At 40.8% G+C, this 125,054-nt stretch overlaps 2 protein-coding genes across 3 annotated transcripts; one reads left to right on the forward strand and one right to left on the reverse strand.

Moving 5' to 3' along the window:
• The first annotated feature begins 19,612 nt into the window (after positions 1–19,612).
• actb2 (actin, beta 2) lies at positions 19,613–23,330 on the forward strand. Its single transcript, XM_053492207.1, has 6 exons — positions 19,613–19,749; positions 20,952–21,081; positions 21,217–21,456; positions 21,791–22,229; positions 22,314–22,495; positions 22,601–23,330. Exons 2-6 carry the CDS (start codon positions 20,959–20,961, stop codon positions 22,742–22,744), a joined length of 1,128 nt encoding a protein of 375 aa, XP_053348182.1. The 5' UTR covers positions 19,613–19,749; positions 20,952–20,958; the 3' UTR covers positions 22,745–23,330.
• A 16,806-nt stretch (positions 23,331–40,136) lies between these two features.
• tnrc18 (trinucleotide repeat containing 18) lies at positions 40,137–106,998 on the reverse strand. 2 transcript variants are annotated; one of them, XM_053493479.1, is made up of 30 exons: positions 106,825–106,998; positions 104,803–105,168; positions 85,666–85,824; positions 78,204–78,308; positions 76,127–77,737; positions 74,039–74,141; positions 71,620–71,825; positions 70,724–70,870; positions 69,832–70,019; positions 69,252–69,672; positions 67,494–68,483; positions 66,295–66,446; positions 65,781–65,914; positions 65,459–65,614; positions 65,184–65,364; positions 64,710–65,082; positions 63,379–63,645; positions 60,321–60,560; positions 58,614–58,993; positions 58,186–58,308; positions 57,250–57,385; positions 53,824–53,941; positions 48,851–48,926; positions 48,273–48,381; positions 47,688–47,804; positions 47,256–47,414; positions 45,709–46,973; positions 45,315–45,551; positions 45,101–45,175; positions 40,137–45,012 (listed from the first exon to the last, which is right to left on the reverse strand). In XM_053493479.1, exons 2-30 carry the CDS (start codon positions 105,017–105,019, stop codon positions 44,806–44,808), a joined length of 8,652 nt encoding a protein of 2,883 aa, XP_053349454.1. In that variant the 5' UTR covers positions 105,020–105,168; positions 106,825–106,998; the 3' UTR covers positions 40,137–44,805. The 2 variants fall into 2 exon arrangements, with proteins under 2 accessions (XP_053349454.1, XP_053349455.1); XM_053493480.1 differs by lacking the exon at positions 85,666–85,824.
• Between the last annotated feature and the right edge of the window lie 18,056 nt (positions 106,999–125,054).

Consider the following 125,054-nt stretch of genomic DNA (forward strand, 5'->3'; position numbering starts at 1 on the left):
CCTTTCAGCAGACGAGATTAAAGGTCAAAGCCCTGAACAAGGCATTGCGTCCATCGCTTAGCCCAGGGACATGCTCGGTTATGAGGACTGACCCACGCTTTTGTCTCAGCTTTAACCAAATAATCACATTTTCAAAACACCAGAGATTAAAGCACTGGATCCCAGTCAAGAGAAACAGACAGGCAATTGAAATAGGATCAGATTTATACTCACACATTTTCACATGATATGATTATAGAGTTGTGGAATAAATTATTGAGGGATAAGTTTTAAAATCTGGATGTTTAAGGACATTAAAAAATATTTCTGAGCAGTCATCTCGACAGGAAACTAAATGTGGGTTATAAAGAAGTAGATAATACAACAGTACTGCACATCCTAACGCTAACCCAATGGACTGTCCATTAAACATTATAAATGACGATTAATGATACTATTAACTTAAAAAGGGCGAGGGTTTACACTTTAATAACATAGAGGCAAAAATAAAACAAAATGCAGTGTAATATATATATATATATTTATTTATTTATTTTTAATTTTGCTAAAAAAGATTTAAGTTACACTTTATCATATCATGGAAGGTAAATAAAAAAAATATGAAAGGTTGTATCCTGTAAATCTCACGGCATTTGAGAAAATACTGTTTTTTTTTTTAAAATAAACATATTTAGGGCTCAGGATTGTACATTGTAGAGTTATGTGTCCTTTTTTTCCAGCACAACCTAGGCAATAAAAAAGAATTATTAAAAAAATATATATAGTTCATTTTAACCAAGTATTCAAGCATGACTGCACAAAAACTTTGAAAAGGGGTCACATAGGCAAAGGAAACAAACCAGATTCCTAAGATCAGATGTTTTCCTAGATGTTTTCGGTTGTTTCTAAGACCATAATAATAATAATAATAATAATAATAATAATAATAATTTGCTCATTTCTACATTTTTGTGACATCATTCTCGTATTCCAGTAGTGGTAAAATTTAAATGTTATAAAAGTAGTGATAACTTTCATTCTACCTGACACATCCAAAAAGCCAAATACACAGTTTGATGTCTCATTGTTAACACACCGGCGAGGCTTCCATATTAGAACATCTATTTGTTCATCGTCATTGACCCATCGCTTGGGTTTTAATGGTTTAAAAATAATTTTAACCATTGTACCTAACTTTAAAAAAATAGTACCTTGAACTTCGACACGGTCTGTTGACTACTGAGGGGCGACAGTAGGGTGTTTATACAGCCAGTTCTTAAACACTGTCAGTAACACTCTTTAATGGCTTCACCAGATGCAGAGGAGGTGAAAATTGATTACTTCTCCTTGCACAGTGGTTTTTTTCCAACACAGAATAAATATGGACATTTCTAAAACCTCAGAAATGAGTGATGTATGCAGTCCAACAACCACTGCAAAAAACCCCTTCACAGGGCGTTCTCTGCTTAACAAAGAGCCTGAAATCACTGGGGAGCCCCGGCAGGGGAAACTCTCCCCACCCCTACAGCAGCTGGGGGGAGAGGTCACGGGCTCGTGGTTTTTTTCTTTTAGAGGCCAGCGCCTGTGCTCTACCCTCCTCCCTGTCCTCCTTTTGTCATGCCAGCAGGAAAAAAAAGCCATTCACTCCGGTTGGGCCGAAAGCAGCAAGACCGGCAGATGAGGGGAAGCGCTGTCCTGCGCAATCCATCAGCCGTGCAACAGTCATAGTCGTACTCCATCCCTGACTCAACCCACAAATTCCACAGCTCCTGCACAGAAAGCAGGGCAGGAGTGATGAATACATGCTGGGGCTGCCCTGGGTATAACGCAGGGGCTGAATCAGGTTCCACTGACGGTCAGGGTGGATTTAGGAGGCAGCGTGACACCCTGATTAAAATGTTTGTGAGCCATGTTTGAAGATTAGACTAAAAGCTTGAATTGCTATCTAAAAATGTTGTATATTATAAACAAAGACAGCAGAAGCACAGTGTATGCACAGGATGTAGCTTTATATACACATTAATAGAATAGTTTTTTTCGGCTTTTATGAAAATAACAAATTTCAAAATTCAAATTTAAATGTTATTTGTCTCATACACTGTCATACACAATATGATATGCAGTGAAATGCTTGTACGACTGGAACTCCGACACGGCCTTTATTTCCTAAAAGATTATCAATAGGAAATAAATATGGAATAAAATAATGAATAAAATATAGAAAAATTTACAAAAATATAGAAAAATATATAGCTGTAGGGGATGAAGCAAAAATATTAAATATAAGAAAAACTTAGCTGTACAAATATGGAAAATATAGAAAACTTCAGTGTGGAAATCAAATAGAAATAAAAATAGAAATTAAATAGAAATGTCTGGGGAGTGTGCATATATGCATGAATGTGTAGATGCAATACCCATAAGTGTCCATAATGTCCATAAATGAACAAGAATATGTCCACATACATGCAGGTCCGGGTAAAACACTATGAGATAAGAGTTTAACAGCTTTTATTTCTGTAATTTTCAAGTCTCGATTTTATCCCACCATCATTCTGTCCCTCTGGCCTTACAGAGCATGCTCTGAGCACTGTGATTAGATAGTTTAATCTGCCAGAGCGGGAAGATATAGGTCATTCAGAACCACAGACAAACCAGACGAGCAGGAAGCTCTGTGGGAATAAACCAGACAAGCTACCGAAAGCCTGAAGAGTGCACAATGCCCTCGGTGTGAACAACAACCCGTCTAAATGTACATTACACCCTGCTGGGTGCATTTTACAATACAAGCCCATGTTTCAATTTAAAGAACAGTTTTTTTATTTTTTTTACATAAAATCACTTTAGTGAGAGCTACGGAGTCCTGAAGTAATGTGTGATACAGAAGCGCTTCCTGTTCCATGTTATGAAATGGAGCTTTTAATGATCTCAGATACAAGAGCATATACTCTAAATTGAATTCCTGCATGATTTCAAATGTCCACTATTACTGTATGTATTTCTTTTAGTTAGTGCTATCAGCTCAGTGGTGACCTGGGTTATTATGTCACTTAGGACTCGTCTGCCTCCGAATCCACGATGCTTTAAGAGGAGCTAAAGACACCAGTCATGTCAAGTGAATTATCTGCATGCATATTTATTGCATTCCCATTAACAGAGGGTAAATGCTTCTCCCCAGCCTCCTGCTGAGTGCATGCTATTCTCCTGAGACAGAGATAAAACCACATGGAGACAGAGAAGGAGATAAGGTAGACCTCCTGGGATTAAATACACACAGCTGTTTTATGCTAAAACTCAGATCAAAAGTGACGGGGATGACAGAGTGCGACTTTAAACACCCGATATATCTAAAAAAAATCCCCTTTTTTATAATGGATATTCATCCTACAGGATGAGGCATGCCACTTAGATTCATCCATTTCACACATCAGAAGCAAGAGTGGGTCATTCATCAGTTCTTACCCCATACCACTAAGTGTGAGCTCCACCACCGTGTGCTTCAATCCCATCAGAAAGCCCCACATGAAAGGCGGCTGGGAAATGCCTTCTCCCAGATTAAGAGTGATCCCATATGGTGTATTGGGAGTAATTAAGAACACAGAGAGTGAGACGGCTGGAGGTTAATTACAAAAGAGTGCATTGTCGTAATTATACGGTTGTGTCTGCAAACTCCGAGCTCATTTGGACTGGTGATATCTCCTGAGACAACCTCACCTGGTCTGATTTTGTTAAGACTTACATACAGGACAATGTTACAGCTCAAACGATGTCCTTACTTTATCCTACATTAGCGTCTTATTGTTTTGTGGGATCTCCAGGATGATCTGTTAACTGTTTCCATGCACCTCCAGAGTCGGGGGGTTCGAATCTCACCTCTAGGCTGTGTGTGATTTGTGGGTTTTCTCCAGGAAAATCCAAGGACATGCGGTGTAGGTTGATTTATTTTTCTAAATTGCCTGTAGTGTACGAATAAGTGTGTGAGCGTGTGCGCTTGTGCCCTGTCATCCCCGTCTAGGGTGTCATCCCCTCCATCTTGTGCCACAAAATCATGGGGTTGAGATGCCCCCGGCGACCCTGCACAGGATAAACACTATTGAAAATGAATGGATGGATGCCTTATTACAAGCGTGATCACAGATGGGTTTTTTTTCTCTCGGAATAAAAAGGTTTTAGGTTTCGTCCAGCTCGTGTCAGGGGAAGTTTATCACCCGATTTCTTATTCGGTCAGCAGTTTTTTTCCGGATCGTTGATATTCCCGTCTCAGCTTACATTGAGCCCAAAGCTCCATTGATCTGTATGGGGAGAGCAGCACTGTGATGGATTGAGGAACAGGATCTGAGGATAAAACTTCTAAAACGAGGGTGCGGATCTATTCAGCCCTGAAGGTCATATCCAACCAACAGTGACCACATCTGATCTTATTAAACCTTTTATCCTCTTAAAAAAAAACTTTTAAAGCCTGGTGTAATATTTTATGGGTTAATTAGTACACTCTTAATGTAAGGATATAAATTTGGAATATGTTCCATTTACAGTAAGTAGGTTCACAGATGAAATGTTTTTCTTTATATATGGTATAATGTATATAATATGTAGTATGTATATATTAAAAATATTGCTAATGCGTATATAGAGTATATACTATATATTTATATAATTAGCGACATCACCATGAAGCAGCCGATATGATATTATCATGATTTGTACTATGATTCTGCAAAGTATCAGAAATTTTATATATCACTTGATATATCCTTTGATACATAATGTTACAATTCTAAACAAATAATTTACTCCCACTGCACAGGATGCTGTTCTGCCGACTTTCAGTGTTAAATAGTTTATAGCACGCCACCTGTAGGATTATAGAGGAATGGCATAATTCTATTACCTTAAATGCAAATACAGTATACAATTCCAGGCTAAAATAAAGGTCGCACACTTTAATTGCATTGTTTTGATAAACTTATACAATGTCACAACATTCATTTACATATTAATTCACAATTTCCCTCCAAGGTCTTGTATAGAAGATGTGAGATTCAGATCAGTGCGTAAAGTCTTCTCCAGCACATCCCAAGGGTTCTCAAAGGAGTTAAGATCTGGACTCTGTGGTGGCCGATCCATGTGTGAAGATGATGTCTCTTGCTGAAACCTGAACCACTCTGTCACAATCTGAGCCCGAAGTATCCTGGCATCGTCATTTTCAAATATGCCTGTGAAATCAGAGGAGACAGAAAATCCATGGTTCTTGTTCTGGTCATTCAGTACATTCAGATTGTTTTGGGAAAATAGCATTTCTGAATCGAGACCTGACTAACAGAGGCAACCCCAGGTCATAACACTGCCCCCTACAGGCTCGTACAATGGACACTATGCATGATGGGTGGATTGCTTCATCAATCTCTCTCTCTCTCTCTCTCTCTCTCACCCTGATGCACCCATCACTCAGGAACAGCGTAAATCTGGACTCATCGGACCTCATGACCCTTTCTATTGCTCCACAGTCCATTCTTTATGCTCCTCGACATCCTTCTTTTTTTTTTTTATTAATCTTACTGATAATTGGTTACTTAAGGCTACACAGATGTTTAGTTCCTAACATAGTCATGATTTCTACTGTTGTTTTTTTTTCATGACTTGATTTCTCAAAACGTTTCAGTGATCTTCCATCACGCCCAATGAGGATGTTGTTCCAACCACATTTCTTTCTCGAAGGTGATGATGTCACCGCTATCCTTCCAGGGTTTAATAATGTTTTTTTTTTAGTTCTCAACCCAATTTTAGTAGTTTTAGCAATCTCCTTAGCTGTTTTCTTTGCTTGGTGCAGGACAATAATTAGACCCTTCTAAAACAGAGGAACATCTTTGCCACGCCCACAGGATGTGTCTTCTGACATGGTTGTGTAAGAAATGAGACGCTTCTCACTTCTCGCTTGTTGCAGCTGAACCGTATTAATCAAAAAGATAATTTTAATTAAAAATTTTTTAATTTGGAGTCAGTGTGGTGATACACAATACTGCCACACCAAAGAATTATGATATGTAAACTGAATCGATTTCCCCCCTCCATCTCTAATATAATGTGTGTGTGTGTGTGTGTGTGAGTGTGATGTGATAATTGACAAATAACACTCTTTATAAATGACCTTGAAAACACCTGGTTAAACATTATTTGGTGATATGTACACCACATGTATGTCATCATATATATAAATTGGTAATATATATATGTGTGTGTGTGTGTGTATACAGTATATAGAGTCAGCCAACTGTATACACACTTCAGGAAAAGAAAAATAGTACGATGTATATAATATTAATATTATATTATGCATCAATATATAACGTATAGCAATACATTTATTTCTGATATATAATAACCTTTTGATATTTCACATTTCAGTATCTGCAGCAGTATTAATGATCTGAATCATAATCCTGACACATTTTTAAAGGGTGTGTCAGCAGAAGTCTCCCTGGTCTTAATGACAGTTGAAAAGCAGTTTTGTCTGAGCACTGCTACTCCACCTACTGGACGGATCGAGCTCCTGCAATCCCACCAACTAACATTACTATAGCAACGTGTTTCCAAGGAGATTGCCTTCAGTTATACTTAATATAATTTTCTTTCTCATGTGAAAAAAAAAAAAAATTTTTATGTCTATGCATACGGTTTAGTCCTGATGTGTGTTTGTACCAGTCATACATGTGTGGATGTGTCGGGACGTCAAAATCTCATCAGAAAGTCGAACAAAGTAAATACACATTTATTAACTTTCAGTGCTAATTCACTCACTTATCAATGCATTAAAAATAATAACATTAGATTGCATTAATTAAATTGCAGCATAGCATACTGCATTATATTATATTATATTATATTATATTATATTATATTATATTATATTATATTATATTATAATTTTTACATTATAGCATTATAGCATATTAGATACTAAAGGTTACCCGAGGCTCCGCCCACATGCAGATCCTGAAGTCTTACCCACCAATGGAGGGTGGGGTTGACTTGCTGCTGTTCCTCACACTGCTTTATTGTTTCAGCAGTTATATTATTGCCTCACAGTATGACATAAAAGGTGATGATGACTCTCCATGTCTACTGTTACATGGAGAAGGACTGGCACAGGCGTTCCTCACTGATTGGTACGGTACACATCACAATATAATGAAAAGTTGATGGGGATGTGTGTGTGTGTGTGTGTGTGTGTGTGTAGAGAGAGAGAGAGTGAGAGAGAGTGAGAAATTATTATTATTATTATTATATGTCCATATAAAGCCTTTTTTTGGTCAGTGTTTAAAAAGTATTCATTAAAGTTTAACTTTCTACGCACAAAACAATTAAATAAAAGCTTTGATGCTAAATGCAAAAACAATCTTAAACAAATATCAAGGACATCTATTACTGAACAAATTTTATTGATGTTCTGTACCTACAGTCTGTACTGTTCAGCCTTATTATGTACTAAAAACACAACTCGTGATTAATGAGAAAAACTGAATCAAATCAGATCAGCGGAAAAAAAGCAAATTCGTGAGATATGATTGATATGATATGATATGATATGATATGATATGATATGATATGATATGATATGATATGATATGATAGAGTAATCTTGAATGTTTTAATATATGTTGGCTGTGGTCCAGTTGAGGCCTCTCTCTAATCACCTGTCTGTCTGCAGCCTTGTACTGCCGTCTCTCCCCTTTTCTTTTTCATTCTTTTTTTTTTTTTGGCTCCTTGTGGTCAGTGAGGCAATTTAGATGCTAATGATATGCGCCGGGTCAACAAAGAATCGAGGCTCTTCTGGAGGGCCCCATTTTTCAGCCCTCAGAGGAAAAACACACAGCACCAGCAGTCACTGCGCCGCTACTTATTAAAAAAAAAAAGAAAAAAGGCAGAACTTTGTTGCTCATAACAACAGTAACTGGGGAGATCCTTAGGCGAGATAGTTCGAGGACAAGGTTTTTTTCAAAACTGCACCTGAATTATTTAAGATACCGTCCTGGTGTCATGTGATAATTGAAGATATTCCCTGAGTGACATGAAGTAATTGAATATTATCAATGAAAAACACTGCAGAATCCAATAATAATCCTGATCTGCAGTCTCATCTTTTACCTCCTACCATCTGTTCATTGTGATGCCTTATTAACATCTGGCACAGATGGCCAAACTGACATAAACACACTTACACACACACACACACACACACACTAGTGTGGACATTCAGCTAATGTCCCGAGGCAGAAGTCTCCGTTGTCTCGCTGGCAGGGTGCCATCTTATTTACAGCATCCTCTAAAGTACCATAAATTTTAGCCAAACACAAGCACCAGACATCATTAGACACGGCCTTCAGAAGTCTGATCTACGCTTCTTAACTTTACACCAGACCCAAACTCTCTCTCTTTTTCTACCCTCCATGTCTCATGAAACAGCCTATCAGCATGTGGAACAGCAGTGTGCACGGGACCTGAGAGACGCTCTGGGGACAGATATGTAGCTGAGTGGATATGCCGGCCAAACTGGTGTTGTGTAGTGGTGTGTGTGTGTGTGTGTGTGTGTGTGTGTGTGTGTGTGTGTGTGTGTGTGTGTGTGTGTGTGTGGCTCCACCCGAACCGCCCCTGCTGAGCCAGATCGTTGGTGATATGAGACAGAAGCTTTACCGGTCCCCATCTGTCCAGTCTGCGCTCACACACATTCTCTCAATTATTACTCAAACAACAATCTGCTGCCCCTGGCTCTCCATGCTGACACGCGTCCTCTACCTGGATCCAGTTCCTCTGGATGTTTTTTTATCAGTTTTTATCTGAGGGGGAAAGTGATCTTGTTGAGTAATTTCCTCAGTGCAAGTAATAAGGGCCGTCCTCCAAACAGACAGGTTAGTCAAGAAAGGAAGCGCGAGTTTTTGGTTTATTTATTTATTTCTAACACAAGGCTTTAAACTGAACTCTGCCACCTATCTCTGAAACGGTGAAAATGCTGCAGTCCAGACAAAGGCCTCTCCTTTTTTTATTACACAATATGCAGCATAATGAAAATGCAGGATTAATATAATAACACTGTACGGTGTGACAACCTTTATTGTCTTCAAGCTAAATAAATAACTAAAGTAGTTTGTGATTAGTAGTTCAAATGTGTAAGTATTAAGAAGAGTTAAAGGACCGCTCGGCCTAGTAATCCATATCCATATAAAGAAAGAAAGAAAGAAAGTCTGGTTGCTGTTTGTTGTTTTGCTGAGAAAAGAAAATCAGTAATCAAAAATAGTCATTTTTGTAGAACGTTGCATTGAATTCTTTGCTCTGGATGTTTGTGCGACGTCAGATTTACATTTGCGTATTCGATTCCTTCAGACATGTGCGTTCATGTCGTGGTTTGGTGTTTCCAGAGTAACGCTTACACTTTGAAATGTTTCAGTTTCAGCCTGATTGTGCTTAGATTCGGTGTAATTAACTTACGTAATGCTGTGCTGATGGTTTTATCGCATAAAGCTGAACAAAACAACATGTTTCATAAGACTTCTCATATTTGTCTCATTATAAGATCTGCCTTATGAGAGAGTACGCTTAGGAGTTTTAATACTTATACAGTAAAAGAGGTTTCTGCTTCGAATAAAGAGAGAATCCTTTGGATGGTAATCGCAAGTTGGCGACAAAAGCTGTAGAAAGAAATGAGTCAATAAATAAATAAATAAATAAACGTAATGTAGTCATTACATGTTTCTGACAAATATCACTTTGTCAACTAGATGGTAACCAAATACCTTCTTCCAACCACACACCCCCCCCCCTCCCCCAGGGTGTGAGATCAATCAGGATCAGGCTCCCAAATCCCTGACTTTACTGTATACGTTTTGCCTTCAAGGTATTTGCTGGAAACTACAGAGCCCGAGTTATGCAACAGCACATCACTGTGTTATCAGCTTACTCCTTCTAACCAAAGGGTAGCGCCTTTTGCTCAGATACACATACACTTATCTGTATCTCTCTTATCTAGGCCTGATCTTATTTCCTGTAAAAAGAAACATGCCAATAATACACTAACCCCTAAACTACTCTAACACTTAACCATGAATCAGTCACCTCCATTCACTGAACTAAATCTAAACCAACACACTAATAACTGTCCACAATTACACCCGCATGAGACCCTGGAAAAGCCAAACTCGAGCGCGGGGGTACAACGCCGTGCCCGACCCACTGTGTGCTGATAACCTGAGCACCGTCACGGCTCCATCTGAGATCAGCTGATAGAAGAAACCATGGTTGAGTACAGAGCAGAGAGCGTGCACACAGTGCATTAACAGTGCTGTGGAGACGGAGACGTTCTCACCTGAGTGTTAAAAAGACTGATAAACTGCTTATCTGGTAAGGAGAGGAGAGTAAAACACACACACACACACACACACAGTTTATAAGAATATTACCAACCGGAAACAGTCTAACGGACAATGTAAAAGACAATATAACAAAACATATATACACACACACACACACACTGTTTTGCCCTGTTTGACATTTACGTACCATTAAATTTTATCCCATTTTTTATCCCCACTTATAAAACATGTTATTGTCATTCCAATATTTTGCCAATACTGTAACTGTTGTTTGAAATTATGACACAATTACTGGGAGAGAAACAAGGGTACAAGGGTGAGTGTGTGTGTGTGTGTGAGAGAGAGAAAGATAAGATAAAGAATTTAAAGCGTGGAATAGATGCAAATCCTCAGTATCAACCTTCATCCTTGCCTTATTTAGGCACTCCATGCGCACTTAAGGTGAGGGAGGAGTAAGGTCTTTGATTTACCTGCAGGACAGACACGCACGCACACACACACACCCACACTAAATAAAGGTGAGAAGCTTCTTTCCCTGCGCTCTGACAGACAAGTAATTGACCAAATAAGAGCACAAATGTGAGACATGCTGCTACCTGGCGTGACACCTGGCCCAGGCCTTCCCTCACCCGCCTCTCCTGTTACTCTGGCGCTCCTCCTATCACTCATGCTGAAAGAGTGGATTGCCTTTTTAGGGAATGGCTGCCATAGACCTGCTGTGATCGGCAATGGAGTCCCCTTCCTCTGTATTGTTTCTCCCCCCCGCGGCCCGAAGCTTCATCCCACCCTCTCCTCCTCCTCTTCCTCCTCTTCCTCCTCCTGTACAAGCAGAGCCTCCACACCACCCAGAGCAGAGAAGTATTCATTACTAAACACTAAAATCATCATTTCACATTATGACACTCCTACACAGAATTACAAAATCCCTAGCAGCAGAGTTTTTGCCTACAAAGGAAATGGAGGCTGTGCTTCCCTACGGGTGGAAGAAACACTTACCAGTGAGGAATTAACCAATGCACAATTTACTGCCAAAAGTTTGTTGATCACCTGACCGTCACGCCCATTTGGGCTTACTCAACAATACGTTCCAGATTTAGTCTGTCTTCTCTTATAGTTATAATAAGCTCCACTCTTCGGAGAGGCCTTGCCGCTAGATTTTGGAGCGTGGCTTTGGGGATTTCTGCCCATTCAGCTACATTAATGATGCAGGGATGCAGTCAGCATTCCGGTTAATCCCGAAGGTGTTCCTTGGAGAACAGATTCAGTGTCCCTGAGAAAGAGAAATTGCAGTGCTAGAGCTTGCAAATGCATTCTCTAGAATGTGTGTGTGTGTGTGTGTGTGTGTGTGTGTGTGTGTGTGTGTGTGTGTGTGTGTGTATGTGTGTGTGTGTGTGATTGAAATTTTATGGCAACAGTCACATGTGATATGGAAGAATCACATATTGTATGTGTGGGTTGGTACAATGTTTACATACTTTTGGTCATAAGGTATATTAGATATGTAAGATTCTTCATATGACATTAGCAGCATTGCGGATGTGTGTGTGTGTGTGTGTGTATAATGTGATTTGTAGCAGTTGGAAGAGCATGGCTTATAGCAGGGGTTCCCTTTGACTGTAAAATGCATTTCACTGAGATTATATATATATATATAAAATACTTGTATTAAAGTTATTTAGTTTTGGATTAAACCCATTCAATTCAAGTGATCCATCAAATTGATTTATAACCATAAGAACAATTCTGAATTATATCTGAACGTAATCATGAATGTTTTTTGCCTGCAATAACCTACGACTTCTCGAAGGCGGTCAAAGCTGTAAGAGGAAGTTACGTTGCCAAAGACCTCTCGCAACCCACAAGATAGCATAAGCATACACACTCACTCATATACTAAGGGTTATCTGGAAACACCAATCAGCCTAAAACACATGTCTTTGGACTGTAGGGGAAAACCAGAGGACCCAGAGGAAACCCACCGAGCGCGGAAAAAATACACTCATGCTGCCCGCACACCAACAGGATGTGAGAGCTGACCCCCCAAACCCTGAGGTGTCTGTGTGGGTGGAATCACAATCCCCTTTACTATGCTTCACACACGCCTGGGGATCTACTAAGAAAAAGCGAAAAGATCCGAACGCAAACCAGAGCACAGACTTAAGTCTTATTCAGATTTAATATTACAAATAAGTTAATATACGTAGCTGTTATCTAATTTGCATTTTTATTTGCTTTGATGATTAAAGACCTGATTCCTTTAAGTAGATATGATGTAATATGCATGTGTGGTGATTCTGAAAGAATTTACTTCTGAAAGAATGGACTATATAATCATTAAAAAAATATATTTTTTAAATAATAAAAAAAAAAACATGTAAACTCAGAGTCTTGGGTGATGATGTACAACCTATTTCTGTGTTGCATGATGTAATGCTCGAGCACAAAGGCTTAATGTGTGGGCAAAGATGAGACAGACTAATCGTACGGTCAGGAATTACGGATAAATCTAAGCACAAGCCATGCAGTAACCCTTGTTCCCTTTAAAGGCCTTTAACTGACCCTGCTTCATCTTTGGCATGCATGTTGGCTGAGTAGAGATGGAAAGAATATATGACTGATGGGTGAAAAGAAGGCAAAAAAAGAAGATTTTTTTTTCTCTCCCTGCTGAGGAGGAGTGACAGGAGAAGCAGCTCTCAGACAGAAAGACAGCCAGAATACCAAGCGTCTGGGATTCAATATGCTGCAAACCACAAAAGCTTTTAAACCCAGACTTGATGCCTTCTCTGCATTTAGTTTCCGTAGACATTAGAATAATGAACGAAAGACATAGAGAGGGAGGGAGGGAGAGAGAGGTGGGGGGGGGCATGCTGAATGTTATTCAGATACAAACGGAAAACTATCGCTCACTACATTCTCTCATTGTTTAACCCGGAGTGACATTAAAAACCCAGAAATAGAGTCAGTAGTGGCTGCAGTGAAGCTCCTCTGGATGCCTAATGATGCGTACGATGCAAAGCTTGTGGGGAGGTGGGACTCGTTCGGTTCGAGGAAAGGATGAAACTTTCACTGCTTATTTAAATTAAGTAACCTGGTATTTTCTGCTTTCTGATGCAGCAGTTCATAAGTAGAGTAAATAATAATCATAATAATAATAAATAATTGCAATAATAAGTTAAGGGTGTGATATGCTCAGACGCTTGAAAAAAAATAGCAACTTGTGTGGCCATCACTGTCATATTTCTATAGATTTATTTATATAAGATATTTACAATATCCACAGTGTGCAAGAAAAGAGAAATCAGTCTCTTCATTTGTACCGTAAGAGGACACCGAGACCCACCAGGAAACACCAGTATTAGTTGACCAAATGTAGTCCCTTAACCCTGACACAAAAACATGTTCTGGTTATAAAAACATAAAAAAAAAGGACATTTCCTCTTTAAGGTATTGTTACAGGCATTGGCAAGAATCCCAGATGTTCCCATGAAATACACCTGACGAGCCTGTTTTTAAGAACCTTGTTATGGCATTTTGTGAAGAAACAAGCCAAAATAATAATAAACAGGTTTTGGGAACGGTGCAGTGAGGTCTGGAGAGGAAAGAAGCACGCCCTTTGAGTTCCAGCAAAACACAGCAGACTAAGAGCGTGCTCACTCACTGAGCCTCCACGCTTTGATGACTAAGTTTGGCAAAAACTACCTGCTGCTCCTGTCCATATATGGAACCTGAGACATGAGAAAAAGGACAGAGGCTCCACCCAAAAAGACCTCGAGCGGGCAATTGTTCGTCGTATAAACAGTGCACACATGAGAGAGAGAGAGCATGGGAGTGTGGAAGTTTAAAAGAGAGAGAATTTAGGTGTTTCTGTTAGAATATCATGCAATTGGGTGTGATAGAAAACGAGAGCTAAAAATGATACTCATCATATCCAAAAGCCATAAAAACAAAAAATGGCAAATTTAGAAGCTCAGTTATATATAATGATGTCGCAGGACATACAAACTCAAGTCAGGCAGCAAAATGAACACAAAGCCTCTCAGTCATCATTTCCTCTGCCAAGGCTGACTATATAAGGTTAAGACTTCACTGTCATTTCAGGCCACTTCCTCCTTGCTTGCTGTGATGTAGATCAACGGCACACCATCTAACTACCTCTGTGTGTCTGCGACTTCACAACCGGGTAACATGAGCGACTTTTATTACTATAACCACAAAATAGAGCAACACCCGGGGCTTGTAAAGATTTCAAAGTCACTCCAAAGCAGAAAACAAAACAATTAAGTAAAGGCTGGGGGAAAGGGTTTATACTTAAAAGGAACACTAGTATGTGTGTGTGTGTGTGTGTATGAGGTGACAGCTGCAACAAAACAGAAGTGAAAATAATGAAAAGTGCCTAGCATGGCTTAGCAAGCACATCCGCGAGCATAGCCAGTGCAATCTTATTTCCTTGAGAAAGATCCATGTGACACAAGCCTTGAATTCTTGACATTGTTACCATGTGACACACTTAAAGATTTCCTTTTATGGTGTGTGCTGTTACATCGGCTAGTGGGTGAGGCCTCGGCACGGCCAAAGTGCAAAAACTGTCTAAAAGCTGAATCGCGGAGGAAACAAAACTGACATGGCTAAAAATATGGGGCAAGTGGTGCGCAGGGTGTACACAACCAGACACCAAAAATGAACATATATGATTTTAGTTCACATGCTAATATAACGTACCTTAAATATACAGCACATCTTCCTGTTTTTGCACTACACAGAGCTAACTCAGTGGTAGTTAACAAGGTGTCCTAATCCACAATTAAGGCTCGGCTGCTCATTTAAACAGAGAACAATGTGTATATATATATATATATATATATATATATATATATATATATATATATATATATCAGAGCTAATTACCAAGTTAAACAAAGCACACATGAGTACACACATGAGATGAGGTAGCTGTTTAAGCAGTGTGTTTATATAGTGTAGAGTTGTCTTTTCTCACTGCTGAGGGTTATTGCAGGGCAGAATTAAGAGCAGTCGGCACATGCGGCTCTTCGCATTCCAGCACTGACCAGGGCCTCCTGCAGCTTTACATGCTTGAATGTGATTTCCTGTACAAACTTGCAGGGAAAGGTATCCCTGAGAAATTCACTTCCTGTTCTGAATGCTTCAGTCATTCCCTTATTTGGCAACCCAAGCTGCCATGTGCCTGGAGGCTGTAAGTGCCATGTTATGATATCTGATGTTAATTCTAGATGCGGTTTTGATTAAAACGTCAGGATTTATTCATGCTAGTTTAAAATCTGAATTAGTCTGAACAAGAAAAGAGTGGCTGGGGTAAAGAGAAAGCCTTTAACAAATAAGCACACACCACTGTATAGCGTGTACTAGCGGTTCGACCAGAGGAACAGATGATATGTGCACATAACCAAAATAGAGTTCGCTGCCAAATATCTGTTGTTGGAACCCAGCCTCGTGGTGCAGGACGAGGAGTATTGGGGATGCCACACCTCAGGGCTTTCCCACACAATGACATCATCAATAACACTCGGGGTTTGTAATTAATATACAATAAACATTGTGATGCAGCCAGCTGTTAAAAAAACCTTGCTATCATTGTAGTAATTTTCTTGTCATCTTAAGTATCCTGTAAGGAATAACATTTAAACCGCTATACAAGTGTAATGTCAGAGTGATCCTAGTTACGTACTAAACCCAGACAGATCAAATACACTGAAATTATTGATAATCGTAGTTAAGTAAACAAATAATGGGCATTCTGCCTGAAGCTGCGACTCTTGCTCAGCGTTTGCTGAATGTCGCAGGACTTGATACCTGATACTGATACAGATTTGTTGACAGTATTTCTGAAACGGTATTGCTACCAGGCGTCTAGTAATGCTGTTGCACAGGATGAGCAATTCTTCATCATGTGGTAGGCGAAGTCTCCTTCATTAATCATTTATCTACCTATTCATTTTAATTTCAGGCAAATAGCAGACAAGGACGTGTAAGTCCATTCCCTAATAGGCCCCTTCACCTACTAGCGGACAGATGGCAACCGAAAGCTTATTAGAATCATATTTATGACATAATTTATAAAATTATGAATTTATAAAAAATTCAATACATCGCTACCCCGAATCACAAAAGACAAATTTATACAATTAAGGCCTGACACTTTACAAGGATAAGTAGATTACGCTAGCTGACGCCCATCACTTTTTGAACGTGAACAATACATCATATCTTATTCAGCTCATTTACGACCTACAGTTAAGCGAGTTGGATTTCAGGAATATTACCACAGCCCGAAACGTCCTGGTGTGCAGGCTGTTAACGACTACTGATATGCACTGATCTTACACAACTAGAGCCAATGCTTCCACCCATATGCAGTAGACACAGTGACTATCAGTTAAAAATGAAACGAAAATGGCACCACATGGACCCCCGAAATAAATGACACAGGGCAGGGTGACAGGTCTAAAGTCAGATGCATCAGTACGCAAGAGTCCAAGTGAGAAGGCCGATCTGGTCAAGCATGTTATGTGGCGACATGACTCTCTTTCGACACCTTGTAAATCCATGCAGGCATGAGTAACAACTTTGGTACCCTGACAAGCTATCACTTGGAAGAGGAAGTGAAGCAGTGATATGTTGAAACAAGAGGACAGAGCCTTCTATTGATGCACAGAAGAAAATCAAAAGAGGAAGCTGGGTTTTTCCTTTTTTAAAAAAAAAAAAAAAAGTTGTAGTCATTATCATATCCTGTTCAAGGGCTGCTAAACAGTTTGATTGTATGCATCGGTATCTAGCACCTTTTTTTAAAATGTTGTTTGCACTTAAATAAGACATGCTCTGTAAGAACGTATAGTATTCCCTCACACACACAACGTGCTTAACTTGGACATCCCATAAGTCAAAACAACATTCTGTTTCATCACGTCAGCGAAAAATAGCGACTATTTAATGGGTGTATGTGTGTAAGATGGAAGAGTATATGAATCCATTTGGGAAATAAATTGGAGCCTAATCCAATCTACAGACTAAGAGGCCAGCTGGTGGAGTTAAATGTGACTTCCTTGTTCCTGACTTGATTCACAGGCTCTATGTTGTTGGTCGAGATGCACATTTAAGTGTTTTGAAAAATCAATGTATCACAGCAGTGCTGCCAATCAATGCTCCATTTACCATTACTGGGGAAGCCACTGGCCGCCTGGGATGCTAAGAGGGCGTGTAAGAAGAGCATTCCAGGAGAAAGGGGGTAGGTAGGGTGGAGTGTGCCTCTGTGTTATCCTTACAAATGCTAATGCAGAAGGATAGGCTACTTTCTGTAATTACAACAATAGGAATTAGAAAGACAATATCAGTAGAAAGAACAAAATTTCTAAATGCCTACAAAGAATGGCTGCAAAAGAGCGTATTCAAGAACATCTAGGTTATCATAACAAGCAAGGAGTCCAAAACCAGCTGGATGTTTGATCTTTCCTTAAAAAAAAAAACTAATCAGAATGTCATTATCAAGTGGGGTAAAGCGCAGTAGAGATAAATGCAAAAAGGGTGGTGGTCCTTAAAGGAGCTGCATATCTGCTGAAACAAAACCCTACATGGACTTACTTAGAAAAAAAAAAATCAAAACTCAGATAAAATTACAATCTGCAACAAAATCCCATCTTACTGTTAAAAGCACTACATGGAATAAAAAGAAAAGATTGTTTTTAAGTAAACATTTCTTAAAAAATCAGTGCTTGGAATCTACTTTGTATGAAAAGGGGGTGGACTTGAGAGATCTTTGTGGGGGAGGGCTGCCAAAGTTTTTCCTGCACCATGCATATCTCTTGAGAAGAAATTCTTCAAAGCATAATCTTAAATAGTGAGGTAGTAGACCTCATTCCTCTTATGACCATGCGCAGACACCGTGACTCTCCTGGCACGCCCTAGTTATGATTGGATAGAGATCACAGTAGAGTAACTGTCATTAGTTTCTGTGCTATTTCAACAGAACCAATTTTAATAAAAACTAATTATTGTTTATATTTATAATACTTAATATAACACATAGCATTTATTTCAATATAAGACTGAAAAAGGGGTAAATATATATCTTAAACAAGATCTCATTGAAAATTGACTTTGCAGCTCAGTTGAGTGATGTGTTGGGATTCACACACAAAGCAGAATCAGATAAGGTTGTTTCACAATCAGCTGCTTTTTTTTGGTTTATAACTCCCATTTACAAAATGTCTTGACTCAGGTATATAAGCATTACTCATTGGTTATATATTAAAAGTCACATGTTACACATCAGAGTCCATTCTGGAGCACAGTATACATCTCGACGGACTGAATGAACAGTATTTTGACTATTACAACTCTTTCCCCCCAAAAAAATAAAAATAAAAACCTTATAAGGCAGATATAAAAGAGACGAAACACTATCAAAGATGAGAATGATAATAGATGCCTGAGCTCCACATGTTCACAACATGAGATAACATTAGAGATATTGAGCCTGGCATATCAGCACTTTCAGTCTAAAAGGCTTGGACTGTCTACATAAAATAAAATACATGCCATTATGCATTACACACAATTCTGCACTCTCCATTTTAGCTTATCTGTTGTCTCTCAACAATGAGTCATATAGCAGGATTTATTGTGCAAGGCTGTTAATTCTTGTAATCAAAGACAACTTTAGACTAGATTTGTCATGTATAAACATTTCAAGGTCCCTATTCAAGGTTCCAGGACATGAAAATACACAGCTTCCATGTGTGTGTGTAGCAGCTAGGCTATGTTCATCCATCCCTCCTGTCCAAGCTTTGCATCTTTTATTATCCTGATTTCTGTAATCATTTCACCTTGTTGCATGACAAATGGACAGTATTTTATTATATAATTCTATAAAGAATAAGAGAAAACGACTAATGTTAATCCTTTGGACCTGAGCACATCATGCAGCCATTTAGCCTAATGTTATCCATGACTAGTGCTCAGTGCATCCATATTTCACACATACAGCATGCGAGTGAAAAGATATACGACCCGGTGGTGAACAGGTAAGCATGTTTGTGCTTTTTTAGCGCTTTAAAATAATTTTCATCATGGGTTAAAACCAGGCCTGTTTTTCTCTACAAACCGTTAGCTTCCACTTCTTTTCACTCTCAAGTTGCATGAAGCCAGTGTAGCAATGTGCACGCGACAGCCGGGTGTGTGACGCCGGACCAATCAGGAAGCAGAGATCCGAAAGTTTACCTTTTATGGCTAGAGCCGGGCATGTGGAGCGGTATAAAAACAGGCGCCCAGCACTCCCACTTCACTTTGAGCTCCTCCACACGCAGCTAGTGCGGAATATCATCTGCCCAACCAAATTATTTTTTTCTTAAGCCGACAACCCCCAAACCTTAAGGTAAGAATTTTTTTTTCTGGTATTATATTTCTATTAGTAATAGCAATAACAATAGTCATATTACTAATTATATATGCAAATGTTTCAGTCTTAAAGCTATATTTTAATTATTTTTATTAATTAATGAAAATGTAAAGAATTGAGTTTCCACTTGATCATGCAGCGATATTAAACTAAACGAAGGAATTACTTAATTTTTACCTCAGGTTTTTTTTTTTTTTTTTTTTGCCTTGGTGCATAATCAACCGTTGATGGGCTGCGCACGCGCTCTGATTCAAATCGCTATTAAACATTTAAATCATGATCTGGTGTCTTTATTAATATAGATAGACGAATAAATGTTTCACGTTGTCGTTATTCAGCATGAACCGAGAGCTTCCCGGCTTCTTCACGTTCTCTCCGCAGTGGGTTAGGGTGTGACCTACTTGGTTAATGTTACCGCTTGGCTAACTAGCATGCTAGCTCCTGGCCATTCATTAGGCGGCGTTGCTGGCCGTCCTTCACGCGTTCGAGCGCGAAACGTCACCGCAGGTTTTTACAATCAGGCGGTTGGTCTCTTAATTAGTAATCGTTTTTTTTTCTGATCACTTCTCATGCGTTTTAAAATAACGCCAATGATCGATCTTTTGTTTGAAACCACGCCATACTTTGTCCGGCTCGGATACATTTTTTTTTTTAAATACTGGTACAAGGTGTGGCCCATGATCTAATCCTCTAAAATTTAACGGGTTACTTTGTGTGCTCGAGTATGTTTAACAGTAGCGCTGTAAAAAGCTTATTATTTTTAAAACAATAAAATGTCGAATGATTTGATTATTTTAATCGGAACGTCACGATTCTGTAGCCAGTCGTGACGCAGTATTGCTACCAAGAATGGTACGACTTGTTCCACTTTTTGGGGAGTGGCCATGGCTGTGAACTTCGAAGTCCGTTCCTTTTTATTGAACCTTTCTTCTGGCTGAATGCCACACCACCAATCCCGCACTTGCAAAGCGGCTCAAACCATTGCCTTTTATGGTAATGGCAGGCAAGTGAAGGTACTTCCTTTGTCTGGGGGTCGCATTGTTCCTCTTCAGCTCCCTCTAGTGGCCACAAAAATGAAACGCATGCCTGACAGGAAACCGGATGTACACGCCATAATGGTCACATGTGCACTGCTGTGTCGCTCTAGTTTAATCCGCTTTCCCTTCCCTCTTGTACAGTTCAGCCATGGATGATGAAATCGCCGCACTGGTTGTTGACAACGGATCCGGTATGTGCAAGGCTGGATTCGCTGGAGATGATGCTCCCCGTGCTGTCTTCCCATCCATTGTGGGTCGCCCAAGACACCAGGTATGTTTTGTGTAGTTTCTTTATTTAAAAAATATATATACATAAACTTGTTCTGAATTATGAATTTCTATACCCATTTAATATTGCTAAAGATTTAATTAAATTTTCTTTTTTTTTCTTTTATTTACCTTACAGGGTGTGATGGTTGGTATGGGACAGAAGGACAGCTATGTTGGTGATGAAGCTCAGAGCAAAAGAGGTATCCTGACCCTGAAGTACCCCATTGAGCACGGTATTGTCACCAACTGGGATGATATGGAGAAGATCTGGCATCACACCTTCTACAATGAGCTGCGTGTTGCCCCTGAGGAGCACCCCGTCCTGCTTACCGAGGCTCCCCTGAACCCTAAAGCCAACAGGGAAAAGATGACCCAGGTTCGTTAAGTAATGTACTTTTAAAATGGGTTTTAAATCTTTTGCTTATTGACCTTTTTTAAACCTGTTACTTTTCTTTAAGTTCATTCCTTCATTCATTTTCTCCAGGCTTCATCTCTGAACTGAGTTTCTCATCTGTTGGAACCAGCAGGTTATTTCTTTTCCCTGCCTGGTCTTTCTGCACTCTAACTGCACTTTTTGTTTTGGATTTGTTTCACAATTAACTTCTGCCTCTTTTCCTAACTTTCTTTTCTTTTCCTTTATTGCACGTTCTGAAGTGACAACCTGATAAAATGGAACATGCATTTAAACTTGACTTTTTTTTCCATTTCAGATCATGTTCGAGACCTTCAACACCCCAGCCATGTATGTTGCCATCCAGGCTGTGCTGTCCCTGTATGCCTCTGGTCGTACCACTGGTATTGTGATGGACTCCGGTGATGGTGTGACCCACACTGTGCCCATCTATGAAGGTTATGCCCTGCCCCATGCCATCCTCCGTCTGGACCTGGCTGGCCGTGACCTGACTGACTACCTCATGAAGATCCTGACCGAGAGAGGCTACAGCTTCACCACCACAGCCGAGAGAGAAATTGTCCGTGACATCAAGGAGAAGCTCTGCTATGTTGCTCTTGACTTCGAGCAGGAGATGGGCACCGCTGCCTCTTCCTCCTCTCTGGAGAAGAGCTACGAGCTGCCCGACGGACAGGTCATCACCATTGGCAATGAGAGGTTCAGGTGCCCCGAGGCTCTCTTCCAGCCATCTTTCCTGGGTAAGAAGTTGATAAATGTTATGGTGCATTACTACATTATCTAATGCTTCTGGAGACATTGTCTAATACTGTGTTGATCCTCAGGTATGGAGTCCTGTGGAATCCACGAGACCACCTTCAACTCCATCATGAAGTGTGATGTGGATATCCGTAAGGATCTGTATGCCAACACTGTACTGTCTGGTGGTACCACCATGTACCCTGGCATTGCAGACAGGATGCAGAAGGAGATCACATCCCTGGCCCCCAGCACAATGAAAATCAAGGTGAGTCTGTCTTGCTTTGGTACAGGTGGTGGTTGAGTGAGTTTAAAGGCTTCTTGCATTGCACTTTGCCCATTTGTGACTAATTTTCTCATCTTGTCTTTTCAGATCATTGCCCCACCTGAGCGTAAGTACTCTGTCTGGATCGGAGGTTCCATCCTGGCCTCCCTGTCCACCTTCCAGCAGATGTGGATCAGCAAGCAGGAGTACGATGAGTCTGGGCCCTCCATCGTCCACCGCAAATGCTTCTAAACAGACTGTTACCACTTCACGCCGACTCAATCTGCGCAGAGAAATACCTGAAACGACAACATTGGCATGGCTTTTATTTTTGGCGCTTGACTCAGGATCTAAAAACTGGAACGGTGAAGGTGACGGCAATGTGTTTTTGGCAAATAAGCATCCCCGAAGTTCTACAATGCATCTGAGGACTCAAAGTACTTTTGTTTTTTCCTTTTGTTTCTTTTGTTTTTGTTTTTTTATTAGTCATTCCAAATGTTTGTTAAATGCATTGTTCAGAAACTTATTTGCCTCTATGAAGGCTGCCCAGTAATTGGGAGCATACTTAACATTGTAGTATCGCTTGTATGTAAGTTATGTAACAGAAAACAATGTCTGGGTTTTTGTACTTTCAGCCTTAATCTTGATCCTTTTGTTTTCTTTGTGTTACAAAATGGAAATACAAAGCTTTACCTTTATTCAAAAAAAACGTTTAAAGGTTCATTCCCCTTGGGCAAACATAAAAGCTGTATGGAACATGGCGGTGCCAGACACTTGGTGGGGCCAACCTGTACACTGACTAATTCAATTCCAATAAAAGTGCACATGTGTAAGACGACATCACTTTGTCTTGAGTCTTTTGTACACTTAAACTCAGATCAGCATCTTATCTTTATTGTCCTGTAAGGTCTTCAGCAAATATTCAGCCAGACTTTGAAACATTAAGAACTGCTGCATTAGTGTGACATGATATATAAAATGACATGCAATAAAAATTACTGCAAGTGCAGTTAAAACTAACTAATCTCTCCTAGTCTAAAAGTTAATACAACATTATTTGTACCATATCTTCCTATACTAAAAAGCCAAGTAAATAGTTTGTTTAATCCCAGAACCATGTAATGAGGATAAACTTGCTCCAAATAATTCTAATGTAGCCTTGATTCAAACTTTCTAAAATAAAGTGCTTTCAACAACATGCCATTTGTTACTTATTGAAGAGGTTTTAAAATCACTTATTTAATATGCTCAGTAATAAACTCATTTGAGCACTTATTGATGTATAGCTTTATACCTAATAACTTTCAGTAAACTTGGCTATTAGCTTTTTTTTTTAAACATTCTGCATTAATTCAACAGGAAACTAATTCCTTGTCTTTTTAACCTTTACATAAAAGGTTTACATAACCATTAAATCTATATCAGGTGCTATGTAGTAGTTTTTCAGGCTGAACAGCAGATGGCGCTGTTCATTAAGCAGACATTCCTGCAGTCTCCCCCCTTCACAGAACAGGCCAAGCTGCAGAGTTCCACTGAGTCCTCCTGGGAGAGATTGAATGATGCTTCTCTGTTCTCAAGTGGCACTGAATAAAACAAAAAATGCACTGTGTATCATTTTGGAGCTGCACTAAGACTGCACTGATGTAAACAGAGCTGTTGTTTTAGACAGCTTTCAGTGAGCCGATGCCTTAGTTACCAGCGAGGTGAAGATGCGTGCCCTAGTTGCATGTTATTTACCCCAAGCTGTGATCTGACAGCACTTGAAATATGACAGAGACCGCTCCTGCTGAGCCTGAGTGTGTGTCTAGATGAGAGAGCAATTATGGAGAATCATCATAGTTGTAAGCTTCTAACCAAATGTGATGGATTATGGGTTTTTAAAATGCTTTGTGCTGCATGGTATGACATTTAAATCGAAGCTTAGTATAACAGGTGTATTGCTTTGTCTGTATTCTTCAATCCTTGAATCCAATTTTGAATTACATTCACATTGAAACAAAGTCTCTTCTCTCTCTGGTACATATTTTGTACCCTCAATGTTTTTGCATGATAAAGTGAATACAGTGTATTTTTTAGTGTAAATTGATTTAAATTAAATGAGTGATTGAATCTAAAGGAACCATTTTCCACCATTAATTAGCTTTTATGCTTTCTATATTTCAGGCACCAGGTTAAAAAGGAAAAGCGCCTTTTACATTCATCCATCCATCTTTAGAACCCGCCTGATCCTAAGCTATTCCAGGGAAACTGGGAACACTGGGAACAAGGCACAGTTTATCTTCGGCCACCATGGACACACGCCTTCATACCGACGCACAATTTATCCTTGCCATATGTTTTTCTGAAACCCATTTTTGGCCAGAGAGCACATGAGAAAGTGAACTGTAAGGACTACAGCACTATTAAATCCACGGTACTACAGGGGCCCTTCTGGGTTTCTGGCAAAATGAGTGCTGGTGGTCTCAGAGCAATTTTGCCGGTCTAGGTCATAGCTTAGCAGAGTGTGTGTGAAAGCACTGAGTGGGTCTGACAGACTCCTGACAACACACTGCAACTCCGTCACGATTCCTGGCTCAGCCGGAGACTCTCTGTGGATTTTCTCCTGCGCTGCAGCGCGGAACGCGACCCGCGGTCAATAGGAAGGATCACTACATAGTCCCGTACCTCTCCGGTGTTAATAACCGCACTCAATTAACCCGTTTCTTAGTCAGGAAGAATAATACAAGTGAGAGTGCCTGAGGAATGGAAATAATCGTACACACTGACATTCCCATATTTATTACCCCTTCATTAGCGACACTTTAGGTTCGGAGGCTAGTTAACAGATAAGAAACATTCAAACGATTTAATTTCAAAACCTGAAGTCGTGTTTATCTTTGTAAAAAAAATCTTTTAAGTCGCACATTGCAAAAAATTATTGGTAAAAATCTTAACAAATGAAATATTCTTGATTCAAACCTAATCCTATCTATAGTTTATCAACAAACCAAAAAAAACAGATTAATTGGCTTAGTTCTAATCAAAAGTTGTTAAAATTGTAAGCGAAGCTTTTTTGTTCTATTTGCAGACAGTTTAGCTTCTTTCAAGAAATAAGTTAAAATAGAAATTTGTCACAATCATAAACAGTGTGATGCTCAGTGAAACGCTTACACTGAAATGGAAAGTTAGAGTAGAATAGTAAGATTTCACTACAATTAAAGGAAATTGCACTAGAGAATATAATTAAATTTAAATTGCATTTAAAAATTAGAATAATATATTTTTTAAAATAATAATCCTTAGGAAAACAAGACGGTCCTGCGCACACCCTATAGTGAACATAGTGATGTTCTTTGATTCAAATGTTACATGTGTTTTGTTTTAATGTTATTTTAAGAAAGTGCACTTGCTAAGATAATTTTTTCATGGATTAGCGCACAGTGGTGTAGTGGTTAGCCTCACATCTCTAGGGTGGAGGTTCGAGTCCTGACTATCCTGCGTCTGTGTGTGTGGAGTTTGTCCTCCCTGTGCTTGCTGGGTTTCCTCCGCGTACTCCGGTTTCCTCACACATGCAGATTATGTTAATTGCCGTTCCTAAATTGTCCATTATGTGTGTGTGCCCTGTGATGGATTGGCGTGTGTGTGTGTGTCCTGTCCTTGATGTACCCGCCTCGTGCACTAAACAGTCTCCTGGGATCGCCTCCAGGTCTTTTGTAATAATACGCGGTATAGACGATGAATAAAGAATTGCACCAATTATATTAGAGTTTCCAGTTTCAGTATTAAACATTTCATTTTAAACACTGTTTGGGTGAAAAAACTAAATAATAATACATGTTTCCAGGTTGAAGTCCACACAAGGACCTGCTTGCCTTCATCCATCCATTCGACGCTAGCTGTTTATTTATGGAACATCGTGCCAGCGGTCATTGCTCGAGGGAAGGTTACATTGGTGATGACCCCAAACTCTGTTAACCTACAAACATATACACACACACACACACACACACTGATACACTACATGCAATTTGAAAACACCACCCTGTTTTGAACGTTTTAGTTTCATGGACTGTGGTGTAAAAAATTAATACCTGGAGAAAACCCACAAAACACTGGAAGAAAGTCCACACACACACAGACCACAGACGAGATTCGAACCCTTGACCCTGGAGGTGCGAGGCGAGGGTGAACCCTTAAACCAGAACCGGTTCATTATTCACAGCTTGAAATGGAAAATGCACTAAAAGAACAGACTTTATCTTTTATCTAAGAAGTTTAAACTTATAAATCACTGATTTACACTTTAAGAGTAACAAATGATACAAGTTGATTTAAGTCTCAGCACATTTTGTGGTTGTACTGTAAAAAAAAAGGCATTTGTCAGTCATTACAGGAAACCTATTCATTACCCGTCTTCTATTTCACATGGTACTTAATTCCCGCAGTAGGTACGGTTCTGCAGTAGCGCCATCTTTCGATCGCAGACGCACCTCACACTCGCGATCCAGACTGTACCTGGGTACCGTACTCAACTGCTGCTTTATTTTATGATTTATATGAAGAAAAAAAATAGTAAACAAAGATTTCATAGTAAACAGTTTATGCCGTTGCATCGTTGCCTGTTTTCTCAGAAACACACATTCTTGGAGCGTAGCCAGAGAGACGGCAATCACGTCATATGTTCTGGTGATGATCGCTGAGCTTGTCTCATGGTTTTCTTTCTTTTTCTCGCTCACTGGCCAGCTGTGCTTCAACAAAACACTCTGTGATTAGAGATAAATAAATGACACACGATGAAGTTACAAAACCTTTATGCAGTGATTAGAACATCTGTGCAACATTGTGTCAAAATTATAAAGAAATGTGATGCTTCGTATTCATGTTCGTCTCTAAGTGCCTACAGATATTGAATAAATGAAAGAACTATAAGCTACATTTATGATGGTACATTAGTGCTGCATTGATGAGCCTCTCATCATTATCATCTTTACAGCTGTTTTTATTAAGATTAACACTCTTACAGCACTGTGAATTGTTTTTTTGTTGCTGTTGCACATACCAGTAATGAAGCTGGGGTCAGAGAGCAGGGTCATCCAGGATACAGCGCCCCCTGGAGCAGATAGCGTTAAGGGCCGTACTCAACAAGTGGCAACTTAATCGAGCTGGGGCTCAAACCCACAACCTTCTGATCAGTATCCTTCAGCCCTAAGCGTTTGAGCCACCTGTCGTTATGATTATTAGTTTTAGTATTACTGCCTCCATTCTATCCAGCTCCCGCACTGTGATGGCACTACACACTCCGTACCTCATTTGTGTTTCTGATCTGATCTTATCACTGTCGCTGCTCAAACAAACACTGCTCTCCTACTGTTCTGTTGCATTATTTGTACCTCTAAGTATAGATTCCCTACAGTAATATTTGCCCTAATATCCCATGTTGCTTTCATAACTTGCACATCCAATCATTCATTGAATATTCCCCTCCATTATGTGCAGTATTTCATTACTTTCATGCATAATTCATGTAACAGCTGGAGATGCAAACCTAATTCCTCTGTACTCGTGCAATCGCATTGCAGCTGTTTTATTTCACACTAGCAGCTCTGGTCCCTTTATATTTATACTGTAGAAGAAAAAACATCCCCAACCTCAAAACCCCACCCACTCTAACTTACAATCATGAATAAGAGTGTGTGTAGCCATGGTAATAAACAAAATACAGTTTGTTTGTTTGTTTGTATGGGCAGACAGGAGGGGTTCGTACCGGAAGGAAGTAGATTGTGTCATCATTAAGCTTTATTGCATACTGTGAGGAGCGGCAGTGAGTTGCCCGCACACCAGACGCGTCACAGGCAGTCCACACTCAAATTTAATGTCACTTGGAGTCATTATCAACTTTTATGTCATACTGTGACGGAAGAGTACGAATCGTCATAATAAACTTTAGTGTCATTCCGTGTGGTGTCACAGACGTTTCTCACCGGATGTAACAATAGGGGATTGCGTGATTAACGTTTATATCATACTGTGATGTAAGAGTACGGGAACAGTATGCAGTACGGTCATCATCAACTTTAATGCTATTCTATAATGTCATTCATATCCTACACACTGTCCCGTGTCAACTCCTACACCTCCAGTTAGCAATGTACTGCAGACAGCTAGCAGTTTGACACTCGCCATGCAGCTTTCATTCAAACTGGCCCAGTCCTTAATTATGCTTATATTTACAGTTAACATAATCACCCGCAGCACAGCAAATCTAGCAATGCAGACCAAAACCCTATTTGTGTAAAAGGTTGTTGTAAATTTGGGTATTTTAACATGTGGATTGACTCACTTTTGGAGCCCCAGTGGACATTCGAGGAACTGCATGTTCTCTTGGCCTCATTTTTCCAGAACCAGAGGTCGCCCCTTGCATGAATACCCAACATGTCTAACAAATGTCCATTATGCTCCAGTCCACATGTGTGCACATCTTTTTTTCCCAAAAAAAAATTAAGTAATTAAGGTATAAATACTGTATATATGGTTCATAAAACTCTTATATATATATATATATATATATATATATATATATATATATATATATGCAATAAAGTACATAATAAAGGTCGATAAATGGAAGGCTGAAAGGATGGATGGATGCATGAACCACAAATCCTATTGTGATTGGTTCAAGAGACAGTGTCTTTTTGGAACATTACTGATTTACACCATAACTACGATAGCTCCAAACCCCACCGTCTCATGTGACATATTTGCTGATCAGCACCAAAGCTTTAGAAGATCTTACTCAGTACGTCCAACAGTCCAACCAACACTAAGTAAAAGAACAATTCATATTTCATTTCCACTGGAGACAGTATACAGAGATCCTGATGCTGAATATGTCCTTCGCTGGACTGTAGACATGCTCATGCTTGACATGGACAATCTCTGCATTGTGGGAGAATGACAGACAGAATGTTTTGTCCCAGATGGGATTAATTAATCACAGTATTACTAAACCCATCTGACGTTAGACTACTCATACTGATGGGTCGTCTCCTCTCACTCTGTTTCCACTGCAGTGCCGTGTTGCACTAATCCACACCCGTTGACTTGATGTACACACGAGTACCTGTACTTCTCCAGATGTGTGTTTACACACACACTGAGTCAGTGTTCTGTGATAAAATGATGACTGAGACGGCTGTTTGAATATATATCTGTTCTTCAATGCTAATAGGGACATCGTTTTTGCCGTCTCATTCGATTAGCTCATGGAGACGAGGTAAGAGCCAGCACTGTGCACAGACACGAATCGTATAAGGTATAAAACATGCGCTGGCAGCATGTTATCGGAAAATAATCAATCACAAAGAGATGATGTCAAGCGATAGCGCAGCAACCATCCAGAGGTTGATTATTTTCCAGTAAAAGCATACTCTGAGGGGTTTCCGTCCTCTTAAAGCACATCACGTATTTCACATTTTATCTGTTATAATTATGAACACCAAGTTCTGGCTAAATGCAAACACTTTTGGCCGAGACAGAGAAACAGAGCAAAGTGTGAGCCCTGTCCTATCAATCTGCAGCTTCCGTATTCAGGTCTCAGGCGACATTCAGGCTTTTTTTTTGTCACTCCTTCAACATTTGACATTTGCAGAGGAAATGACAAGACAGGAGCTATCAGGCAGATAATAGGCTCTTTGTTGAGCCAGGAAACATTGCAGCTAACTATCACATCACAGGTTAGGCTTGTGGGGAGATGGGCTTAGCCAAGCGCGGCACAGCACACACACCACACTATCAGTGTCACTGGTGGAATAGAACAGGCAGTCCCCCGAGATAATGGATAGGAAGCAAGGTAGAGAACGAGAGCGTGAGCGTGGGTGTGTGGCAGCGTGGGTGTGTAGTGTACCCTTGCCATCAAAAACGCGCGCAGGCTCGGCACGGGGAGGCCTCGGAAAAACAGATCACAGCCTTATTTGCCTTTCTAAGTCAAAACTGTCAAAAAGCACTCCAGCCTTTAAAAGTGATCTGCATACTCAGAATATCTCCAGCTCTGCAGGTACGAAACAGCAGGGCATCTACCTTAATGGGCGCCGCGCTACAGTGGTATTGTGGGTTACCCTGCAGAAGCAACACTCATCAATCACGTCTGATCGAGGCAAAATAGTGCTGGAAGCAAAAGAAAAGAAAAAAAAATCCAATGCACTTTTGAGAGACCTGTACTGTATATCTCGCCCGGCTCTACCACATTCTGTTCATTCGGTCGCCAGCATTGATCTGGACGAGTCTGAGTCAGGGGCGTGAGTTTCTGTGAAATTTCACACCATGTGCTAAAGTGCTTTGCTATTACCACAGCTGGTAGCATTATATTCTGTACAACAATGGAGAACGATTACAAATCAATAGTTCCAGTGATGGATTGGCCTTTTTCTATGATTTTTTTTTGGTGGAAAAAGTGCACCACCGTAAAAAGAGTTGATTGAACATCACAATGGTCATCTAGCAGCAGGGAACAGAGAACCGGGCTCCTCCCCTTCCTTCATAGATCTGCTTCTGCTTGGCACAAAAAGAAATACGGTCTCTTTTTTTCCCTTGCATGTTTTATATAAAACAGAAAAAATAAAAAAAAAACCTAAAACTTAGCCACAAGGTTACCAAAACAAGTAGTCGTGTAGCTCTCCTTGTGTCTACACTAAAGATACAGAAGCGTATTGATGGCAAGCATTAGAGGTCCTGCTGAGCCCAACGAGAAGCCTTGCAAGCAAGCGAGGCTGCAGTGGGGCATATGTTTATACACCCCGAGGTACCTTTCAGTGAAACACAGCCCTTCAGGTTATTCTGCACAATGTTGCACCCTTGTTCCCCCCCAAACCGTTTCTCTGTTTTGCACAGGGGGACGTCACAGAGAAGGAACCTGAAAAGCAGCGTTATGTGAGAGAGTCCCTGCTTTCGGTTGAATATTGATCCCAGCCTTGTTGAAATATATTCTCCCACTTTGCAGGTTTGGGGAGCACTGCTCATTAAAATTCACAATCCCCAAGAGCTTCCCTGGATGTGTACGACCCTTTGTAGCCGTATGTTATTCGGTATTCTGCACTGTATATTATTAGGCTGCACCATTAGTGGCTGAGGAGTCGAGTTCGGGTCGCGTGCGCATTCTAATTTCACTTGATGGTTCTTTGAGATGCGTTTGTCAGATTAAATAATTAGAGAGGGGTGAGGCAAATGGTACACATGAAAATGTGCTTTTTAAGCCTCTTCTTTATTGTCAGTCGTTAAAAACAAACATTTTTTTTTGTTGCAATCTTAACATGTCAAGGGAGGAGTAATAAAAATAAAAAGGAAAAACAAAAAGTGTGAGGAAAATATTAAAATGTGGAAAAATGGAATCGCATGCATCCACACAGCACAACTCCAAGACCCCCACAACCCCCCACCCGCACTCCCCCCTGCTGTGCAAGTTGGCTAGTTATAATAAAGCCTTAGGATTTTCATTCTAAATGCATGTATGCGGCTTCCATTTCGGCTGACAGATGGTTGTACAGTATCTCAAGCGTACTGTGCCACCGTTCTCTGAAACAAGGCCAATTCTCAGTCAAGATGCAAATTAAAACTGACTGGAGATCATCCAAGCATGGAACACATGCAGTGTTCCTTCAGAAATTGAGCCCTTTAAATGAGTAGGTCTCAACATCAACATTTGTCTTTGTTTCATTTAAAAGCCTCGATCTGATATGCAGGAGTACAGGTCAGCTTTTTTTCTTCTCCTCTCTTCTCCTTCCAGCAGTTTCTCTTCCTTCTATATACTGTATATATTAAAAAATAAAACGTTAGAATATCATCCCTGCTGTCGATGATACGTTATTTTTAGCCTTGGAGGGAAAAACACACCTAAACACATGATGGGTGTGTATTCGCTGAGCTAGAAACCCTTTAAGTCCAGAATTAATGCTAATACGCTGTGGCTTGGTGGATTTTTCTTCCCCCCCAAAAAAGGCAATGCGGAATATACATCGGCGGCACGATGGCGTAGTGGTTAGTTAGCTCACACCTCCAGGACCTGGGATCGATCCCTGCTTCAGATCTGTTTGCATGTTCTCCCCATGCTTGTTGGGTTTCCTCCGGGTGCTCTGGTTTCCTCCCACAGTCCAAAGACAGATTTAGGCAGATTGGGCTAATTGGTGTTCCCAAATTGAAATGACAACTCCCTCCAGTATCCTTGCCAAGAAGACCTCATGGACAGCATCTAGGAAGGCCTGGCTGTGCTGTGGTCCACGAAGTCATGAAAAAACAAGCCAAGACTTAATGACTAAACATACAAACAAACAGAGTGTACACCTGATGTGATGTAGAAGTAAAGAGCTTATCTTAAAAACCTCTCTCTCTCTCTCTCTCTCTCTCGGTCACCTCCTTATGGATGGCCCGGTTTATAATTCAGTATACTAGATCAACAGTAATATCTTAAAAGCAGCCAGATCCTCTCAGAAACAAAATCCTCTCCTCTGATAGCTCTATTTGTTTCCCAGCCTGCCTCACTCCCATGCACTCCTAGTAATCTCCGTGTAAAGTGCCCTACAGGATTTAAAGGTGGTCATTTCGGACGGCATAAAAGCTCTTGATCAGAAAACTGCTGCCATTTTACCTGCTTTAGTACTATGTTCAACAGACTCATTACATTTTAAGGAAAACAGTAAGGCAGAGCTGAGATTTGAGTTTTTTTTATTCATGTGTGTGTGTGTGTGTGTGTGTGTGTGTGCATTCTCCTCCATAAGTCATCTATGACAAGCTGGCCTTGCTGTTTTAGCATTGTTGCTGATGGTGAAATAGGAGGGCGCATGAGGCAAGGCTACGCGTTCAGCATTTCAGCAGCCGCGCCGGGTTGGGCAGCATGCCACATTAAGCACTCAGTATGCAGCTCTCGCCATACAGATGTGATGAAACGAAAGCTGACTGCACTCGTCACTTAACAGGAAACCAAGGGGAACCCAATGCCAGTTCTCAACTCGTTTCACCGCAGAACATATTTCTTCAGAACTGTTGTTAGAACATATGCTGCTAAAAGCCGAAGCAAGTTCGCATACGCACATACACGCACACACACACCATCATGGCGAACACATCTTTACATGTATCTCAGTACAGCTGAATAAATGCCCTTCTACAAGGAAATGCTGAGGAATAAATTGGAAGCGCTTGACTGCAGATTTCATTATGAAGTCTGCTGATAAGGGCAGTGCTTTGAGGGGTGAATAATGCACATGTACAACGTCAGCCAAATCTCTTATGCTTTATTCGAATTGTGCTTTGTGATTCGGCGGTGTGAACCATCTGCAATTCCATTTCAAATCGTTCCCATGATCTCTGGGGGAAGTGGAAGAGAAAAATATCACAACTGGTCATTTTGGACTTTCTGAGCCATCCTAGCATTTTCCCACCCAGCTGCAACATTACCAATGCTCTGAGTGTCTTTGTCTGTCCTGAATGGAAGCCCAGAGGCTCAGCAACAGCCAGAATGAGGAGGTAGGACACTAATGTATCTACATGGTAGGGGATTGGAACAACAACGTAAACAGCCCTCCGGAGAGGCGACGGCGAGCATCACACACATTCTGTCTTCAGTTTTGTGTTCTGCCATACGCCCATCCACCAGCAAACTCCTAACACACACACACACACACATACGCACACACACTCATCGAGCTTCATTGCCCACAATTGCCTTAATGACAGACAGTAACTGCAATTCCCCCAAGTGAGGTTGCGATTGGAGCACAGCCTTCCCTGAGGCTTTCTGTCCTGTGGTGAGCGCTGCAGTTGGAAGGCGCTGGTCAGAGACATCCATCTGGTGGTGTCGACTTTTTGCATTGCCATAAATTTTGGCTCCTGCAGGAGACTGGTGGGCGGGCAGGCTGAGAGATATGAGCCCTGGGCTCCACAGAGGCTTTCTAGTCCTAAGAAGAGCTTGGGCACTCACACACTATCAGCACTGTCAGCAGTACATGAAACCAAGAGGCCTTGAACCTCTGAGAGACAACTGGGAAAAAGAAAAAGAAGAAAAAAAAAGTAAGGGCAATTCACATGTCTAATCACAAACGCAGATTCAAAGAACGATTAAAATGCGGCTGTATCTTCAACCCAGCCAGATTTTCCACTTCATACCATTTTTTCTTTCTAATGAAATAAGGCTTTCACACAGCTACTGAGGTCCACATCCAAAAAGGGCCCTGTCCAATTGAAGTTCCTTTCATTGACTAAAATGCTCAGTCTATAAATACACCCAAGTCATCTCTTAGTCTTAATGTTTTGTGACAGAAATTCCCTGCTTCGACACAGAGACCATTTCATGAATGGCCAGTCATGAGGAAACGCAAAATGGTCCAGAATGTATGGAGGAGAAATGCATACACAGACGGAAATCAGCCATTTGGATGTGGAGTGTGAGTCACGTGGTGTCCCTTCTGAGAGCGTGGAGTGACTCAGACCACAGGATGCTGTCTCCGAGCCCCGGATCCTACACAGAGCATGCTTTAATTGTCCTCTGCCTCAATTGACTAAATGAGCTTTCCAGCTAAATGACTCCTGAATTATTTAACATCCCAGTGGGCACATCAGTGGGAAAAAATGCGGGCAAGATGTCTTTTTCTGACGACATTTTGTGGTCAAATAGTGGTTGGTTGGAATAGGTAGGGTTTTTTTCTTTAACCTGACTAGTTTATAATTATAATCCAAAATAAAATACAAACACACACCTAAAACAATATTACAGCACTTCTAAAGTGTGTGCACGTACCCTCTTAAGGCAGTTAAAAAAATTTTTTTATAGAAATTCTATTACGACCAAATAACACATTATAAACAAAAACACAACTGGTGTGAATTCAATCCATCTATTAGAACCATAAGGCAATGTACACCCTGGATGGCATGCTAACCCATTACACAGGCACACACACACACACACTAAGGACAATTGGAAATGCTAATCAGCCTATAACACAAGTACAACAGACGTCTGTGGGAGTTAACCAGAGTTCCCGGATCGAACCCAACAAGCATTGACTCTAGACCGAAGGCGGGATTTGAACCTTCAACACTTGTGGGTGCTAAGAATGACAAACAAAAAGAAAACCCAACATAAGCTATCTGGGTAATGTGTAATATTTCATACAACATTGTTAGTTAGTGCTTTAATAATGATTAATCCAAAAATCTTCCAGAAGTGTCTAATCAAGTTGTGATCTCATCCATGTGGAGTCCACGGCATATGATTTATACTCATTAAACCGATCAGTGAGCCCTCATGTGCTGTGGATGTGGGCGGAGTCATCCTGGAAGAGACCACTCCCATCAGAATGGAACTTTTTCATCTCAGGATAAAATGAAACAGTTACGATAATGATGTAGGGAGTTTTTAATTTAAGTGGACAAGCCTGGCCTGAAGAACAAGCTGTTATCTGTTCCTCCTTACGCATCGTTCTCAAGAAAGATGCACTTTCAAGCACATTCCGTCACGTCTGTGTCAAATGTGTCTCACTGAAACACAGCCAGGAGAGCCTTTTTTGTGACTGAAGCCATTCACCGACATTTCTCTCTTGCCGTCTCGATCCAAAGTTAAAGTGAGCTTGCTTAGCATTTTATATACCGGCTCCAAAGCCAGATAGCACTTAAAAAAGGATCTCTGCCACAACTAACACTGGATACACACACACACATAACTGCAAATAAATTCAAGAAGCATTTTATCACTGGATCAGTGTTGTACCCCAGATTAAATACTGTACTGTTATTTGTGGTATGTTAAGGCTCCAGTTCATATAACAGTACAACATGGCGTCAATTTGTCCTTCTGGTGAGATTCATTAACGCTATAAACACACAGAGCAGTGGACGTCTCCGGCTTTAGATTTTACCCCTAAAACTCGCCTCCATAACCATTTTGCAGCTTTATTTTGCAGTATATATGTAGTAGCATGGGAGTATAAATATGTACTCCCCCCCGAGCGAACTCATCTTTTCGGCTGCTTCATTTCCACGCTCTGTGGGCACATTACTACACCAGAGCTGCGTTTGTGCCCTGGAGCCTCTCTGCTCTTACCATTTAAAGTGATAATTTAATGCTGAAACATTCAAAACCAAATTTTGTTTTCATCTACAAGTGAAATGTATGTTTTAACATGTAAAGAGGAAATTAAAAATAAAAGAGGAAGGATTCATCTCTGAGAAAGAGGTTGGTGTAAGAGTGAGTGGTGTTTTCAAGGGGTTTGTTTGAGTAAAGAGATTTACATTTCCAGACATTTTTGTTATTTAAAAAGTGTTATATACGTACAGAAATTAACATCGACCGGCCTTTACTGAAACATCTGGTTTAATGAGTTACTCAACATTCTTTGAAATGTGGTGGAGCTTAAAGCAAGACAAACATTACGGCTAGCTTAAAAAAAAAAAAAAAAAATATATATATATATATATATATATATATATATATATATAAGCAGTTGATTAGTCTGTGATTATTTATACTGCTGATGCTGAATGCTGAATGCTGAGTGGCTGGAACAAACGAGAGGGGAAATAAGGGTCGCTGCTAATAACCCATTTTTAAATCGTATCTTTACATGTAAAATATTTGTTCCCATTTCTTTAATTGAATCTGATATAATTAGTAACTGCTCAAGACTTTTACACAGTACTGTATATTCAAATAAAAATTAAAAATGGTCTGACACAAAACCCAAACTGTTCTAAAGAGAAAGAACGTTAAGAAATGTCATGAAGGTACCAGTCTAATAATTTGGCATTCTAGCTGTTAAAGAATAACTTTACAGTTTTTGCATCCATGAGAGGAAGGAGCAGTAATTTAACTGTTTCTTGTAATCAAACTGAAAAAAAAAAAAAAAAACACCTGCAAAAAACATGGAGAAAAAAAAATGTGATGTGTAAACTTATGATGTCATTTTACACCATAGTGCACTTTGGATGTTTTCATTTATTGTTCACTGAAACCCAGTGCATCATTTTGTCTATATGTCGATAAACAAAGACACCCAACCAGTAGACCCAGATTTATTTCCCTCTTTCCTGTTATAATAATCTCCAGTCATCTGGGAAGGCTTTGGAGACTGATGTTGCAATGTCATGGAGGTTCCAGATCATGATGCTGTGCAGAGCATTACTCAATTATTTTTTATATTGTCCATATGTTTTAGGGTTGCAGGGGGCCTTGAGCCTATCCCAGGAGACTAGGGACACTAGGTGGGGTACAACACTCTGGATGAAACACCAATGGACTGCTGGGCAGAGAAGCACACGCTCACACAACACTCTGCATGTCTTTGGAGCGCACAAAGGAAACTGGAGCACCAGGAGGAAACCCACCAAGTACACGGAGGTGGGAATCGAACCTTTCTCCCTGGAGGCATAAGGACACAGTGCTAAGCACTACACCGCCAATAAGCAATTAACTAAACTTTATTACCCCTGGGGCCAGAAATACATTACAAGTCACCTGCAGTCATAGCTGATTTTATTTCTATAAGATACCTTTAACATGTTGGTAACGTACCTGCAATAACCCTATAAATGTGCATTAGATTTTAAATGCTACTTCCGCATTCCACATGTATCATTAAAGTGAAATGGGTAAAACCTTTGCAGTATGCAGTATGCTTACCACAAGTGAACTATGAAAAATTGATAAGGTGGAGAGAAACGCTCCATGCATTGTCCTCTTCATAAAAAATACAACATACATTGGTTGCATTACATTCTATCAATTTTGCATCATTGCTGAGAAACATAGGGGGACGATTTTAAATGAAGTATAATATGCATTATAATAGCATATTTCCATTACAATATAATGCTCTTCTGGGATTCTGAGGTTCTAAGTGTAATATAAGTGGAAATATAAAGGAAATCTGTGACGTTTCTCAGGACTCCATGGTTTATTCTCCTCACTATTTGGCTAAGAATTTAAAACTACTTTTACTCCTGTTAATTACACTGACCATCAGTCGCTCCGCCAGTCGCCGTAAGTTAGTTCCACCAGGTGCGGAAGGATATGTGTGGGCGGGGCAATTTATCTGGTTAAATGAAGAAACAAATCATAATCTGTTGATTATAAATTTTTGTGAAACTGTTGTGTAAAAGCGTTATCGCACTCAAGGTCAGGGTGAATATCAGCACGGCTGCACCTACGTGCCTACGACCTGATGACCCGATATTCAGCACAACAGCACTCGATCTTATGTGATATTGCTTAAACATGCAAGACGTTTTCTTTAATGTTTCAGTTAAACTATAAGGGTCATTGACGGATAAGACTTTTTAATAGGCCAATTTTAAAATACCAAAAATATGGATATGTTTGGCCATTTTCTAAACATTTGGAATGTAGTGTACACATGCCTTTATAAAGAAAAGTAAACAAAAAAATTGTCATTTTAGTGTTTTTACACTTAAGTTAATAAAACATAGCCTTAAAAAAAGTCATCTGGGGCGACCGTAATATATCTCAGAATTCACATTTTTATGTATCATTAAGACTAGTTGAACTCATATCAGTAAGTAGATAAACTGATGAAGAAAGATAAACTTTAGTGCCCTTTCATTTTATGAAAACCATTATTTCACAAGTTTATTCTATAATATCAGAGTCTCCTTCATTATCCAGTTAAAATAAATGTTTATCCCTATAAAAGGAATGGAAAATGGCTGAATTTAGAAAATAAAAGATAAAATATACAAATAATTATACTTTACAGTATGTATATAATTGATGTATAGAATATGAAAACTACAAATATAGGACATATATCTATCTATCATTTAACACATTTAGCAGTGGTCGCCCCACAGGATACTCGGTCGCCCCATATGATGTTTTTAAGTTCACTCAAGTATAACAGGCTAACAGTTAGCCTCAGAAACCAAACTAGCTTCTTCTAGTGACAAAGCACTATCAAATTTATCATCAAAATATAGATTTGTGGAAAAAAATTATAATTCACAGTTTTGGGGTGGTCGCCCCACATGATGACCAAAAGTGACTACGACATCACAGCCGTTAAAAAACAGCTTTTTCTTACTATATGAGAGAGACTGATTTACTATACAGTTGTTTCCAGGGGGTCTTTACTTGTGTCTGGCTGATGCAGTATCCCATCCTTGAGATGTTTATTAAAATAAAGGTCCCAAAATTGTGGTTTGTTGATGGTCGCCCCGGATAAAATGGATAGAATCAACATAATTCGGACAACATTCGTTTGTATATCATGATAGAAATATATGAGCAAATGCTTTATAGTTTTGTCAATGGATGTAAAACATGTTTAAAATTATGCCAACCAGAAAAAGAGATATATTTAAGTTGATTTAAAGTGTTTTTAAACCAGTTGTCCTAACTAAAGTCAAGGCCGGACGGTCGTCCCCCATATGGTGTTTTGGCACTTCGGATAGCAGAAAAATTATGAAAAACTTAAAAATTTGGAGAAGTTAGAGTGGTTTAGTAGGTAAAGAAGGTATAACAAGTAGATGAGAAATTTTTATGTATTTTTTAGTTTTTTCTGCAAAATAAAATTTACCCGGACAGAAAAAGGGGGCGTCACGTCATTGACCCATAAACAAACAGTAGATTAACACAGCATAAATAAAGCACTTGAAGCCAGAGTCGTTTTCATGATGTTTTTAATTGATGGACTACAAAAATTCTGAATTCTAAAAGAACGGGAAAGAACACTGATTAAGCGTTTTTCAGTAAAAAAAAAAAAAAAAGCCGGTGAAGTTTAAACACAACAGAATTCTTTAGTGACTGGATCATAATCTTTCAAAAGTGTATGCTGTTATATATTTAGTTTTTTACAGGATTAAATGCGTGTACAAATACATCCCCCTCTCATAAGGACAATTTACAAAACTTCAATGTTTTTACATTTTCATAAAAAAAAAATCATCAAAATTAAAAATCATTTTAAAAAGTATAGCTTTTTTTTTCTCGTGTGTAACAGGACTTTACTAACGCTGACGGACCAGCAGACCAAGACCAGCGAAGGACCAGCCTCCAGTCCACACACTTACACTCTCTCTCTCTCTAACAATCTTTATCCCTCACTAGCAGCTACCTCAGAGAAACCACATTCAGCAGTATTGCACATTAAGCACGGAGGACAATTGTTCTGAGAGGGGGAACGTCAATAGAATAGAATAGAAAAAAAAAACTCTGACAATATTTCAGAGAGACAAAATGCAAAAAGGCCAACAGAATCATGCAAACAGCAAGACCTGTAAAGATCTGTCTCTGCTATACAAGAGCTTTTTTTTATATCTTCTAGCAAGCCAGTTAATTCATTAAAATGAGACGGCCATTTACGACCCTGAACACAGAGCAGAAGACACTTAGCGACTAGCTCACCCTACAAAACTTCTACCAGCAGAGGCCACTGTCTCTTTTAATGACCCCGAGCGCGGAGCCAAGGGAAGGCCGACATCTCACACTCACGGCAAGCAAAATAAAAGTGGATCGCTCTGCTCTAATATTATTCCTAAATGCATAAACTCTGTTTCTACAACATGCAGACAAAAATATTTTAAAAAGTGCTTTACAGCTTGACTCAAGCTCCAAGTAAACGTTTGTTCTCAGGGGCACTTAAATTGTACAACTTCCTAAAGACAAATATCTTACACTATATATATATATATATATATATATATATATATGTATGAGACCGGGTTTTGGACCATGATCGCGTTCCCTTGTTGTCGTTTTAGATTTCAGGTGGCTTAAAGATTATTTGGCACCATTTTAGTCGGCTTTGGGTCTGGTATAAATCCTCGAACCAAACTAATCAGGAAAAAAAAAAACTCTTAAAAAGTCAGAACCTGAAAGATACAAAAACAGAATATACAATTTACCTCAAGACCACATATGATGATTAACATGTTAAGAAATAACCTATTGAATATCAACAAGATATCATCTCTTTAAGAGAGATCGGCCAACGTTATATACGAAACGGGACAAAAAGAAATATTTGGGACTAAATTTATAGTCGCAATATAGTCTCTCCCTTTCTCTCTAGTGTCAACGTATTTCTATAACAGAAAGAAATTCTGAAATACTGAACAGGCCTAAATTGTTCTGGGTTTGATAAATCCCAGACTATTCTAGTGTCCATTCCCTCGCTAATCTCGCTCTCGCTTTTCCCTTCCTCTAAAGTCAAAAAAACGGAAGATGATTAAAGAAATGTTTGAATTGTTTTTTGCTTGTCCTGCCGAGTCAGAGCAAGCACGGTCCCGTGTACAGAACTGGGCATTTTTTTTACTATACTATAATAATAAAGCACATTTGGCTGACCTACGACACCGAGTAGGAGGCAGCGTGAAAAAGATGTAGGCGCCGACCACACCCTCTCACCCGCACCCTCTCAGTGCAGTGGCCACCTAGTCGAGAACGGCAATCGTTACCGTCGGGCATTTAAAAAGAAAGGCAGACAGACTGAAATCTATTTAAACACTGAGAATGTACAGAAAAAAATACCATGAAAAAAGAGGTAGGGGAAAATTTAAACCCATAGTGATAAAGAGATCCGAGACAGCGGAGGCTGCGATCGAAAGGCCAGGCATTCTCACAAGGAACACTTTCCGAAATACATGCATTATTCTAGACATAAAAACATGTCCAATATTTAGACATTAGACTACATTCAATCTTTAGACCATGGCAGAAGGCACAAAAACAAAATATCTGTTTTTTATTTATTTTTTTATTATTATTTTTAATGAGTGTTAGACAGAAACCAGCCATGAATCAAATATGTTTGATTGGTCTTGATTAGAGGAGCAGAGAATAAACAGCCTGGTCCTGTATTGGCGAGAGCCTCTGGTGACGTCTGGCTCTTTCTTTGGAAAACAAGATCAGCTAGACCTATTTACAAAAAAGCAACGTTCAATCTCTGCAATTGGGCCAACAGTGACTCGGCCTCGGAAGAACCGGGCTTAAAGAAGAATTCGGATTTTTTAAATAACTTTTGTATAATTTACTGGATGGAAAGTAAACAGTCGTGCAGCGTGTTTAGATGAGAAATGAGGAGGTGTTTTGTTTGTTGTAGAAACCAGGAGTTTTTTGTATTCACAAGAGCGTTATGCGATCTATCAGAAACATCTGGATCTGTCTATGTAATAGGACTACAATGGTGATTAATTTATTGAAATGTTTTTTGGAACCAAATTTCCCTTTCAAACATCATACACGTTTGTCTCCATTTGTGGCTGTAATGGTTTGGTAGATAAGTGAGCATGCGTGACAAACTCTTGATAGAGAGAGAGAGAGAGACATCCCATAATAATCAGTCCGAAAGGCCACAGGAAATAAAATTGTGACCAGTTTATATAATCACTGAGGTAATTTTTTGATTCGTTTCCCATCACGGTCTTTATAAACACCTCTGACTCACAATGAAATGTTCTACAGAAACCTGCTGCATTTTCCATCCAGCCAATCAGAACGACTGTTTACGACTCAACAAGCCTCGATGGTGAAATTGTGGGGGAAAAACAAATCTCCTCGGACTTTCCCTTTAAAGTATTTTAAGCGTAGACGAGCAGCAGCCGTGTGCAGGAATTAGACCGAGAGAGAGCGAGGGAAGATACGAAAATCAGACATACAGGAAGCAAACGTCCGATCTCACGCACGCACGCACACACACACACACACACACTTTCTCTCTCTTTCTCCGGTGACTCTCTTGAATGTCACGTTGCGGTGCTGCTCTGCCATTAGTACATTCTAACAAAGTGCTTTTATGCATGAGACGTAATTGCTTCTGGAAAGAGTAGATTGGGGAAGGGTTGAGAGGAATGCTTTAAAAAAGAAAGCAAAACAAGAAAAAAAAAAACACACAAACACGCGTTTGCTGAGGGGTTGAAAGAGCAACAGGTTGACCAGGCAGTGACCGCTCCGGACAGCTGACAGCCACAAAAAAATGATATATATATATATATATATATATATATATATATATATATATCAATCACATCACGTCAACCTGCGGTGAGGATTGTCAAAGGAAATTCATCTTAGAATAGATGGGGAGGGGGTAGAATTAAGTGCTTTCTGTTTAAAAACCGGACAAGCGGTCCGAAAACCATGAATGTCCTCTAATAGTATCCTCGATAAGTACATTTCAAATTACACTGCATCGTTAATGTAGTGGGTAAATATATCTGAAATTCAGAGTTCCAGTAACAAATGCTGAGATCCTCATAATTCCTAATTTACACTTAATTTTGCTCTTTGATTCACAGTATAATAAAGCTTTTTTTTCTTTCCTTTTACCACTTTAAAAAAAGTTACTTTCACATAAACCTATTGTACATGAAAATAAAATGTGTTTATATCATGTATATATAGTGTATGTACAATTGTAGTTATCTGTACAGCAGTTTGGACCACGCCGGCGCACGATTCGTACAGAGAGCCCTTTCTGCCTTGCTGGCTAGAACACGCGCCTGTAAAAATCTCCCAGCGGATCTTTCTACCGGGGGCTAAAAAGGTGACTCACTTTCTCGTGAATAAACATTCCGCAGGGCGGGACGAGTGCCAGCGTCGGTACGGCTGCAGCTTTAAGAGTCCAGGGTTGTATATCAGCTGTCCCGAATTCATTAACCGGCTGTACGCGTGTCAAGTTCCAGCGGTTTTACCAGGAGGTCGCTGGACAGCCGAGTGCTGGTACGGATAGCTTCTCCAGGTGGATCGGGGTAGCAAGTGTGACATGTCCTGTCAGTCTAAATCACGTCCACCGCAAGCCGGGACCTGTGAAGTTGGTTTGGTAGCAGCCCTCTCTCCGGCAGATTCAGTTCCACCGAGTTGTGTTGCATGAGTTCCCGTGATGCTGACTCTGACAGCTAGAGACGGAAGAGCTCAGCTGTGCAGACTTTTGACCTTAAAGACGATTTTGACACGCACACTCATTTTCCTTTCTCGAAATGGTGCTCGATTTGTTCACCGCACTGCTTTTGTCGATATATACTGCATCAAGAGCTGGAACGGGCCGTCCTTTGCTACCTGATTAGCGTCACACTCCACGGCATTTGCCTTCTTCACACGTACTTTAACTTAAATACTGCTGGAAACACATTTCACGTCCATGTTCAAGTCCATGCTTACAATCAGTCTCGGTCCTCATGTGTCATTCAGCCAAGACGAACGATGCTCTCGTTCTGGAACACCACCATGAACTCATTTGATCGAGAAAGCCTCGAAACATTTATCTAGCTCTCGGTCATCATCCGAAAAGATACGAGCTCATTCCTGCGGTGAAGCCAGGTGATAAAAGAGCTCCTCAACAGATGACAGGAACACCGTCAGTGTTGAAAATCATACCAGTAGTGGGTTCGTAAGTGCCAGCCAGGTAGTAGAGGTCCTCACTGTCCTGGTACTTCTTTGTTTTAATCATCTGCTCATACTGCTCCAGGCTAACCACCAAGCACTTGTGAGAGATGGTCTGAACATCGTTCTCGTCAACGTGAGACGACTGATACAGAGCCCGCTGCACAGAGAAGCATATTTCACATTCTTACTTTTTTCAATTATTTTGGAAGCGAGACGGTGTTACGTTACTGAATAAACACACTCACCTCCATGAAATCCTTTCTCTGGTTCGACGCCTGCAGAACAGCAGCAAGATTCCTTCCAGACATCTGATCCCAATTCTGTCAGGACAAAGAAAAATATGTCTGTGGTTTCAAGTCCTGCAGGACATTTTTTAAAAAGATAAATACATTGCCCTAATGTAGAATAAATAGAAAATATCCTGACTTGGATTTTTTTTAAAAATGTAGGAAATGTAACCTTTTTGTCATGAAGTTTTTTTCCAGGGTTGGTTTCCTCAGGATGGTAGAACCATTTGACACGAACCACCATGTTGTTTCCCCATGATTCCCACATGCTCTGGATGTGACCAATAAATGGAAGGTTAGGCCGTCCAGCAGACAGGAAAACAGCGCAGTCTCCAATACGGATCATTTCTTTGCCTCGCATAATGGCCTTATAGAAGAGTTTCTTTGCTTTGCCCTTCATCCCCCGTCTCTGCAAAAAAAAAAAAAATATATATATATCTTTTAATTCTGAGTTTATTAAAGAAGAAGCAGTGTGCAGACAAGCAAGAGTAGATCTTTCTTGAATAAAAGAATAAATCAAAAAATGCATTACATTAAATCAATGTTGTAGAAATGTTAAGACTAACCTGGGTTGGTTTCCCAAACCACTTCCACAGCTGTCTGGCTGGCAGGAAAGCCGAAATCTTGGGCCTGTTCTCCACCGAGGGCAGTCTCTGTCGCTTCGCCAGCTCTTTAGTTGTGGGCAGATGGATGCCCTCTCTCCTCTTCGGCCGGCCGACACTCTTCTTCACCTTCTGTTGCTTTGCCTGCTGTTTGGGAGGAACCTGCTGTTTCTGGACCTTGGACGTGTCGGGTGGAGGCTCGGTCTTCACCTCTGCTTTCTCTTCTACGTCTTCTTCCTCATTCTCTGTTGGAGGTTGCTCTTGAGGGGACATGGGCTGGGGATCTGCAGGGGCCTCCTCATCCGAGCTACAGGAAGACTCCTCATCACTAGTGGTCGAGGACGAGGAGGAGGACGATGACGACGAATTAAATCCAGCAGTAGAAGAGGAGCTACTGCTGGAGGAACTAGAAGAGGTGGGGCTAGAGGCACGGGAGCTGGTGGAGCTGCTGTCCTGTTTTGCCTTGGTTTCCGACGAGGTCCTCGTTTCTTCCTCTCCGTCTGACTCTGAGCTGCTGCTGCTACTGCTGCTGCAGTTTTCCGATTGAGCTTCCTTCTCTCCCGAGCTTTTTACATTTACACGGCTCTCTGTGCTGCTCCCCAGCTTACGGATACCGTAGGACGCCACGCTGTCCGGAATAATGTTCTCAGGCTCAGTTTTGGGCTTCAGTGTTTTGTCTGTAGGGGTAGTGGAGGTGACAGTAGTGTAGTTAACACCCATCACGGCTTTGTTGTCCCTCTTTGTGCGATTCTGACCCTCCATCATCATCAGGGCTTTGGTCTTCTTGGTCTTCGGGGACATCACGCCCTCATGGTCGAGCTTGATCAGGATCTCTGTCTGAGGCTGCTTGCGTTGTGTTTTCACCCCAAACCCTGCTCCTTCATCTTCACTCTTCCGGGCTCTTTTGACAGCCTTCGCCTTCCCGCTCTCACTGCCGGACATAAAGGAAGCTAACGAAGCAGATGGGTCGTTATAGAGATCCACAGAGAGAACTTTTCCATAAAGTGCTGATGAGTAGACAGGCTTGGGCTGTGAGTGTACTTTGGCTGGGGGTTTGGCTACAGCAGTTTTCTTCTGGCCTTCAGCAGGTATTGGGATGGAGGGGCTGGCAGGCTGACTCTTCCTGCTCAGGAGTGGGCCACTTTTTAGGGTGGTAAGGGGTCTCTCCTGCACGGGTCCAGGGGCTGATTGGTCAGGTTTTTCATGCTCCTTTTGAGCTAGTTCAGGCTCTGGAAAGTGGGACAGAGAGGAGGAGAAGGAGGAGTTTAATATGCCTCAACAGATGACCTACATGGAATGCAGTGAAGCTAAAATTGCCCCTATTCTGCCAGGAAGCCTTTCTCTTCCCAACCACAAACAAATTACTTAATATCCATGAAACCACCCAAAATATCCCCCTCTCGAGCCACAGACATTTACTTTATTAATTCCAGGACTGCTGGCTCTTTTACTCAGAAACACATCAGCTGTCAGGAAATTTTATGATGTCTAAAGTAAGGGAGATGCATTACCAGGTTTGGGCTTCGGTTTTCTCCCCCTCCCCTTGTTCTTCAGAGCAGAATCGTCTGCCGTTTTCGGACTCGTCTCTTTACTCTCGGGAACGTCCTTACTGCCCTTCCGTGCTCGTTTTTTAGTGCTAGCCACCAGAAGTGCAGGAGATGGCTCTGCACCTGCAAAAGCCGAAAAAAAAAACCCTCAAAAAACAGCAAACAAAACAGTTTATTTTTCTCACCGCAGATAATGATCTTAATATTTATTTAATGCAGGCTCTTAATGCTTTACATGAATGCATGCACTGACTAGTCACAACCTTGGGGCTCTTCACATCTCAAGAGCTAAAGCAAACCGAATCAGTGGCTGCAGAGCCTCCAAACTAAACAACATTTTCAGACGGGCCGTTAGCATAAATCCAGGTTTGTCCCACTTCCCGAGAGGACACTCACACTGGATCTTGTAGTCCGGAGGGAGCAGTCTAATGTGGGACAGCGGAATGCGACCGGTGTCCCCGTCGTCAAACTCGACGGTTATTAAGTCGTCCACCTCGTCCATGTCAGGGCTCCCTGCAGATACGGAAAAATGAGAAAGATTAATATGCAGCAGCATACATCTCCATACTGCTTCTTGAGGGGCCTTTTTATTCTCATCTGCTGACAGGAGCAGCAGTTACAACCCCCATTTAAGTTTTTTTGGACAAGCCCCCAGTTCTCTCTTGACTTAGTGGGAGGGAAAATAAATAATAATTGAAGCAAGAGGGCCGCACGAAGCTAACCACACCATCATTCATTCGTGGCCTCTGGACTCTCCCACCTCCTCTGGCATGCCTGTTAGCTTTGGCGGGAAAAAAATTGAGATTAAACGAAATTAAACAGGATTCCGCTCCGAAAGGTTATGTGCACGGAGTACAGAAAATACTTATGCTTTTTTTTTTTTTTTTTTTTGGGAGCGGCAGAAGTTAGACAGCATGTCTTTATGAACCACGGTGGTCAATGTGCCATTTAAGTTAGCGTAAAGCACTTTATTGATCTTACCTCTGACCACGGTGCCAGGGTAGAGGCAGCGGTACTGCTGGCTCCAGTAGGCTGCGATTCTTGTTCCCTGAGGCAGGTACCTCACAGAGGGGGGCTTAACATCAATAATCTGTTCAATGTGGGCAGCAGTGGTAAAAAAAAAAGAAAAAAAAAGAAAGAAAAGAGAAAAGTAAAACAATCTATTGTTGCATTCAACAAGGAAGACAGCATTTGAACCTGTATGTGGTGCACGGGCGCTGCTGTCTACACTACATGTAGAATGAGTAATGCGTCATTTCCTGGCAACGCTTCATTTCTCATGGATACGATCAATCTCGGAGAGCCTCTCCGCGCCTGGACTCGGTTTTGGCTAAGCTTCTGCGTACTACGCTCAATTAAAAGGGAACGGTGGTAGTTGAGAGCCTCATTGCCTAAACCAACACTCGGTATCAGTGAAGCAAAACATGTGTGTATCAGGACACGAGGTCCTACGTTCCTGCGTGTGTTTGGGAGTGTGTGTGCGCGCCCCTGGGCATGCTGTGTACTAGGACACGTGTGAGGCTCATTAGTGACTGGAAAGGACAGTGTGCTGTACTGACCGCCTCCTGCAGCAGCTGCTCCAGGCAGTAGATATGAGGCCTGTTTCCCCGTTCACCCTCAACCACCACACTGTATCTGTAACACACAAGGCATAGTCATTAACACACAACCTGTCTGCCTCTGCTTGACAGCTGAGACACCACTGAGTGACCTTCTCCAGTTAAAAAAGAAAAGAAAGATGAACATAAAACAGTGTCCATCCTCCTCACATACATACAGGCACAGGAATCATTTAAAACAGGCCCAATTTCCCCACAAGCCTGTAAAAATATTAACACCAGAACAGAAAAAATAAACCCGTTGACAGACACTAGATGTGTTTTGGTGCATAAAGCAGTCCACTTAATGGAGATAGAAAAGCCCAGGTGGTTTGTAATGGAAAGACAGACATGACCTAACCACGAGCGGATGAACAAAGCTGAAGCTGAGACCAAAAAATAAAAAGACGAAAGGCAGGGCTCCCTGGGGGACTAACACAGATATGTTGCAGATCTTTGTTGGCAATAATCAATAAAGCCCAGTTTTTCTTTCCCCCCTCAAAACAGCAAGTTCATGGATTATATTTGCAAGAGGTCTGTGTTTTTTTTTTGTTTTTTTTTAAACAACCTGCCGTCTTAGTCAGCGGCAGGAGGAACTCATTTAATCTCTTCTGCTGTTAAAAAGTTGGAGCGTTTGGAATGAGCGAGGCAGAGAATTCTCTTTTCATATCATCTGATGGAAACAAAATAGAAGCTTACAAAGGGGGAAAAAAAGAAGAAAAAAAGAAGACCCTTTATTTTATCCGTTCAAGAAAAGCAAAAAGCAGTGCCAGGCTGAGTCACTGTGTGGGAAGTGATGGATCTAAAGTCAGAACTGTGTGGAGACTTCTGGGATATTATTACTGCAGCCAAACAAATGCCTTTAACCCATGGAAAAAAAAAAAGTGTTTTGGTTTTAAAAACATGAAGTCATCCCAAAAATAGGGCTTATTTAGCTAATTTGCCAGCATTAATGTTCCATAACAGTTCTGCAGATATTATTCTGTTTTTATTGACAAAACATCTTGTGATATATAAATATATATACAGTATATATATATGGCTTGTTACTGGGCACTAATGACTGGTCTGTTTTGCGCGCGGTTCTCTGATTACCTCACTCCTGTGTATAGGACCTCAATACATTGGCATGCGATTTATTATTTTGTTTTAGATGCTAAACCTTTAAGGTGTATTCAACTATGATCTAATAAAAGAAAAAAGCCTCAAGAAAAGAAAAAAAAAAAAACCCCATTCTTGATCTGTGTGCACGTCTCCGGTTGGAGGGATGGAGGAATGAGATTAGAAGCATTAAACCGTGCTGTTTAAAAATCCTGGCCGTCAAATCAAGACCTGCTCTCATCTGGATGCATAAAGGTACTCGCAGTTCCAGCATGACCCAGAGCCAGCTGTCAGACCTGCCTGTCAGTGAGTGGCAGTCTTATTACTGAGACACGGGCCTGTGTGGATATGTAACACCCCCCCTCCCCATCCCTCCCACACGCACTCCCCAGAGCCAGCTAGAGGGGGTAGAAGGTGTGCTGCTAGGAACAACTGATTGCTCGTGTCTGGAGGCTTAGGGTAAATTCACACCAGCTGCTCCCTGACGGGAGAAGGTGCATGATTGGGCTCAGGCCCCTACGAGCGGAGTTAAATACAGGCCGCTTTATGCTTTAGAGTGGAGCGGGGTAACCAGGGTGGGATTTACAGGAAGATCGTCTATAGAAGATTTAATGATTTCAGATGGAAAAATAAACACGGAAAACCTACTCAAAGTTTGCTGAAATGCTTCAACGGTTTCTAGTTGCTCGCATTGCTCCATCTTTTGCTGAATATGGCACAGCAGTCGGCGAGAAAAATAATGATAATACATTAAAATATTCATCTGAATATGAATGAAAAGAAACTGCCTTTGAGAGAGAGTACAGTAGTGATATGCATTGGTAATCTGCACAGCCTGATTATACACTGGAAGCCATTTTCTTGAAGATATTTTTTATTTTCACACATCAGCCTTGAAGAGAGAGAGAGGGAAAAAAAAGTATAAATGGAAAGTCACTGAAGGATGGTCAGAAAACGTCAAATTAGTTTCCCATTACGCGTAAATAACGGGCCGCAGCCATTAGTACGGCCGTCACATCACATGCATGACAATGGACCTGTCAGCGGCTTTTCTGTGCTTAACACGCAGAGGAGACACGGCTACTTTCTTCCTTCCCCCTTGGATTCCAGGCCTAATTCAACGTTGACCACATTAATTACTGACTCGGCAATTAAACAGCATGTGGTTACGGATATGGCTGTGTGCACACGTTGCCTCTAAACTCCATCTAAAGAGAGTGAAGCCGGGATGTGAAGGTCAGATTATTCGCACCTTGACGTTGAATAGAGTTAACGAATGCGGGCGCGAGAATAGAAATTGAAACAGAAACCGTACACACGCAGACACACACACCTCCAGGACTCGTCCAGAATGCTTTCTCTCTCTCTCTCTTGCAACAGATATTAAATCTTCCACAAGCAGTCCTCATGGTAGTACAAACCATATTCTTTGAAGAGTGCAGCTAAAAGCCTGAAATCAAACACAGCCTTGCACAAAAGCTATTTTCCCTCCAACACAGAGCAGAATCATTTTAGCACCATACGAAAACTGTGACAGCGAGAGAGAGAGAGAGAGAATGACACAGTGCACGAGTACACACACACCAGCAGAACTGAATAACCCATTCCCAAACATATGTTCACAAACTGGCTCCTCTGACACACATGACTGGAAACCCAACATCCCGTTCCTCCCTCATTCCCATCACTCCACATCTTAAAGAGCTGCTTTTGACTCTAAAACACTGCTGTAAATAAATAACATTAACATGTTTATATGTTTCTAATGCAAACGTCGTCATCTTCGCAGAGCGATCAATTCCATAAGAGGTCAAATTTGGAGGAAATATAGCCAAAAGTATGCGCACAGACACCCATCGTGCTCGCTTTAGCGTTAGAATTTTCCTGCACTGGAACTTAAAGAGGTGAACATGAACATGCCCCAGAGCACAGGAAGACGTCCATCTGAGACTGTTTTCTGTTCAAGCTTCTAGAATGAACTACTTCTACAGTTGAGTCACTGGCAGTCTTTAAGCCATGACTAAAGACCTATCTATTTCCTAGGTATTTGGGTTAACCCCACCAGTCCCACCAATTAAATAAATGAACGAATAAATAAATTAATACGCAAATACAATTCTTCCCAACAGATGGTACTTCTAGTTAGTACCCTCCTAACCCAGTGTAAGAATCTACTTAATGATGAAAACTTTAAAGCATTTAAGACCATCTGCCTCAAATTAAAAAATTACTCTTACTCTCTCATTCTCCACACCGCTCATATCCTGTACAGGGTTGTGGGAGGCGTGGCGCCCGTCCCAGGGAACAGGGGGGGGCACTAGGCGGGTTACACCCTGGATGGGGTGCCAATCCATTGCTGGATTCACCTATCCTGCATGTCTTTGGATGGAAGGAAGAAACCCGAGTACCCGATGGAAACCCACCAAGCATAGGAAGAACATGCAAACTCCATGCACACAGACCCGAGGCGGGAATCGAACACCGACCCTGGCGGAGCGAGGCTAAATAAAAAATAAATGTACGAAAACTGAAGTCAGTGTGGCGATACAGGAATTGCCACACATGAATGCTTTAATGTTCTGGAACATCTGCAAGACAAGCTATTTTTCTGTTCACACTTATAGATCTGTTGTTGAATAAGGAAATAGAAAAAAAATTAAGGAAAACCCAAAAGTGCAAACGTCTCAAGTTTCCAAAGACATAGTTTTGGCTGTTGGAAAGAAACAGCTTGTTACATGGACGATCACAAACATCACCATACTGTACATGTTTTCGATGCACACTTTTTAAAAAAAATGTTCATTGTTAGCCTTCTGAAAAGCCTCTCTCATTTAAGAATCTGTGAACCATCTAGCGTTACTATAGCAACAACAACATAAGAATGAGATTCAGGGATTCGCCAGCGCTCAGGTGCTGATTCAGTCCCTTTCCCATTTCAAGACTGAAACTACTTCAACTCTCTCCTGGAAGGTCTGTCTTGAAGGTCGCGCCCCCCGAACCCGGCGGCTAATCCCGAATGCAACTGCATGGCTGGTTTTCAAACTGTATAAGTTCCCCCTACGCGGCGTCACTGCGGTCCCTTCTTTCGGGCTTCCATTTAAAGCCCTGACGCAACCCAAAAACAGACCTGCGTCCACAGATCCTAAATCGCACCCTGTTTTGTAATGCATTCCCTCTGAGCTTTAATATAAAATACAAGCAACATGTCTTCACTTACAAGAAGAGAAATAATAAAAAAATTAAAACACAGTAGTTGCTTTTCGCTTATTGATTAAAAGAATAATTGATTATTCGTTAAATGAGACATAACCTAGACTTTACGGCTGATGTACTTATTTGTCTGACGCATTATCACAGCTTGTGCTTTAATCCAACTCAAACACACTGACAGAAGGGAAATGCACAGAGCATCTCTCATTAAAGCTCCTTCAACAAGACGTTTAAATCTCTCTCCGTCTCGTTTGTCTCTATAAATGATTGGCTCTAAACAGAGGACACTTTGAGACGACGCCTTGCTGCTCAGTATGCTGCACCTTATTTACTGATTTGCACAAAAGGCCGCGTAACAAAAGGGAGCGACACAGAAGGGCGAGCCCTTGAAGAGAAAGTTTTAATACCACTGTACACTACTTACATATTTTTTGTTTTTTGTTCACTCAGCCTTATTTCACCGGCAGAAAATGGTTCGGTAAGCATTTTACACCAGAGCTAATTCATCAGTAACCCAACACTTGTAGGACAAAACCACAGAGTAAAGAGGCTAAATGGAACAAAGTCAAAGAGAGGGAAATGAAAAATGAAAAAAAAAAAAAGGGAAGGGTTTGAGCTCTTACATGTCGGGCGAGTGGACGGTGTTGACGTGGCCGGCGTACAGCAGCTTGTCATCCATAGGGATCAGGACACGCAATCCATCCTGAAGCTCATCCTTATTAAGCACACAGTTACGAGGGGCTGCAAACACAATGGCAAAAAGTAAGCAAAGACGTGTCTCTGTACAAAGCATCAATTATTCAACCAGAGCAAACGGTCTCATCCAACCCGAGCACTGTCCTGTCCTGTCCTCCAGGTAAAGTCCATTCGCGATAACATTCAATGATGCACATTACCACGACCGCTACGCCCCCCAAATGCAATTTGTGACGATTTTAATGCTGGATTAAAACAAGTGAGGGCGTGAAATGACTCCTGCCTCCCTGTCACTCAAAGCCGTTATTTATTTTTTTGACGATTAAGAAAAGGAACAGAGATTTAGTCGTGAAAGGCGATTAAACAGAAGCGTGTCGATAAAAAGCTTGCAAGGAAGGCGTGTAGGGCAAAGAGCTTAGTCTAGACTTAGGGTGGACAACATAGACCGACAGCTGTTCAGAACTGATTATTTGAATTTGTGCACACCGGATACTTACCAAAGGTAAAAGCTCTAACAAAGTGTTAAAATGAAACTGGACGTCATTTCCTAATTAAATGATTGCAAGCTCAGAGTGGTTGGTGAAACATACCTTATATTTATTTGTGGTGGGACATTTTGTGCAACGTTCGTTCCTCTAATGAGATCTCAAATGAAAAAAAAAAGAGGAATAGGGAAAAAAATAAAACAAAAACAGAAGTGGTGTAAGGATTTGCATTGCAAAACTCGATGAACAGCTGCTTCTTAGAAACGCACCTCTAACATTCACCCGGGTCCTCACACACCGTAGATGAGGAAGGATTAAATATACAACATATTTTTGACTATATAACAGTCACACAGACTGAGATTTCAATCTGTCACCTTCGGCTTTGACGTAACACAATGTGTTGGCCAGATCATGTGTGAAAATGATTCCTTATGCTCCCAGAAACACAGAGTGCTGGAATATTTCTGTGTCACCAGAGAAGAAAAAACCCTCCATAGATGTGATAACCTGGTGATTCGATACATTCAGGTGGTCAGCTGACTTCATTTTATTGCCCCATAACGTTACTGAGTCTAGACTTGAGTAACTGATCAACCCCAGATCATAACACTGTCTCCAGAGGCTTGTACAGTGGACACTATGCATGATGGGAGCATCGCTTCATGTGCTTCCCTTCTCACCCTGACACGCCCATCACTCTGGAATAGGGTCAGTCTGGACTCGTCCGGTCACATGACCTTCATCCATCGCTTTAGCAAACTGAAGCCTCTTTCTCTGATGAGTCTCAATAACAAGTGATTTTCTTATGGACACACAGATGTTTAGTCCCAATCCTGTGGGTTCTCATCACCATTACATTGTGTGCGTATGAAAATCAGGTGAATGTTAGAGATTTATTTCTGAGAAGCAGCTGTTCATTCAGTTTTGCACATAAATGGGGACGGCTGTTGCACTATTGCACTTTAAAGATGGACGATACCACTGGTGCTCATCATTTCATCTCACACAACATGACATCAAACTGCTGCTGCTCGCACATCGCACACACAGTTCATACTTTTTACATTTTTTTTTTTTTTTTTTTTACATATTTTTACTTTGTACTTTATTTTATTGTACCAGATTACTTTATAGAGTATTGTAGATTTTATATTTTACATTCTTTTCTATTCTCATTGTCTTAATTTCTTTTTATGGTCACAAAGAATTTCACTGCACATCATACTGTGATTATGTAGTTGAATGAATTTAAAGCCCTTACATTCACTATTAAACTATGGTTTTTACTGTTGACTTTTTTTTACGCTGCAACTTCACCAAGTGTTTAAGTCATCTTCATTCATTTATTTATTTATTTATTTATTTACAGAGTTGATGGTCCAGCACCAGGTTTCGATAACATGTTGAGTTCTTAACCCAGACCCAGTCACTTTAAATCTCTTTAGGTGCTTTCTTTACCTGATGCAGCCCAAGAATTTGACCCATCGGAAATGCCACCTTAGTTTTTTTGGCCAGACTGCGTACAGTATATAAACATGTCACCTGTACTGAAGCTTGACCGTGTGCTTGTGCAACAGATCCAAATGACTGGCTTATTCGCTCGCTTTTCAACCATTTGTGTTTGACCGATTTTGCATGACAAATACCATCCAAATGTACAATAATTCTTCTGCGCGTGTACTGCGCATTTCAATCTAGCACTTCCAAACCCTATACATTATTTAAAGCCTAACATCAAAAGCATTATTGCAAAATCATTAGTAGCACTCAAAAGTAACATAAGACCATATTTCTTAATGAAGCCGTATTGAAAAACTAATGGCCTTAAATGTCTCGAATTATTATTATTATTATTATTATTACATACGTATATTACCATAAATAAAGAATAGCTGTGTCAATGAGCAGCCCAATTCAGCGAGACAAACAGAATACATGTATCCAGTAATGGGGAGAGCGTTTATTGAGGACGGTACGAAGCAGCACAGATGGAAGAGGAGATCTCAAGAGGCTGGCAGTGCATGATAAAAATACAGGTTTAATGAATATAATGTATGCAAAACACCCAAAGAAAAATGAACCCATTATATGCTTTATAACGGTGTGCCTGGATAGTAGCGTGCTTCTGCATAAAAACCATGAATGGGACGACAGAGACTTTTAATGAACGTCAGGAACGCACTGCTATTCACGCTACAAATGTAATGATGCTCCAGGCTTTACAGATCGTCTCCGATTGTACAGCAGCTCAAATGAATTTTTTTCCCCTTAAAGGGATAGTTCAGATTTTTTAAAAGTCTGTTTTAAATCAAAGTACATAATAATGAACGGCTGCCGAAATCTGATTGGACTCTGATCTGAATCAGACATTCACGTACTGGCACGAGACCCCAGGGGTACTTTCCAAGGAAGTATATATATATATATATATATATATATATATATATATATATATTATTTTTAATAAGTAAAAAAATTCTAATTCAGTTTAATCTACTAAATACGCCGTAACCCAGAAATATCCCAACTCGATCTATCTAAGTGGGACTGTGCAAACGTTCGAGTCTCAGCTGAACTTTGGAATGATTTTTTATTTGTTGGATGGAACGATTATTGTAGAATTTGGCCCTTAAACAGGAAAATGAATATTGACCAAGATCTAGTGTGAAGTACAAATATTCATTTCAATTCAAGACAGAATTAAATAATAAAATTAAAAAAATCGGAACTATCCCTTTAAAGAGCTGTAGCCCACTGGTGACCCAAGAAGGTCATTAATGTGTTAAGTGTGAACAGGGACTCTGAGAACCAGCGTGTGTGTGTGCGTGTGGGTGTGCGTGCGTGTGTGCGTGTGCGTGCGCTCACCAGGGGTACAGGGTCTTTCAGTGCTCAGACGGGGGTTCTCGTCCTCAGAGAAGCTACTGTCCTGGTTCGGCTCGAAGTCCTCATCAGCAGCCATGCTCTCCATCAGCTTGCTCACAGCGCCGCCTTTGCCTCGAACCTGCTCTCACAGAGTCCAGTTATTAAGACAAGTCAAATTATTAACTTCTAACCACTGTATGTTTCATTCCAGTAATGTAGGCCGTGTGCCTGATCATAAGGAACCCATGCAGATGATGACTTGATTCTGGATTCTCTGCCCTTTTTTTTTTTAAATGCCAAAACAACCAGGGATGGACAATCATCCTTGTACATCTCCTTAAAAATGTAGTTTTACATAAAACAAAAAACTGATCAATCAAATATTCAAACACAGCTTGCATGTGTGTGTTTTTTTTTTAATGTATAGAAATAAAGAGATAGAGATTCTGCATGTGAGTGAGCAGTCTAATTAGGCTGCTTGTCTTCTCTGTCATTTTGCTCACAGTGGATACTCGGAGCAGCCGTGTACAGCAGGTCACGCCTGGCCAGGCTCATTCAAATACAAGCCATTTCCCAGCAGGCCACAGAAGGAGCCTGCAGTCTGCCAGGTGAAATTGTTCAAATCCCCGTCTCCGAGGTCCCACCCTCCCCTCTTGCTCTCTAAACCCACCCCGTCAACAACAAGTGCATCACAAAATGGCTCTTCCTTTCAAATATTTATCATCTGCCGATCTTCTCTTTGCACTTAAAAAAAAAAAAAAAAAAAAAAGGAAACGCTGCCTAATGCTGCATGAGTCATAAAACACATCAAGGCTGGTACTGGGATGAATTTAATGATGGTGGTGGTGGTGGTGGTGGTAGGGGACCACTTGGAAGGGAAAGGGTTTTGCGTTTATCATCATTACCATCTTATTAGGAATGCAGTCAGATGGTTCTTACCTCTCTGGCTTTGGGCTTAATCTTGCTCTTGCGTCCAGAGCTGACGGCGAGCGATGCGCCGCTCTCTGATGGAGTGCTGGACAGCGGCGGCAGACACAAGGGAAGCTCTTTCAACCTCTTCTTCTGCAACACACATGATGTCAGGAGTTTTGAGAAAGCACGTCCAGAAAAGTCACACACACACAACCACATGACAGGACATAGCATCTCATCCTACTGCAGAGGATCAAAGTGAGAAATCAGTGTTAATGGGTTACTCCGCTCAGTGCACTATTAAAAGGGTGAGGGAGGACACAGAGGGAGGGACAATGATGGCTGGTAATTGTAGCCTGGCAAGTTTCAGTTGTCTTTTCGTGCCCAATAACGAGACACTCACAGCACTGCTGCTTTGCGGTACACTTAGCGTGCATCAATAAACCAGCACCCACCTTTCCCAGTGTTTTCACCTCCCTGGGTTTAGGGATGTCCTTGGAGCCATGCAGAGGTGCCTTGGGCCCACGAACCGGTTTGGGCAATGCAGTTTTAGAAGGGGAGCTGGGTTTAGCCTGGGCGGCATCATGGAGGAAAATGCGCTCGCTCCTGCGACGGATCCAGCGTTCTTCGTCGCTGCCTTCGGCCGAGAAGCTCAAGCTGAGCTTGGTTTGGGATTTGGGCTTACGGCCACGTTTGCCAGGGCTGGAGTCCTCACGCATGACGCTGGCTGGGGGAAGCAGAGGGAGCTCGGGCGCAGATCTCTTACCATGCAGCAGAGATGGGAACTTCCGGATCTTAATGTCACTCTCCGAGTCTGTGAACTCAAACTCTGTACCTGGGTGAGAAAATTCTGAATTACCATCCAATCATCAGCCTCAAAAACTCCAAAGTAGTAAACTACTGCACCATAGTGGATAAGATCACATGCAACGAAAATGTGACTGCAATTCACATATAGTATAAACCTGGCTGAATATCTGCACACTTTACATCTAATCAGAACGAAATTAAACGCACAGCGACAGTCGAACGTATTAAGACAACATATACCATGCATTATATTTCCCCCTGTGCAAAAAGCAGGGTGATTTCCCTAGTTAGTTCCAGCACATGTGTGCCAATTAAATGAAAAACTGGCTATGTGAGGATGGTATTGAGCTTCTGTAGCTGTGGCCGGGGTCATCTCCAGGCATGAACCCGACAAAAACTGTTGGACGATGAAGAAAAAGGCAGGAGCAGTCAAAAAAAAACAAAAAAACCCATCTTCTCTACATGATCTCCAGGAAGTGATCAAGCAGGTGTGGATTAAGCAAGTGACACTAGATTATTGCAGGCGTCTTTTTGATTCTTTGGATAAAACATGTTTGAAAGAATATAGGACTTTATACTTAATACTGATTGTTGTCTAGGCATTTCTCATTGCATAAAATAACAATTCATTCTTATTATCTTGATTTTCATTACATTAAAAATGTTAAAACATCATTAAAACACAAAATTTCACTTTTGTCCCAATACTTTTGGTCACCAGCGCAGATATGAGGTGCAAGCGTTTGGTGTCGGTATTACTGTAACATTTTGAATCTTTTATGTTAAAAAATAGCTAACACTATTTGAGTATCACTGCATCGTTAAATCTAATCTAATTATATTTATATATATATATATATATATATATATATATATAAGCAGATACTGAATCAACTGATATAAGTGTAAGCCTCGTCAGGCTTCTTTGGCTTTAATCTCACTCTGAGCTTCTCTGAGAGATGAATATGCGGCTGGACGTTGTAGGATGGGCCGCCGCCGCTGCTTAGCATCATTTAGCCACTGACAGGACGCCAAGTCTTTTAGTGTTAATCCATAACAATAAATGGAGAACATTTTCACTAATTTCAATCTGATACCTAGATAAAATCCCTAATAGATTATACCCAATTATATCGTCTTATCAGGTTGATACTTTATTAGGAATCTTTTTTTTTTTTTTTTTTTTTTGCAACCAGGACTGTGCATCATTTTTGATTTACAAACAGCCTACAAGGAATATTTTAATGATCTCATATCAGTTTTGATCATTAGAATTAAAATGGTTTTTAATAGAAAGAAACAAAAACAACTTTGAGCCATGCGTAAAATGTAATAGGGTGACATATGCTCACCTAGCAGACTCTGCCTCTCCTCTTTTTTCTTGGCTTTCTGCTTGGCCTCCAGCTGAACAAGGGACAAAGGGCCAGAGGTAATGGGGCTAGGGATGGCGCTAGCAGCAAAGCGAGCAAGGAGACCCAACCCACTTTCCTCTAGCGAGGAAGAGCACAGGCCATTAATCTCATCCAGGTCATGGTCATAGTCCTCTTCGTCGTCGTCCTCGTCCTCGGAATCATCCCTTTCAGTAAAGTACTCTGTTTACAATGAAAGGAGAAGCGTTAAACACATCAGTCATTTTTAGTAATTATACCAAACTAGAAAGATTACAGTAGCCTGCACAGAAAACATCAGTTACGGTGTACCATGCAATCAAGTAGCCTCATTTAATCTGAAATTTTAAAGGATGGCTTTCAAACCACAGATTTCCTTTTTTTTCCCAGTAATCTCTGGCTGGCTGTAAAACCATTGGGAAGACGCGCATTCCTGCGAACGCCAAACCCACGGCCATTCATTTATGATCTCGCCCATCACTGTGATTTATCAATGTGAATACCGCGTTTCTCATCAGCCGCGCTATACGCCACGGATGACCTTGCTTTGATGTGTTTTTCTTGAAAACATAGAAACGCCCACTCACTCACTCTCTCACTACTGTAAGAGCTTACTGGTGAATGACAAAGCGTGGCTTTATGGAGTACCAGGCTGGGAGAGAGCAGCATCTTGTGAACAGCTTTCACTCCGCGTAACAGGATTAACTTACAGACTAGCTTTCTTCAAACTAACGTGGGCTGTTAACGCTGAGCGTTTTCCACTAAAAATGTGGAAAAAAATAAAAATAAATCGAGAAACGGTATCCTGTTGCTGAAAAAATAAAATAAAATAATGAAAACAGGAGCAAACTTGTAATGCTGAAAGCTAGATGTGGGTTACTGGCAGATAGGCCGGTGAAGAAAGTCATCAATTGTGCATGACCCTTTCAGCTGTTGAAGAAAGATCTCTTTAAAGGACTGACTACAAGACAGCAGGTACCCAGTTTCGCTGACCCCGCCCCCACCACTCGGGAGGGAAACGGACGCATTAGTAGACGCACACGGACACAGGACGAAACATGATGCTCCAGAGTGGTTAGGCTGACTGCAGGCGTGAGCTTATTAACATGATGGAAAGCACATGAGTTTTAAAGCAGACAAACAAGGACCTTTGGCTTGTTACAATGTGGACATAAAACAGGGTTAGAAAGACACAAGTACATGCCTGAAGACAGCAGTAAGAGCTGAAACATGTAACACAGCAAAGGCAAGCAGACGATGTGCACGGGCAGAAGCAGGCTGGGCATAGAAAGCAGGCTCTGTGAGGGCAGACCTCCATGGCTCCTGGCGCTTTGTAGTTGCTCTGGGCCTCACTTGTTTAGGGACAGAGAGGAGCCTGTGCTGTTACCCGACTAAGCCATGGTTACATCCCCCTTTTTCACTCCCTCCTAACCCTGGGATCTACACTTACACCATAAAAAACAGAAATAAAGATGTTCGGTGAGAAATATTATGCTGCCTTAACCTGGCCTCCGCAGCCTCACACACACGGGGGTGGGATACATTTTGTGCTGGTTGAGGTTTCGTGGAGTTAAAGATAAGTGTTGTCTAGAGTCAATTACCATGAAGTGTTCCTATAGCACACATGCCGTGCTCCAAAATTCCAATCGTGTAGCAGGCGTGGTGCATTAACCCACTTTTTAAGCAATCAATCAATTGTAGAGTGCAGCAGTAGAGCCACCGAATAAAAAGAAATAAAACGAGCACTAAATTAACACACAGCTAAGCAACCAGGACTTGGTTTGGTTTAAAGGAACATTAACCATGGCTTCTGGGCACACGATTAAAGGTAAACTTGTGAGAATGTGTTAAACATGAATTTTTTCCCCTCCTTTTTATTTTCCTGACCTTGTTAAAAAACAAATAAGAAGAGCAACATAAGCAAGCACAAATTAGTTAGAAACTATTAATCGAGAAGTCACGGCAGTTTAAAAAAAATCAAATAAAAAGAGGGTGGCGTCCTACTTACAGAACATTGCCCATGGCTCAGGTGTCATGGATAGTGACCTCACGTTGCACAGCTGGCTGCCCTAGTCCAAGCCAAGTGCTTGGCTTCTCTCTCTCTTTTTTTTTGTGTGTGTGTTGCAGCAGGACAAGCAAACGCACAGACCGAAAGACATTTAAAAGCATCATGGGGAGGAGAAGGGGGTCAGAGGTGGAGGGGTGGCCAAGCAGCTGCAGGGAGAGAGCCGGCAGTCTACACGGGCTAGGTTATTCATTTTTAGTAAAACAGAGAGCACCCCGTTATCCAAATATCCCCATCGTAAACATGCAGACACAGGGGACAACTAGTGGGTTTGTCTGTAAATGGGTATATAACCTTTCAATCAGTCAGAAGAAATAGAGCAAAAAAAACAAAACAATAAAGCAATTAAGACTACAAAGCAAATTTCCCCCCAGCATTTCATCAAGATTTGTTTGGGTTTAAAAAAATTTTTTTTTTATGAAACCCCCTGCACACTCTTCTTGGTGCAAGATTTAATCTGCTTGCTTCAGACATTTTTCCCCGCCAGGTTTGAGCCGTTACTGTGAAAAGGGATATTTGAAGAACAGGAACTTAGGAATGAATAGCAAATTGCAGTCTACTGTTCTAGATGTAGCGAAAGACAGACATTGAGTAAAAATTAAAAACCAACATGTTTAATAAAGCTTGGGTACCAAACTGCAAAATACAATTATGAGACATTTTCCACACAGCCACACAAGTTTTAATGCACAATGCTACAGATGCCTCAAACGGCAAGACAGAGTCATAAAAGGCAACCATGTTGTAAAAAAGAAAGAAAAAAAGACTCCAAAAAGAGTCGACAAATATTATATACAAGCATACAGGGCAGGAGATGAGGTAGCAGAACTCTTTTATAACTATTGTATTTATGGCTTCTTCGGAAAAAAATTTACACTGATAGGCGTGGCATGAACAAGCAGCTCACGAGGCATGAAGGCAATTGTGTGCATAGCGAAGGTTTTTTTTTTCAGTAACCTTGGTCAAATGAGTCCTCAGAAGAGCTGACTCCTGCTTCTTGGAGTAATAAAGCAAAGTGCTTCTGTTTTCTTTCTTTCACCCCCTGTTTCGACTTGAGACAGGACGACGAGGATGATGATGACGCAGAGGTTCTCTTGGATGACGGCCGCTTCTTCTTGGAAGGAGTGCTGTAATGGCCTGGGATCTGTGCACAGGGTCCCGATTTACCCATCATGCCATGGGGCGGCCAGCCATCCTTCATAGAGTCCTCTTCTGAATCTGTGTCTGTGTTACAAGCATATCACAGCGCTTAGGACTTTTAGTTCAATTCAGTGCAAATATTACCAACCGCAATAAAACAAATCAAAACACACAAAACAAAAGCATTCCATGACTACATATGAAGGTGAGTCAAAAATTATCCGCACTGCAGTTATATTAAACCTTCTGCTGGCCTGCACCTGCGTCTTATCAGCGTTTTCTGCTCAAGTCTCCCGTCTCACCGCTTACTGCTGTGCAAACAAAAATGGACGTCCCGCATGTGATTTGCACAAATGAAGAGCAGTGATTATCTTTTTCTTTGTGGTCTGAGGGTGTACCTGGTGCTGAAACAGGAGTGTTCAAGTATCTGCAAACTAAATGTGGAGCGATACTCTAAGGCATGTGAAAGTTTATTAAAGAGAATCATTACTGGAGACGAGACACGGATTCATCACGACGAGTCTGAGAGTAAAAGGCAGAGGCTGGAACAGAAACATCCTCAATCACTAACCGAGAAAAAGTTCAAAAGTCAACCATATTCTGGAAAATTCATCAATTCATCAGTTTTTTGGGATTCTTCAAAGGGCCAGAAGTATTGGAACATTATCAGGAAAAAGGTTCAACAATCAACAGTGCTCGTTACAATGAGACGCTTATTGAAGAGCTGAAGACTAAACTTCGGATTAAACACAGAGGACCGCTATCCGAGGGTTTCGTGATCTCACGTGATGATGCACGTCCACACATGTCTGTCCACACTGTTGACACTCTGAAGTGTTAGAGCTCCTCACTATAGTCAAAGCTTGTTGGCAGATGGACAAATTGTAATGAAAAGCAAGGAGATGAAAAATTGTGTCTTTTTTTCTAAATGTTCATTAAAATTAATTCTACACCCAAAGTACAGATAATTTTTGACTCACTTTTGTGTGTGTGTGTGTGTGTGTGTATATATATATATATATATATATATATATATATATATATATATATATCCATCCATTTATCTTTTTTAATAAAAAAAATATACAATTAAAACACACCTCTTAAGATTAATCTTATCATTATATCATTATAAACATGTCACTCACTGTTGGAGTAGCTGCTGATCTCTGACCTCACTGGAGAGTTAGAAGCTTTCCTCTGGCCTTTTCCCTTAAGGCTCGAGTCTGAAGACTTTAATTTGTTCGACATTTTGCTTTTACCTCCTTTGGAGGATTTGTGAAAGAAACCAAGCTCTTTGGACAGCTTAGGTTTTGCCATCTTGTTTCTCACACTCATGTCTGGGAGCAGAGACAGCCGGCTCCCAGAGGGAGTTCTGGACTTTGCTGAAGAACCGTCCACAAACTTACATGAGGTCTTGTTCGATTTACCGAGCTTAGTAAGAGACAAGGCCTTGTCGAGCTTTGAAGCCAACTGCTCTTGCTCACTTACTTGGATCTTCTTACTGCCTGCTTTATGCACCTATTAGAAAGCACAATTATTAATTAGATCAGTTGACGATTCAACAAATAACCGCGTATTTAAAAGATGAAAGCTGCAACATCGCCGCGCAGGCCACGCACCTCGTGAGAGTAACTGGAGCAGGCTTCTGGATCGTTCCAACTCTTGCTTCTATTCTTTGCCTTTAAAATACCGACATCCATGTCCTCATCCTCGTCCTCCTCGCGTGTGGAGCTGCGGAAACGCTTCCTCAACACTTCCCCACTCTCAGAGTCTTCTGAATACTGTAAGCTCTGGGCCAGTCTGGAAAACAGCACAGTGTTTACCTGCAGGCACGACGGCTCAGTGCTGCATCCTGACTGCAGGTCCGCATCGGTTTTATGCGCACCACACTTACCTTCCGCACTTGGCGTCCAGCTTGCCTAAAGGCGGAGACAGAGCACACAGGCCATGCTTGCGCTTCCGGGGCCGACCGGGGCCTCTCCTGGCCAGGTTCCTGTTTCTTTCCTCCTGCTGCTGCTGAAGCTGTTGTTGCTGCATCTGCTGCTTCTCTCTATAATAAAGTCAACATGACCATATGATCACACTTCATATCCCGACACCAATAACAACGAATTATTGCTTATGGAGTAGCGCGACAGAGCAAGAACACTATGACCAAGGCTGATACATAAGCGTACACTATGCTAATCATGATGCGGCTTAACTGGGAGACTTACACTTTGTCTCTCCGTCTCTGTAGCCTGATCAGCTCTCTCTGCTTGTCTTTATAACACCGCTGCAGCTCAGCCAGTCTCACACGATAGTCCACCTCCATCGCATCAATACCATCCAGAGAGGATTTAGAGAACATCTAAAAGAATTTAAAAAAAGGCGAGCTATAATTCCAACCAGGGCTTAACTTTATTTCACTACCCCGATTCTAAACGCTGAATATCCCTGGCAAAAGATCAGTAATGCACAAATAACATGAGAAGCAATGACATTATTTTAGCATGCACAAAAACATTGTGTATCGTTTTATAAAATCACTCAAGTGAGCATCAAATGCTTTAAAGCAAAAATCATCATGCCAACACACTTTAAAAACTCAAACACAAACACACAGGATATTTTTATAAAATGCCACTCTCTGAGGATGTCTGAGAAAAAAAGAGTGAGGCCAAGGCCCTAAACATGAATAAAAGCAAGCCTGATGAGCCTGAAGGAAGAATGAGAGAATGAAATGCATACAGGTTCGTCTTTCTTCTGTCTCCAGCTGTACTTCTTGTTTGGGTTGAGCTCTCTGGGGAGACAGATGCTGACCTGAGGCTGGCGTTCGATGGCTTCCAGGAGGACTTGCCTCCCAGCCTCGAGGAGACTCTCTAATCCACAGTGCATTATGCCTGCACGTACAAAAACAAATCAATATAAACATTTGCTACTTGAAATCTACAACAGAGAAGATACTCCTTAGGTCTCGAACAAGAGCGTCAGGTGTGAAGACGCCTAAATAAACACGGTATGTAATGGAGGGGCATGACTAACTTGATCTGAGATGGGTTCACAGTTACTTATCTGTAAAATGGTCGTTAGAAGGGATTTTTCCGACTTGAAAACATTGTTACTGTAATTAATTTTTTTTTTTACCTTCCAGATAAATGACAAATTATTATGAAAAAAGATTTATATCTCATCTTTGTGCATTGTTAATTAATACTGACACAATAAATATTAACGATGAAAATCACCAGGTACCAGTCGATACGATATGCCGATACCTAGGTACCCGATTCGGTTTATATAGTGATTCTGTAAGTATCCTTTTTTCTTTTTCTTTTTTATACACACACACATTTTATATATATATATATATATTACCACCTCTAACACAAACATATCTAAATTAGAAATTAATTTTTAAATATATATGTATTTTGAACTCAGTGTGACGATACATGAATGAATCGCAATATGTGACCGAATTGATTTTCTTCCTCATCTGTAAAAAATATATATATTAATCAAATACAAGATCTAATCTGACTAATGCTCTTTCCTCTTATCAACGAGATGTCTTTGTGAAGGTGCATCAGCCCACACGGTTGTACAAGCATACTTTGACCAATTACCAGAGTCTATTTAAAGCTACAACAGATAAGATTTTTAACATTCGGGCAGATTCTCGACCTGTGGTGGGTTGTACGACCTTTTGTGGTCGTTTGTGTGGGCTGCAAGTTGTGAAAGGTTGCCAACCTCTGTTCTAGTGAGTGCACTGCTCATTCATCAGAGCAGAAAGCTGTCCTGCTGTGTTCCACACAGTGCATTTTCAACTTCAATATGAACAAATATGTGCGTCCCCCCCTTTCTTTCCCTTCCCTTCAAACTGATCAGTGCTTCCAGGGCATTGAAATATTACCAATATTTTGCATTTTGACAGTTTCAAGCCTTACCCTGCATGGAGTCTCTCTGGTGCCTCTGCATCTCTAGCTCGGCCATTTGGCTAAGCAGGGCCATGCCCTCAGCTGCAGTGGACTCCAAAAGACTGATCCCTGGGCAATGCACCATCCTGGTGGGGGGCATCACAGCCATGGTGGTAAGGGCACCAGATTGGGGAAGCTCACTAGCTGTTAGCAGTGCCAGCATGCCTGCCATGGGGTCCTCAGATTGGATGGCTACTGGCACAGGGGCAGGCAGAAGCACAGGTGGAGTGGCGCATGGATGCGGTATATCTCTGAGTGTTGATTCCAGGTCTGGAGTGTGAAGCATGGGTTCCTTGAGGATGGATGCAGGAATTATCCTCTCTGTGTGAACTAAAGGTGAGTCTGAGGAATGACGAATGCTGCAGTCTATGGGAATGCTGAGTCTATCAGTGTAATCTGAGGAGGATGTGTACGCCGCCTCTGGCAAGTTGAGAGAGCTCTTTGAAACTTCTGCTGCAGGGCTCCTATCCAGGTCTGATCCTGATCTTAGGTACAACTCTTGTTGAGCAGAGGAGAATAGATCTTCCTTGTCATCTTGTTCTACTTCATCCTCCTCGGGCATTGGTGAGACTGCAGCTCCAGAGCAGGCTTCTGCTTCAACAGGAGTGCACGAGCCCTGGTTGGAAATGGGGCCAGTAGAGTGGATAGATTGTGCAATACCATCCTGACTCAAAACGTCCTTGCTGTTTTCCAGGCCTGGTTCCTCCTTGAATGGTACAACACTCTCCTCTACGTGCTTGGACTCCCTGGATCCCTGCAGAGCCTCTGCCACCACCGGAGAGCACATGTGGCTGGGTTTTACACCGGCCGGGCCACCTAAACGCTTCGAGCCTTCGGCCTGCAGCGGCACAGCTGGAGCCAGGCCTTCTGCATCAGCAGCTGTGGCTGGCTGAAGAAGGTATGGGTAATGGCTGCTGAATGATGCCGTTATTGATTGGTAGGGGTAGCCTGGAGGAATTTCTGTCAAAACAAAACAAAAAGGAGAAAGCAGTCTGAGAGACTCAAAGTGCTTATGCAAGGAGCAGAGGGCCTCGGTTCTCCATGACACAGTGACAAAATGATTAATCATCCCACACGCTCTTTCTGCTTTATGAAACTTTCATGAGCCAAATGGTCCCAGTACAAGCATTCCAAAGGCCCTTATGTATACACCCCCGCCCCCGAGGTCTAATACATGCATGCATGCTCATACGTTCACACTGCAGAGATTGCATAAATATATTCACTCCATGTACCAAGCATTTTAAAGAGGAAACACCAGGGGAAACAGACACAAAAGTGCTGCTCTCGCAAGAAGTCTCCATCTGAGTGGAGTGGCAGCTGGTAATCCCATATGTAGGGATATCTGCAGCCTACTCATTAAGACCCCTCTAGGCTGCACATACTGACATGAAGAATGGCACTCTGCCTTTGATTGCCATCCAGTGTGGGTTTTCAGCCCAGTTCCTGTCCAAAACCAAATGCGAACCCCCCCTTTCCACCCAAACACCACCCCCTCTCTCTAAAGAAAAAAAAAAATTGAAGAAAAGAGAGAGCCTAGCAGAACTGCCCTCAGCTCTCATGTTTCATTTTAAAAGCGAATTCTTATCATCAGGATATTATATGCTAGTAAAAATAATTCCATTAAACCACCATGGGTAGCAGTAAGCGCAAAACTGACAAAGTTGATTAATTACCCACTTAAGCAAGACACTGCATTATGGTACGGTGAAAACACAATGTACGTACCAGGATATATAGATGGGAAAGAAGCAGATACTTGTTTATGCACATCAAGCTCCTCTTTGTCAGACACCTCCACAGACTCCTGTTTAGGGTGGATAGGGGAAGGGGGAGGTGACAAGGCGGAGGCAGGACTGAGCGGCTGTGGGGCTGGGGTAGATGGGTGTGAGTAAGACTGCTGAGGAAGTGTGCTCTCCACTTTGGGTCTATCTTCTGACTTAAGGGAAGTGACTGGAGAGGGCAGTGGTGTGACCGCTAGAGGTGTCACCGCCTTCTTATGGGAGGTAGAAGGGGTTGGGGAACGAGGAGGAGGCTTGCGCGAGTGCAGGACAGAGGCAGGTACACTTGAGAGACTGGCTTTGGCGCCCTCTCCAACTCTCTTCTCCGCTTTGTCCTCCATGTCAGCCCGCTGTTCTTTTAGTCTCTCCTGCACAAGCAGAATACAGTCAGGATACTCGCCAAAACACTTAGATAACAACAACAAAAAGAAAAGATGACAAATGATTAGAATCTCCTTGGCACTGTACTGTATGTCACACCTCAGGCACATGGTTGGAAAGTTCAGCAAGAGAGATTTATTTCCTACCACAAACTGCGCGTTCCTCTGTAGCTCCATGACCTGGGCAGCCTGCTGCTGAATCATGTAGAGCTCCTGTTGGCGAACGAGCTGCTGGTGCGAGAGAAGCTGCAGCTGGTGGGCGTGCTGCAGAGAGCTGCCTGCTGGCGGGTACATGGCTGGCCACAGCGGGGGGCCACGCTCCAACATCTCTGCCGCTGCAGGAAAAAAAGGAGACATTAGCAGTGCACACACTATGCTAAGCTTCCAGTGAATAAATATCCTAATAAGGATGTACATCTTCCTGCAGTTTATCCAGATTCTGGTCGTGATTTTATTTAGATTCTGACCCACCAGGCCTGTTCTGTTCTGTGCATTTAACTGTGATGGCCAACTGTTTGTGAACACCTGACCCTCACACACTCAGATGCCGGCGTACACAAAGCGAGGTTTATGATTTTTATAACAGGGTTTACCAAGGTGAGAGCGGAAGGACTTGCTTGTCCTTCACAAAGCCCTGACTTTAACACTGCTCAACACCTTTGGGATGAACTGGAACGACGACTGTGCCCCAGTGCGGCTGGACAAACACAAACCCCTAAAGCCACGCTCTAAAATCTGGGGAAAAGCCTTCCCAAAAGAGTGAAGGTTATTACAAGAGCAAAGGGGGAATAAAATTAGAATGGGATGATCAAAAACCACAAATGCACTTAGGTGTCCACAAATGTTTGACCTTTACACCTAGACTGACCAAACGATGCTATACTATACCTGACATGTGCAATTCTTTAAACTTCCAACAATACCAAAAAAAAAAACTTAAGAACAATCCAAAAAGCATAACATTTCACCAAACTCTATGAGAGTATACACATAAAAAGACGATTTGAACAAAGTCATAGCAGGAAGACGAAGAACCTACTGTAGTGTGAAAGGTGTTCGGTGGGAATGACGACAAGTTGTCCAGTCTGTGGGTCCCGGGCAAACTGGTAGGCTTGGGGTATGGAGCCAGGTAAGGTGGGGGGGTAACCTGGAGGCAGGGGCTGGTGAAGAGAGGGCGCACCTAGTCCTGAAGCACAGAAGAAACAGGATTTGGGATTATGGAGGCTTACTACATGCAAGATAAGGTTGAAGGTTATTTTGCTCTGGCTCACTGGAGGGATCTTGAATGCACTAGCCACCTGAGAGCCACCATTCTCACAATTACATCACCTCAGAGTTTTCAGCACAGACTGCTATCCAACTGCTGCCACTTGCTTAAAGAACACTGGCACTTTTCCATTAAAGTCTAGACAGAAATGTGACTTGCACCAAGCTTCACCGAGACTGTGGTGGTTGTTGTTATTTTTGGGGAAAGCGCTGGTAGGATTTGGCCATGTTTCTGAGAATGTTTTCTCTTGGCCCAGACAAAAAGGCCTGAGCTGCCTGGCAGGCCAGCAGAAACTGAGAGATCAACCAAATCAACATGAGGGAAAAATGCCAACATCACAGTTTTACAGTGTTCACAACACATTTAATCCATTTTAAGGAAAAAAAAAAATAGATGTGCACAATAGGTTCTCAACCTCGAGGCTCTGGCATCACTGAATAAAAATGATTATTATCGTATTCAGCGGCTACATGTGTATAAGATTTACGGTTATTTTTAGTGAGATAAATTTACTACACCAGTGCAGAAAATTATACAGCTTGTGAGAACCTCAAGCTTTGAGTCCTTAAAATGGGGTCACTCGTTTAAAACCTGAGTAGGGCGAGGACCTACTGTATAAGAATAATGTCTACACATTCATTGTACACACGTGTGAGCCGAACACGTACCATATGGAGAACCGGGCAGCCACATAGACGAGGGTCCGGGGCGAGGAAGCCAGGGATGGGAAGTCAGATGCGAGGTGGGGTCAGCAGGCCCCCGCCAGGCCCCCGCCAGGGGAGAACCTCCGGTCACCATCAGGTTAGGGTTCAGGCTACTCACAGATACCAAGGGTGGGTGCAGCTGAGAGTAATCCGCCAAATCTTTACTCTCTCTGGAAATTATGAAAGCATGAGACATACACTAGGAGTGACAACACTACAACTATGAAATGTTTTTACGATCTGTTTCTCAGGTGACCTCGACGGCAATATATCCATCAAGCCATTAACCTACTAAGGGCAGCCGGTGCTGAGTCAGAACCATGCTTCTTCTTGCTATGACTAAGACTCCACCTCATTGTTGTGACTGTTTCTATAATAGTTGCTGAGAACAAAATCATGCTGAGAATTTTTTTCAGGGATTTTTTTAAATAAGCCCCACACATTTCCACAGTGGGGGAGGCCGACATTTTCTGCCTCTGTAAATGGCTGCGACACTCAACAAAAATTGCTCACAAGGTGGAACCCAGGGTTATACCCATCAATTTATTTATACTTTAAAAATCATACTAGGAAGGGAGAACAAAAAAAAGCAGAACTGAACAGATGATGTTATAGACATGTGCAATATCTATCATGCACTTCAATCACTTAATATTTTTAATTAACTTTTGCATGCAATACTGTACATGGTCATGTGACTTTTTGCCTCTCCACATGCGAAAGGGGTGTTTCACAGCAGTGCCAACAACCTCTGCTAAAACAGCTTAAGGCGAGGCCATCTCACTTACTTCCTTAATCTGGTCCTCAACAAATATAAGTGACCAACTGTTTTCTGTCCTCCAGACAAAACCCCAAGCATATTTTGGCTAAAAAACTGCATCCATTGTTTAAAAAATGAAAAAAAAGTTAAAAAAAAAAACAGAGTGGTCACAAATATAGCGCATTTTAACCCAGAAAACATTAGCAAAGATCCATCGATGTGCACACATCAGAAGCAGATAAAAGTCATTTGTAATTATGAATTTGTAATGTCATGAGATTATATATCACGACCAAAAGATTGTTTTTTTGTTTGTATTAGGATTTATTGCCATATCAGCTTCTCAGGCTATTTCATGGGAAGATTTATATCAAATATTAAGCTGGTTTATTCGAACCAATTTTATGTTATGTTATAATGTAAGTGATTTAGAGAGTTGTTGAAAAGTAAAAATGATATTATAATGATAATATGTAAAAATAAATAAATATAGCACTATTGCAAGGTCTTGTCCAGAAGAACAAGATTTTACATTAGATTCCTCTGGTGCAATTTAGATAGAAATTGTAAAAGTTTTTCTGGTTTTGTCTTGCAGAATAAGTTTTTTAAAATCTTGTTCTGGTGGAAATTGTTTTCTTATAGTATTAAAACTTGGGCAGTGCAAAAGTATGTGTCTTATGGTTAAAGTTGTTCTGTAGCGCTGACATTTTGGAGCTTCATCATTATGACCAAAAGAAAATACGAAACTGAACAATGTCCCACTTGTATTGAATCGAGCCGATAGTGGGGGTCAAGTTTCCTAATATCTCTGGAAATTTCTTTATAGTAATACTGTGAAAAAAAACTAGTAACACTAGTTGACCTTATTGATCCAGTCACATTCAGACAGCAATGTTTTATAATATGGGAAATTTCTGATGATCACATCACATCAGTGGAAATGCATGACAGAGAGTAACGTCAGCATGTTGACTTAACCATAAACCCCCTTCTAAAAAACTAGCAAAATACCCTCCGATCAGCGATTACCACCTAGTCATCAAGACAACAGTATTTTATTTGTGAGAAAACTTTCTACTTTTTCATTTGCCCTCTTTCATTACGTGGAAAAAGCAAAACTAAGGCCTTCAATGTGTTACTCAGCGTCAAAAAGTCCAGATAGAAATGTCTGGGTCACAAATTTAAAAGGACAGAACCAGAGAGTATAAACAGAATAAATTAAATATAATGAAAAAAAAGAAAATACCAAATGCTACAAAAGATCCCTTAATTGGCACTAAAAAAACCCACCTTAACCTAATATATCTGAACTACTACACTCACCTCTGCACTGTGCATCTCTCCTTCAACCCAAGGCCAATATGATTATCAGGTTGTTGTTTTGTTTTAGGCATAAGCGCAAAACGTAAATGTCACCAGAATATTATATTTATTGTCTGTAAAAAATGAACCCAAGTGTTCAAAGAAGGTTGTATAAAATCGATAAGAATTAAAACCTCCAGAACTTAAATCTAAAATCCATGCCAAAGATAAAATCCCACTTCTTCTACACTACAATAAGCTCCACAACCCCTAAGCACAACGTCTTCATATTAGAAAAACCTGCACCGCTTCATATATTACCTCAACGCCTTCTCCTGCTCGTGTTCCAGACGTCCAGACAGAAGCCGGCCATCGTGATGACGTGTTCGCTCTTGTCCTTGTTCCTCTTCCTCTTGGCCTGGGCCTGTAGAGTAGAGTCAGTAACTTAAAAAAACATGCAGCACTGATGAGCTCGTATCTGGACATCACCTCACTTATTTACGCATCTTCTATGTTAAGAAATTATCTAATTGGCTTATTTAATGTGTCATCCAGATCAGTTTCCCCACACTGCGTGTACTGTAGATTTGTTTTCCTTCCTTAAATAAATGATCTCCGTAAAAAACATTCTGATCTGATTGCATCACTTTAAAAGATCCCTGATCTAAAAATCATATCGGCCTCCAGCGCTGCTACAGTACAGGTGAAATATTTCCCTATCACAGAATGAAATCACGAGCGTGTTTTAAGCACCCAATAAAGGAGACGTTCTAGACGTTCTCTCCAACCTTGATCAAAGTCTCACCACCTCACTGACATGCAGCGTAGAATTTATGGGGTGCATTTAAAAATGTGATATTACTGCACTTGGCAGGTTTTCCAGGGTATGAAAGGTGAACGAGATGTGAACGAGACGTACTGGATTTCAATACGGTCACGTGTACAGAAAATGAGCTTGTTAGCTTATCTAAACCGTTGGAAGTTACTGAGTAGCAAGGCAAAATCTTTTTTTTTTTTTTTAATCCTTGCCTGGAATGGGAAATGGTTTACCAGCTCCATCCGGTTGTGTTTTCTCACTGGTTTATGTTTACCACAACCCCCCAGCACCCAAACCCCCAACCCCACCCCACCCCACCCCACCCCCCTTTCTCTACTTTTTCTGTCTCACCTCTGACTGAACCCTGCCTTCAGGTCACCGCCAATTTAGAAACAAGAAGTGTTGATTTCTCGGAAGGGATTAATAAATAAAAACGTTTGCAAGGTCTACTTGAGCTCTGGTCAATATACTTGGGCAGACAGCCAACTTATCGCCTACGTGTGGGGAAGCACCGAGGGTTGCGCTTGGTGTTTGCGAAGGGGTGCACCATGACTGGGCATTCCATGCCTCAACGTTCAAATTACTTTTCATTATTAGCGGTTGTCATGGACAAGACGTACAACACTTTCCAATCTATACTAAACCACAAGGGGCTTTTATGCGAGAGGATCGACACGGAGATCCTTGTTTACTTGAGCATGAATGCAGCCATGACGTCCCTGAAAACGCTTCGGAGTGAGTGCATGGGATCTTTGTGATGAGTGACACTAGCTGGAAGGAGACCACATTCCTCAGCCTAAGATGTGAGAGCCCATGGCTCTCCATTGCGCTCCAGGGAAAAGGCTTCAGCCTGTTTCCAAGGTTACCGAAAGCCTGTCGGACATACTATCTGTTTGCATCAAATTCGCTGCAGATTAATCGAGTAATGCTCTTTTACCCTGTGTGTAAATTCAAACATCTCCTCTGCGAAAGATGGCTAATGTTATTACTACACTCCCTTTGCACACACAAGACATAAATTAATGCCTCTCTCCCCATGTCATACTCTCTCAGTCACTCTGTCTGCCTCACACACACACACACACACACACACACACACACTCAGTCAGTCTCTCTCTCTCTCTCTCTATGGGCTGATTCTATTGCTTAGCAACAAACCTTAGTCTTATTAGAATTCAGTGCCTGTTTACAGCTTTTAGTTCAGGCCTGTAAATGACATTTCTAATACAAGCAGGCAGGTGGTGTCTTAGTGAAAGGTTTAACACACTCCATGTGTTAGCAGGAAGCACTCTGTGCCAAAGCGATAGCGCAGCTCATGGCCGATGCCTGCGCAATATCTTTGGCATGGGCTCTCTGCTGAGTGGCTTCAGGAATGAAAGCCCATCAGCTCCACCCCTCATGCATGTTTTGCTTCCACGCTGAGAGCGAAATGACCTTGCTGGCATGGCCAAACAAACAGGACAGCAGATAAAAACATCACCAAATGCTGCTCTTGATTTTAGCAAATCAGATATTTCAGATACGCGTTTTGCACGAGCACCATAATTTTACTTAAAATACCGTGTAGATTTAAATTCATGAAGGTGGTGTACCTTTAATGCCTCCTGCCAGAATCGGTCTGTCTCGGTCCGACACAGAGCCGAGCTTGCTGCTGTTGTCTCTCTGTCGAGCCACCGCTACTGCGATGCCCACTGGGGGGTGTCGAACCTCAGCCTCTCCCTGAGAGGAGCTTCCATCCCGGTTGAACGATTTGGCGCTTTCGGGTCTCTCCGGCTCCCTCTTTAGCTGCTTCCCAGACAGGTGCTGAGCTTTAGAGCTTGCATGCTGTGAAGCCTCCGTCTTCAAGTTGCCCAGTCCGCCGAACGGGGTGCGACTATCCGCACCATGCTTAGACATCACCTCGCCGGAGAAATTCCCACTGTACTTGATAAGGCTCTGCATAGCAGATACCTCGTTGTGTTCCTCACCCTGGAGGCTCCCTGGACTGCCTCTGCGGTCCAGGTACATGCGCTTGCCATCGTCCGCTCCTCTGGGGCCGTGCGTATGTTGAGCTGCCAGAGCAGCTATGTGGCTAGTGGCGTAGTTGCTCATCTCAAAAGGCTTCCATTTGGTCTCAGCAGAGTGGAGCGTGGTGGATTCCAAACTAGAAAAAGGAGGCCCAGACCTTTGAAGAATTTCACGCTCTTGGATGCGGCTTTCCGTCTCCTGCCCCATTTTGATTGTGTGCTTGGTGCTCTGTAAGTCCTTGGTATTCGGGCTGTGGTTGGATTTGATTGTGCCCAAATCTAAAACAGGAGGCTTTTTTACAACCAAGTTGTTGGCCCTGATAACGGATCCCTCTTCCCGTACAAAGTCTCTCTTGAACTCATAGGGACAAGGTGACTCACTCCGGATAGAGGCTGCATTTGTCCTCTCATTTCCAAACTGCGAGGGTGCTCTGTTCATGTCTCGGTCCCTGCTCTTATCGGTTTTAGTATTGTCTCGAGCTTGCGAGGCGATCTGGATAGGTCCTTTCCGCTCATCGTAAACCTCGACAGAAGGCACATAAGTAGGAGCGGTCACTCTGTGTTCCTTGGCTTGCTCTTTAGTGGCAGAGCAGTGTGGGTACAAGCTTGGGGGCAAGTGGTGTGGGGGAGGATAGGCACCAGAGGACACCAACCTGGGTGGGAGGGGTGCTGGACTGCTCTGAAGGGAAGAGGGGCTGGAATAAGAAGCGTGCAAAGTGCCTAGAGATGAAGCCACAGAGTCGAGACGTTTTGGCCTGTCAGTAGAGGAGGGGCCGGTGGCTTGGTAATGTTCCTCAACCCACTCCCTTCTTTCTGGTTCTAAACTCTGGTACCTGGATGGCGGGCCACTGCTGGTCCTGCCGCTGCTATGTGAGGGCTGGAGCGAGTATTTGGGTTTAACATCGGCAGCAGGTGAATGCTGCTGTAAGACTCGCCGCTCGTCTTCAGGCTTAGTGTCCTGGGTAAGGTCAACCACACTGTGAGGCCGGGTCTCCTCCCGAAGCCGCTCCCTGCGCTGAACCAAGTGGCCTGCTTCGCTTTTGCAAGGCTTGTCTTTCCCCAGCTCCCGGGATGAGTCTTTGGAGCCCTTTTGGAGCTCCTGCGTCTTCTCTCTGTTTAAAGCGCTGGGCAAATGGCCCACAAGGCTCCGGGCCATGACTGACTGGGAGTGTACTGAGCCCGGAAGGTAAAACCCCTCTGGAAAGAAATGGAGAAGACCATCAGTGAGACAGTCTGTGTAAACGCAGACAGCTATCGGTTAAAACAGAGCATGGTTTTGAAGGTGGCAAGAACATGAAAAGATGAGCTACACGACCAACATTTCATTATGGAGATATAATTGCACAAAAATCAGAAACTCAGCCATGTGTCATCAGAAATTGTAGAACATTGTTGGAATTAAGTTTGAACATAAAAAAATACTAAATGCTTAACTTTAAAAAAAAAAAAAAAAAAAAACATTTTTTTTTAATTATTTTTTTTTTTTTTACAAATTAGCATGTCAGCTGATAAGACTCGTAACAAAATTCTCTTTCTTACTCTGCAATTCTTTCAAAGCTAAAATGCTCACAAACAATTACGAGACCTTTCCCCGGCCACACCAGTCATTTCAGCACAGACTACAGAGTTGAGACACACGGCTTTCCATTTGATTCAGACAAACCTTTTTGTGAGTCATAAAGTGAATGCTGGCCCAGTTGAGGATGCTCAAGATGACCCAGGGGAAGGTACGGGCCAGGATACAGACCACCGGGAAGGTGGGCAAAACCTATGAGGAGAGAGTAAGAGTGAAAGAGACATTATACAGAGGCACTTTGAAAGCATGGTTGAGGAATTACTTTTCAGTTTCTGTGACATTTCATGAATGGTGTTGACTTTTCATAACTCACTGGGAGGCAACAGATCTAAAGAAAAGAAAATTGACAGACTAAGTTAGTCTTTCCACACTGTTTGCTTTGCTTTACCCTTGCAGAAAACTGGCTAAAAATGCAATAAAATGAATTATGGACAAGAAAATCTGGAGAAAAGTGTTGGACAGCTGATAACAAGCTAACTTTTATAGAGACATGTACATTTTTAAAATTTCCTGAGCGAATAGGTTCAATCTGGACTCATCAGGTCACATGACTTTTTTCCATCGCTCCAAAGTCCAATTTATTTGCTCCCTAAAAAATTTAAGCCTTTTTTCTTACGAGTCTCACGAACACAAGGTTTTCTTATGGACACACAGCTGTTTAGTCCCAATCCACACAACTTCAAGTGTTTAAGTGATCTCCATTCACGATTTTGTGTTCCCAACACACACACACACACACACACATTACAAACTTTCCTGGTTTTGATAATAAATTAAAAGCTTTTTCTTGTTCAGATGTCCTAATTTGCTTTCTTTGCTTGATGCAGCCCAATAAATGTGTCCCTTTTAAAATGGTGCCTGCTGCCTAGGCATTGTTGACTCATAACTCTTCACTTCACACATATTTTATAAAAAAAAAAAATAAAAAAAAAAAACACGCACACACAACAATTCCTACAATACGGCTTAGTAAGCACAGAGAGAGCGAAAGACTTCTTCCTAAACAGCAACTTAGATGAGATACTCTGGAACAAAAAAAGATGAAAAGGCATCTAAAGATAAAAATAATTGACATTCCTTAGAGAAAGAGGGAGCAGCATCATGCTTGAGTCAATCCTGTGTCAAATGTGGCACAACCTGAGAGGCTGCATCGTTTCTTTGCCTGTAAAAACTAAAATTCTAAAGGGAATTGCTGGTTGACGGATCTTGGCTCTGAAATGCCAGGCCACAGTCTCAATGCAATGGTGGCGCGGGTGACGTGGGCGTATACTGATGGGAAGAATGGCCTGAGGCAGAGGAGAACCACCCTGACCTGCTGCGATGTTTATAAAGAAACTTTGCAATGTGGAGGAGGCATTGAACACCCTGGCCTTGGGCGCACACCAAACCCATGATGACTCTGCGCCCTTGGAGTCATACACTCACTAACAAATGAAACGACCATGCACCCCAGAACAAATGCTTTTAAAGAGGAGAATCAGTCTAAGCCACATGCTGTTGGGAAGAAAAAATATATCAATCATACACAGACACACACTAACGTACTACATCTACATTTTGGAATGGCGTGTCCTCATTTAGACGATATACATGTCTTGTATAAACAGACATAAAACACACAATGGAAGGTTTCCTATGGCCGAGGTCAGGTGTCAGACGATCAGCATATCCATAAAGCCAAGATGGCGGTAATTAGGGGGGAAACAGCAGAAGGAAGGAAACCTGGAGCCGTTCAGTAGGTTTTGGACCGAAAGCTTCGGGCAGCCTGAGACCTTTAATCTAATGAAAGGATCAGCACGGCTCTAAACGAGTCCAGAGTCAGGTAAACTCTGGAATGCATTTATTTCAATCAGCGACTTCCCAAACCCACTCGTTTCACAGCTTCCCAGCTTCAAAGATAAGCACTCCAAATTTAAACTATCTGAAATATTTGGAATGCCAGTAAATTCCTTATGTTTACACCTACAGGAAACGGATTCAATATATCGGGCGGGAGTAAAAACATTGGGAATAAGGCTATACTGTGTTCCCGGGAAACACCGCCACTTGTACCGTAATGAAGTGACGGGACGTTACAAGCTCTTTTGGGCACACAATCGCTGTTAAAAATACCACAAACCTGAAGACCTGCATCAAGGCAAACCATGATAATCACGCGGTATTACAGTCTATTAGTGGTAATGATGTTACACCATGTTAACAACTATATTGTGATGTCATTTACTTTATTTTATAGTTAAATCATTGCCATACACATTAAGCTGTATTGTCCGTACTGCTTCTATTGTTTTGTAGTTGTGGACATGCAGCAGTTGTTGTGATGATTAAAATAAACATAATTAGCTGAAAATATTTGATTAAAAAAAAAAATTTTAATGTTAAGATAATTATTTTGTGAAAAACCTTTTTAAAATGTTTTTATTGACTAAAACTAAACTAAAATACTTAAAGGTTCCTCTGACTAAAACATTCAGACCTTTATTCGACTAAAACTTGACTAAACAAAAATAGGATAAGAATGACCAAGTATGATAAAAACTAACAGGGACCTTAATGCCGGGACTAAGACTAAGACTAAAATTCGAAAATAGCTGCCGAAATTAAACAGTAGTAGTAACACTTGGTGGTCAGGAGTCGTTTTCTGGCAGCATCATTAACGCGATATTAACAGGAATCTCACCTATAGCTCGGGTAATGAACATAGTGAGGGAGAAGAAATAAAACTGAAGGAAAGGGGGAAAAAAGAACCCGTCATCAAATAAGTCTGCTGAGGATTCATGTGATTCGGTGTATATCCCGAGGCGAACACATTCCTACTCCTGACTGTGTCCTGACAAATCAGAGGCGTTCAGAGGAAGCCTGATAAATAACTGTTGTTTCCAGGAAGAACACTCCAACTGTTCCAACATCATTATCGCATTTCATAAGAGATAAAACAGAGCGAGTAGAGTAGAGATAAATTACCTAAATTACTTGTAAAATCTTTTCATTTCAGACAACAGATGAGTGCGAGAGCTGATAAAGATAGCACGGCGTTGCCGTTTTAAAACAGGGCAGCCTAGCCGTACCCTTCGACTCAGAGGTTCAAAGACTTCCTCTCTTTTTATAGCTCGTTTCAGGTGACATGATAGTGTTATGCTGTTGATGGTATTCTGACACCGTTCCGAGGGAGGATTAAAGATAGCCTATCCTTAGCAACAGAGCCAGAGTGTAAAGCATCCTGTTTATTTCGGTGTTCGTCTATATACCCGCCTAAGGGAGGGAGAAGAGCAAGCAGGCAAGCAGGCAGGCAAGGGAAGGCTCTTCCAATTTAGGGCACATCTAATCTCCATTTCTCTCGTTTAAAAGAAAGGAAGTCTCAGTCCTGACAATACATACTGTATGTGCGGAATAATCAGCTTGGGCTGCTCTAGTCTTTCCCTGAGGTTTCGGGGTTGCCTGCAGTACATCGTGGCGTGGACGTGGGGGAACGTGCCCTGAGTGGCTGGTAATCCCACTTCAACACTTTAACACGAGGAAACATGTGCATAATCTAGACAACATTACAGGATTAGGATGGTGCGAGCATGAAACAGAAGGAATAAAATGATCTGAGCCCAGTTTCTGAGACGCTTTACTAAAGTCAGGAATGTGGTCACAGTTAAGTAAAAAACTAAAATGGAAAAATGTTAAAATAGAAAAATAGGTCACTATAGAACAAGAAAAAGAGCATTTTCATGTTAATGTTGTGAGACTAAATCCCAAACAATCAAAGTTTGGATCGAGTCTCTGAGGAAATGTGTGTTTACACTACAGGTGGGAACCAGATTGTAATCTGGAGTTAACTACCTAATAAGCGGGTAGAGTTTATTACAATCAAAATAAACTTCACAGACATTCTCAAGGATTGATTTTTAAATTCCTTTTTAAAAAAATAATCCTTGCCTGAATTAAGAATAAAATAAATTAATAAATGTTTAAGCAACAGCATGGATAGAAACAAACAAGTCATGGTAGCGTGCTGCAGCTCTTACACACGGTCCAAAGGTGAGGATCGCTCTATCTTCACATCTGAAGAGTAACCCATTCTCCTAACGCACAGCACAGATAAAAACCATTCAGCAAACAACCGCCATAATATTATCATCTTTAATTGCATGACAACTTCGGAATGGTAGGGTTCACTCTTTGGAATCACAAGCAGCGGGGGCAAATTCCAGGGCAGATCTGTGGACGGCGGAGCCATGATGATGACGAGGCACGTCCTCCCGGTTGCTGCACGAATGTCGACAAATTTACACTCAAGTTTATCAAGCGTTAGTTTTATATCATTTATGCAGACAGTTTATACACACGCATGCACATGTTGCCAAAATAAACGCAAATATTTTCCTTTAACACTGCGGTGTGTTGAGGCAAAGGTATGTAAGAGGGCATGATCGTCTCACATGTTCGATATAAAAATAGCAGAATTCCACAGCTGCCACTTCCCTCCATTAATAAAGGCCAGGTGCGGCGTTCAGAATAAACACGCGTGTTCAAATATTTTCACAGGCCGCCGAAACCAAGCACATCAATGTCAGCTATTCATCACATTTCTGTGCGGGCAGAGCGGAGCAGGCACAATATGATCAGTGCCAAAGCTTAAAAAACAATCTGCACTTTTCTCTGCTGAGACTTGAAACAAAGGCCTTGGGCTTCACCGCCATTAATAATCCACCCACATTTTACACTCGCATGGCATCTCTTATACGCTGGCTCGGTGTTTACCTGGAACCATCGTACAAACCTGAAAACGCACTGCGACTGCCTTAAGTGGCGGGGCTGAACCTACTTTAGAGCTCGAGGAAACTTTTTTTTTCCTTCCTTATGTTTTCATTTCAACTTGTAAAAATGGCTCGGATCGCTCCGTCATAGGCATTTATGCACTATAGTAAAAAAAAATAATAAATACTAATAAAACTTCAGCAATTTGATTGGAACACCACAACTAATTATCTTTGCATGAGAACTAATTAATCTTAGCCACTCCGCTTTAATAAGGGCGTTACGAGGGCTGATCTGTTCCACCGGCTGCAATTCTACTTGGATAGATATACAGTACTGTAGATCTCATCATGGAGCAGTTTAAAATAAATATAACACACAATCCACATGTACACTGTTATGCAACACAGCGGGGGGGGGGACAAAAAAAACTGGTACACATACTTCTTACACTTGGCGTTGAACAACGCTTGATGTTACGAAATGCTTTTTAAAAAAATCAAACATGTTGTCTTTATTTCAGATATTTTTCGCTCGTGCATCACTGCCAAGTGCTGTCACTGCCTGGTCAGGCATCAAATTCATGTGATGGAGTGTTAAAAACAAACAAAAAAAAACACACACAAAAAAAGTAAAAAAAAACAAAGAAACAACTAAAATATTTACAGGCTGACAGGAAGATGATGTACATGACCGAACTAAACTGCTGGTAAGATCGTTAGCTTAAATCATTTTTAATGACCCTGCTGTTTTTAGAGCACATTAATATTTACGAGTATATGCATAAAGAACAGACATGCATTGTTTTTTTTGTTTTTTTTAAATAACTATATTATCAAAAACAATTTGTAGAAAATGGAGCTGCAACAATGTCTCGATCGGTGTCTGACTTAAAATGAAAAAATAACTAAACACAAGCAAAGATTCCGCTTAGGCTAGAGGTGCTCGTGGTAGCACACAATAGTCAGCCCAAAAAAATGTCTACATCCTTCAGGAAAAGAAACATTCATAAATAAATATTTTAATACTAAATATACTGCTATACGTATATATTGATATATATGATAATATTGTTATTATAAATTTTAGTAATGTAACATCCATCAAACTATTTTTCTTTTCCTGAAGTGTGTATAAATTCTTTTGGCTGACTGTGTATATTATTCATAAAAATAAAATGTCATTCCCTTCTCTATTTCTTTTTCATCCTGTCTCTGCCCATTCTGCATGAAAATGGAAATAAAATGCTACATTATTGCCTTTTAAAGTTGACTTTTCTTCCATCTGATCGACAGATAAAGAGTCCTTTATTTGTCGCGTATAGTTTACAGCAAGGCGAAATTCTTTTCCTAACTTGTTAGGAAGCTGGAGTAAGAGCACAAGGTCAGCTATGACACGCCGTCCCCAGAGCAGATAGGGTTAAAGGTCATGTTGAAAGAGACCTCCAGTGGGAGCTTAGCCGTGATTGCTGAAATTGGGTTAAGAATTGTCTAAGGGCGTTATTACAATCTGGGAGGATCGGACTGAACCGTCAACATTCCACAAGAAATGTAATCAAACAAAAATCAAGACTGAGAAAAGAAAACTGTGAAAGAGTTGTGTTTAATCGTGAAAGTAGCCGACCACCTGAATGGACTGAATCACCAGGTTTTTCCACATTAATGGAGTTTTTCTTTCTTCCCGGATGGAATAGTCGGCCATATTCCAGGACTCAGAATGTGAGAGAGGACTCGGGAGTCTCCGGGAGCGTGAGGAATCAATATTCAGACTGTTCACTAACATAACACACTGTAATCAAAGCTAAAGGCTACCGAATGTAATATCGGAGTGTGCGACTTCTCCTCGAACCTCCAACGTTAGCAACTTGATTTAGGGTATAAAAGTATAAACCAGAAATAAAAGTTTATATGAACAAAAATCTTTTAATAAATATTGAAATAACTTGCATTTTTCTTTACTTCCTCGCACACATTTAGATATAAACACGTTCTACTGTTCCTCCAGTATTATTTAGAGTCCATCCATACACTATTAACCGAGTATGATTTTTAGACCGTACTCATTTTCCCCTTGCACATAATTTTTCGAAACATTTTCCACCACACACACACACACACACACACACACACACACACACACACACACACACACACACACACACCTCGTTCCCTTATGCAGTAGGAAGCGGCTTATTCGAGTGAGAGGAAACCTGTGTGACAAAATATTTTCATAGTGTGTTCCCAAACAATAGACACTGCAGGCCTTATCTCGCAATTTTCCTCTTCAGCCTTTTTGCTCATTGCCTTCTTATATTTTATAAAAAAGGAAGAAAAAAATACACGAGATGCACTGCAGAATCTTTGTCTATTCTACATTATAATATAATGGACTGCTTTTATTTTTATGAATAATAATGGGAAGGCACTTACACAAAATCTAGTCTATTGGCTTAAACAAATAGAATAAGAAAAGCCGAATAAGCCGAACAGGTGTGAGGAAATATTTTGCATCACTCAGGCCTTTAACAATAACGCTTGGTCTCATGAACCACACTAACGTAGAGACGGGCACCGCCTGCCGTACTTTGAACTTCCCATTATTAAACTTCTATTAACATTGAGATGCTGAAGTGCTTGTCGGTCATCCTCAGTCTGACTCTGGTCTTTGTCTCGACCCACAGGTCTCCCATCACACCTAACTGTTCAGCTGGACACGCTCAGGCCTTGTTTACGATAGCGACACCCGCAGCTGTTTTTCCTCACCCTTAAGATGTGGTTGCATCAAGACGGGAGTTGACTCATACCTTCATGCGAGTGTGAAGCCCAGAGCTGAGCCATCTGCAGACTGGGTGGGTTGGGGGCTCTGAAGGTGGGGTCGGAAGGAAGCGAGCTTGGTCCTGCGTGCGGGTTCGATGAGCTCATGTAGCCGCCGAGGAAGCTAGAGGCACCTGGGAAGGCATCACCTGCAAAGGTAGGGGAGCAAAACACAGGGTTTCGAATCGTCTCACATGACAAGCCGCTCTTGCTTTTGTTCGCAGCGCGGAGATCGCATTCCTACAAGGACAAAAACCTGACATGATTAACCCAGAGGAGGGTTTGGTTAGAGAGCTGTGGTTTCTATTGTATTTCGGCACGGCCGCAACCTCAAACCCGGTCCTGCCGCGAACGTCAGCCGCTTTATTTTCCTTCAAAGAGAAGGGCTTACTGAGAAGAGCGGAGACCACAAGTAGAAATTGGCTTCTGCTTGTAAACAAATGTCATGAATAACAGTAAGTCATCCTACATGTTATGTTAACCGTCAGTCCAACAGATTCCAGATGCTCAGCGTGGCGATGTCTAAATAAAAGTTTGCTGCTGCTTGCTTGCCAGCTTGGAAACAAAGCAGAAGAAACGTACACCAGGAGGACACTCGGTTCACCCCCGAGCGTCGAGAACATTTATGGTCATGGTAAAACCGAGGGAGACGCTCGCGTGGCGACACCCATAGAAGCGTTTTTGAAACTACGTGTGAGGGACATTCACGCTGACCATGGGGAGACCGCTCTAAATGCTATAGACGTCTATACTCGCCGGACTGTGACGTGCGAGAAGGTAACACAGCCCAAACTAACGAGGCCCTTGTCCGCTTGTGCAGATGAAGTCTCTCTGTTTTTGCACACAGCGCCTCGGGCATGGGAGGAGCCTTTATTCGCTCACACACACACATCATTGCTTCAGTCACTTTTCACAATGAGCTTGGTTTTTTTTTTCCTTCTTCTTCTGCACATGTAAACGGTCCATTAGCATGAGAAGAGAAGGAGGAACAACAAAGCATCAAGAGCAACACGAAGCCCTCGGAGCAGGGGTTAGCATGCGATTAACCTGCGCGAGGAGAGGGCCTGCTCCGGCGAAGAGCCGCGCTAGCCGAAGCTATCCCTGCTAGCAGGCCTTTCGGGTTTGAATCTAAACATTTCGCAGAGGGCAGAGCGGGTCCCTAGCAGGGGCGAAATAAAGAAAAGGCATTCAAAGGAAATCCACTTTTGGCAGCTTGGCTTTCAGTGAGCTGAGCCCAAATCTCTCACTCTTACTCACACACACATGAATATAAGCTCTACTCATCAAACCCACCAAAGAGGAGAGAAAATACAGCCCTGGCTTTCATCATGATTAGGTAGCACATAAATGCAAGAGTAGTCAACACAGCGCGGGAGAGGGAGGGAGACGGGACTCGCCAGGTGATTTGACAAAAGGCAGCGGTGCATTTCTAAGCCCTTTTTTTTTCCTACCAGCAAACCTCTCTTTCTCTCTTACACACACATATACACACACACTCCATTAAAGCTGCAAATCTGGACAGAATTTCCTCACCAGAGTGGGGGTTGCTTCCCTTGACGGCCATGTGCTTCAACTTAGCCCGATCCCCCACTGCACACCAGCAGAAGAACACAAGAGACCTTGGATTTCTAAAACACAGGAGGTACAGAACATCCTCCTCGTCTTCCTCATCCTCCTACTGCTCTTCCTCGCTGCTGCTCACTCTCTCCTCTCTCTCATACCCAGGAGCCATTCTAATGCACAGACCGCTCTTTTTCTTACTCTGTCCAATTTAGAGTGGCTTTAAACCCATCCTAGAGTGCCTGGAACAGAAAGCCCCACCCATGGTAATGTCCACGTAAGTGGGAGCAGCTGTCAAATAAATAAAACAAAACCTCGGAGGGCCTGAAAACAAGTTCTCTGTGCAAACTGTTTTTTTTTTTCTTTTTTCTCCTGTCGACTTCGTTGTTGTTCTTGTTGTTGTTTCGGACGTATAAGAAAGTGCGAGGAGAGTTCAGTAGGTCATGAGCAGTTCAACTTCCTTAATATGAGAGGAAGGAGGCTGGGAGGTGTGGTGTAGTGCGTGCGTGTGTGTGTTTTTGGGGTGTGTGTGTGGGGGGGGGGGGGGGGGTGGGGTTGGGGGGTCGTTTTCCCTCCTCCAGCCACAAGAGCGCTGTCAGAGTCGAGCTGAACAGAGCCCTGGAATGTCCTAATTGCTAAGGTTGCTCAACTCGACTGCAACCCACAAGTCTCGTGGTAAGCTTTCGCAACGCCCCCCCCACTCCAAACTCCACTCCACACCCCCCACCAACGCCCATTCCCCCCCACACAGTAATTAAAGCCAGACACTTAAAGACAATTGCGAGAGAACTGTTGTAAATTAGACAAAGGAGAGACTCTAATTAAAATTCAAAACCTTAGACCAAAGCATGCAGGAAAAAAAAGAAAAAAAAAAAAAAAAAAAGACAGTACACTTCTCAAGCCCGCTCTTAACTGCTCAAAAAAAGTGCTATGTTAGAGGAAAGGACATCATTATAGAGATAATAGTGTACAAAGAAAAACATGAAGTAAAAGAAAAGTGAAAGGATGGTTTCACCGCATGTTTAAATACAATCTCTTGAATTCCTACGAGAGCTCATCATAAGATGCATTCTTGCAAACCACCTTATTTATTTCAGAAATTAATTCATTAAAAAGTACACAGCAGAAGCATGAAGCCTGTTCAGTGTCTACACGCTGATAAAAGATGCATAAATCAGTCGGTGTACAGGGGGTCGAACTCCAGGCTCAGAGTCTGGACGTTGTTTATTCATTAAAATCACACAATATACCAAAAGAAAGTGCAAGTTATGTTTCTATTAAAACTGTATGCTATTACATTTTCTACACAACTTTCTTTCTTGACAGAGCGAATGTCTGCCGTGTCTTCTGTTGAAATTAAATGTCAATTACAAAAATTTTAAATTTGAGCTCCTTCTCGGTTTAGAGAATGACATCGAAATCAACAGGGCTGCTCACATCTTATACATACATAAGCAAACAAAATAAACATAAACTTAAATAAACTTTAAATGTGTTACAATATACAATACGGTGCAAAAGTCTTGACCCCCCCCCCCCCCGATTTCTTTATATTTTGCATCCAAAGCTCCAGACTTTGTTGTATGTTTAGTGTACCCTTGAGAAATATATATTTTTAAGCCACACAGTGACCTATAAATCATTCAATCATTAAAACACACCTAACTTAAGTCCTGATCCAGTGAGAATCAGGTGCAGATGATGACAGATGATCAGGTGGTGATTAGTTACTGCTGATGCTGAATACTGAGGGGTTGGAACAGACGAGAGGGGAAATGAGGTCGCTGCTGAGGCTGTTATATAAACAAGCAGGTTTTAAATTGTATCTTTAGCCACTTTGCAGTCTGTCGCAGTAAAACACCTGTTCCCCTTTCTTAAATCTACATCATTTAACTTAATATAAAGAAATCAGGGGTGGTTTATGACATTTACACAGTACTGTACATACTAAAGACATGGGGGATGGGGGAGGGGCTTCGTGTTTATGTTTTTTTATGTGCCAATTAGCATATCATCACACTGACCCTAATATCAACATTAAAAAAATTGAATGAAATTTATTTTGCACACTCGTAAAATGCTGCTGTTCCTCTGTTGGCCTGAAGGGGGCATGCGCTAAACTATTCACACAGCACAACATTCTTTACGGTGAGAAAATCTTTTGCTAGCTTTGTTTCGAATTGTAACAAAATCTGAAAACAAATCTAGATATTTTTACAATCGAAATACAAAAACAAACCAACACTTATTGAGTCCTATCCCTAATTTGTTCACAGGTATCAGATTTAGATTAACATATGAACATATTCCTTTATTAAACTAAAACTACACAATTGTGTGTTGGCTGAGTTAGCAGGTTACCCACAAAACACAAAAAAGGGAGCGTTAATTTTCTCCTTTGTCTGTCGAACGTGCCGATGTAAACAAAATGGGGTCATTCTGACACGCTAATTAGCGCTTCGGATGTAACGCAGCAATACGTTTTACATAAACTTATCTGACTTTTTCGATCCTTTATACTAATTCATTGATTTAGAAGTGAAATGCGCAGAAATCCAAAAAAACAAACTATAACCTTAAACATTTAGAAGAGTTTTGAGATATACTCTAGGTAAAAAGGATGAACGAAGGAGTGAAATTCAGCTACATTCCAGTGCGGAGCTACAGACCTTTTAGTGATTTCTCTGCTGAGACCAAAAGTGCTACAATTCAAACCAAAACCATGAACTACACCATCATACTTCAGTCATGAACACTCTCGATGACTTTTCTGACAACCACAGTAAAGACAAGAATTTATATTGTATTATTTCTTCTTTCGAATATCAAGTTCTCATGAAACACATTTCTCGGTGTACGAGAACAGCAGGAAATAACTATAAGGCGACGTGACGGTATGAGGCGCTATTAGGTCCTAATTGCAGTATTACTGCTAATTGTGACTATTCAAATGTTTCACAATGAAAAATTATATTTCTGCACAGTTTCAATACAGCTGTAGTCGTTCCAGAGTTCGCTGCGGTGTTCATTTTCTATTTGAAACCTAGCTCGAAGGCCAGCTATTTTTGAAACCACTAAAACTGCAGGGAGCAGATCTCTACATCGATGCTTTTGCTTGTGTGTGTTACCAACCACCAAAAAAAAAAAGGCAGAAACAAAACAACCACCAAACCATTTGGGCTTCTTTCTCTGTATCATGCAACACCTGTGAGAGCAGATAAAAACATACCACATGTACCCGTTCCAACACGTCGACCTGGACCTCATACAGTCAGTCAAATTCCTGCACTATTCAGGGCCTCGAGCTGAAACTTTTATTCCACTTCACTGGCAAACAGGAGGGAGTGACAAAATAATTGCAGCGTACAGCAGTAGATCCTGTACAGCCAAGTAAGCTCGGCCTAACCGAAGCGACACAATACACCCGATAGGAGATACCACGACACGGCAAACGTTTCAATGCTTTCAGGTTTAAACTGCAACAGCCGTATGCTGGCATGTTATTTAATTAAAGCCAGGCCCTTAAAGACTATTCACAAACAACGGTGGTAAATCAGACAAAGCAGATACGCTAATTACAACGTAAGGTCTTAAACCAAAGCACAGGGGAGGGGAAAAAGACGACAAGGCATTACCATTCTCAGACACCGATAATTATTTCAAAAACAGCACAAAGCACAACTGCAAACACTACAGTAACTTACAGTTAACATGAAGTAAGAGCCAGTTCTACTTCTTGTTTAGGTCTCACGAGTATCAGAATTATATCTAGATGGAAATCAACATAAAAATCTAAGTAAGATGCAAAACATGTCAGCAGGTCATCTCAGATGTATTGAGTTAAGCTTGATGATAAATGTTCATTAATAATAACATTATGAAAAAAAAAAACAACAAGATTTTTTCATGCAGTGCTCCAAAACTAATTAGCGCCATCATGGATGAATTGTTGACGTTTTATTTCCCCCATTCATTTACATTTTATAGCAGCTTACTGTCAGATTTATTTCAAGTAGCTATTTAAGGTATTACACAATTTTTAAAGGTATTAAAAACAATTAAAAAAGTCTTAAACATTGAAATCCTGTGTAATTGTGCAGCTTGTTTAAAATGTCACGTTTCATTCAAAGCAATAACCTTTATTTTTGTCAATCGGCCGCTCCACACTCCAGTCCAGTAGGTGTCAGTATTGTGCCAAACACACGTAATTTCCAAAGAAGAAGCAGAGATGCGTGAGTATTGGTGAAAATTCTGAGCGGATTTTATTTTCTGCAGAAGCGGTGGTATATTTATAATGAATTTGTCCGTTTAAAAACTTTTGAGTTAATAAGTTTTCCTAAATAATTTAAAAAGTATGAATAGATTCTGGAATCCAAAAAAAACAATCAGTCTTTGTAATTAATAAGTCAATTAACTGAATTAAACAACATGTTGCACCGCTCTAATACAGACGGTAACATAATACACCTTGAGATTTTACAGGATTCATAAGAGAAGAACATTATTGGATTTTTTTTTTTTTATAAATGTGGGAGTTAAATTTCTCTAACCTAATTTTTATGTAGCTATTTATTTTTAAATGACATTGACAACTCATTAGTGTACAATGCAGGGAAGTGTTTAACATTCGAGGCCTAACAGTCTATTTGTCGAGTCTGAATGAAAATAAAAGACTTTACTGTCTAGAGTGAGTTGGTTTTACTTTCAACATGATGGAAGTCAAAAGTCCAAAAATGTTTTGGCCCCAAAAATGACCTATAAAGACCACCACCGATCAGAACTTAGGCAAAAAGAAATATTTTTTATGAAATCCTCAATACCTTTACAAAACTAGAACTAATTACATTAATGACCAGATCGAAACAACTTTCCAAACAAAATTTTTTGGGGGAAGGTCAGGATTTTGAGAAATGTTTATCCTAACAGACGAGGCTCCTCCAAGCTACAGGCCGAAAGCTCCACTTCTTATTCACAGAGCCCGTGTCCAACAATCCAGCCCATTTGAATTTGGCCTAGAAACCGGGCGGTGTAACATGAAGTCCTGTACACAGTGGGGTTTATTATCCAAAGCAGCACAACCAGGACGACAAAAAAAAAGTAGAAATATTGTACATGGCTATTCTTTATTACAATAGATTATTCATTTAACGTAAGAAAACACCACATGCTGTGAAGGCTCCTAAGGTTCTCCCACTGTGACGCCCCACCTAAGGCTGAAACACGAGCTACAACAGATCAGGTAAACACACGTCTGATCATCTGTCCACAGCTTGAAGGTTGCTCCACGCTGGAACTGCTCTGAAGTAGCATTTGTCAGCAGGATCCGTCTCCTTAAGGCCCTGCTGCTGTATTTACCGCCACCCTGTATTTTATGGGATGCTGGGAACGCGGTTAAATAATGCCTGTAACCCACGCGCTGCTGTGGGGGCGGCCCTGAAATTTTTCTGCCCTGGATTGCAATTACGTGACTGAGCTTAATGACGTGTGGCATGGATTTATACATCGCGCCTCGGTCTGTGCTACAGATCTATTTCATACAGCAGCTGCGCGCAGGAACAGAACAGAGCTCCATTAAAAACTACACGTCGCCGAAAAACGCTTCTCACCACCTTTTCATTCGCCGTTTAAGAACGCTTGTGTAGAAATTGTGCAGAATACAGTTCTGTGCTCACACAGGCCTCAGCTTTCATGACGGGCAGGCAGCTGTGTGCACACCTGATCCTCTCGTCTGCAAAAGAAAAAAAAAAAACTGTCGCACGATGACAGACGTACAACGAGCTCGCAAACAGGCCCAACAATAACGAATCACATCGCTCCTCTTCTAACAAACCTCACAGGCAGTTTGGGCAGATACCCAGAGTATACGTACTGTAGGTGGGAAAAAAAAGCAACGACGACATAACACGTCAATAAAAATAACTCAATAGAAAAGGCTGGTCGCGTTTTAACTGTTGCGCGATTAAAAAAAACTCTATTACAGGTCGTCGCTTTTTTGTACTAGTCAGCTGCTCAGACACATAGCAATTATGTTCAGGCATGTACATCAAACCAGCATTAAGCTGCATTTGTTTGGAAAGTATGTGCAAATGGAGAAACAGGCCTGCTGGGTTACACGAGCACGGTGGGGAGCCTACATACGATCATGTAGACCTGGAGACTGTGAAAGCTTTACAATAGAACCTTGCAACCCCTTTAGAGCAACTGTTAACATAAATAAATGAAGATAAGCTAATTAAACCATTTCGGTATGAGATCCAAGAAATGGTTCAGAATTCTCCGGTTCATGGTTCATCACTCATCTGGCACAGAAATTTTCATCATCTCAGCTACTCTGAACTCTGATGATGTGTTCGGCACAAGTGGCTAATCTTCGGAAACCTTTGAAGAAACTTGACTTACAGAACAAATCTAAACTTTTCTGGAGGACATGGCCCCGCTGTGGCGTTTACTTGAACAATCAAGATCCTACTCTTGACTTTTTTATTATATTTTTTTCCCCCGGACTTTCCTGCCCTTCGCCTTTCCATAGTCACCCTTTCACAATAACTATATACTGCTGAATGAGCTGAAATGTTTACTGTGTGTTTGTCAACTGTACATTGATCTGGCTCGGTTGTTTTGGCTAATAATAAATCATAAAAATAAATAAATATGCAAAGAAGAAGAAAAAGAAAAGGGGTCTTGGGGGAGAAGGTGAAGTACTTTCATGTACATGATGGCTATCAGGATTTTAAAGGGTAAAATAAAAAAAGTTTATCTACAGCAAGTGATAGACCCGACATGCTGCTGTTATTTACGCTAAAGCACAAAAGTGTCATCTCCTCAAACTGAAAATAGTCATCGTCTACCCTACCTGCAAAAAGCGGAGTTTAAAAAAACTAAGTAGAGACGGAACAGTGTAAACGTAGCGTCTAAACCCGCGAAAGAGAGAGAAAAGGCGCCTCGTCCGACATTTAACCCAAGTAATAGAGCTTACACGGGACATCAGATGATGGAAGACTGTTGTGATCACGTCATTTTTTTACTCACATTTGCACAAATTATTCTTCAGCAATATTTCCAGTTTTCACACGATGCTGCAAGTCGACCGTTTTTTTCTCTTGCAAAAAAAGATGTCTTTCAGCTGTCTGCATCATATTTATTCTGCACCTTCACAGTCACATTTAACATTGTGTGTGTCCTAATTGAATATGTGAAAATGTTACAGGAATAAAAATAAATAAAAGACTATAATTGTAATAATACAAGCTGTTTACATCTTTAAGTAAAATGTTAATGAGAGAGAAAGAGAGAGAGATTATGATCTGCATTTTTGGAATCATCTAAGCATGGCAGCAATATTTTGAAAAATATAGTTTCCCCCGAGTCAAACAACCTGTGCTGTAGAACCTGGAACATTACACACAACCCCCATGATGTAGCTAAGAGTGTTTAATATTTTTTAAAAAGATAATAAATACATGCATTCATTTTAATTACTACACAAACCAAACAGTGTGGATGAAAATTCAGGATTTTTTACTTTTGTATATGATGCAACCAGGCACGACATGACTTGTATAGGAGTATTATCCATTTCTTTTTAGCCCGCAGCAGAAAAAGTGGAGAAATGCCCGATGCAACCGAGTGAGGAATCATTACTGGATAGCGTGTGACAAAGGGTGTTTTTCCCCAGGTTATATGACGAAGTAGCAAATACTAATGGAAAACTCTGTTCCTGTGATGATTTCCTCACCCAATGCACACAAGTTTATCATATACGACACATTTAGACAGGCGACTGACAAGTTTTATTTATTTACGTTTGTTTTTTTACTTCGCATGCAAGATCATGTTGCAAAACTTGCACAAAGTTTAACAGTGCATGCTCGGACACAAAACCATGAGCTCCCATCATGACACGGCTTTCTGTTAAACCTCAGTCTAGAGTTAACTACAATCGTCTTGCTGCGAGGACGAACTGTTTGATATCTAAAGTCACCAGAACTGTTGGTCACAAGACGTCAAGGTTCTGCTCAGGGTCAGGATCCTGGGCGAGTCCCAGGTGTTGTCCAGTGGTTAATGACATTAATTACACCAGGTCACGAAAAAATGCGTGTTAAATATGCATAAAATGACTGGTTAAATAAAGAAACAAATCACAATCTGTTGATAATAAATGCAGTCTGTGGAACTGATGTATAAAAGCGATATTACACTCTAGGTTGTTCTGGATATCAGCACGGCTGTAATATCTTCACTACTCGGGCTGCGCCCTCATGCCTATAACATAATAAGCATGCTAACATTCAGTACAACAGCACTCCCTCCTGTGTGAAATAGCTTAGGCATCATCCACACGCTGTTCTCTGCCTTCGCATCTTCGAGCAATCTGTGTAACAACTTGCTTGGGTGTATCCTCCATCAAACCAACCTTTACTAAATAACCCTTAGTTCACAATAGTAAGTGATACAAACAGAAGAAATTATCTCAAGCATCTCTTGTATTTTTTTTTAATGAACATAAACGCAATGAAACCAGAGAGGCTTAGTTACGGCATACTACTGAGTATAAAAAAAATCTAGTTTTATATATATATATAGATAGATAGATAGATAGATAGAGAGAGAGAGAGAGAGAGAGAGAGAAAGGAGATACATTATACACATACACTATTGAGGGAGTTTGACAGGCTGGTTATTTAGATGCTGCCTGAAGTGGGAGAGTGAAAAACACTTTGGTGCTGTAACAAGATACAAGTGTAGAGAAGGTTTCACAGCCTTTTAATATCTGTTCAGAGGCTGAATTTAACCCGTCAGTCTCGCCAGGTCACTGATCCTTTATGTGGCCCTTCACCACATGGTCAGTGGCTTTTGTTCCACCTCTCGGCCCTGTGTTTGTGTTTGGTGCACACATGCTCACTGTCAGACGCAGCTCAACAAAAAGGACATGACCGATACGCACCAACAGGAATGTCATGACATCACCGAATGCTCACAAAAAACACACAATCTTGTCCTTAACTAAGAATTTCCGCGATTACAAGGAAGCTGTGTGTTTTTTTTTTTGTTTTTTTTTTTTTTTGCTAAATGCTCAATGATAATTTCCAAACAAAGCAACAAAGAGTTCAAGTGAAAGAATCGCTCTCGGTGAAAGTACATTTATGTTGATTCGAGAGAAATGGAAGGGAATCACCAGAGATCACATGATACGATGATGTAACGATACTTAGGTTTCCCCATCCCTAATAGTGAGCATTTTATCCTTTTTTTTTTAAGTATATACATTTTAATTATTAAAAACAAATTAGAAACAACTATAAAATGTTAAAAGTGGGATTGCTTTTCTTCACCTCGAGAGCGATTTCATTAAATAAAAGCATCACCAGTTTTTAATGTTCTAGCAAAGCATCAGTGTCAGTTTAATGTTTATTAAACGCGATACTGATGCTTTGCTAGAAAAGACTGTACATACTGTACATATGATCGATAAACTTTGTGCATCACAGAAATCTCAGAGAGTCATGATGTGATATTTGTCAGATCGTCCAACCCCACAAGCTCAAGTCTAAAAAAAAAGAGAGAGAGCGCATCAATAACACAAGGCCTGTTTGTCTGTATGTTCCATAACAACAGAGATGTAAATTAAATAGCGCTAACTAACTTGGTGTAGCTTTTCTAAGCCACATGGCTGTGTAACACAGAAAGCCGATCTCATCAGCCTTCCAATCACTTACAGTCAAATTACATTTTAATAAGCCTTCTTCTGCAGCCAGTTGGCAGATGTTAAATCAACCTATGGAGTCCAATTGCTCCATTTACTGCACACGTGGGATAATTTTCTGGAGAGTTTCGTGTTGTTTTAGAGCATATCCAGTACATTTTGCTCTTAGGGGACAAGAAATAAAGCTTCAAAAGCTTTTTTTTTTTTTTTTTTTAAATATCATCGACATGCAGGGACACAGAGAAATATTGAAAAAAAAGGGATAAATATGATGAGATTTCGCCTCATTCGTTTCTCGGCAAATGACAATTATAGGAGATTAGTCAAACAATTATAAGAGGGGAAAAAAAGAATAAAAGAGAAAAAATTAAAAGGCTTGAGATTGCCTCGCAGAAAAACACATCCACATGAGCATGCCAAACAGCCAGGGCCATCGTACAGAGCACATAACGTAGGAAGGATGACCGGATGCTGAGACACTAAACACTTTATGTTTAATTCAGAGGAAAGGCAAGACTGCAGGAGGTGCGCCGCCCATCCTCCCTCTTTCTCTCTCCCTCTTTCTCTTTGCTATCTCTCTCTCCCTTTTGCGCTTGTCTGTGCCACATGGGACCGGGGGGCGGGGGGCTGGATGGAGGAGACACTCAAGCGGCCCAGCATTTCACTGCTCTCCAGCTCCTCGCCTGTCACAATGAGGGACTTGTCTCATACAGGCTACAATAGCACACTGCCGGCCCATGCTGGAGGCAGAAAGCAGGGAAAATCTGTCTCTGAGGGTAAAAACTGACAGATCCGATGACGGCCGCATATTATTTTAGCTTTCCTTTGTGGCATCCTGCTAAATACAGAGTACACTTGCTACTTTAGCACCTTCAGGGACGCAGGTTTACCCTTTCGAGACCCGAGCATAGGAGATGAGCGCAGAGAGAACGGCGGACAGCATCGGGTTGGGGGGCGGGGAGGCGGGGTCATGGGGGTAACTTTCAAGAGCCGTTTTCAGCTGCATGAGCCTTTTCATCAAACCTTAAAGCGTAAGGTTCCTCAGAACACAATAAACAAGAAACAGCAAATGGAAAAGGAAACGATTGAGAGCGGAGTGTTGAAAAGCAGGGTTTCTGCGTGCGCTGAAAGCAGAGCTCCACTCCGAGCACTCGGGTGCTGTCGATACAATACAACAGGCCAAAGAGGGGAGGAGGGGAAAAAAAATACTGTAACACAAGATCGACGCTTCTGGATTCACGCGGAGTGAAGCCTTGATCCTGGCAACTTGCTAGTCTGCCAATATGCACTGTGCCCTTGGGCAAGCTTGTCTCCAGCGTCAGTGAAGGTTACACAACAAATCATAAACATGTCACAACCACGGCCCCCGAGTATAAAAAGAATAAATAGATACTAGTCTACTTCTGCAAACACGGAACATAGCTGTGGATATTCTTGGGCTATGAAGTGGGGGGAGGGAGGGGGCGAAGACAAACAGATTTGGGAGAAGAGCGAAGGGATCAATAAGAGAAGACAGCAGACGGGTGAGGTGTTAGCCGTCGGCTCTATCTGCAGGCCAAACTCCAGAATCCTCAAATAGAAACCAGGGAAGATGATGGAGTGACGAGATGATTATTAACGATCGGTTAGTATTAATGAAGGATATGTTATTAACGTTACGTTAGAATTAATCTTCAGGACAAATCACTAACATCAGCTGTCACTAGGAAGACATTCATCTGTCAAGATGTTAAGATTTTACATGTATACAATATCATGGACAAATAATAGTACATGTAATGTGCTCTGCTGTTCTGGGGAAATAAAGTCAAACCACCACGATCTGGATTATATTTCATTAACAGAGCAATTTATTCACATTATTAGCCATTCTAATGACACAAACTTGGACATTCCATGGAAATTCCATAAGATTAAGTGTAAGTTTAACCAATCCCCCCTTCACCAGCGTCTTTTTTAGCCTCTTCAAGTTATAAAACAACCGACAAGAGTTATGTGTTAAAGCACTGACACTGGAGACTCCTTTTATATCCCTCATAACAGAAAGCGTACCATATCTACAACCATGCTTCTCTTTGTTAAACGCAAAATTTTTAAATATTTATTCTTAAGTTTAGATTGCAGGGAACGTCCAAAGAGTCCTGGGTGTTACTACAGAAACAACAGAACAGCAGCTTGAACAGACTTTAACCTGATTTACTGCTGAAGCTACAGTTTGGGCTGCTGTTAAAGAAAATTAATCAACACCATCTGGGCAAATTAAAATGTTATAAATCGCTTTATTTCTGATCTCAGACGCAGACTTTGACCCTGCTATGTAACTCCAGACCTGTAAGAAGGCCAGGTCCGGTTTTCTACAAGAAGTGAATCCTGTGGAGGTGAAATTTTTTTTAGACAACTGTGAAACGAGCTTGTTCGCTTACAGCAGCACATTGTAGTTTAACAACAGTTAATAGTTGATGCATAACAATAGGCATCCATCAGTTTCAACGACCCCAGATCTGGCCAAGTGAGTACTGTAATCTCCTTAAAAGCAGCCAGACGACAAAACCAGCGCTTGTGAGGATATCGTGTTCTCAGCAATCTCATAAATCACAAAAAGGACCCATGGCTCGGAAAACCATCACTTATATCTTGGTTTTACGTTTGCATTTTGCCTTAAACAGCACAACTTGATTTTTTTGTGCCACTTCTAAACATAACATTCATATACACTTTGAGAAGACATTACGCTCAGCATCAGAATGAACGAAATTGCCAAATTGTTATGCTGTTAATAAGCAGACTTTTGTTGGAAAGGTTAAATATTTATTAGATTTAAAGCTTTCTTCCCCCCGCTGTTAACTTGTGAAGGCAAGTCCCAGAGGACTTTACAGGCTGTGAGCAACATTACAGTTATTGTGCATAAACCATGCCATAAATGTACAAGAGGTCAGAGTTATTTATTTAATTAACGTACTGGTCTCTCGGTGTTAGTTACTGCATCCGGACGATCCTAAAGAAACGCATCAGAGTGATGTTAAGTGGACATACGTGAGCCGGAGTCAGATTAATAACGCAGGCCTTCCTTTAGATTTTGTTAGCAGACTAGTGACTTAGACAACACAGTGACTAGTCAATTTAAAAACAAAATATGTACTTTTGCCCTCTATCTGACACTACAGGAGTCACAGAGGCACCATCTGAAAACTGATCAATTCCAAATTCCCAAAGGCGCTCCACTTCAAACGCATATCCCGCCAAGATTTACATTCCCCGCTTCCCCCAATCCTAAACTTACACAAGCTTGCATGGAAGTCCTGCTGCAAGACCGCGGTGCGGTGCAGGAATATGTCCTTTTTCATGTGGTGCCCTATAAACGCACTGACAAAATATATTCAAGATGTCGAGAAATTTACTAAGCAATCATTCTCAAAGTCAGCCGAGGATCCTGAAAAAAACGTGCAGCCGCGTTCGGCCTCGACAGTCAAAGGCAATCATTATCTAAAAACGAGGGGAAAAAACATTACCCGACTAACATGGATAAAGTGATTTTGGCAAATGATTCTCCAAGTAAATTAAGATGGTCTGGCAGAATTTCAGCTTGTAAGCCATTACACAAAGGGTGCATTTATTTTTTGCTCCTGGTGTAGTTAAATTAGAAAAGCTTCAGCTGAGAGCCCGGTTTTACTAAGCTCATTTAAATGGTAAAGAATTTTAAACAAATAAATACTTCTCTGGAATATTGCTTAAAACACCTTTCATATGGTGCAAATGAGGCAACGTGACGTATTTATTAATTGTTGTGTGTGTGTGTGTGTGAGAATGTGTATGGGAGGATAATTTGTTTTTATTAACTATTAATTTGAATAGAGTTTCACCTTGAATTTTTATCAGTAGTCTTAAAATAAATCATCGGAATGATGCGAACCCAAGGCCAGAATGTGGCCAAGCTGAATGATCGTCCCACAACAACTCAAGACACTTTATTAGCTGAATGAATATTATTTATGGCTGGGATCATGACAGAGTGACCCTGATACCCAACAAAGCCCTGCAGTTCCTGTTACATCAGAAGAGCACCGTTTCAACCCTCCAGTCTTTCAGGCTGTTCAAAGTTAAATCAAGGTCCATCCGTCCAAACATTACTTGGGCGGAGCATTATTCGAAATTGCCAGTTCTTTCAAAATAAAACTTTTTTCCCCTGTGCATTCCCAAAACCTGGACCTCCACAGAGCTGGAATTTTCCTACTGTATTTTATGAAAGTTATTTACATGTGCATATTTGCCTGACACTTTTATCCAAAACAACTCAACACGAGAGCGGTTAGGTGTTTCAGACCTTGTTCAAAAAAAGGTGTTTGTCTTATACTCTACCACATACAATGACAATAAAAAGGTATCATAATCTTAACGTTTGATCATTTAAACCATGATTAAAACATCAAGCATGCATATTTTTCACAACCACTTCCCGAATCACATGACCAGGGCTCATTATCATTATTGAGGAAGAAACAGAGAGACAGAAGCAAAACTGTATCAGATTGTGCAGATTGAGTGGAGTTCAAACAGGACAGAGGTTTGAAAGATGGCAGTCACATGATTTTTAAGCACTTCGCATATATTTGTGTAAATGAATCTTCGCAATTCTTCAGATTTGTTCGACACCGCACATCAGGCACATTTCGAAACAACCTTTTTTATCTTTATTATTTCTGCATCAGATTTACTTGGTCCCAAAAATCATTTGTGTACATGTATCATGCAAACGCTTCAGATGGACAAGGAAAAAAAGGTCATTAAAATAAGCTGAATTCACTCCTAAGACCCGAACAGTGACAGTTTTGTGGTGATCTGATATCAAGTCAAGACCTTACAATCTCTAGACTCAAAGCCTAAACAAACCACTGAGCCACAACTGCTATAAAAAAAAACAGTTACAGATATTATCACAGAATCATGGTACGTGCAGACAGAGCATCTCGCTTGTGTCGAGGAAACATGTGCTCCTGCGCGTTGGCTGGTAGGTAAACCATGTCCTGGTTGGCATGAGCGTTCGGCTTATCCTGATCCAACTTCTGAACTAGACTGTAGAGCAATTAAAGGCATTTGTTTGGTGCTCTGGATTCCTGTTCTGAACATTTTTTAATAGCATGCTCTGTTCACAGCTACAAACAGTTCGAAGCTTAAAAAGGTGCAGAAATCTGTGAACAGATAACAGATTCGAGTTCTGCATCTGAAAAACAGGAAAATAAAAACCACACACACTGCGTGAACCTGTGCAGGAAATCTTCAACACTAATACAATTTCAAGAATGTCCGAGTCCATGTAAAAGATGATCCAGGGTGTTTTGCACACTTCTTCGTCTCAAGGATGAATTACTAATTAATACTTGCAGATGGCTATTTGAAAATGTGTCACAAACTTAAATATAAAACTGTTACCTATGCAGAGTTATCTACTAATCTAAGATTAACCTATATGTTTATCAAAAAGCTACAAAAAAATAAACATTATCTATCAAATTAGTGCTTGCCAAGATGACACTGAACAGACACGTTTAATATAACCAAGAGGGCTGGTCCTGAGGAAGGACTAACAGAATGACAGAACAAATCTGTTTTTCATTTTGATGAGAGAAATTTGGCAGCCGAACAGATCAAATATTCATTTAATTCTCAGAAAAATGAGTCACTGTACAAACATACGATGCATTTTCAGCTTGCTGGCTCTGTGCACGGAGGCCATTTTATTTCGATTAACTTCACTCATGGCAAAAATGAGGCATGAAGGACAAACAGCCCTTCAATTAGAGGGACGTGTTATGACCAGGACAAATGACTCCTTCCTTACATTAGCAGTAGCACAGCGGTTAAAGAGAAGAGGGAGGGGAGAAAAAAAGTTTGAAGAAAAGAAACTCGTTCTTTTGCCTAGAAGGTGGTTTAGGGGAAATTGCAACTAAAAATGAACTCTTTAAACAGCTAAAACAGAAAGTCGGTTTCAAGTACTGGGATAACATGTCAGAGCAGATACACAGAGCAACATTTTTAACCAAACACACACACACACACCCACTGAGTCAAATCACAGCAGCTGCATGACTACACATAAATCACCACCATGCAAACACGGGATTATCCACTACCTTTTAAAAATGACAAAAAAAAATCCAAAAGCCGTTTATAAATCAAAGATAAACACATTTGCGTCAGGCTAAATTCACTAACTGTCTAGTTTCTTATCGCCACCTTATCACTGAACGCGATCAATAGTATTAATCATATATAATGAGGAAGTCAAAGATAATGCAGTGCCAAGCGCAATTTTAGTTAATTTATGACCAATGACCCTAAACGTTGGCCAGGTTTAAACGGCGTCACCTTATGATCAAGTTATGAAAGGGTACAAAAGCTCTCCTCACTGACGGCACGTGCGGAACAAGGAATTACAGACACAAACGTTCAAATGACACTAAAGTAGCTTAGGCTTAGATTTATTTTTCTATTTCTGAGTTGTATTTCTGGAGACTTTCATTAGAGTGGCACTTGCATTCGAGTGGCATTTAGACATCTTAAATATACAGCTTTACTAAAGGGAAGTGAAGTCTAAAAGAACTTTCCCTGCAGCTCTTTGCAAACCCACAGATGAAGGTTACCCTATTTTTACACCAGGAGTCCAGATGCACATGACAGGGAGTTTTTTTTTTTTTTTTTTCTTTTTTATCCTGACCCACTTCACAAAAAGATCGACTGGAACTCAGGGCACGCACACACACACACACACAACGGTCTGACGGACTACTACGCTTGTAGATCCTCTTTTTCTTTACCTAAACTGTTTGGAGATTACTTGTACATCTGTACTTAAATCCTGGACATTGTACATTTTCAATGCCTGGTTATAATCTCATCACATTGCAATATATTGGGATTCATAACGCCACAGTGAAAGGTGGGTGGGGGTGCAAATGTACCATGAAGCTGCGTCAAAATGACAAAATATGATGGGTTATGAGTGTGAAAAGTCGGTGCGCTGGACAAATATTACGCAGCATGACATAAGCAAGAACACCAATGACCTTTACATAGAGAAATTGCTCTCAGTTATTAAAGGAGAGATACTGAGCTGTAACTATGCTAACATTTGTTTAGCTGAAATATTGGGTATGAGATCACGGACAAGACCAACAGCGATATTCGCTCTAAACAACAACCCCCCTACAAAACAAATGCAATAACAGGCCTCAATTCAGTGCGCAATAAAGTGAAGAGTGAGTGGCAAAGCAGTTCTTAGAACCCACTGATCAGAAGCAGAAAGAGACAAATGGCAGCAATTTCACTTCCAGACCATTTTCTCGACAAGTTTAAAGGAAAAAGCAGGGCTTTCCAGAATCCCAGCACAAGAACCAAAACGTACTTGTAGCCGCCGGTAATCAGGCGATAAGATGAGCACGCATTTCCCGGTGCGCTGCGCGCTTTCCCCGATGTCCATCGCGCACACTCCGGCTAAACATTACACAACTCTGCAGCACGTTACCACTACATATTCAACACCAATCCACAATCAACACCATGGTGGGTTTTTTTTTTTTTTAGATAGATAGATTTTCCCCCCAGAAATGATCGTTCATATTCCCAACGCAAAGCCATCTCTCTACGTTAAGCACTCGATCATTTTCTTGTTTCAGCACGGAACGCTCAAACGCACCATCTCCTACTTTTCTCCATGCAAAATCATCATGCACCGAACCGCAATCGAGCCTTTCCTCCGAAACCATGCGCATGACTTCCCGAAGAACTTTCCACAGCAATCCATACCAAACAAGATTACAGCATTACTATTGCCTATTTAAAATGTTAAAAGCGCTTTTAGGCTACTTACCGTGGTGGGATTGCATGTTAATGGTCGGAGAGAGAAATTTTCCCGAGTGCAGAGCAGCCGCCGGGTGGCCCGCGCCCAAGTGGCCGGGAGACGGTGGCATCCTCCCGGGCGCGGCGGAAGCTCCGAGTCGGTGCGACTCCATAGCGGCGAGTCCCGAAAGCAGCGGCGGGGGAACGTGCACGGATCTGGGCGGCCCGAAATCTCGGCCATCCATCATCCACCCAAGGGCGATCAAAAAGGGGAAAAAAAAGAGGCAAGAAAAAAAAATATGCTCCGATCGGCAATTCCGAAAGAGCTTTATACGAATAATAATAATGTCCCTAGATTTCCAGGCAAATCCGCGTCCTTATCCGGCATTGTGCCGACCTACAAAAAAAACAAATAAAGGATCCTTGGATGAGCACAAACTAATCAAATGATTTGACTAAAAGATGTAGAAGGTAAAAATACTAAAATAGCAAAATATTTCGCAGGGGCATGATGACGCAGTTTGGATCAAAGTCGCTACCAGAGGTTACAAAGTATCCTCCTGAGTGCAACTTCGCTCGCGCAGGAAGAGAGATGGAGAATTTTAAACATTACTTATTTATCATGGAGAAGTCGTAGTAGTTGTCCCTTCACCATCGTGCACGTATCGCATATGATGATTTGTGTGTGTGTGTGTGTGTGTGTGTGTGTTTTCCCGGCCGCAGTAACGCTACACTGGGCAGGGAAAATCCAGCGTTTACACTTCGGCTTTTCAAGCAAGAGTGCCGAGCTCATGCAAAGCAGAGGCTTACAACACACTGGAGAAGCAGCAGAATAACTGTTTCGTGTTTAAATAATCACACACCAGGGAATAGGAATTAGGATATTTATGCATATTTATGTATAGCCTAATTTTAGGGACTAATTCCTGTGATTTCAGGACGATGCTCTAAAGACATGAATGGTGATTATGATGATATTTAACCTTTATGTGAGGGAGGGGACCTATTTGTGTTTTTGAATAGGATTTATTTTATAAATTGGCTTCTCGTCCAAACTAACACGTCTTGGGCAAGGTGGATGGAGAGAGAGAGAAGTGATCAGAATCTGGTCAAAAGCTGTTAGGTAAATCAGTACTCTGGTCAAAGGTGCTAAACCGCTCGTGAACAACTGCGGTCTAATTCTCATGTGCAAGCAACTCGATTACTTTAGATCCACTCTAACAGCATGTCTTAAGAGTTTTGAGTTGCCTCAAATGCTGAAAGACCTCAGTATACGTGCCACCAGTCCTGTTCATACCAATCACACCCTGGCTGATCTGGAGATTTCCAACTCGTTCCTCCCTGTTCGTGCATTTGTAATTACACTATTTCAAATGTACCTATTTTAACATTAATAAGCAATTCCGAATGTGCACAACACCAGATCAAAGGGTTAATTTAAACACGAGCGTGTGGGTGTGTGTTTACAAATACAACTACATGTTTTGTAAATTAAATATGTATTTTTTGTAAAATCGCCTGTGATTGGAGAGTTTTGGGAAGCCCTGGACTACTCTTAGCAGCGACGCAGAAAACTGAAACGCTTCAGCTAAACTACCGAATAAACAGCTAACAGGTAAACAATGTTACCAGACCAGCGACAGCTCGTTTAAAACTTCAAAAGAGTTTAAACTTTGTTTGCGACATAAAGATTAAAATACACCAAGGCTACATAATAACAAGAAGAAGCAAAACAGCCGCACTTTAGACCAGATCAGACGCAGAGGCTCATCCGACGGCCACGTTTCAAAGTTTTAGCCTACGCGTTTCCATTTTCAAGCGAGCAAACTTTTAGTCGCGGAAACATTAAAGCGTTTCCGCGGAAGGATTTACACTTTACACGCTTCTAAAATACAACTAACCGAGTTTTGTGTGTTTTTTAGAAGGGCTTGTATATTTTCCTCTTTTACCCGCCCGCTTTTCTCCACCAACACGACGACTCTTTACATTATTATTATTATTGCTCTTATTTGCTTCCTAAACACTGGGCTCTCTTTCGACGTGAACACCTTACTTGTAATGGCGACTCAGTTTAAAGAATCCGTTTTCTTCGCAAAATCCCGACGAAAGGTGAAATAGTTCCTACACTCCATTTACACACCATCCGCAGTTACACACACACGGAGGGTCGCTTATACAGGGGGAAGGCCCCTCTCCCTCTCTCTCTCTCTCTCTCTCACGCGCGCACACTCTCTCTCTCTTACACACACTCATACATGCGCACCACTGTAGCTCTGAACTATCCTGCAATGAAACAAGCATTGTTTAACACGCCCCGCCCCCATGATCCCAACCTCACACGCTCCACGGCGAGCCATGTGATTGGACCGTGCGTCTGTCAATCATCGCCGTGTAAACACTTTGGCTCTTCGCCAGCTCTATAAAACCAATTATGGAGCAAAGGAGGTTGAACTGTTTCAAGCCCCCTCTCTTTCCATTCTTGAATGATCAAAACAAGCAGAGGGCAGTTTCAAGGCCGCTCCTGATTAAAACAGACGGATACAGACTTGATTATTGCTCTATCTATCTCTTTACATATATCTATCAAAGTTACGGGGCAGTACAACGATTTCATTTATTTATTTATGCATGCATTTTTTTAAAGACGGAAATACACGGCCTACGAGTGGATTTTTGCATGCTGTAATCTATGTTCAGGAATAAAAATATATTTTTTGTTTGTTTGTTTATTTAAACAATTTTCAAGCAGTAAGGTGAGTCAATATCGTGCAGGACTGCTTAGATTATTATTATTATTATTATTATTATTATGCTTTTATGATTTTACACAAATACTATTAGCCTAATTGGTCACCTAAATCTTTAGCTCTGTCTGTATTTTATTTGACACAAAATTGTAGATTAAAAAATATTTAAGATATACAGTATATGATTTAAAAAAAAAAACAGAAACGAGGCATGTTTTTTAAACATATAAAATAAATAAGGAATCTGTTCTTGGATATAGTTTGTCTCCTAGAGAATTGCTACTTTAAAAAAAAAAGAAAGGAAAATTTGGAGTAAGAGTCTTTTCTATAAATAATCGGACTGCTCTGTGGATTATTGGATTATGATAAAATTGTTGATTTGACAAAAAGAAAGATTTTTTAAAATGAAAAAAAGAAGAAGAAGAAGGAAAGCGGTGCGGTTTCAAACTGCCCTCTGCCCCTGCGCGCCGGTGAGGCGGTTTCAAGTCTTCCTCCTCTCTGGTGAAGGAAAGGAGTGTGTGAAGTGAAGAGGAAAGAAAGCAACATTGCAACGTGTCGATTGTGATGTGTGTGATTTTTTTCTTCTTCTTCTTTCCAGGTTCGGGTGATCACCCAGTGAGTGTCTGAACACTCGTTTCTTTTTTAATTTTATTTCAAGCACTTTTTTAATGCTTAAGATAAGCTCCACTTTGGATCGGATTGTTGTTTTTCTTTCACTCGGAGTGTGTGTGTGTGTGTGTGTGAGAGAGAGAGAGAGAGAGAGAGAGAGTGTGAATGGGAGCTGCCTCGCAGTGGGAATGCCTCCATGATCCCAGCCTGAAGCTTCCTGGATAAGTTTTGTTGTTATTGTTGTTGTTATTATTAATACCCGAAGAAATGGCACTAAACAGCCTCTGCTTCTTTTTTTCTTCACGGCAGGGTTTAACCAAGAAGACGTTTAACGACTCGTCTGTGTCCGTCGGTATATTTTTCCTCTCTTTTTTGAAACAGTAAACGAGGGACTTCTTTGTTCTTGGTGCTGAGACGCGCCGACATGTTTTGTTTGTTTTGTTGTTGTTGGTTTTTCTCTTTATTGGACGCGTTTGATTGTGACTGCTCGTGTTAAAGGTGGGTGCTGAAATGCGTTTCATGCGAATAAACACCATCAACACATTCCTGTTCTTTTGTTGTCTCTTTCTATTTCGCATCACGGCATGAGCCGCAGTCGGGCGCCTGGTTTATCCACAGACTGGCTTCTCGAATTTAATTCAACATGCGGAAACACTCCGACTCGAGGCAGAGACTATTTATTCTTTATTAATTCGTAACATATCACTTGGGTATAGTTCAGGTGGTGCATGCTTGCTTGCTGGCTCACATCCTATATGCATTTAAATCTTTGGGCCTACGAGCTGATTAAGAATGTAATGTAGATCTGAAGAGCCTGTGTGTGTACGTGTTGCTTTTGTATCCGAGGAGGAATATGAAAATGAAAAGCTCACTGAACTGTAAAGCTGTGTTTTACCATCAATCCTAAATGATTCCTTCATTTTAATAAACAACAAAGAATTCAGGAGATCATACAAAGGCCATCTTAAGTTCATTAAAAAATTAAAACCTTCACCATGATTATTTGGTCACTGCATATTTCACATTCATGTTTGTTTTCCCATTCCTTAAATACAAGTCATATATATGCCTGTACTTCTAATTCACAGGTAAATAATCCTTAGACTTAAACCTGGTATAAAACAATTTACCTAGTGAATTGGTCGAGCTGAAGCACTTTCCCTGATTACAAAAATATGTTTTATTACTATACGGAAAGGGTGTAAATGTTTGACATGACATTACGCTCACCCTGTGTTGTCAAGTTAACAAGTACTGTATGGGTTTTTCTAAATCAAAACTAAACAACATTAAGTACTAAGTAGTGTGCTAAATTGTGTTCTCATTCAAATGCATATTCTGTAAAATGTTACATTAATTTAGCTTACAATTAAAGACTACTATTTAAAAAAACTATGAATGATACTACTACAGTATACAGAATGCTATGTCATGTTAGTTTTATAATATTCATCAGAAGGTGCATGACTAACTTTATAAAATATATGTCCAATAATGGCCTTCTAGTTGTTGCCGGCACTGTTAATTCCACAGTCATGAGACTGTTAAATGCAGATTATCTAAATATGCTCCATATTTATCAAGGTTCCTAAGAAGTACGAGTTAATGGAGTGATTCAGCAACTTCAGTTGTTTTTATTTGTACTGCAAGATATTCAGAGAGAAAGCAATATGTTGAAATGGTGCAAATGGTAATGGATGTTCTTAAAATATCTATAGGAAAGGATATGAGGAAAACAACAGCAACCATGTTTGCGTCAGGGTTGTGAAACAAGAAGAGGAAGTGTGACTGATCATAGTCTTTAAGAGGAAAAAAAAACTCAATCTGTATTCATCCAGATACGTATTGTTTTTGTTTTTTGGATTATTTAGTTAAAGCATTTCTGAGCTATTAATTCAGCATGATCTTGCTTTTAAAAGTCATGCTTTGTTTTAAATGCCAGATGCGTTAACATTTATTATAGAGCCTGCGGTAGAATGTAAGCCAACATTACTAATCATCCAGTTATGAAATGAAGCCTTTAAGAAAACACTATTATAAGAGGTTCTGTTTTTCCCAGGCTATGTATGTCCAATAATGAAATAAGGAACACTTTTATTTTTAAAAATGATGAAATGCAGGATAAGTGTAAAATCATGATTTCAGTTTTGAGTTTCCCTCATGGGTGCTGAGTATGATGGCGTTTTCTCCGTTCAGCCTGTACAGACATTTTAAGAGCATTCGTAATTATGTATTATCAGCTCGTAAACCATCTGGACAGTCTCAGAAGAAGTTGTGGTACGTCTCACTGGCCTTTTGCTAGGACTGAATAGTTGAATTAGGTGTCTTAGTCAGCTAGTTAGTTTTGTTCATTTATGTTGTTAATTCATGTTGTATGTATGTAGCACTTCAGTCCAGGAGGAACATTATTACATTTTACTGTGTACTAAACTGTATATGGTTGAAATGACAATAAAAGCCTACTTGACATGACTTGACTGAATTCATATTCTAGATTGAGTGAACGCAATAGTGTTAACGCTGTGATTTGCTGTTTTAGCAGTTAACTTTACATGGAGCATTTCTTCAGGAGAAAGTTTTATTGTTATTGTATGATCTGTACATGGCTCAGCCTACAGTCTCCTATGGCAGAAGTGTCACATTTAACCTCCCTATGTGGGTTTACAGCTTAACAATTACTTGACAGGCAGTTGTTGTATGGTCCATGACATACAGGATTGTCAGCATTATATAATACGGTATTGAAAAATTGCAGTCCAGGAAGTTTGCCTGGTTCCTGGGCCTGTAACTGTAGCTGCTCTGAAATGTAGTCTGTAAAAAACGTTGCTTTTAATTTCTGCAAATTAACCTTTTTTTAGGAGCATTTCTGCGTTTGGGAGGAGGTCACTGGAGAATGATTTTTAAAAAGACCATTCAAGGTATCTAGTTATACAGAGACCAAATTATTATTATTATTATTGTTATTAATATTATTATTATATTCCCCTAGGAGAAAATCTTTTCCAATCTGTAATCCTGACTGTCCTTGACATGACACTGGCACTGTATTTACCATCTCCAGACAGTTTACAGTGATGGATGTCAGGAAAATTTATTTTGTGCCCATTTAACGTTTTGTGCGTGCATGCAGAAAATGGCCATAAAGATCCTTTAAATCACCCATTCAATAACTGTGAAATATGACAAATGTTCGAACGCTTCTGAATAGTTCCTTTTGGCAGGATTGCACAATTTCAATACGAGGGGGTAGACGGCTTGGGAAAATGCAGGGTGGAGAGCTGTTTGTGCAGGCTTAAACAAGCTTTACAAATGTCTGGTAGAGAAAATATCCCATAATCATGGAGGGGAAATGAGTTACTGCATGACATTTGGGTTTCCTGCAACAGTGCACAGTCTGTCGCTACTCATGTTCTAAAAAGCCATGAACTCTTGTCACGAAAAAACACCACAGAAAGTTAACAGCTGCAAACGCCGTAAAACTGAGCAGTTACTTTTTCAAGCAATAGTAAAAAAAATAATAAATAAAAGAATGAATAAACTCCTCCGTCCTTTAAGATGTGTGTACAAACTAAACAATAAGGGTCATAATGTGACTGTAAAAGAGCTTTCATGTACTCATAATAAGTTTATTGTCAAAAAAGACATATTAAGCAACAGTGCTTTTCTCGCCAGAACCAGTTACGCTTGTCTTGTCAATGTGCCTGCCAGGCAAGTCTACCTTATTTTTGTGCCATATTTTACTCTTTTTTTTATTTTATTTTATTTTTTACCTGTGTGATAGCACAGTACATACTCAAACATGCATTTGAATTATCTGAAATTCCTAAAATATCATTGCATGAAAAAAAAATCCAAATACAGTTTATTGTTATTGTTACACCTGTGTAAGTGGCAGGGTGTTAGCATGTTTAGCGTTTCACACCCGACTAAATTAACCTGACCCAGTTCCTTGCTAGATCTTATAAAATAAATAAAAGTCATTTTTTTCCTACTAATTGATATTTTTTTTAGGAATGCAGTGCTATTTATATATACATTCTGCTATTTAAAGTTTAAAAAGAAATACCGTTTGAAATATATTAAGCATTTGATACCGTAAAGAGATGAATGGACTGGGAGTTTATGTGACATGTTGAAGCAGAACATATGCATCTGCCCATAACATCATTACTCTCTCGACCTCCACAGGCTTTTGTTATCAATCAGCAATAGATGGAAATGTTAACAAGAACACGTACACTGCCTGGCCCTTCCAAAAAAAACAACAAAAAAAACTTTATTTTAGAAAGGTCAAATTATTGCATTGCTATTACAAATGATAAGTATCAATATTAAAACCTGAAGGGATAGCGCTGAACACCACTTCTTAGTGAGACTCATCAGAAAAAAGCCTTCGATTTACTAGGGAGTATAAAGATTGGACTTGCGATGGAAAAAGGTCATGTGACCTGACGAGTCCAGACTGATCCTATTCCAGAGTGATGGGCGTGTCAGGGTAAGAAGGGAAGGACATGAAGCGATGCTCCCATCATGCATAGTGTCCACTGTACAAGCCTCTGGAGACAGTGTTATGATCTGGGGTTGATCAGTTACTCAGGTCTAGACTCAGCAACGTTATGGGGCGATAAAATGAAGTCAGCTGACCACCTGAACGTACTGAATCACCAGGTTATCACATCTATGGAGGGTTTTGGAGCCATTTTCCAGGAGTGTGAAAAAGTGGTTTTGGGCGTATGAGGAATCATGTTCACACATCATCTGGACACCACATTGTTCACTGTAATCAAAAAGTGTGCAACTTTTTTTCTTTCTTTTTTGGCCAGGCGGTATGTTGTACGTTCAGCTCTCTGTCAACAATAAGGTGAAACATTTGGCACGGACTAAAAGAAAGAGCCACCTTTAAATCATCATATCCAGAGGAAATGTTTTCTCTCCCTCAAGGCGCTTACATCAGTGACATTATAAAAACCAACACACATTTGAATAAGCAGGTATCCACAGGGTAGTGTTTCGCTTTTGTACAATTGTGCTTTATTTTTTATTTCACATTGGAATGAAATAAAAGGTGGATCCTTGCAAATGTGTATAGAGATGTAACAGAAACAATGTTGTATTATACAGTGATTTGAATATCGGCTGGCAGTGTTTGTCCCCCCCTGTTTAATTAGAGAGGTAAATTGCATTTTTTCCATTCACCTTCAGTATAACCTGGACGCCTTCGCCTGTACACCGCAAAGCATTTGTTAATTAGTCTTGCAAAATCTATAATAAACAACAAGAATGCCACTTACTCGTCAAGATATTTAGTAATTAATAGATTTTTTTATTTCTTTCTGCATACAAATGTTTATACAAAACTCCTTTACAGAAATCCCATGAGCCAAATACAATCTGCATTACTTATCTCTCTGTTGCGTGTTGAGAGACAACAAGAACGAGAAGAACAACAAAAAATTCCCGCCACACTGGAAGTGAAAATGCATGTTGAGATCTCTTTAGAAGCCAAGCCAAATCGTCCCCTTTACTCATGTAAACAGGGGACAAATCATCTTGTCTCTTGAACGGTGGCCACTTTTCTTTTTTTTACATGCTGCACTTAAGTGAAGTAGCAGCTGCAGAATACAGAATTTATTGAACTTTTCACCCCCCTCCATCTCTGAGGGAAGCTTCATGTAGATCCTGAGGGACCCCGAGTTGCCATCCTCGGCGACTTGAGTCTTATGGCCGCTGACAGCTCCGCACTTGACAGGCATCCCAGACTAGCTGCCACTGCACACCGAGCCCCTCCCATGAAAACGGGTCCTGCTGGGGTTTAATCTCAGCGTGGCGGCCCATTCTCCTGACAGGCTTTAATTCTCTCCGGGCCCCATTCATCATGCACTGTCTGTCATGCGCCTTTAATCAAACGTACTGTGGGATACTCACATCTCGGCCAAGCCGCCCAGGCCTACTTCACGCCATCACATATATTCATGATTCTTTTATTCATGAGTTTGTTTGCTTTTCATGTTATGTTGTTCTAGCCTGTGCTCTGTCTGTCCGTGACTGACAGGAACGTGGCATCCAGGCTACACCATGCGGCGCAGGTTTTGTTTTTGGTTTTTTTTTTATCTGAGAAGGGCATTACGGATTGAGATTATGATAAAATTATGCAGAAAGAATTGCGGATTTGCAAAGCACGTCTTTACTTTAAAGTATCTCATGATTGTTGTGTAATTTTCAAAAGAAATCAATGTGACACAAAGATACTGGGCACTGTGACTCTGCAAGTGATAAAATGGAGGACAACAGGAAGAACATTACAAAAAAAACAGCCAGTACAAATAAATAAAATGTAGGCTTTATCACGGTTGAGGAAAGTTTACAAATTTATGGGCACAATTTATTTTTTAAACATTTACACAAAACAAGCATTCTTATTCCAAAAGCTTTTCCTCGCAGTCAGAATTTCTATGAAATTCCCAAATTGAACTTTTATTAATTTGATTTCAACACAAAATGAAATTTAGTTCAATTCCGAGATCCAATGGAAGAGCTGCTTTTGGGGGAGGTGTTCATGCATGTGTGTGTGTGCGCGCGTGTGTGTGTTACACATTTTTAATTATCTCTGGCTGTATGAATGACCCAGGGCTCATTTCAGTCCTTCAGAGCCCTTCAGCTCCCCGGATGGTTAAAATAGCTTCGCTGGAGTAAATTCTTATGGGACGTATTCTTGTTTAAAAAAAAAACCAAACAAACAAAAATTCCTTTATCTTTATTTACCTTTATACTATTATTTCCTTGTCGGTTTCACTCCATGTCTGATATGTTGATCTCAGTGTTAGTGGAGTGTTCGCCATCAGGTGCAAAAGTGTCTTCAAAAGTGCTCGGCTTTTAGCTCTATGCTCTGTGTTAATGAAAGGAATCTCACCTTTTTGGCTTTACAGAACGTCCTGCTCTGTTTCTATCAGCAGATTCTTTTCTTTTTTTTTTTCCCAGTCTTTTGAAAAAGCCCTGCTCAGTCTCAGGTCACACACAGACGGCCATATGAGCAGGCCTGCTCTGTCGCACTGCCTGGCTGACCTCCAGAGACATTCTCTCATTCTGCTGTCCTCCACTGAGTCCTGCTCATCAAGTGTCAACCTGCAGAGCATTCTGTGACCACAGCAGAATTCAAATCCCTCTCGTTCCCCTAGAGCTTCCGCTCAGTGTTCCATATGCTCTCACCCTCACTCACACACTCTCTCTCTCTCTCTCTCTCTCTCTCTCTTTCTGACGGGTGTGAAGTAGCCACATCCTCCATCACGTCCTCACTAGGAAGGAAAAACAGCCTCCTTGACTGCACACTTGCCTGGACATGCTACTCACACCTCCTACTGTTTTAATCGTCTGTGACTTACAACGGCAACAACTTACCGACAAGATAATGCCACACATTTCGAGCGAATCCTGCAAAAACACGACAACATGTTTTTATTTGATCTCTTAATTGCAGATCCTTCACCCGGTCGTGTTCCAGCACACGGATTATAATACTTGTATTTTTCCTCCAGACGCCTGATTAGTCTGCAGAACCCTTTGAAAGTCTTTCTCTCTTTTATTTATGTATGCACTATATCTAGATCATACACTGATCTAATTTAAAGTCTTTTCAGCGCTGCATATATATACATAGCCCATGTTCAGGTCAGGGGAGGAAAAAGGAAAATCTGTAGTGAGTTAAAAATGAGGACAAATTATGCAGCCTAAAAACCTGACTGATTAGACGTCTAATATGGGTTATTACAGACAAGACTCAAGGAAGTAACCGAAGGACATTATAGTGCGAATCTTCACTATTTTTTTAAGGTCTTTAATGAAAAAAGGCAGGTCAAAGTTAAATGTACTGACTACATTTATAAAACCGGTTACTGATCGAGAAGTTGTTCTTCATGGGTCGGCAGAGGATTGTGAAACGGGTTCCACATGGGTTCCCAAGAAAGCAATCTATCCCCTGGAAAAGATAATTATCCACTCAATTTGACCCAGATGATCCACTTGAAAAAAAAAAAGAGAGAAAAAAAATGCAACCTATTCCTCTTCAGCACTGAAAGATCTTGAGCCTGTGTATGTAGCTGTGTCTGATTTACCAGAAATATCAAAGCAAATCTGAAATCCATCTTTTAATCACATGCAAACCTTTTACGCCAGTGATTTAGTGCTTCCAGGTAAAGACACTTGGTAAATACTTTCTGTTGTTCCTTGTGGTATGGGAAGTGTGTTTAAGGGCTGTGGGAAAAAAAGACGTATACAACTTTTGAGAATTGTGAGAATAATGGAACAATAAGAACCTTGCATGAGAGAGAGAGAGAGTGGGTGTCTTTGTGCTGCAACCAAACTGACGGAAGTGAAAGGAAAGAAAAGACCACTTTGACTGTCTCACTTATAAAAATGTCACTACTTGTTTCGTGCAGTGTACGGACTGGGACGCCTCATTACCAGAACATAATTAGGAGTCTGAAATCACCATCAAGGTAGAAGAAGGAAGAAATAAGACACTGTAGAGCAAACTGTAAACATCTGTGTGTCACCAGGTGTCTTGAGAATCAAGCAGTTTGATTTTCAAAAAGTATGTTAAGACTATTGATCTGAAAAGTAAAGGACAAATGGCAGTCATTTAGGGCTCTGTTGTTGCGCCCCATCAGTCTTGCTGATTTGTACAGATTCTGCTTGTGTCATCAGTCGCACGCGGCAGGGTGATTTAGTGTGACTTTTAGTGAGGGGAAAAAAAAACACATCTACAGAAGCCATTTCTGAGCATTTGATAGCGTACAGCACTCACAATCAGCTGAACAGAAGTATGAAAATGGTTGCAGGCCGTAAAATAAATGTAAAAATGCATGTTTTTGTACATGCAAAGTATCTAATGGTCCAAGTTCTGGCTTGCAAAGGTACCTGCAAAAGATTTTTAACTCGTATGTGCGTCATTGTAATAAGGTAAGAAACCACTGTGCAGGATGTGCAGACATCTCTGCAATTACAAACTGCATGCACTGGAAGCAAAAGGCTGAAAACCTACCCTATGCAATACTAAAATAGGCGACGTTAGACTCTGCTGCTGTTACCGGGAAATGTTCACAGGGTTCGCGTCGCCCCGTGATAAACATCTTCATGTTGTTTCAATATTCAACTCAGACATACATCAGGTTTAATGTGCAGAGAGAAATAAAAAAATAAAAAAAACTGCAACAACTCATTTGCATAAATGACATTAGGTGTCCTTATTTGCATATTGCATGATATGATCTAGGTAACATATTGTGCATTTTTAATCGCTTTAATCTAAAGACCAGTTCTCTGCCTAGGAAATTAATACTTCAGAAAGCTGTGTTGTATTATTTTAACAAGCATGCCCTGTATGAGGTAACTTTTATTTCTTGTTAGATTTGAATGGTGGACAATACAGTTACTGGAATAGAGATTAAACTGTAGATATAGCAACTATTTCAGAATAAAGAACAGTTATTTAAAGGAAATAAAACAAAAATACACATACAAATATTTAAAGAGTGTTATCTAGCACACCTCTGCTGATTATACAGTACGGCAGGAAGAGAGAAAGGGAAGAAGTACAGATATGAGTAGAAGGTGCACAAACATTATCTTATTAATAATCAAGAGTGAAAGTAGGCCTGTAGAAGAAGGAGGGAAGAGAGCAGCTGCCTACCAAAACCCACACTTTCAGCAAGAACACACTCGATCTGATAATGTAATGTCATCTTAAACAATGATTTATCTCCTTATTAACTGCTTCCAATTCCTTCTTAATTGCCTCTGGACTGGCCGTGTTGTGTTTTGATGTTTTACTGATGAACATGTTCTATGTTGCACGTGGTTAATTCGAACTACAAAGGTAACTAGCATCTAACACACGCCTGAATCCCGAGTCCCTCTCTAACCCCTGATCAAGGGCACTACTTGGTGTGTGGGACAAGGGATTTTACCCTTTAGGTAGTGCACTAGCTTTCAATTTCACCCTATTTAGAATGCAATACTGAAACAGTTAGTTAGTTAGTTAGTTAGCTAGCTGAGGCTATTCTAAAGAGGAATAATATGTACAGACATAAATAATTTTTTTTAAGATTTACAGCGCTGTCCTCCACCTCCATGGGCCTCCTCTATCGGCGCCCCCTACTGACCCGGGGGCCTCAAGCTGTTGCCTGCCTTAATCTGTACATCTTCATTTATTTGTTGTGACTTGTTTAAATTAAGGTAGTACTTTCTTTAGATCTATATTTTAGGAAAAATATGCGTTTAAAAAACAAAAAAAATAACTGCATGAGCAGAATTTAAAACACCTCTGTTTTAAAAAGGTGTTTAGACCGCGCCTGCATTAAAGCCAAAAGCAGATACAGATTCAAATATATCTTACACTAAACATACACTTACAACAAATATGGATCATGTCATTGTGTTGCCCCCTCTAAATTAGGTAATTGTTATTATTATTATTATTATTATTATTTTTATGTCAGCAGCTTTGAAGTTGAAAAAGCTGAAAGCGCTGGCCTATGAAAGCAGTTTAGTATTTTTCTTCCAGTGACCCCTAAATCGGTGCCATTGGTTTGACCCGATCTGAACGCGGTGTGATGTGAATTTCCTCTGCACCACACTGTGGAATCTCTTTAAACTGAACATTGATGAAAGAAACATGATCCCCCCCTTTGGAATCGTCAACATAAAAGCCAGTAGTAACACGGAGCCGACTTTTATGTGTTAACAGGGTGACTCAGAGCCGGCTAGTAAGAAGGGCTGCCTCTGAATTCTGGGAAATGTGATGTGATGTGTTAATGCTCTTCAACTGTTTGCCATTAACTTAGTGACACCTACCTCTTTAAGGTCACATCTCCTCTTCCATGTTAAATGATAGACTGGCACTCTGAATAAATTGGTCAGATGAAGAGCAGAATTGCTTTTGCACAGCACGAGCGTACAGCACTGCGCTACAACGCCCCACAATGCTAACGATTTATAATCCAGGGTTTTATTTGGTGATAAAAGCTCGTGTGATGGAAGGTGACAGCTCCTACCAAAGCAATAAATCACAGCAAATACAAGGCTTCAGCTTTCGCTCAGAATATAAAAAGTGTCATTTTGCATTATTGATCTCATGAAAGCTTTGACCAAGGAGATAGCTTCGTGGATTCTTTGTAAACCTAAATGCTTTGTGGTGGGGAGGGGAAAAAAAAAAACTCTAACATGTCAGCTACATGAAGGCTTACTATCTGAAAGAGGCTTTATGATAAATTGCTTTAGATAGACTTCGTTTTTTTTTTTTCTTTTTTATGGTAAACATGATGCTCTCTACATACAATGAAAAATGAAATTTTGAAATAATCAGTAATAAAATATAAGCAGCACATCATACAGGCCTACCATAAAAAAGATGTTACAGAAGATGCCTACAAGACCATGTTATATCACAAAGTTTATTGTGTACATTTCTTTAAACATTTGCATGAAATTATTAGCATTAGCATGTCTTTTTCCTACCTTGCCCCACGGTGTACCCCTGGATATTTGTATTGTTTTTCCTGCTCTAACATAACCAGTTGAACTCAGGAAAAGCTGTTAATTAGTTAAACGAGGAGAAGGAACAACACCAACATGTGCTGGAGAGGTGGGACTCCAGGGTCAGGGCTGTGGATTATTTGCATACTTGACAGTAAAAATCATTCATTAAATCCTTCCTTCTTTCATTTATTTATTCATACATTTATTCATGGATGGCAGTCAATCACTCTGACTCACACACACAATCACTCACACATAGATTAAAGTAGCCGATACAGCCACTGGTGTGTTATTGGGAGAAAACCAGAGGACCCTCAGGAAACCCAGACATACACTGGGAGAATCACAATAAAATCCAGATAAAAAGAAATAGATAAAACGGAATTAATAATCAATCCCGTTCCCCAGAAAGTATTCTGTCTCTTAATATGTTTACAAAGGTTTCCTTTATTCCCCCATAAAGATTCCATATAAACCAAAAACTGCTAACCATCCAAAGAAGCCTTAACGAATAGTGTACGAAAGTAATATTAAGTCTGATGAAGACGATAGGATGCATGTAGCATTATACAGTTTTCTATTCTCATTTTTTCTCATCTGGTTGTCAAAGTGAAAGTGTTCGAGAGCTGGTTTCACTCGCGCAGACGTAAGAGCGGCCCGATGAAGGTGCAGAATGCTCGTTCAGCATGCGCGTACACTCCCTCCATTTCTTTTTTCACGGGTTGTGGTTTCTTGAGTGAGTCAGAGTCGGAGTCGGAGGCCTCTGGAGAGCGGGTGTGTCGACCTCGCTTTCAAACCACAACATGCATGCCATTTCTGGGCATGAAAACCACCGCACACTCCGGGAGTCATGAGCCCAACCACGCCACACAATGCCCTTCAGTTAGACTTTTTCCCTTCCCGGCATTCTTCCAGTCATGACATCAGCACCTCCTTCTCGAAAAGACGCAGCTGCCGTTGTCACTCGGGGAAAGTTTAGTGGCTACAAGAGCAACTACACATCACGGTGCTGAAGGACAAATGTTTGAGACGGCTCTAATAAAACTGTCACTGACTTTGGCTTACACGCAGCTGGCACTGCTGAGCCTGTGAATGTAATGATACTTTTTGTAAGAATATCTAAAATGTCTTTTGAGATCCTTACTAGGATTTCCCCTGACCCTGGTGTGTCTTATGGTCTACTTTTACAGTTGTGGCTTATTTCACAGCAGGAATCTATGACCGTGTTATGTGTAATGTAGTTTTCTTTTTTTTTTTTTTTTTTTTAAAGCTACACTACTGATCCTTTAATTATATTGACAATTAATGATTATTATTTTCAATTATAAATACCCCGCCTCTCAGCATTCTCTGGTCAGTCCTGAGCACTTGGTCTACAGTTTGTTCAGTTTGACTTGTTCTCTCTGTGTTTTGTTGTTCCCTCTGGGTTCTTTGGTTTCCTCCCACCTTACCGATATCTGGGTAGATTGACTGGTTACACCAATTTGCCCTGATGTAAGATTTATACAGTATACAGTATGCATGGTATGAATGGCATCCTGTTCACACTGTGTTTCTCTTTGCTATAGTCTGGAACAGATCATTGCTTGTTGCATATTCAGAATCTTCAGAAGTAACATGCCATCTTCAACGGGACCCTTTAGTTAAAGTCCTTTTTAGTTTTAGTCCTTCTTTTCTTTACTTTAATGGTTTCCTTTATTACTCACAAGTCAGTTGGACTACCTGCTAGGATCTTCAACTAGCCAAGCCATGTCATTGAATATGCTGTTTATACCTGTGCTGCGCTGTATCATCAATGGTTCCTTCCCTTTCTGGTCTCCCGTTTCTTCACTGTTCTCATGGATCATCCTTTACATCGGTGGTTCCGCTTCGCCCTGCGATGCTTATATTGGCATGGGGTTGTTGCCCGAGGGCGCAACAGTGGCAACCTAGCAGTGGCAGTAGAGGGCTTAAACCCCCAACCCTCCAATCAGGAATTCAGAGTCTCAACCCTTGTCTCTACTAATTCTACACTGGATTTCACTTTAATATAACATTGGATGTTAAGTGGAATTGTAAGAACAAAAACAATTTCTTTTGAAATTTTTATTCATTCATTCATTCATTCATTCATTCATTCATCTTCTAAACCGCTTTATCCTGGGTCACGGGGGGCCTGGAGCCTATGGGCATGAAGTGGGGTACAGGGTGCCAGTCCATCACAGGGCACACATACACACAACAGGCAATTTGGCAACACTGATTAATCGAACCTGGATGTTTTTGGACTGTGGGAGGAAACCGGGGTACCCAGAGGAAACCCACCTAGCATGGGGAGAACATGCAAACTCTACACAAACACACACACACATACAAACCAGAGGTGAGAATCAACCCACCACTACACCAACGTGCCTAATATGGAATCTTGACTACGTTTAAACTTTTTCTCAAACCTTTTCTTATTAAACATCATTACTATACCTACCCTATAACCCCTAGTGACACCAGCAAGGTTAGAGACGTTTCCTTTTTGTTCTCTAAGCATACACAAGAATACATATTTACATCCTCTACGCAATTATTATTAATCAGTAATATTAACATTTGCAAACCTTTATTATCAATATTTTATGTGATTCATAATTCCTAAAAATGTTGCTACAGGTCGATAATTTTAGCACTTCTTGCACACCCACTTCAATGTGACTGTTTCAAGGTCTTAGTTATCTGATCTACTCGCCTTATTTTTGTGGTGCTTCAAAATGAGAGCTGTGTAGACCTAATTAACTTTAGCCTTAGTCTTCGTGTTCTGGGAAGCTCACAGCAGATCCAGCACCTCTCATAATCTAAGAAGCACATTATCTTACCGCGGCTCATTATCTTCAGGCACTAGCCGTCACACGTTTCGGAAGAGAGATTTAAAATAGAGTTCATTACCAGAATTTGTTTTTTTTTTCTTTTCTCCACACTGATACTGGTCTCTCTAAAACAGGTGCGGTCATGAGGTGCTGATGCAGCGAGTCTATTTATAATTTTACAGTATTTGCTGTTCGAATGTTTACAAGCTTACCTGTTTTATTTGCTTACATAAGTATGTTCAGGATGTAAATAAATACAAATGTATTATTTGTGAATAACAGATGAAATGTTCGAAGATAGTACATGTTGCTTGCATGTTGTTGTTTTTGTTGTTGTTGTTGTTGTTTTAGAATACTTGGAGATTCCTAGAGCATTTGGTTCAGATCAGAGATTTGCATCTTGGGAAAGAAAAAAAATCCACGGGAAATTCTTATAAAGTTTATGAAGAAAACATCTAATGAATGCTGGAATTTCTATCACTAAACTTTGCACCCGGTGTTCTCCAGTGTTTCTGGGGCCACAGTGGTCGGGTTAAACAAACATACGTTCTGATGTAGACCATGAAAACTTTGGGCTTTTATCTAAAGATGGATACAGAAACAGTTAGCACTACTGTGGCTAAATGTTTGTGGTCTCCACATCAATAGGTCCATAAGTGCCTGTTAAACGTCCCATTCCAGACTGTTATAATAACCATCATGCTTCTGGGAAGGCTTTCCCTGGATTTTGCAGCATGCTTATGGACATTTGTTGGACATTTGTGTAAGTCAAACGCTGATGAAGATCGAGAAGGTCCGGGGTACAGCTGGCTTTCCATTTTATCCCAAAGGTGTTTAGAGGGGCTGAGGTCACGGCTCTGTGCAGAAATCCTGCGTTCTTCCAGTCCAACCTTTTCAAACCATCTCTTCATAGAGCTTGTTTTCTGCACAAGCGCGTCGTCATGCTGGAAAGGGTTTGAGTTCCAGTGAAGGGAAAACTTTAATATACAGCAACCAAATAAATATTATACAGCTGTCTGCTTTCAGTTTATTTATTTTTGCTAAAAGCTTGGAGAAGAACCATTAGTAAGCATATGATGGTCAGGTGTCCACAATCATTTGTCTATACAGTGTGACTTATATATTATTTTTTTAATTTACGTTTTTATGTGATTTTTTTTAATCAAGAGTGCAGATTCTCATCTTTTGTGAGATTAGTAAGACTGACATTTCTGATCCATTGATTCAAACTAGACACATCATTCTCCAGTCTGAGCCGCACAACTGTGGGATTAACATTTTGTCTAATTAAACACATCTGTTTCAAGTCATTATCTAATCGATAAAACAATTATAAACATAATTTGGAGTCTTAGAGGGAAAAACAAAAAATTTCTGTAATAGAGGGAAAAACTAGATTTCTGTAATAGTATTGATATGAGTGATGAAATGTCTGAGAAACTTTGGACTGTGCTATTTACTGTACTTTATGCAGGATTTGGCCATAAAAGTTTAATAAAGAGGTGAAATTGCTGAATTGTGAAGAATGATTTTTGTCTGTCATAGAAGTCTAAAGCTAAACTGTCTTTACACCTACAGTATAGTCACAACCGAAGAAGTACCCCTGGTGGCTCTGGCACTTTGGGTACTCAGGTTCCTGCTTCAAATTTTATTCCCAAATAAGATGCATTCATCAGGGCTGCTTTTTAAAGACTGTTTAACTTATAAATGTTGAAGAATTTTAAACAAATGTGGATAAGTGGAACAAGAACAAGCAGATTGTTTTCTTTGAGTATTCTGGGGAAATAGCTAGAACTGACAGATGTTAAGCAATTCTGAACCTCCAGAAAGTATGAGAAGATTTATGAACCGGCTCCAGCCTGAGGAAGACTTTGTTTGAACAGAAAGAACTTATAAAAATGGGGCGACATCCATGCAAAATGTCCTGCATTATTAGAATTTCATATAACATAGCCTACTATAATATAATATGTTGAATTCTCAAAATTCAATATTGTGAGAAAATCCTTAACCGAGCAAAGTAAACGATTGACCACCGACATTATAATTCATAAATATGAAAAGACAAAGTGAGATCAGTCCTTTTTAACACTCTTAAGTTAAAAAACTTATTTAGGAACTAATGAATCTGTTCTATTTTGCCATCAGTGCTGGGAAACAGCAACATGCCACCCTTTCTATACTATAGATTAAAATGTGTCTCAGGCCGTGTAGCCGCAGGACTGGTACACATCTGTGAACTTGTGCAATGCTTATTTCATGTTCCCCTTTACGCCAGAACGCAGCTGCTTCACGAGGATTTGTCTTTGAGTCCTAAATCCTGCCCTCTCTCTAGCATGACCCTGGGTGTTTTTAAGACATACAGTATGCAGGTGAGCTCGTCTCCTCTAACGGCCACAGGCATGAAAATACAGCCATGTGGACCCTGTGCATGCTGTTCTGTACCCTGATTCCTGGAAACACAAGCTACAGTATAGAGTAACATGCCATTCTACCACATTATGAGTCACAGTGTGGCTTGGTTTTTGGCTCGAGGACGTGTACATATATAAATA

This window comes from Clarias gariepinus, chromosome 3 (genome assembly GCF_024256425.1).
Source record: "Clarias gariepinus isolate MV-2021 ecotype Netherlands chromosome 3, CGAR_prim_01v2, whole genome shotgun sequence".
NCBI lineage: Eukaryota > Metazoa > Chordata > Actinopteri > Siluriformes > Clariidae > Clarias > Clarias gariepinus.

Coding starts and splice junctions, on each gene's coding strand:
- tnrc18 (XM_053493479.1), bottom strand. CDS start 105,019: ATGATGGATGGCCGAGATTTCGGGCCGCCCAGATCCGTGCACGTTCCC. Junction 45,176..45,314: donor AAAAACTTCATGACAAAAAG/GTTACATTTCCT, acceptor TTGTCCTGACAG/AATTGGGATCAGATGTCTGG. Junction 45,013..45,100: donor AGAGAAAGGATTTCATGGAG/GTGAGTGTGTTT, acceptor TTCTCTGTGCAG/CGGGCTCTGTATCAGTCGTC.
- actb2 (XM_053492207.1), top strand. CDS start 20,959: ATGGATGATGAAATCGCCGCACTGGTTGTTGACAACGGATCCGGTATG. Junction 21,082..21,216: donor TGGGTCGCCCAAGACACCAG/GTATGTTTTGTG, acceptor TTTACCTTACAG/GGTGTGATGGTTGGTATGGG. Junction 22,230..22,313: donor CTTCCAGCCATCTTTCCTGG/GTAAGAAGTTGA, acceptor GTTGATCCTCAG/GTATGGAGTCCTGTGGAATC.